Consider the following 131,574-nt stretch of genomic DNA (forward strand, 5'->3'; position numbering starts at 1 on the left):
AAGACGTTAAGGCCTACGTCGCCGCTTGTGAGGTTTGTGCTAGGTCCAAGACTCCCAGGTCCCGACCAGCGGACTTACTACTTTCTTTGCCCATTCCCCAGAGACCTTGGACCCATATCTCCATGGATTTTATCACCAATTTGCCTCCATCTCAAGGCAAGTCGGTGGTGTGGGTTGTAGTAGACCGCTTCAGTAAGATGTGCCACTTTGTGCCCCTCAAGAAACTACCCAATGCCAAGACGTTAGCTACCTTGTTTGTCAAACACATCCTGCGGCTCCATGGGGTCCCTGTCAATATTGTTTCTGACAGAGGGGTACAATTTGTTTCATTGTTTTGGAGAGCCTTCTGTAAAAAGTTGGAGATTGATCTGTTCTTCTCCTCTGCCTTCCATCCTGAAACTAATGGCCAAACTGAGAGGACTAATCAATCTCTAGAATTTAAGGTGTTTTATCTCTGACTGTCAATATGATTGGGTCTCATTCATTCCCCTCGCCGAATTTTCCCTTAATAACCGGGTCAGTAACTCGTCAGGGGTCTCCCCCTTTCTCTGTAATTTTGGGTTTAATCCACGGTTCTCCTCCGTTTCACCTGGTAGTTCCAACAATCCCGAGGTAGGTGTCGTTCATCGGGAACTGTGCACAGTCTAGGCCCAGGTTCAGAAGAACCTAGAGGCGTCCGAGAGCGTACAAAAAACTCAGGCTGATAGAAGGCGTTCTGCTAACCCCTTGTTTATGGTCGGGGATCTGGTGTGGTTGTCGTCTAGGAACTTGCGCCTTAAGGTCCCGTCCAAGAAGTTTGCTCCCCGGTTTATTGGGCCGTATAAGGTCATTGAAGTCCTCAATCCTGTCTCCTTCCGACTGGAGTTGCCCTCATCTTTTCGAATACACGACGTGTTTCATGCCTCCCTCCTTAAACGCTGCTCCCCGTCCTTGGCTCCCTCGAGGAAACCTCCTGTTCCCGTTCTCACCCCTGAGGGGGTGGAATTTGAGGTGGCCAAGATTGTGGACAGCAAGATGGTCCAAGGCTCCCTCCAGTACCTGGTCCATTGGAGAGGATACGGGCCCGAGGAGCAGACTTGTGTACCCGCCCGGGATGTTCACGCTGGCGTATTGGTCAGGAAGTTCCACCTTAGTTTCCCCAATAAACCAGGTCCACTTAGAAAGGGTCCGGTGGCCCCTCATAAAAGGGGGGGGGGTACTGTAAAGGATCTGCCAGGCACAACTTCTGTGTATACGCCCATTTGTAATCAGTCTGCACCTGAGTCTATGTCTCTGAGACTGACTCCATCTTCCACCACTCAGGATGGCAGGCTTAGGAGTGGGAGAGCCTATCGCAGCCTGGCCAGACGGAGCTAGCTCCCGCCCTCTGTCTTTTTATACCTGCCTTTCCTGTTCCTCCTTTGCTTGTGATTCTTCTCGTGTGGCTTCCTGGCCCAGCTACAGCTTTTGACTATTTGATCCTGCTCCATACTGACCCTGGCTTACTGACTACTCTCCTGCTCTGCGTTTGGTATCTCGTACACTCCTGGTTTGACTCGGCTCATTCACCACTCTTGTTGCTCACGGTGTTGCCGTGGGCAACTTCCCCATTCCCCTTAGCTTTGTGTATTCTTGTCTGTTTGTCTCGTGCACTTACTGAGCGTAGGGATCGCCGCCAAGTTGTACCCCGTCGCCTAGGGCCAGTCGTTGCAAGTAGGCAGTGACAGAGTGGCGGGTAGATTAGGGCTCACTTGTCCGTTTCCCTACCCCCAGCATTACATTGGTACTATTTTATTCAAGCTGTTTATAGTGGTATTATATTTTGGGGCACAGTGTGGGGCACCATGAGAATTTTATCTTCGTTTATAAGTGTGGAATTGTTGGACAAGTGAGCAGCCGAAGACCTCTGAGTGGCTAATTCTGCAGAAATGGGTCATGGTCGGGAGAAGTTGTCATGAAGTCTGGACTAGATGGAGAAGAAAAGAGGGAAAAAAACGACTAGAATCTGAGAAGAAGTCATCTGTGAGTCAACGGATTTATAGAGGTTCTGTCAACTGTTTATGAAAGGAAACTCTTGTATCTCACAAAAAAGTTTTGTGCAGTCCAGGACTGATAGACAAATGAGTATTACCATTCCCCTTGTCAGGAGGATATGTCCCTGCATAGTGGGATACTGTCAGCGATGGTTGGAGATTGTCACTATGTAGGGACACAGCCCTTTGACAAGGGGATAGTAACACACATTTGTTAATGCTTGCACAAAAAGGTAGTGTTAACAATAGTTACGGTGGGGCAGGGAGGCGGTGGAGAAGGGGGGCCCAGGTTTGGGTAATAGCCCATGGCCTATAGTCTACTTAATCCACCACTGGTACAGTAGTTAGGTCCCCAGAAAGTAGATAGGTTCTTACATAAAAGTTAGTCCCCCATATAGTGTTAAGGACCCAATATAGTAGTTAGGTCCACCCAATACAGTAGTTAGGTCCTTTGCGGCAATGAAAAAAAAGAAAGAAACTCACCTAACTTCGTTCTCGCGACAAGATGGTAGGTTCTCTGCCTTCTGCTTGGCACAGGAGGCGCGATGCAGTGACGTCATTGCGCCGTCCGCAGCGGGACATCAGGCTGATGTCTTCCTGACCTCCTGTAGGCCGCGGGGCTAAAACAGCCTGTGGCTTACTAGAGTAAGTGGCTGGGCAGGGAGCCAGTGACTGTCTGCTTCACCACAGTAAGCGCTGATCGCCTTGAGTTTCTGGCGGACCCTCCTGTGTGTCTGGAGACTGTAGCATCGATCAGCTGTTCCCTCCCATTAACGGAGTTGCCCTGGTTACTGTTAGTGGAAGAGCTAAGCTGATCACTGCAGCAGCCGTCTGCTCTGTGTGCCAGGCCGTTACAGGGGCTGCAGGAATTAGAGGCCAACCAAGGAGGTGGGCCAGTCCAAGGCTACTGTTGTGTGCAATATTAAACCAGAAGACCGACACCAAGACACCACTGAAAGTAATTTGTTCAATCAATTAGTTAATCAAATCTGGTATAAGGAAAGGATAATAATTACCAAAATTTGAGAAAGGATGGTATGATAAATAAACAAGTAAAGACTATAAAAATCTTATAATGAAGAAAAACAGCAGGAACAGCAGAGCCAGGAAACAAGAGAATCACAGGCAAAGGACAAACAGCAAATGAAGGTATAAGTAGACCAAGGGCGGGAGCTAGATCCGTCTGGCCAGGCTGCGATAGGCTCTCCCACTCAGCCTAAGAGCCTGAGTGGTAGCAGACCGAGTCACTCTAGCAGACCTAGGAACAGATGCAGGCTGATTAACCACGGGCGTCGACACAGAAGCTGTGTCAGGCAAATCCTTCACATTACCCCCCTTTTATGAGGGGCCACTGGACCCTTCCTAGGTGGACCTGGCTTGTTGGGGAACCAAAGATGGAACTTCCTGAGCAATAACCCGGCGTGAACATCCCGGGCGGGTACCCAAGTCCACACAATCTTGGCCACCTCGAATTCTACCCCTTCAGGGGTAAGAACAGGGACCGGAGGTTTCCTCGAAGCAGCCAAGGTCGGGGAGCAGCGTTTCAGGAGGGAGGCATGAAACACGTTGTGTATTTGAAAAGACGGGGGTAACTCCAGCCGGAAGGAGACAGGGTTAAGGACCTCAATGACTCTCTACGGCCCTATATACCGGGGAGCAAATTTTTTGGACGGAACTTTAAGGCGCAAATTTTTTGAAGACAGCCACACCAGATCCCCGACCACAAACAAGGGGTTAGCAGAACGTCTTTTATCTGCCTGAGTCTATTGTATGTTCTGGGACGCCTCAAGGTTCTTCTGAACCTGGGCCCAGACTGTTCACAGTTCCCGATGAACGACATCTACCTCGGGATTGTTGGAACCACCAGGTGAAACAGAGGAGAACCGTGGATTAAATCCAAAATTACAGAAAAACGGGGAGGCCCCTGACGAGTTACTGACCCGGTTATTGAGGGAAAATTCTGCGAGGGGAATGAAGGAGACCCAATCATCTTGGCAGTCAGAGATAAAACACCTTAAATATTGTTCTAGTGACTGATTAGTCCTCTCAGTTTGGCCATTAGTTTCAGGATAGAAGGCCGAGGAGAAGGACAGATCAATCTCCAACTTCTTAAAGAAAGCCCTCCAAAACAATGAAACAAACTGTACCCCTCTGTCAGAAACAATATTGACAGGAACCCCATGAAGACGCAGGATGTTTTTGACAAACAAGGTAGCTAACGTCTTGGCATTGGGTAGGTTTTGAGGGGCACAAAGTGCCACATCTTACTGAAGCGGTCTACTACAACCCAAACTACCGTCTTGCCTTGGGATGGAGGCTGATCGGTGATAAAATCCATGGAGATATGGGTCCAAGGTCTCTGGGGAATGGGCAAAGAACATAGTAAGCCCGCTGGTCGGGACCTGGGAGTCTTGGACCTAGCACAAATTTCACAAGCGGCGACGTAGGCCTTAACGTCTTTAAGCAACTCAGGCCACCAATAGGTTCTAGAAATGAGGTGCTTGGTACTCAGGATGCCTGGATGGCCAGATAGTGCAGAGTCATGATTATCCCTTAGTACCCTTAGCCGGAATTGCAGGGGAACAAACAGCTTGTTCTCAGGAAGGTTCTCGGGAGCAGAACCTTGATCAGCCGCAATTGCGGAGACTAAGTCAGAATCAATAGAGGATATGATTATATCTGGGGGCAAAACACAAGCAGGATCCTCCTCCGGAGGAGGGCTGGCCATGAAGCTACGAGACAGCGCATGAGCTTTAATATTTTTAGACCCAGCCCTATAGGTGACCACAAAGTTTAATCTAGTAAAAAAACAACGCCCATCGAGCTTGTCTCGGGTTTAACCTACGGGCAGATTCTAGAAAAAACAGATTCTTGTGGTCGGTAGGGACCGTTACCTGGTGCCTAGCCCCCTCCAGGGAGTGGTGCCACTCTTCAAATGCCCATTTAATGGCTAAGAGTTCGCGGTTGCCAATGTCATAGTTACTCTCAGTGGGGGAGAACTTCCTGGAGAAGTAGGCACAGGGACGGAGATGGGTGAGAGACCTAGTACCCTGGGACAAGACAGCACCCACTCCCACCACGGAGGCGTCAACCTCCAGAAGAATGACTCCATCTGGTTAGGCTGAATCAGCACTGGGGCAGAGATAAAGCACCTCTTAAGGACCTCAAAAGCCTGGACCGCCTCCGGAGGCCAGTGGAGGCGATCGGCATCTTTGCGAGTAAGGTCCGTAAGAGGCTTAGAGATGACCGAGAAGTTAGCAATAAATCTCCTATAATAATTAGCAAACCCCAGGAAGCACTGTAAAACCTTCAGGGAGGCAGGTCGGACCCATTCAGTCACAGCCTGAACTTTGGCAGGGTCCATGCGGAATTCGTTAGGAGTGAGGATTTGACCCAAAAATGGTATCTCCTGCACCCCAAACACACATTTTTCGGATTTAGCAAAGAGTTTGTTTTCCCAAAGGGCCTGGAGCACCTTCCTGACATGCTCAATGTGGGAGGACCAGTCCTTGGAAAACACAAGTATATCATCAAGGTACACTACAAGAAATATCCCCAGGTAGTCTCTTAAAATCTCATTTATGAAATTCTGGAAGGCCGCGGGAGCATTACACAACCCAAAGGGCATGACGAGGTATTCTAAATGACCTTCGGGCGTGTTAAACGCAGTCTTCCACTCATCCCCTTCTCTGATTCGGATGAGGTTGTAAGCCCCCCGAAGATCAAACTTAGAGAACCATTGGGCCCCTGAACCTGATTGAAGAGATCAGGAATCAGAGGAAGGGGATATTGGTTCCTTACAGTGACCTTATTCAAGTTTCGGTAATCGATGCACGGCCTAAGACCACCACCCTTCTCCCCTATGAAGAAGAAGCCAGCACCTACCGGAGAAGTAGAGGGACGAATGTAACCCTTGGCCAGGCTTTCCTGGATATATTCTCTCATAGCTTCACGTTCTGGACAAGAGAGATTAAATATCCTACCTTTAGGGAGCTTAGCTCCTGGTACCAAATCGATATCGCAATCGTACTCTCTATGAGGAGGTAACTCTTCGGTAGCTTTTTTAGAAAAAACATCAGCGAAGTCCTGAATAAAATAGAATGTTCACCTCTTCAGCGAGAGAAAGCAAATTAATAGAAAAACAGGACATCATGCATTCATTCCCCCATTTAGTAAGATCCCCGGTATTCCAGTTAAACGTGGGATTATACATCTGCAACCAAGGAAGGCCTAAAACCAAATCGGATGATAATCCCTGCATCACCAACACAGAACACTGTTCCGAATGAATGGAGCCCAGAATGAGTTTAAAAACAGGGGTATGCTGCGTAAAATAGCCATTAGCAAGTGGGGTGGAGTCGATACCCACTACCGGGACAGGTTTAGGCAAATCAATCAATGGCATGGCTAGAGACATAGCAAATTCCACAGACATAATATTAGCAGAAGACCCTGAATCCACGAAGGCACTGCCGGTGGCAGACCTACCGTAAAAAGAGACCTGAAAGGGAAGCAAGATCTTATTAGGTTTCATGTATACGGGAAATACCTGTGCGCCCAAGCGACCTCCCCGATGGTCACTTAGGTGCGGAAGTTTTCCAGCTGCTTATGCTTACGTCTAGGACAGTCGTTCACTTGATGCTTGCCATCCCCACAGTCGAAGCAGAGACCATTCTTCCTGCGGAATTCTCTACATTGTTGGGGATACACGGAGGCCCCGAGTTGCATTGGTTCATCCGAGTTTTCCGTGGAAGAACGAAGCAACGGAACCTCGGGGGCCATCATAAGGGAGCCAGAGGAGAATATACAAAAACGTTCAAGTCGTCGTTCCCTGAGACGTCGGTCAAGACGTACCGCTAAAGCCATAACCTGATCTAGAGAGTCAGAAGAAGGATAACTAACTAACTAACTAACAAGTCTTTCAGAGCGTTCGACAGACCCAATCTAAACTGGCACCCCTAGGCAAGGTCATTCCACTGAGAAGCTACACACCACTTCCTAAAGTCAGAACAGTACTCCTCAACGGGTCACTTACCCTGACGTAAGGTCACCAGCTGACTCTCGGCAAAGGCAGTCTTGTCAGTCTCGTCATAGATGAGTCCGAGAGCCGAAAATAAAGGTCAACAGAAGAGAGTTCAGGGGCGTCAGGGGCCAAGAAGAAGGCCCATTCCTGGGGGCCGTCCTGGAGCCGGGACATAATTATACCCACTCGCTGGCTCTCAGAATCTGAGAAGTGGGGCCTTAAACGGAAATATAGCCTACAACTTTCCCGAAAGGAGAAAAAAGTCTTCCGGTCCCCTGAGAACCGGTCAGGCAACTTGAGGTGGGGTTCAAGAGGTGGGGTGGAGGGCACTACCTGTGTAGCATCATGCTGGTTGCACCTCTGAACCAGGTCTTGGACCTGTAGGGAGAGACCCTTCATTTGCTGAGCCATGGCCTCAAGGGGGTCCATGGTGTGTCAGGGACCGGGATAGAAAAGGTATATGGGCCTGTGATTATGTGATGACAGGATAGGGAGACAGACAGGTGAGCCCTAATCTACCCGCCACTCAATCCCTGCCTACTTGCACAGCCCGTCCTAGGCGACGGTGTACAACTGGGCGACGATCCCTACGCTCAATATGTGCACGACAGACAAACAAGACAAGGGTACACAAAAGCAAAGGGAAGTGGGGAGATGCCCACGGCAACACCGTGAGCAACAGAGTAGTGGACGAGCCGAGTCAAACCAGGAGTGTGCAAGGTAACAAATGCAGAGCAGGAGAATACTCAGTCAAGCCAGGGTCAATATGAAGCAGAGGTCAATGGTAACAGCAGGAACTTAAGAGCCAGGAAACAAGAGAATCACAGTCAAAGGACAAGAAGCAAATGAAAGTATAAGTAGACCAAGGGCGGGAGCTAGAACCGTCTGGCCAGGCTGCGATAGGCTCTCGCACTCCTCAGCCTACCAGCCTGAGTGGTAGCAGACCGAGTCACTCTATCAGACCTAGGAACAGATGCAGGCTGATTAACCACGGGCGTCGACACAGAAGCTGTGTCAGGCTATTCCTTCACAACGCCTTTCTCATGTGGAGGACATAATTGGCCCTTTGACCACTGCCCTTGCTAATACCACACGGAAAGTAGACGCTTGTCAATCCAAGACCGATGACATGGAAATTGGCTACGCCCTAATAATTTGCGCATCATTGGCCTGCCAGAGAAAGCTGAGGGCCAGACTCCTGAAACATTAATCGAACTCTGGCTCAAAACCAACTTGGGAGAGAGAGAGTCGTTTCCACTTGTTTAAGGGTATGTTCACACGGCCAAATTTCAGACGTATACTAGGCGTATTATGCCTCGTTTTACGTCTGAAAATACGGCTCCAATACGTCGGCAAACATCTGCCCATTCATTTGAAAGGGGTTTGCCGACGTACTGTGCAGACGACCTGTTATTTACGCGTCGTCGTTTGACAGCTGTCAAACGACGACGCGTAAAAATACAGCCTCGTCAAAAGAAGTGCAGGACACTTCTTTGGACGTTTTTGGAGCTGTTTTCTCATAGACTCCAATGAAAACAGCTCCAAAAACGGACGTAAAAAACGCCGCGAAAACGGCGCGAAAAACGCCGCGAAAAATGCGAGTTGGTAAAAAAACGTCTGAAAAGCAGGGTCTGTTTTCCCTTGAAAACAGCTCTGGATTTTCAGACGTTTTTGTTGACTACGTGTGAACATACCCTTATGGTTGAAAGGGCGCACCGTGTTCCAGCTAAACCACCGACACCGGGAGCTGCCCCGCAGCCATTCCTGGTCAGATTGCTGAATTATAGAGACCGGGACATGGCTCTGCGTCAGGCACGGCTGAAATCTCTGTTGAAGTTCGATAACTCCACTGCCTCTATATTTCCCAACTTTTCTGCAGACCTTCAGAAGCAGTGCGCCACCTTTACTGACATCAAAAGAAAGTTTAAAGACCGCAGCATTCTTTATTCGATGGCATACCTTGCTCGCCTTCGTATTGTACACGACGGTAAAGTGATCTTCTTGCATAGTCCGGCTGAAGCACACAAATGGCTACATCTTCATCCTCCGACGGCCTGATAGGCCTTGAGACATTCATCCATTGACGCTTCAGTTGTACTTTCTACATTTCCTCGCTGGCAATACCTGAGACCCTGGATTTGACGGATGATGATTGGTGATATTCTGATTTTTTTTTTTGTTTATTCTATACACCACACTGTTAATGTCTTTCACATTATGTTTTTAACACCATGGGATGGTCTTGTTATGTGGAATATACTCTGATTCCTCATGTCTATTGTACATCTGCATAGGTCGATGGGGAGAGGAGGCCCCCAGATATATTTTTGATGCCTGTTTAATACTGCCAGGTTGTATACCTGACCATACCATAGTCGGGTATGCCTCATTCTCAATTTTAACTCCTGAATATCAACCCTGCCTTTACCTCTTGGTAATTTTCAGTTTTTTTCCTTATGTTCTTTTGTTAAGTTCTATGGTTACTAATACATACGTCTATGCCGCCAGCTCTTACAGATATGTTTGTGCACCCATTTATAAATTTATTTTTGCATGTTATTTTATTGATCACTGCCGATATTTCATCCTATGTAGTATATTTTTATTGCTATTTTTATGGCGGTGTCTCTGAACTGTATATCGTGGAATGTATGCAGTTTGGGAACTGTACCTAAACGAACCTCGGTGTTCTCGCATATTAGACGATCCAACCCCCACCTCATAGCCCTACATGAAACTAACCTTATGGCTGATAGATCGAACTGCCTTAACCTCTTCAGGACCCAGCCTGTTTTGGCCTTCAGGACACAGCCGATTTTTTTAAATCTGACATGTGTTATTTTATGTGGTAATAACTTCGGGAATGCTGTTACTTATCCAAGCGATTCTGAGATTGTTTTCTCATGACATGTTGTACTTTATGTTAGTGAAAAAATTTGGTCTATAAATTTGTTATTTATTTCTGAAAAAAATTTGCATTTTTCTAAATTTAAACGTATCTGCTTGTAGAACATATAGTAATACCACACAAAATAGTTACTAATTAACATTTCCCATATGTCTACTTTATGTTTGCATCATTTTTTGAACGTCCTTTTATTTTTCTAGGACGTTACAAGGCTTAGAACTTTAGCAGCAATTTCTCATATTTTAAGGAAAATTTCAAAAGGCCATGTTTTCAGGGACCAGTTCAGTTCTGAAGTGGCTTTGAGGGCCTTCTATATTAGAAAGTCCCCATAAATCAGCCGATTTTGAAAACTGCACCCCTATTCGAATCAGCATTCACAAAGTGTTTTAGCCCTTTAGGCGTTTCACAGGAATTAAAGCAAAGTAGAGGTGAAATTTTTAAATGTAAATTTTTTTGCCGAAATACATTTTTAATACATTTTTTTTGGAACACAGAAGGTTTTACCAGAGAAATGCAACTCAATATTTTATTGCCCAGATTCTGCAGTTTTTATAAATATCCCACATGTGTCCCTATTGTGCTAATGGACTAAAACACAGGCCTCAGAAGCAAAGGAGGACCTAGAAGATTTTGGGCCTTTTTTTTTAGAATATATTTTAGGCACCATGTCAGGTTTGAAGAGGTCTTGCGGTGCCAAAACAGTGGAAACACCCCAAAAGTTACACCATTTTGGAAACCACACCTCTCAAGGAATTTATCTAGATGTATAGTTAGCACTTTGACCACACAGGTTTTTCACTAAATATATTAGAATTAGTCTGTAAAAATGAAAATCTACGTTTTTTCTGAAAAAACCTAGAAATTTACAAGGAATAACGAAGAAAATGTACCACAACATTTGTAAGGCAATGTCTTCCGATGAAGGCAATACCCCACATGTGGTAATAAACTGCTGATTGGCCCCACAGCAGAGCTCAGAAGGGAAGGAGCGCCATTTGGATTTTGGAGCACAGATTTTGCTGGAATGGTTTTCGGTGCCATGCCGCGTTTACAATGTCCCGGAGGGACCAAAACAGAGGAAACATCCCAAAAGTTACCCCATTTTGGAAACTACACCTCTCAAGGAATTAATCTTGGGGTTCAGTTAGCATTTAGACCACACTTTTTTATGTAGAATTTAGTGAAATTAGGCCGTGAAAATGAAAATCTACTTTTTTTCTGAAAAAACATAGAAATTTTTAATTTTTACAAGGAATAAAGGAAAAAAAGAACCATAACATTTGTAAAGCATTTTCTCCTGATTATGGCAATACCCCATATGTGGTAATAAACTGCTGATTGGACCCATTTCAGTGCTCAGAAGGGAAGGAGCGCAATTTGGATTTTGGAGCACAGATTTTGCTGGATTGGTTTGCGGTGCCATGTCGTGTTTGCAACGCACTGGAGGGACCAAAACAGTGGAAACCCCCAAAAGTGACCCCATTTTGGAGACACACCTCAAGGAATTTTTCTAGGGGTATAGTTAGCATTTAGGTATTTTGCAGAATTTATTAGAATTAGGCCGCGAAAATGAATATCACAATTTTTTCCACTAAAATGTTGCATTTTCTCATTTTCACAAGGGATAAAAGGAGAAAGAAAACAACCAATTTTTGTAAAGCAATTTCTCCCGAGTACGGAAATACCCCACATGTGATCATACGTTTTTTTTTTTCGTTAGAAATTAATTAACCCTTTCAGGACTGATCCATTTTTTGCTTTCTTATTTTCGTTTTTCACTCTCCGCCTTCCAAGAGCCATAAGTTTGTTTTTTTTCCGTCACTAGAGTGGTGTGAGGGCTTATTTCTTGCGGGAGGAGTTGTAGTATCTATTGACAGTATTTAAAGTGCCATAAAATGTACTGGGAATCTGAAAAAAATTTCTTTGCGGGCTGAAATTGGAAAAAAATTTGATTCCATTTTTTGGGGGTTTCGTTTTTACAGCTTTGGCCATGCGGTAAAAACGAAAACTTTACTTTATTCTGTGGCTCAATATAATTACGATGATACCAAATTTATATAGTTTTTTTTATATTATACTACTTTTACAAAGGAAAATCTAATTGTTAAAATAAAAATTGCTTTGTTTCACCACATTCTGAGAGCCGTAACTTTTTTAGTTTTCGGTTGATTGAGCGGTGAGAGATCTTATTTTTTGCGGGACGAGCTGTAGTTCTTATTGGTACAATTTTTTGGTACATAAAAAGTGATAAAAAAGTTGTATTACATTTTTTTATGAGAGCTAAGGTGACAAAAAAAAAAAACAAAAAAAAAAAAACAGCGATTTTGGCGGTTTAAATTATTTACGTTTTTTACGGTGTTCAGCGTGCGAGTTAAATAATGGTATATTGTAATAGTTTGGCCTTTTACGGACGTAGCGATACCAATTTTGTTTCTTTTTTTACATTACTTTAGAAGAAAAATGGGAAAAGGTTTTTTTTTTAGCTTTAAATATTTTTTTTCTCACTATTAATAACTTTCATTCTTCTACAAATTTTATTAGTCCCCTTAGGGGACTTGATCCAGCAATCATTGAATATACTAATATACTAATGTTTTGCAGTATGTTGTTATTTTTACAGGCTTCTGTAACAGTACGATTGATGTTCCTGTCCGTTAGTCCCGGGTGTCAGCTGTAATACACAGCTGACACCTGCATCGTATGGAGCGGGCTCAGCACGTGAGCACGCTCCATACATCAACCCCCGCACCTTGATGTGCAATTAAGTCGTAGTGCGCAAAGGGTTTAATGCACAGCGGATGGTTCAAAGTGAATATTGCAATTTTCCACTGATATGCCATTTTAGTGCATAATATGTTGTGCCCAGTTGGTGCCACTGAAAACAAAATCTCATAAAACGTTAAGCGGGTTCTCCCGGGTATGGCGATGCCATATATGTTGGCGGAAACTGCTGTTTGGGCACGCTGCAGGGCTCAGAAGGGAGGGAGCGCCATTTTGCTTTTGGAACGCAGATTTTGCTAGGTAGTAGTTGTTTGGAGTTTTACTGGTATTTCAGTTTATAATGTGGGGGGCATATGTAATCTGTGCGGAGAACATCAGGGTATAATAAGAGGGTATAATAATGTGGTAAATAAATAATATTTCATAGATATGCGGTCGGTGTCGCACTGATAAATGGCACCTGATCTTATCCGCTTTTTGAACACACTGCACATTTTGAATTGTCATATTATGAGAGCCAGAACTTTTTTATTTTTTCTCCACTGGAACTGTGTGAGGGCTTATTTGTTACGGGACAATCTGTCGTTTTCATTGTTACCATTTTGGGGTACATGCTATTTTTTTTATCACTTTTTGTTCAGCGTGCGAGTTAAATAATGGTATATTGTAATAGTTTGGCCTTTTACGGACGTAGCGATACCAATTTTGTTTATTTTTTTACATTACTTTAGAAGAAAAATGGGAAAAGGTTTTTTTTTTAGCTTTAAATATTTTTTTTCTCACTATTAATAACTTTCATTCTTCTACAAATTTTATTAGTCCCCTTAGGGGACTTGATCCAGCGATCATTGAATATACTAATATACTAATGTTTTGCAGTATGTTGTTATTTTTACAGGCTTCTGTAACAGTACGATTGATGTTCCTGTCCGTTAGTCCCGGGTGTCAGCTGTAATACACAGCTGACACCTGCATCGTATGGAGCGGGCTCAGCACGTGAGCCCGCTCCATACATCAACCCCCGCACCTTGATGTGCAATTAAGTCGTAGTGCGCAAAGGGTTTAATGCACAGCGGATGGTTCAAAGTGAATATTGCAATTTTCCACTGATATGCCATTTTAGTGCATAATATGTTGTGCCCAGTTTGTGCCACTGAAAGCAAAATCTCATAAAACGTTAAGCGGGTTCTCCCGGGTATGGCGATGCCATATATGTTGGCGGAAACTGCTGTTTGGGCGCGCTGCAGGGCTCAGAAGGGAGGGAGCGCCATTTTGCTTTTGGAACGCAGATTTTGCTAGGTAGTAGTTGTTTGGGGTTTTACTGGTATTTCAGTTTATAATGTGGGGGGCATATGTAATCTGTGCGGAGAACATCAGGGTATAATAAGAGGGTATAATAATGTGGTAAATAAATAATATTTCGTAGATATGCGGTCGGTGTCGCACTGATAAATGGCACCTGATCTTATCCGCTTTTTGAACACACTGCACATTTTGAATTGTCATATTATGAGAGCCAGAACTTTTTTATTTTTTCTCCACTGGAACTGTGTGAGGGCTTATTTGTTACGGGACAATCTGTCGTTTTCATTGTTACCATTTTGGGGTACATGCTATTTTTTTTATCACTTTTTGTTCAGCGTGCGAGTTAAATAATGGTATATTGTAATAGTTTGGCCTTTTACGGACGTAGCGATACCAATTTTGTTAATTTTTTTACATTACTTTAGAAGAAAAATGGGAAAAGGTTTTTTTTTTAGCTTTAAATATTTTTTTTCTCACTATTAATAACTTTCATTCTTCTACAAATTTTATTAGTCCCCTTAGGGGACTTGATCCAGCGATCATTGAATATACTAATATACTAATGTTTTGCAGTATGTTGTTATTTTTACAGGCTTCTGTAACAGTACGATTGATGTTCCTGTCCGTTAGTCCCGGGTGTCAGCTGTAATACACAGCTGACACCTGCAGCGTATGGAGCGGGCTCAGCACGTGAGCCCGCTCCATACATCAACCCCCGCACCTTGATGTGCAATTAAGTCGTAGTGCGCAAAGGGTTTAATGCACAGCGGATGGTTCAAAGTGAATATTGCAATTTTCCACTGATATGCCATTTTAGTGCATAATATGTTGTGCCCAGTTTGTGCCACTGAAAACAAAATCTCATAAAACGTTAAGCGGGTTCTCCCGGGTATGGCGATGCCATATATGTTGGCGGAAACTGCTGTTTGGGCACGCTGCAGGGCTCAGAAGGGAGGGAGCGCCATTTTGCTTTTGGAACGCAGATTTTGCTAGGTAGTAGTTGTTTGGGGTTTTACTGGTATTTCAGTTTATAATGTGGGGGCATATGTAATCTGTGCGGAGAACATCAGGGTATAATAAGAGGGTATAATGTGGTAAATAAATAATATTTCATAGATATGCGGTCGGTGTCGCACTGATAAATGGCACCTGATCTTATCCGCTTTTTGAACACACTGCACATTTTGCATTGTCATATTCTGAGAGCCAGAACTTTTTTATTTTTTCTCCACTGGAACTGTGTGAGGGCTTATTTGTTACGGGACAATCTGTCGTTTTCATTGTTACCATTTTGGGGTACATGCTATTTTTTTATCACTTTTTATTCCATTTTTTTGCAAGCCGGGTGACCAAAACCAAGCAATTCTGACAATGTTTTTTAGTTTATTTTTTTTGCAGCGTTCACCGTGCACTATAAATGACAATTTATATGTATATACGTTTCTTTATGTTTTGCAGCGTTTGCGCAATAAAATCACTTTTTTATAAAATAATTTATTTTCTGTGTCCCCATATTCTGAGAGGCATAACTTTTTTAATTTTTAGTCAAAAAAGCTGTGTAAGGGCTTGTTTTTTGCGGGATGGGTTGTAGTTTTTATCGTTACTATTTTTGGGTACATGCGACTTTTTGATCACTTTTTATTCTCTATTTTGGGAGGGGTGGCGACCAAAAAATAGCGATTCTGGTGTAGTTTTCTATTGATTTTTTTGGGGTGTTCATCGTGCGGGAAAAATAATATTATAGTTTTATAGTTGGGGTCGTTAAGAACGCAGTGATACTAAATATGTGTACTTTTTTTAAGGTGTTCATTTTTTTCCTATAATGAAAGTCTTATTATAGGAAAAAAAGCAGTTCTTGTTTATGTAACTTTTTTTTACTTGTCCCACTAGGGGACATTTAGACTTGCAGCTTTGATCGCTGCTAGAGTACATTACACTACCTACGTAGTGTAATGTGTTTTAACTGTCATTGTGACGTGACAGTCACACTGACAGGAAGCCTAGGAGGACCAGCCCGGAGGTCTGTCCTCCGATTGCCACGACAAGCATCGGCAGCCCCCACAATCACTTCAAACCCCTTAAATGCGAAGATCGCAATCGGTCACTGCATTTATGGGTTTAATTGCTAAAATCAGCAGCGATAGTTCGCTGACCAGCAAGACTGGAGTGTCAGCTGTCGGGGACAGCTGACCTCCCAGTTCCCGGTGCACACTGTCTTAGGCCTCATGCACACGACCGTAAAAACTCCCGTTATTACGGGTCGTAATTACGACCCCTAATAACGGGCTCATAGACTTCTATTGGCGACGGGTGCCTTCCCGTTTTCTCACGGGAAGGTGCCCGTGCCGTTGAAAAAGATAGAACATGTCCTATTTCAGGCCGTAATAACGGCACGGACAGTCCATAGAAGTCTATGGAGCTCTCGTAATGACGGGTGGCTACATGTGTGCACCCGTCATTACGGCAGCGTTGCTAAGCGACGTCAGTAAATAGTCACTGTCCAGGGAGCTGAAAGAGTTAACTGATCGGCAGTAACTCTTTCAGCACCCTGGACAGTGACTACCGATCAGTATAAACCTGTAAAAAATAAAAATAAAAGACGTTCATACTTACCGACAACTTCCTGCTTCCTCCAGTCCGGTCTCCCGCCCGTTGCCTTGGTGACGCGTCTCTCTCGACATCCGGCCCGACGTCCTGGATGACGTTTCAGGCCATGTGACCGCTGCAGCCAATCACAGGTCAATCACAGGCTGCAGCGGTCACATGGACTGCCGCGTCATCCAGGGATGTCGGGCTGGATGTGAAGAGAGGGACGCGTCACCAAGACAACGGCCGGGTAAGTATGAATTTCTTTAACTTTTATTACAGAAAAGGCTGTCCCTTCTCTCTATCCTGCACTGATAGAGAGAAGGGGCTACCGATTAGTGCAGTGCTATTTTGCCGCCAAAAACGTGCTCGTAAATACGGGTGGAATACGTGTGACACGGGACCCATATTTACGAGCACGGGTTCGTAAATACTGGTGCAAAATGGGTGGAATACGTGTGACACCGGACCCGTATTTACGCCAGTATTTACGGGTGGGAAAAAATACGGTCGTGTGCATGAGGCCTTAACTGTCTTAAGCAAGCCCTCTCCAGGATGTACAGTTGCGGCGCAGCGCGGGAAGAGGTTAGGAAACCCTGGATACATTGGGCATGTCACTCTTTCCATACCTCTTATTCAAGAGGAGGCACTCTTCTAATACATTGCTCTATACGTTGGAACCCCATACAGGTACATAGAGACCCCGTGGGCAGATTTATATTTGTTTATGCTGAAATCGATACGAAGCCATATGTTATTATATGTATCTATAATCCACCACAAGCTAACACTTCTGTTCTTCAGGCAGCGATTGCATTTGTCCATCAATTCCCTACCTCTTATGTTTTATGTATGGGAGACTTCAATCTTGTGATGTCCCGCCTATGGACCGCCACCCCCGAGTTCCTACCTCTACTTTGGCAAATCCGACTCCTTTGTGTCAACTGATAGAGAGTGTGGGTTGGATCGATCTATGGAGATACAGTCATCCGCAAGTTCTGGAATATACCTGTCACTCTTCTGGGCGGAATGCTCTTTCCAGAATTCATTATGCTTTTGGTTCCCCTAATTTATCACTATATGCTTCTTCGGTTTCCTATGACCGCAGAGGCATTTCAGACCACAGTGAGATACTCATTAGGCTGGAATTTCCAGGACGGCGTTTGATGCCCAATTGGAAGTTGCATCCTTTCTGGTTGACACTGATAGGCCCTCCCAGATCAAATAGTGCAGTTCATACAGGTTCATCATCTCCCTATCCTCCATACCCTAAAATTGGATACCTTTAAGGCTTACCTACGTGGTTGCTTACGGTCCACGATTTCTTATATAAAGAAATCCACAGCCCACTCGGAACGAGAGGCAGAAGACTGTGTGGCTGCGGCAGAATCGTTATACATTTCTGATTCTACAGAAACTCATAAAGCTGAATGGCTAAATTTTGATTGTATAAACACCAACTTCACCATAAAACAAAACGTAAACTTTTTTTTTACATGCCAGTATTAATTTGAAATGGGCAATCAATCCAGCCAACTACTAGTTCATTTAATTAAACCGGAAAATACCTCAAATTCCGTTTTAAAAATCTGAGATAGTAATGGCCACATTTTGGCGGAAGGGGATGCCATTGCCACTAGATTTAAAGAATATTATGCCGCCCTGTATAGCTCCTCCACTAACCATACTGTAGATGATGTTCTGGACTATTTGTGTGATTTATCCTTTCCTATTTTATCACCGAAACAGGTTATTTTGCTAGATGCTCCTTTCTCTATGGAGGAACTCCAGGAGGCCATTCGGGATATGGCGCTGTAATGGCCGGAAGGAGGTGAAGGGAAAGTGAGCCCTAATCTACCCACCGCCCTGTCCCTGCCTACTTGCAACGACTCGCCCTAGGCGACGAGGTACAACTGGGCGGCGGTCCCTACGCTGTCTAAGTGCACAGGAAAACAAACAGGGAACATGCAAGGGAAGGGGCAGTAGCCACGGAACGCCACGAGGAAACGGAGCGGCGAACGGACAGTCAGGACCAGGACGAAGTGAGTACACCCAAGCGGGCAAGGAGACAGAAGCAAGCCAGGGGCAAAGCAAAGCAGGTCAAGCAGAACTGCAGCAAGGCAGAAGCACGGCAGAAGCAGGCTGGAGCAAGCAGCAGTGGGGCCAGGAATCCAAAAGAATTACAAGCACTGAGGGAGAGAACAGGGCAGGTAATAAAGGACAGGGGGCGGAGCTAACTCCGACAGACCAGGCCGCGATAGGCTCTCCCACTCCTGAGCCTGCCACCCTGGTTGGTGGGAGATGGTGTCAGTCGAACAGGTCTGGCCTCAGGTGTGGATTGATTAATCCCAGGAGTATACCTAGATGAAGTACCTGGCAGATCCCTAACATTACTCCCCCTTTTATGAGGGGCCACCGGACCCTTACTAAGGGGACCCGGTTTAGTGGGGAAGAGAAGGTGGAACCTCCTGATCAATACCCCAGCGTGAACATCACGGGCAGGTACCCAAGTCCTCTCCTCCGGCCCGTATCCTCTCCAATGGACCAGGTACTGGAGGGAGCCCTGGACCATCCTACTGTCCATAATCTTGGCCACCTCGAATTCCACCCCCTCAGGGGTGAGAACGGGAACAGGAGGTATCCTCGAGGGGGACCAGGACGGGGAGCAGCGTTTAAGGAGGGAGGCATGGAAGACGTCATGTATGCGAAATGATGGGGGGAGCTCCAGACGGAAGGATACAGGGTTGAGGACTTCAATGATCTTATAAGGTCCAATAAATCGGGGAGCAAACTTCCTGGACGGGACCTTAAGGCGCAAGTTCCTGGACAACAACCAGACCAAATCCCCGACGACAAACCGGGGGTTAGCAGAACGTCTACTATCCGCCTGAATCTTTTGTGCGCTCTGGGACGCCTCTAGGTTCTTCTGAACCTGGGCCCAGACGGTGCACAGTTCCCGATGAACATCCTCTACCTCAGGATTATTGGAACAACCAGGGGAGACGGAGGAGAATCTTGGGTTAAACCCGAAATTACAGAAAAACGGGGAGACCCCTGATGAGTTACTGACCCGGTTATTCAAGGAAAATTCAGCAAGGGGAAGGAATGAGACCCAATCGAATTGACAGTCAGAGATGAAACACCTTAAATATTGTTCCAGGGATTGGTTGGTCCTTTCCGTTTGGCCATTAGTTTCGGGATGGAAGGCGGAGGAGAAGGACAGATCAATCTCCAACTTTTTACAAAAAGCTCTCCAAAATAAGGAAACAAATTGTACCCCTCTGTCAGAAACGATATTGACTGGGGCCCCATGGAGACGCAGGATGTGTTTCACAAACAAAGAAGCTAACGTCTTGGCGTTAGGTAGCTTCTTAAGGGGCACAAAGTGGCACATCTTGCTGAAGCGGTCGACTACCACCCACACCACCGACTTGCCCTGAGATGGAGGCAAATCGGTGATAAAATCCATGGAGATATGGGTCCAAGGTCTCTGGGGAATGGGCAAGGAACGTAGTAGGCCCGCAGGTCGGGACCTAGGGGTTTTGGACCTAGCGCAAACCTCACAAGCGGCGACGTAAGCCCTAACGTCTTTAGGCAACCCAGGCCACCAATAGTTTCTGGTAATGAGGTGTTTGGTGCCCAAGATGCCAGGATGACCAGATAGAGCGGAGTCATGGTTTTCCCTGAGTACCCTCAGCCGGTATTGCAGGGGAACAAACAGTTTGTCCCCAGGGACGTTCCCGGGAGCTGCACCCTGATCAGCCGCGATATCAGAAGCTAAATCAGAATCCGTGGCAGAGACGATTATACCAGGGGGTAAAATACAAGCAGGATCCTTCTCAGGAGGATTGGCCATGAAACTACGTGACAGAGCATCAGCCTTAATATTCTTGGACCCAGCCCTATAGGTAACCAAGAAATTAAATCTGGTAAAGAATAGTGCCCACCGAGCTTGTCTAGGATTAAGCCTCCGGGCCGATTCTAGGAAAACCAGATTCTTGTGATCCGTAAGGACCGTTACCTGGTGTCTGGCCCCCTCCAGGAAGTGCCGCCACTCCTCAAAAGCCCATTTAATGGCTAGAAGTTCGCGGTTGCCAATATCATAGTTACTCTCCGTGGGCGAAAACTTCCTAGAGAAGTAAGCACAGGGGCGGAGATGGGTGAGGGAGCTGGTACCCTGGGACAAGACGGCCCCCACTCCCACCTCGGAAGCGTCAACCTCCACAATAAATGGCTCCTCTTGGTTGGGCTGAATCAGCACGGGGGCCGAGATAAAGCACTTCTTGAGGGTCTCAAAGGCCTGGACGGCCTCAGGGGGCCAATGGAGGACATCAGCACCCTTGCGGGTAAGGTCCGTAAGAGGCTTAGCGACGACCGAGAAGTTGGCAATAAATCTCCTGTAATAGTTGGCGAACCCTAAAAAACACTGTAACGCCTTAAGGGAGGCAGGTTGGACCCATTCCGCCACAGCCTGAACCTTGGCAGGGTCCATGCGGAATTCATGAGGAGTGAGGATTTGCCCTAAAAATGGTATCTCCTGTACCCCAAAGACACATTTTTCAGTCTTAGCAAACAGATTATTCTCCCGAAGGACCTGGAGCACCTTCCTGACATGCTCCACGTGGGAGGACCAGTCCTTGGAAAACACCAGTATGTCATCAAGGTACACAACAAGAAAATTACCCAGGTACTCTCTCAGGATTTCATTAATAAAATTCTGGAAGACAGCAGGGGCATTACACAACCCAAAGGGCATGACCAGGTATTCGAAATGACCCTCGGGTGTGTTGAACGCAGTTTTCCACTCATCCCCCTCTTTGATGCGGATAAGGTTATATGCCCCCCGTAGATCGAACTTAGAAAACCATTGGGCTCCCTGAACCTGATTAAAAAGATCCGGAATCAAAGGAAGTGGGTACTGGTTCCTTACGGTGACCTTATTCAGGTTACGATAATCAATGCACGGCCTAAGACCACCATCCTTCTTCCCCACGAAGAAGAAGCCAGCACCTACAGGAGAAGTCGAGGGGCGAATGAAACCCTTGGCCAGGCATTCTTGGATATATTCCCTCATAGCTTTACGTTCAGGACATGAAAGATTAAATATCCTCCCCTTAGGAAGCTTGGCACCAGGCACCAAATCGATAGCGCAATCGTAATCTCTATGGGGGGGGCAACACCTCGGAGGCCTCCTTAGAAAACACATCGGCGAAGTCCTGAACAAACTCAGGAAGCATGTTTACCTCCTCCCGGGGAGAAATAGAGTTAACAGAAAGACATGACATTAGACATTCACTACCCCATTTGGTGAGATCCCCAGTATTCCAATCAAACGTGGGATTATGCAACTGCAACCAGGGAAGGCCTAAAACCAGATCAGACGATAATCCCTGCATCACCAGTACAGAGCACTGCTCCAAATGCATGGAGCCAACCAGGAGTTCAAAAACAGGAGTATGCTGAGTAAAATAACCATTAGCAAGGGGAGTTGAGTCGATTCCTACTACAGGGATAGGATAAGGTAAATCAATACAAGGCATCTTTAGAGACATAGCAAATTCCGCAGACATGATATTAGCAGATGACCCTGAATCCACGAAAGCACTGCCCGTGGCAGCCCGGCCAGCAAACGAGACCTGAAAGGGAAGCAAAATTTTATTGCGTTTCACATTAACGGGAAATACCTGTGCGCCCAAGTGACCTCCCCGATGATCACTTAGGCGCGGAAGTTTTCCGGCTTCTTATTCTTGCGCCTGGGACAGGTGTTCAGTAGATGCTTGTCGTCCCCACAGTAGAAGCAGAGACCATTCATTCTGCGAAACTCCCTACGTTGTCGAGGGGACATGGAGGCCCCGAGTTGCATAGGTACCTCCGAGTCCTCCGTGGAGGGGCGAGGAGACGGGACCTCGGGGGGGATCGCAGAAAAGTCAGAGGGGAGCACACTGAAGCGTTCTAGCTGACGTTCCCTGAGACGTCGGTCAAGTCGTACTGCTAGGGCCATAACCTGGTCAAGGGAGTCAGACGAGGGGTAGCTAACCAGCAGATCCTTCAGGGCGTCAGATAATCCTAACCTAAACTGGCACCTTAGGGCCGGATCGTTCCACTGAGAAGCTACGCACCACTTCCTAAAATCAGAACAGTATTCCTCAACCGGTCTCCTACCCTGACGTAAGGTCACCAGCTGACTCTCGGCTAAGGCAGTCCTGTCAGTCTCGTCGTAAATGAGTCCGAGGGCAGAGAAAAAACGATCAACAGAGGAAAGTTCAGGGGCGTCAGGAGCCAAGGAGAAGGCCCACTCTTGGGGCCCTTCCTGGAGTCGGGATATGATGATACCCACCTGCTGGTTCTCGGAACCTGAGGAGTGGGGCTTTAGGCGGAAATACAGTCTGCAACTCTCCCGGAAGGAGAGAAACGTCTTACGGTCCCCTGAGAACCGGTCAGGTAACTTGAGGTCGGGTTCTAGAGGTGAGGTGAGGGGTACTACTAAAGCAGCGTCACCCTGATTGACCCTTTGGGCCAGGGCCTGGACCTGTAGGGAGAGGCCCTGCATCTGCTGGGCCAGGGTCTCAAGGGGGTCCATGATAGCGTCAGCGTAGGAGAAATGGTAGACTAGGTAAGGGCTTGTAATTATGTAATGGCCGGAAGGAGGTGAAGGGAAAGTGAGCCCTAATCTACCCACCGCCCTGTCCCTGCCTACTTGCAACGACTCGCCCTAGGCGACGAGGTACAACTGGGCGGCGGTCCCTACGCTGTCTAAGTGCACAGGAAAACAAACAGGGAACATGCAAGGGAAGGGGCAGTAGCCACGGAACGCCACGAGGAAACGGAGCGGCGAACGGACAGTCAGGACCAGGACGAAGTGAGTACACCCAAGCGGGCAAGGAGACAGAAGCAAGCCAGGGGCAAAGCAAAGCAGGTAAAGCAGAACTGCAGCAAGGCAGAAGCACGGCAGAAGCAGGCTGGAGCAAGCAGCAGTGGGGCCAGGAATCCAAAAGAATTACAAGCACTGAGGGAGAGAACAGGGCAGGTAATAAAGGACAGGGGGCGGAGCTAACTCCGACAGACCAGGCCGCGATAGGCTCTCCCACTCCTGAGCCTGCCACCCTGGTTGGTGGGAGATGGTGTCAGTCGAACAGGTCTGGCCTCAGGTGTGGATTGATTAATCCCAGGAGTATACCTAGATGAAGTACCTGGCAGATCCCTAACAGGCGCTTCACAAGAAACCTGGCCCAGACAGACTTCCCATTGAGGTCCAAAAGAGATATCCGGAGCATATAGGCCCGATGTTACTTAACACCCCCAATCAGACCTTGCTCGCCAGTTTACTTCCCTCCACCTTTTATGATGCCTCTATCATAGTATTATTGAAACCTGGTGAAAAAAACCCTGAAGAATGCAATTCATACCGACTGATTTCCTTAGTTAATGTAGACTATAAAATTCTAACCAAAATATTTACTAACAGATTAAATCAATTTATTTTTACAATTTTTTCACCAGGACCAAACTGGGTTTATTCCCGGGAAGTCTACTACCATTAATATTAAAAGGGTGCAAACAATCATACAGGTGGGTAGATCACATAATATGCCATGGGCTTTCGCTTCATTGGACACTATGAAAGCGTTTGATTTTGTAGAATGGCCATTTCTTATGGCTTGCCTTCAGCGCTTTGGCTTTGGTACTAATTTCATGGCCTGGATTCAATTGCTTTATAAACCCTCTACATGTGGTGGTTAATGGCATCCCCTCTGATTCTTTTCCTCTAGCCCGGGGAACTAGGCAAGGTTGCCCCCACTTCCCAGCTTTATTTGCAATTGCCATAAAGGCCATAGCTATTCATTTGATAACGGGAGTGCAGTGGGGAGGGTGGACTAGTGTGGTAGGCCTATATGTGGACGACATGGTCCTCTTTTTAGACAATCCCACTGTGTCTTTTGGTTATGCTATCCGTTTGCTTTATTCATTTTCACAGCTTTCCGGACTACGGGTTAATTGGCAGAAATCTGCCATAATGTATATGGCCAATAACCCGCTTCCTGATCCTTTAGTATGCGGATTAACTGTAGTAGATAAACTCACGTTTCTGGGAATCACTATGGTTTTTAATCATACTGCTGTGAAAGTTGAAACTCTAGACTCAATTAACTCATATAGTAATAAAGGTGAAACTCTGATCCAAAACTGACTTTATTTGTAGCGGGGCGTATTAACCTGGTGAAAATGGTTATTCAGCCCAAATGCCTTTACACACCGCAACATATGCCGATTTCAGTTCCACAATCATACTTCCGTTCAATAAATTCCCAGCTCATTACATTCATCTGGGGTTCCTTCCGTTCAAAACTTAAATTGGCCACTTTGCAATGCCCCAAGGTTGAGGGGGGAATGGCCTTATCGGATTTATATCTTTATTACCTAGCGGGCAAATTACGTGGATTGAGGGATTAGTTTGTAGATCCACCGCTGTTGGACTCTACTCCTTTCCTAACCTCTTTAGTAGCTGGAAACAGTTTAATCAGTTATTTAGAATACCCTCAGTTTACAAGACCGACCGAACTGCTCCCCCTACATAAAGTGGCACTGGTGGTATGGCGCCCATCTAGGACTCTGCTGCATTTTAGAGACACTCTCCCAGATTTACCTCTGTGACATAACTTCACCTTGCCATCCCTACAGACCGTGCAAAACCCTCAATTCTGACAAAGCTTGTTTGTGGTGAGGGTTGGATATGTGTTCAGAGACGGATCCTTTCTCACACTGATTCAAATACAGGAAGTTTTATTGATAAGTGGTTATTGCAGATCTCGGTACTCACCTATGATGATAAGAATGATATATTAAGCTCCCACGTGACAGTTTCTCCAGCAGTTAATAACAAACTCATTCAACTGTATATTATACACCAGGCTTATTTAACGCCAACGAAATTACATAAAATGGGCAGAATGCCCACATCAACATGACATAGATGCTATCGTCTGGAGGCGAATTTCTGGCACCTTATTTGGGATTTCCCTTACATCTCCACCTTTTGGACACAAATATTTGATTTCCTTACATCCCTTCTACCTATCCTGGTACCCGTTTCCACTAAAGTTGCTTTATTTGGTATTCTAGAGATGAACAATGGCCACACTATACCCGCATATTCTTGAGGAAATCTTTATTTTTAGCCAGGAAAGTCATAGCGATGCACTGGATGGCGCACAGACTGCCAACACTCTCACAGTGGAAAACACTTGTAAATACTGTTGTATCCTATGAACGATTGGTGTTTCAACATCGGGGTTGTCCTGATAAATAAACTGCTTAATCCCTTGCAATAGAAAACTCATGAGTTCATTTTCTAAGTTTGCGGTGCTGGCCCTCGTTGATCCAATCTATTGCTTCCTTTATTCTCTACTTACTCCTGTGTTTGCAAGGCGGCATAGACAATAAGTTGTATTTTTCAGTTTTTGTTGGTTTTACAAATGAAAGCCCTTCTTATAATGTTGTTAAGACACTGTATTCTATATTTCTCTGTACTTGACTGCAGTTGTTTTTACTATACATCTGAAATGTTGTATCAATGTATGATTTATACTGTTTGCAACATTTTAAATAAAACAAATAATAATAAAAAAGGATGAGTATAACAGTGTCAATGAGTATGACAGTACCTGATTACCATGTTATCAGTGTTGATTTAAAGGAAACTAAATACTCAATTTAAGATTAAGGTGGTCTGTATGTCTCAGTGTATTATAGGACATACATATAGTATTGGTGATTATATAATTGGTTTACATATTAAAGGGATATTCTCATCTTATAATATTGACGCATATCCCTAGGATATTCCATAACATTATGGGGTCCGACCTCTGAAACCCTAGATGCAGGGGCGTAGCTAAAAGCTCATGGGCCCCGATGCAAAGGTTTTTCTTGGCCCCCCACAAAATTCTCATGGCCGATGGCCCGCAGCTTTCAGTTGCATCGCTGGGTCTCCTAAGTGATCCAGCAATGCAGCACTAGCAGCCAGGGGCGTCACTGATGACTTAAAACATCAGGGGGGAATAGCTCCAATACATATGTGCCCCCCCCAAAAAAAATGCCTGTATTTATGTATATGTGTGCGTGTATGTATATATATATGTGACAGCATATCTTTAGCAATACGACCCTATAGCTATAGATAGTATTAGATACAGCGGCTCAGTAGACCGTATCACACATTATAGGATTAGATACAGTGGCTCAGCAGACAGTATCACACATAAAAGGATTATATATAGGGCCCAGCAGACAGTATCACACATGATAGGATTAGATACAGTGGCTCAGCAGACAGTATCACACATGATTGGATAGGATACAGTGCCTCAGCAGACATTATCGCACATGATAGGCTTAGATATAGGCCCATCAGACCGTATCACACATGATAGGATTAGATACAGTGGCTCAGCAGACAGTATCACACATGATAGGATTAGATACAGTGGCCCAGCAAACAGTATCACACATAATAGGATTAGATACCGTGGCTCAGCAGACAGTATCACACATGATAGGATTATATACAGTGGCTCAGCAGACAATATCACACATGATAGACTTAGATACAGTGGCTCAGCAGACAGTATCACACATGATCGGATTAGATATAGAGCCCAGCTCGCTGACATTGCGGCTCCAGCGCTGGACCCAGGAAAGGTAAGAATTATAATTGTTTTGCTTTTTTATGTGTTACTAATTATTTTTGTGTGTTTGTGTTTTTTTACAAGTTCGGTTGTTGGACTACTTCAGATTCGAGGACTACTTCGATAACTGCGTTTTTTCATTCTCAATAAAATGGATAACGAGGGTTGTGTGTGGGATTTTTATTTCAATAAAATATTTCATCTATGTCTTTGTATTTGTTTAAACTTTATTACTGCCACCTTAGTAATGGCCACTGTCTGATTGAAAACGCCCATTACTAAGGCGGGGCTTAATGTTAGATATGAAGAGGCTAACACTAACCCCCATTATTACCCTGGTACCCACCACCACCTGGGGTACCAGGAAGAGCCGGGTACGATCCAGTACCCAAACATCTGTAGTGTCGGTCAAGCACTGGGGCGGCTGCAGGCTGGTAATACTAGGCTGGGAAAGCCCAAAAACAGTGGCCTTTCCCACCCTGGTAATGTTAGCCTGCTGCTGCTGTGTTGTATCTGGCTGGTTATAAAAATGGGGGAACCCCACATCGTGCTTTCCAATTATTTATTTATTTTTGTAAAAAATGATGTGGGGTTCCCCCCCATTTTTCATAACCAGCCAGATACAACGCAGCAGTAGGCTAGCATTACCAGGGTAGGAAGGGCAACTGTTTTTGGCCTTTCCCAGCCTATTAATACCAGCCTCTGGCCGCCCCATTACAAAAGCATTACTACAGATGGTCAGGTGCTGGATCGCTCTTCCTGGCACCCCTGGTGGTGGTGGGTACCGGGGTAATAATGGGGGTTAGTGTTAGCCTCTACACCGGCTAATACTAAGCCCCGCCTTAGTAATGGATGCTGTCAATCAGTCAGTGGCTATTAGCGATAAAGTTTAAAAAAATACAAAGACATAGAAAAAATAGATTTATTGAAATAAAAAAAAAACACAAAACCCTCATTAACCATTTTTTTGAGAATAAATACTGTAACAGGATTCAGTTGTTTTGCATTGTTGATTGCGCTATTGATTCTGCCAAAACAGCGGTGACAAACGGGAACCATTAGCAAAGTTTCCATAACCATTGAGATCAATGGTGATGCACACGGAAGCGAAGGTTTCCGTTTGCCTTTCTGTTGAGGGGTTAACCTGACGGAAACCTCCGACAGAATCCCTCAACGGAAAGGCAGCGACCGCTGCGCCCCCTATAGTTATGCCATTGCCTTGATGATAATTAAAGTAAAGGGCCCTTTTGGCTTTTTCTCTACACAGCGGTCCAAGGAACTGCAACACATCTCCAATTATGTGCAGTTCCCTGCACAGCGGGTGGCTGGGATCGGTACTGTGAATAGTAAAAATGTGAAGATATTAATGTGGCCTCTTCATTATGAGGATTGGTAGGAGTCCCAGAGGTCGAACCCCCGCCAAACAGGAAGTGATAGCATATCCTAGTAATTTTCCATCACTTCTATTGGTGGGAAGGCTCCTTTAATTAGAATGTGTACAAAATTATATTAAATATGCATAATACTTTTTGGTCCCATGTATAACCAGCATGACATTTCCATAACATTATACACAGTCGAGTCACATTATTATGACCACCAGTTAATATCCAGAGTAACCGCCATGTGCAGCACAGATAGCAGTTAGACGGGCTGGGAGTCACTCAATATGGTGCTGGTAGGTATCTCAGGTATCTGGAGCCATGCTGACGGCATTGCATCCCACATTTGCTGGAGGGTGCGTGGGGGAGGATCCATAGAGCGAAAAAGATGATCGAGGTGGTCCCACAGATGCCCAATTGGGTTCAAGTATGACTAATTAGGGGCCAGATTAAGTACTTGGAAGTCTTGGTCGTGCTCTTCCAACCACTGTCGGACATTTCTAGCCGTGTGATACGTCGCTTTGTCTCGCTGGAAGATTCCATCTGCCACAGGGAAAACAAACAGCATTTATGGGTGGACGTGATCTGCAACAATGGATTCATACCCAAATTGGTTCAGAGCGTCTTCTACATGGGTGAGTGGGCCCAGAGAATGGCATGAAAAAATTCCCCAGACCATAACGCTGCCACATCCAGCTTCTGTTCTTCCAGCAATGGTTGCAGGGTGTTTGTTCTCTGATGTTTCTCGCCTGACACACCAACATCCATCTGTTCGATGAAGCAGAGATCATAACTCATCGTACAAGGTAACCCTTTGCCAATCATCGGTGGTCCAATTCTGATACTGCAGTGCAAATTGAAGCCTTTTTTTCGAAGCACCTTTGTTATCATAGAAGCAATGTCCGTCCGTCTGCTTCGAAGCCCCATACGTAGTAGGGTTCGCTGAACTGTTGTTTGAGACAAACATCTGGTAGACCCCTGGTTGGTTTTCTTGGTGAGCTGCTTTACTGTAGCATGTCGTTAGGCCCTCGCGCACCTTCGTAACCGACGTTCACCTCTCACATCAATGGCATGTGGTGCTCCGCAGTTTCCCCTGTCGGTTATTCCTAATAGTGCCATTTGTCCATTCACAATACACTTTCACCACAGCAGCACGCAAATAGTTCACAAACTGCGCTGTTTGAGAAATACTGCCACCCTTGGCCCAAAAGCCAATAATCATCCCTTTTTGTAACTCTGATAAATCGTCCCTTTTACCCATGGTAACAAAGAGTGATATGTGTTCAGACAGCCTATCGCACACCTTATATACCCACCAAGCCAGCCCATGACACAGCACTTCCTTCATGGGCTACACACTGCTGACGTCGAAAGTAGGAGGTGGTGATACACCGTGTTCCAAATTATTATGCACATTGGATTTAAGTGTCATAAACATTTAATTATTAGTTTTTCAATGAAACTCATGGATGGTATTTTGTCTTAGGGCTCTTTGGATCATTGTAATCAATCTCAGACACCTGTGATAATTAGTTTTCCAGGTGTGCCCAATCAAAGGAAAACTACTTAAGAAGGACATTCCACATTATTAAGCAGGCCACAGGTTTCAAGCAATATGGGAAAGAAAAAGGATCTCTCTGCTGCCGAAAAGCGTGAAATAGTGCAATACCTTGGACAAGGTATGAAAACATTGGATATTTCAAGAAAACTTAAGCGTGATCATCGTACTGTAAAAAGATTTGTGGCTGATTCAGAGCACAGATGGGTTCGTTCAGATAAAGGCATAATGAGGAAGGTTTCTGCCAGACAAATTAATAGGATTAGGAGAGCAGCTGCTAAAATGCCATTGCAAAGCTGCAAACAGATATTTGAAGCCGCTGGTGCCTCTGGAGTCCCGCGAACCTCAAGGTGTAGGATCCTCCTGAGGTTTGCAAGTGTGCATAAAGCTATTATTCGGCCACCCCTAAACAATGCTCACAAGCAGAAACAGTTGCAGTGGGCTCAGAAATACATGAAGACTAATTTTCAAACCGTGTTGTTTACTGATGAGTGCCGTGCAACCCTGGATGGTCCAGATGGATGGAGTAGTGGATGGTTGGTGAATGGCCACCATGTCACAACAAGGCTGCGACGTCAGCAAGGAGGTGGAGGAGTCATGTTTTGGGCTGGAATCATGGGGAGAGAGCTGGTAGGCCCCTTTAGGGTCCCTGGCGGTTTGAAAATGACCTCTGCAAAGTACGTAGAGTTTATGACTGACCACTTTCTTCCGTGGTACAAAAAGAAGAACCGTGCCTTTCGTAGCAAAATTATCTTCATGCATGACAATGCACTATCTCATGCTGCAAAGAATACCTCTGTGTCATTGGCTGCTATGGGCATAAAAAGAGAAACTCATAGTGTGGCCCCCATGTTCCCCTGACCTCAACCCTATTGAGAACCTTTGGAGCATCCTCAAGCAAAATATCTATGAGGGTGGGAGGCAGTTTACATCAAAACAGAAGCTCTGGTAGGCTATTCTGACATCCTGCAAAGATATTTAAGCAGAAACTGTCCAAATACTCACAAATTCAAGGGATGCAAGAATTGTGAAGGTGATATCAAAGAAGGGGTCCTATGTTATCATGTAACTTTACCTGTTAAGTTTTTTTTGATTGAAAGAGCTTTTGATTTCTGTAAATATGACCTCCTGATGCTGCAAATTCAACAAATTACCATTTTAGTTCTCTTTACAATCTTTAGAATGTTTTGATCTCTGTTGTGCATAATAATTTGAAACAGTGCATTTTGAGTTTTTTACTTAAAAAAAAAAATCTGTTATCATTAGGAGACTTGTTCAATAAAATTTGCATTATACTCTAATGGTTGATGGCTTGAAGATTATACTGACAGTCATTTGCATCGGCTATTTAGGAAAATCAGCGGAAAATAACATTTTCATAATAATTTGGAATGCGGTGTAATGATGTGACTCGACTGTGTATTACATTTGGTATGCTTGAACTTGTAATATTGGGCAGTTGTAACTCCACCGATGGTGCTCAGTTTTATTATGAATGCAATTCTTTAACATATTCGTGACCATGATAATCAGATTTTTATTTAATCAGGACCCAGTATTTGCTGATGGGATGCAAATGAATGGTCATGGGCTGCAATGTCAATTCACAGTGTGGGTCATTTATTTTCTATTATTAATCACTTTTTCTGTCTAAGTTCAGAGCAGAATTAAGAATCGAGCTGCAGGTGGCAGCTGATCTGTTTGTGAACTGGCAAGGTGCACATTTTGGGTAATCTCAGAAGCAGCCAAGTGCTGAAGGGGCCTAAGCAAACAAAAGAGGTTAGGACAGCCTTTCCCAAATACTTTTTTTGCATGACATCGGATTCAGATAGAGATTTCCCCATTGAATAGAAATATGGGAGGTATTTTCTCGGATGGCGTTTTCCAACACTAAAACGACACCCATTTTGTAGCATGTGAGCATACCCTTAATGATCGATTTAATGTTCATTAGTACATATGAAATGCAAAGGTTTAGGTTTTATTGCACTGATCAAGAGAGATCTTTCAACAGACTATATTTATGTCTATTGACTCCAACTCTGCTCAAGCGCATCAGTTTGAAGCAGTCTTCATCAGTTTCATCTTTTTTTTTTCATCATTGAGTTCAACAGGTGACAGATTGAAATCAAAATGATTTTTTTGTCATCTATTTTTTAATCAGTTTAGATCAATTGCCGAGCAGAATAAACATAAAGCAAAAAGTCACATTGTTAGGAGCGGCAGGTCTGATCCTTGCTATTAAGCAATAGCTTGGTCAGTTGCTAAAGCAGGTCAGATGACCACACTGTGAGTTAGACCCTATTCACACGACAGGGATTCCTGACCGTGTGACGGACGTTTTTTGAACGGCCGTCACACGGCTGCAGTAGAAACAATAGACCCCAAATGGGGCTATTCACACGGCTGATTTTTTTGACAGCCCAGTAAACCGGGCTGTCAAAAAAATGGAACATGCCCTATTTTGGGCCAATCTCCCGGCCGCACAACTCCCATAGAAGTCTATGGGGTCGAGTAAAGCACAGCTGCCACTTGGATGTGATCCGAGTGATGGCTGTGCTTTCTGTCGCTCGCTGTCTTCTCACAGTGAGGAGGAGATTTTTTTGCTCCCCATAGGAGCAGTGACAGTGACATCAGGGACTTGAAGCGGAATCCCCGGCCACAGCAGCCGACACTGTGGCCGGTGATTCCGCTCCAGGAGAAGTCCCTGACTTCACTGTACATATATAGACAGTGATGTCAGAGACTTCTCCTGTAGCGGAATCCCCGGTCACAGCTGTCCCTGACACAGCTGTGGCCGGTGATTCCACTCCAGGAGAAGTCACAGTCCATATATGAAGAGTGAAGTCAGGGACTTCTCCTGGAGCGGAATCACCGGCAGATGGGCCGCTGTGGCCGGGGATTCCGCTTAAGGAAAAGGGGACCGCTCCAGGAGGTTTATGACGTCACTGTCCATACGTATATGGAGCGGTCACCTACAGCGGCGCTATCTACAGGAAGGGGTGGGGGGTGCCATCTACAGGAGGGTGTGCCATCAACGGGGGTGCTATGTACAAGGGGGCTGTGTGGTACTACCTCCAGGGGGGCTGTGGCAGTATCTACAGGGGGCTGCGTGGCATAATCTACAGAGGGCAGTGTGTGGCATTATCTACAGGGGGGCTGTGGAAAAATCTACAGGGGGGCTGTGTGGCAATATCTACAGAGGGCAGTGTGTGGCTTTATCTATAGGGGGGCTGTGGCAGTATCTACAGGAGGCTGTGTGCAGTGGCGTAACTACCATTGTAGCAGCCGCTGCTGTATATATATGTACTGAGTTTTGTTCTGGTGCTGTATATATGTACTGAGCTTTGTTCTGGTGCTGTATATATGTATGAGTTTTGTTCTGGGGCTGTATATATGTAAGAGCTTGGTTCTACTGCTGTATTTATGTACTGATCTACTGCTGTATTTATGTAGTGACCTTTGTTCTGGTGCTGTATATATGTACTGATCTTGGTTCTGGTGCTGTATTTATGTACTGAGCATTGTTATGGTGCTGTATTTATGTACTGAGCTTGGTTACATACATAGTTACATAGTTAGTACGGTTGAAAAAAGACACATGTCCATCAAGTTCAACCAAGGGAAGGGAAAAGGGAAGGAAAAATTTCTACACATAGGAGCTAATATTTTTTTGTTCTAGGAAATTATCTAACCCTTTTTTAAAGCCATCTACTGTCCCTGCTGTGACCAGCTCCTGCGGTAGACTATTCCATAGATTCACAGTTCTCACTGTAAAGAAGCCTTGTCGCCTCTGCAGCTTGAACCTTTTTTTCTCCAGACGGAGGGAGTGCCCCCTTGTTTTTTGAGGGGGTTTTACAAGGAACAGGATTTCACCATATTTTTTGTATGTGCCATTAATATATTTATATAAGTTAATCATGTCCCCCCTTAGTCGTCTTTTTTCAAGGCTAAATAGGTTTAATTCTTTCAATCTTTCCTCATAACTTAAATTCTCCATGCCCCTAATTAGCTTCGTTGCTCTTCTTTGTATTTTTTCCAACTCCAGGGCATCCTTTCTATGAACTGGAGCCCAGAACTGAACTGCATATTCTAGATGAGGCCTCACTAATGCTTTGTAAAGTGGTAATATTACATCCCTGTCCCGCGAGTCCATGCCTCTTTTAATACACCACAATATCCTGCTGGCCTTTGAAGCAGCTGATTGACACTGCATGCTGTTATTGAGTTTATGATTTACAATTACACCCAGATCCTTCTCAACAAGTGAATCCGCCAGTGTAGCTCCCCCTAGGACATATGATGCATGCAGGTTGTTGGTACCCAGATGCATAACTTTACATTTATCTACATTAAACTTCATCTGCCAAGTGGACGCCCAAACATTTAGTTTGTTTAAATCTGCCTGTAATTCATGAACATCTTCCATAGACTGAACTATATTACATAGCTTGGTGTCATCTGCAAAAATAGAAATAGTGCTATTAATCCCTTCCTCTATATCATTAATAAATAAGTTGAATAATAGTGGTCCCAGCACTGAACCCTGGGGTACACCACTTATTACCGGGGACCATTCAGAGTAGGAATCATTGACCACAACTCTCTGGATACGGTCCTTGAGCCAATTCTCAATCCAATTACAAACTATATTTTCTAAACCTATAGTCCTTAATTTACCCATTAGGCGTCTATGGGGGACAGTGTCAAATGCCTTTGCAAAGTCCAAAAACACTAAATCCACAGCGGCCCCTCTGTCTAGACTTCTGCTCACCTCTTCATAAAAACAGATTAGGTTAGTTTGACAACTTCTGCCCTTAGTAAAACCGTGCTGGCTGTCACTTATAATGCTATTTATTGTCACATAATCCTGTATATAGTCCCTCAATAGCCCCTCAAACATTTTCCCCAAGATGGATGTTAAGCTTACTGGTCTATAATTACCCGGGGAAGACCTAGAGCCCTTTTTGAAAATAGGCACCACATTTGCCCTGCGCCAGTCCCTTGGCACTATACCAGTCACTAGAGATTCTCTGAATATTATGAAAAGGGGGACAGAAATAACTGAACTAAGCTCTTTAAGAAATCTAGGGTGTAACCCATCTGGTCCCGGGGCCTTGTGTACATTTATTTTATTTTATTTAGCTTGGACCATCTCTACATTCATCCAATTCAGTATATCAACTGATATATTAACAGCACTGGCACCGGCTACATCAGCTGCTCCTTCTTCAGTTGTATATACAGAGCTAAAGAACCCATTTAGTAACTCTGCCTTCTCTTGATCCCCTGTGATCAACTCCCCATTACCACTATCTAGGGGTCCTACATGTTCAGACCTGGGCTTTTTTGCATTTATATGCTTGAAGAATTTTTTAGGATTTGTTTTACTATCCTTGGCCACCTGCCTTTCATTTTGTATTTTTGCTAATTTTATTACATTTTTACAGATTTTTATTAAGCTCTTTATATTTTACAAAGGCTACAGCTGTACCCTCAGATTTGTATTTTTTAAATGCCCTTTTTTTGTCATGTATTGCCCCTTTCACAGAATGTGTAAGCCATGTGGGGTTTAATTTGAGTCGTTTATACTTGTTACCTATAGGAATACATTTTGCACTATAATAACTCAAAGTAGATTTGAAAATCTCCAATTTATCATTTGTTCCATTATTTGACATTAGTTCTTCCCAGTCCATATCCTGAATTGCAGCCCTCATCCTGGGGAAATTGGCTTTCTTAAAATTAAATGTTTTTGCCCTCCCAGCCTGCGTTTGTTTTTTACAGTATAGGTAAAATGTAACTATATTGTGATCACTGTTACCGAGGTTTTCACGAACATTGACATTCCCAACAAGATCTGCATTATTAGAAATGACCAGATCCAACAGAGCTTCACCTCTAGTCGGGTCTTCCACAAACTGGCCCATAAAATTTTCCGGCAACAGGTTGAGGAAATGTCTCCCCTTTGCAGTTGAAGCCGAACCATGACACCAATTAATATCCCGGAAATTAAAATCTCCCATTATCACTACAGTACCCGCCTGTGCAGCCTGCTCCATCTGTTTATATATCTGACCTTCCATCTCCTCAGTTATATTGGGGGGTCTATAGATTACACCAAAAGTAATTTTTTCAGTGTTTACCTCCCTTTCTAGTTCCACCCACAAGGTTTCAATCTCCTCACAGTATTCACCCACTATTGTCTCTTTCACACTCGCCTTCATATCACTTCTCACATACAGACATACACCACCACCTTTCCTATTTGTCCTGTCTTTCCGAAAAAGTGTAAAACCCTGTAGATTTACAGCCCAGTCATGTGAAGAGGTTCTGGTACTGTATATATGTATGAGCTTGGTTCTGGAGCTGGAATTATATAGGATATATTTATAATAACAAAATATCAGGGCAGATGGATTTATTTTCAATTCATTGTATATTTAATGGAACCTGTTAGGTAGTTTTAACCCCTTGAACCTTCACCATGCGGTAATACATGACCTGACAATATTTACAAATGTATGATTTTTTCAGATGCAGCAAAATCTATAAAATCAACTTTTAAAACGGCGCACACTATATTCTAATTACTCATTAAAGGGTCATGGGGCAGTGCAGCTATCCTGAAAGAGTCACACAGTCCTGCCTCCAAACCCACCTTTCAATGTTTGATTGACATCCCACTGGCTGATACAACTTTCTCGGATGCGCCATTGCCTTGTACTACTTGGAGTGCTGTGTGGCACTATATACAAGGGATGGCTGTGTGACACTATACACAAGGGGGAGCTGTGTGGCACTATACACATGGGGAGCTGTGTGGCACTATATACAAGGGGCTGTGTGGCACTACTAAGGGGGCGATGTGTGGCACTATCTACTGGGGGGGGGCTGTATGGCACTATTTACAAGAGGGAGGGCTGTGGCACTATCTACAGGGGTCTGTGTGTGGCACTATCTACTAAGGGGGGGCTTTGTGGCACTATCTACTAAGGGGGGCTGTGTGGCACTATATACAGGGGGAGGTGTATGTCGCTATATACAGGAGGGCTTTATGGCGATATCTACAGGGGGCTGTATGGCACTATCTACAGGGGGGCTCTTTAGCACAATCTACAGGATGGCACTATCTATAAAGTGGGCTGCGTGTGGTACATGGGGGGGGGGCCCAGTCAAGAGTTTGCTATGGGGCCCAGTCTTTCCTAGTTACACCGCTGACTGTGTGGCATTATCTACAGAGGGCATTCTGTGACATTAACTTCAGGGGGGCTGTGGCAGTATCTACAGGGGGCTGTGTGGCATTATCTACAGAGGGCACTCTGTGGCATTATCTACAGGGGGCGGTGGCAGTATCTACAGGGGGCTGTGTGGCATTATCTACAGAGGGCAGTGTGTGGCAAAAAAATGACAAATGAAATTCATCCGTTTTTAAAACGGACAGGCAAAAAAACTGATGCAAAACGGGTCAAAATCGGCCGTTAAAAATAGAAACACAATCCAGAACGGAAACTAAACTAATTCAAAATGCCCTAGGCACTTTTAGCGCTGACGTGCCCCGATAACGCAGATTTTCAGCCGTAAAAATTGCAACATGTGCTAATTGTTGCAGGTTCGACCTCCCCATTGAATTCAATAGAGAAAACCTGCAACAGAAAGCCAGCGATTCCAAAACATAAATTGATTGACATGAGTTATTTACGCAGCATGTGGATGAGATTTGTTCAAATATTATCCACTCTACTGCTACTGTATTATGCTGTGTATTTTTCGCAATGAAATCCGTTGCGTAAAATCCGCAGTGTTTACGCTATATGTGGACATACCCTAAAAGAAATGCTCAGTGCTACCCAATTAACATTCCCTCCCCTTCCCCCCACATGAACACTGGGGCCCATTTCCCATATTATTGATCAGGTCACAGTTTATTATATTTTAGAAAGAATAAAAACACTACTCCAGCGGCCCCCCCTTCCCGACTGGAGCAAAAAACGCCCTGCCGGTTACCTAAGTACATCATCCAACTTTTAAAAGTAGTCCAATGAACGGAGGTAACCTGGGACCATCTGATGTACACTAACAGCTTAGAGTTGTCACTGCTTAGTTTACTAAGCCTTGTAAGTGACACAGGATCCCAGATCCAGGAAGGTAATTATAATAATCGCTTTGCTTTTTTAGTTATTAGCGTTACTAATTTGGTTTTTTTGTGTGTTTTTTTACAGGTTCGGTTGTTGGACTATGTCGGATTCGAGGACTACTTTGATGACGGCGTTTTTATTTTCAATAAAATGGTTAACGAGGGTTGTTTGGGGGCTTTTATTTCTATAAAATATTTTTTAGTCAGGCACTGACCTCTTTATTTATTTTTTTAATTTTTTGTTATGTTAACTCCCTTATATAACTATATTGCTTGTAAAATGTACAAATGGTTTTATGCTTGAGATACATAAAAAAAAGTGTGAAAAGAATTACATCTGATTGATTTGTAGAGAAAGCATACATCGCGAGGGGGAAGGGAATGTCGGGAATGAGGTTCGGGGGGGGGGGGCAAACTGAATCCTTGCCCTAGGTGCTGGAGAACATAGCTACGCCTCTGGCAATAGTAATTACATGGTCGGGAGTTACGGAAACAGCATAGCATGCGAGCACCGCTGTTTCCGTAACTACTATTCAGTTCTATAGGACTTACGGAAACAGCGTTTTTCAGCGAGTTACGCTGTTTCCGTAACTCCCGACCATGTAATCAGTAATTCGCGGGAGGCAGCGTGAGCACAAAAAGCTGGAACGGGGTTTAGGGGGTATGTCATAAATGTCTCTGATGGGAAAACCCTTTAAGGGGTGACAGATTTACTGGTGACAGATTCTAATAGGATACACTGGCAATAATTAATTTGCGAATGCATGGGAGAATCAAGCAAATTGGTGAAATGTGAATTAGACAAAAAAAAACCTCTATATATTACCAAAGATAACAATGTATTTTTTCCTGTGAGGTTTTGTAAAAAGAAGTGTTAATACTGAGTTAACAAACAGAGGACTTCACCAGGCCACATGTAAACTATTTATTAGATGTTGGAAATCTTGAAGAACAGTTCCTCCTCCTGGAGTGTGTCCTGCCTGCTGGAACAAGATAGGGGGCGTGGTGAGCAGCACTTCACTCCATGTAAACCATGTGCTGAGTGTATCTTACCCAGTGCTGAGCCGTGAGTCTGACACTGCTGGAGGGGGCTGCTTGTATGTGCTACTGCACAGCATTCTGACCACAGGGAGGGGAGCAAGAGTGCAGAAAGTGCCCAGCACCATGGAATCTGACAGTTGTGTGTAATCTTCTGGATTAATAAGTAGTCATTTCTCCAAACTGTACTGTTTTCTTGGATCCAGTCATGATGCTTCACTTTGTGGTCACTGCTCTGGTTGTGTGGAGCGGGGCTCTAGGCTGTCAGCTGTCCTCTGAATGGAGACACCTGAGTGAGGGGTGCAGAGCAGAGCTGGCTCAAATCATCGTCTATGCCAAGGTGTTGGCAGTCCATGAGGAGACCCACAGCAGCATATTCAGCACTATATACAACTACTTGCCCTGGCAGTATGAGGCAGGGGACAGCACCTTCTTCTATTCAGCTGAGATAGAGCTGCTTTGTGACCAGGCTTGGGGCAGCATGCTTGAGGTACCTGCAGGATCCAGACTGAACATCACTGGCCTGGGATACTTTGACTGTCACTCATATACTGTAGTGGATGGTCACTCCTACTTTTTCTTCCTCAGGTGAGTGCTGTAACATATGGAGTGATCATATATGGACTATGTGCTTGTCTAGGAGGGTTGTAGTGGATTACAGAACTCAATAATGGAAAGACTGTGTCAGGTTCATGGGATGGGACATCCTAGCAGTTCTTTATTGGGATGATGTCTGAGTTTCCATTCACACAATGGACAGCTTTGATAGAAAAAGTTATTCACATCATAGCAACATTTACTGCAGCTCATAGGTTGTGCTTATCATGGTGAATGGATCAGAATTATTTTGCAGATCAGATCATATTCCGATCGGATGGATCTTATTATTTTGCCCAGTTACACATATGCCATTTACAGATGGGATGTAGCAGAAATAGTTTTTTTTTGTGAAACAAGGCATCAAAAAGCCGTTCAGCTGCAGTGGAATGGCATCAAAGTGTCAATCTGTTGACGACAGGTATAGTTACCAATTTGCTCCTATTTAGATAATCAGTACAGTACACAACTTGGTTGCTATTGGTTACGGCATATTTACACTGGTTTCAGAAAGTTGAATGTCTAGTCTGCTAGTAAGTATCTGATACACGTGCAGTTCTCAGATTGGAATCAGTGGCTAAAAGTAGTGAAACTTGTGAATATGGAGAACATCATAAGCTTGTTGTCATTTTCTAATGTTTTCTAAATGACAGTTGTACAGTAAATAGTAAGTTGATGTTGCTATAACCACTGCGCTTATTGATTTTGTTTTTATTGTGCATTACTACATTACCAGAGTATTTTATTCTGATTTCCAGTGACATCTGTACTTCATGTCCCACTGGTTATCATTGTAAAACATTCATGTTCTGCATTATGTATCGCTCCATTTCATTCATTCAAAACCATTAGGGTATGTTCACACGCAGTGACCAAAAACGTCTGAAAATACGAGCTGTTTTCAGGCGAAAACAGCTCCTGATTTTCAGAAGTTTTTTTAACAACTCGTGTTTTTCACGGCGTAATTTACGGCCGTTATTGGAGCTGTTTTTCAATGAAGGCAATGAAAAACGCCTCCAAAAAAGATCCCAAGAAGTGACATGCACTTCTTTTTCGTGGGCGTCTTTTTACGTGCCGTATTTTGAGAGCAACGCGTAAAATTACACCTCGTGGGAACAGAACACCATAAAACCCATTGCAAGCAATGGGCAGATGTTTGTAGGCGTAATGGAGAAGTTTTTTCAGGCGTAATTCGAGGCATAAAACTCCCGAATTACGTCTGAAAACACTGCGTGTGAACATACCCTTATTGGGACTGGGAGTTCACACTGAGTTTTTTTCCTAGTTTTTTTTTACGTGGAAACCGCTCCACAAAACGAGCCAAAAAACGGCCGAAAATTTCAATGGGAGGTGGAGTTGTTTTTTTCCCCGTGAGCGGAAAAAACGGGTCGCAGGAAAAAGGGACATGCTCTATCTTTGGACGTTTACGCCTCTGACCTCCCATTGACATCAATAGGAAGCAGAGAAAGCGTATTTCGTGGCGTTTTATGCCCGCGGGGCTCAATGGCCGCGGGTAAAAAACGCAGCGAAAATCGGCATGCAGGCAGAGGAAAATCTGCCTCAAAATTCCAAACGGATTTTGGGGCAGATTTTCCTCCTGCAAAAAACTCCATGCGAACCCAGCCTAAGGGTAAGTTCACACACAGAAGATTTTGTTGCAGAAATTTCTGCGACTGAAAATAAGTTCCATTCATCTGAAAGGGATTGTTTTTGTAGCAGGTGTATGGATTCCTGCAAACCTATTCAGATAAATGGAACTGATTTTCAGTCGCAGAAATTTCTGCAAGAATTCTGCTACGTGTGAACTTTTTACTCTTTAGGATATGTTTACACGTAGCATAAACACTGAGGAATTTCCGATTCCGATTTTTGTGCAAAAATTCTGCAGCATATTACAGTAGCAGCAAAGTGGATGAGATTTCAACAAATCTTATCCACATGCTGCGTAAAAAATTGAAGAAGTACGGAAACTGACCTGCATGGTCCGGTGGGAAATTCTTTAGTGTTTGCGCTGTGTGTGAACATACCCTTAGAGTAATATCGCCATTATTATTGGTTTCCAGTTAGAAATAGACATATTATAGGTATGGAATTTTGTTCTTTATAAAATGAATTAGATATTTATTCTTATTTATCTTATGATGTATAGTTTTTTGTGCTTACCATTGCCTTGTTTTATATATCAGGAGTGCCATGACACTTTTAGTTCACATCCGCGTCGGGACTCCGTTCATCGGTTCCGTCTGAACTTTCAGCAAAGGGTTTCTGTTTGTCATCGTTGTGTAAGGGTTCCGTCGGTTCCGTAGTTTTGACAGAATCAATACCGTAGTCGACTGCGCTATTCATTCTGTCAAAATGGCAGAACCCTTAGACAAAAGTGACAAACGGAAACCATTTGCATCGGATCCGTCACCAATGGTGATGCAAATGTAAACCTATGGATTCCGTTTGTTTCAGTTTGGATTCCGTTCATGGGTTCCCCTGACGGAAAGGTCCGACGGACCCCATGAACGGAGTCTTGGCACAGATGTGAACGCAGCCTTACCCACTCCATAACAAGTCAGATAATAAAATATTTGACATATACATAAAATATATAGCCCTGTTTACATCACATTTTGGTCCTACATTTAGCGTGTACATTAGGATAGCTCTCTGCAATCTATCCCACAGTATCCTGACACAAGGCCATAATGTGATGTTAACACAAGCATAATTGATATTTAATAGTTCTAGTTTGGTAAAGTACATATATCACAATTTCCCATGAGGGACAATTACGACATATCCACAGGATATGTCATAAACATCAGATAGATGCGTGTCCCACCTCTGGGATAGGCACCTACCTCTAGAGCGGGGCCCCCTAAACCCCGTTCTAGCTTTTTGTGCTCACGCTGACTCCCGGCCACACTTCCTAATTACATGATCGAGAGTTACGGAAACAGTGTAACTCGCTGAGCTACGCTGCTTCTGTAACTCCTATAGTAGGGAATGGCAGTTACGGAAGCAATGCAGCATGCGAGCTATGCTGTTTCCGTAACGCCCGACCATGTAATCAGTAAGTGGCCAGGAGTCAGCGTGAGCACAAAAAGCTAGAATGGGTTTTAGGGGGCCCCGTTCTAGCGATAGGTGCCTATCCCAGAGGTGGGACCCTTATCTATCTGACATTTATGACATATCCTGTGGATATGAAGCAAAGTGAAAGATTTTGAAGCAGCACAAATCCCGAGTCTGGTGCGGTGCACGCTGTCAAGCCAGGCAAACCCACTCCAGCATGTTGTAGAATTCCAAGAAAGATAGTCGAACAACAGCATACGTCTCCAGATAATCAAAGTGGTTTTATTGTCAGAACATCCACGACAAACAGGCAACGTTTCGACCCATAGTGAGTGTGGGGTCTTTGTCAAGCCTCTGTGGATATGTCATAAATGTCTCTGAAGGGAAAACCCCTTTAATGTTAGTCACAGTTCTTTAATAGGTTGTACCAGTGGTCATGTTTAAATCCTTTCAGACCTCTGAACTGCTTTAAACACCACAATCATCCAAGTATAACCTTAAAGAGGCTCTGTCACCAGATTTTGCAACCCCTATCTGCTATTGCAGCAGATAGGCGCTGCAACTTAGATTACAGTAACGTTTTTATTTTTAAAAAACGAGCATTTTTGGCCAAGTTATGACCATTTTTGTAATTATGCAAATGAGGCTTGCAAAAGTCCAAGTGGGTGTGTTTAAAAGTACAAGTCCAAGTGGGTGTGTATTATGTGCATACATCGGGGCGTTTTTAATACTTTCACTAGCTGGGCGCTCTGATGAGAAGTAACATCCTCTTCTCTTCAGAACGCCCAGCTTGTGACAGTGCAGATCTGTGACGTCACTCACAGGTCCTGTATCGTGACGGCCACATCGGCAGCAGAGGCTACAGTTGATTCTGCAGCAGCATCAGCGTTTGCAGGTAAGATCGACAGCATCCGTGTGCTGTCCGTGTTTCACGCAACAGTTGCACCGTGTTTCAAATAAAGGTGCACCAAATGTGACATTAAAAACTGATGCCACAACTAACGCACAGTGATGGCACACGGAACCGAAATGCATTAAATACGGTCCATTTTTTGCGGACGCAAAACAGACACGCTCGTCTGAATCAGACCTTAATTGGATTCGCGTTTACGGAGATATTTTCCCGTAGAAGCAATGCTACTAGCGGAGAATACCTCCATACACATGGAGTTTGATAGATCATGGCACAATCCTTTTACTGTTGGGTTCATCCGAAATCCTACAGAAAAATCCTCCATATGAAATCTGAGACATGCGGATGTACAGTAGAGTTCCCATTCACGTCTAAGGAAGCCCTGTTATGGCTCCATACAAGCCGGCACAATTATTTCTGTTCCAAAAAAATCTCAGGGAAAAGGATCATCAGATCTCAAAAATTGAAAATCCTGGATCCCGATGCAAAATTTGTAACTAGCCCCCCCCCCCCAACTATTGGACATATTTAATATTACTGGTCTTCTCATATCGATCAGAGGGACCTATAGGTACGGCCCAGGTCACACTGCAACATTTGCACCCCCATTTGTTATGCCCCTGTCAAGATCTACATTTTTGATGGTTTTGGATCATTTGTCATTGCACACTTAGCTACGTATTAGAATTTATTAGGCATTGCTGACGCAAGCTTGTAATATGATCAATAGTATAACATGTAAGCATAACATTTTGTTATCCATAAATAATTGGCCTTATGTCAATCAATTGCTATGAATTCTTATAACACATTGCATTTCTGACCTATTTCCTGCCAGTTACCGCTGGCCATTACAGTCAATGTTGTGGGAGTTTCATAAAAAAATAACCTTGGAACATTAGATTCATAAAATATTATTCTTTCCTATTCTCGGCTACCTTAATATGTGAAAGTGCAGCCATCACTTGCACACATTTTTTGGGGAGGAGCCAGTATTTCGCTAGTCCATTAACTAGAGACCTGACAGTTCCTAGGGACTGCACCAGGGCCGGCTCCAGGTTTATGTGGGCCATTGGGCGACACAGACTTAGTGGGCCCTTTGCGGGGGTAACTCATGGTGGCAGTAAAATGGCGGAAAAACATCACTTTGTGCCCCTATAAAGAAGTTAGGCCCCCAGTTTGTACCCCTATAAATTTAGTGCCCACTGTAGATAGTGCCAGACAGCCCCCCTCCCAAGTAGTGCCACACAGCCCCCTCCCATGTAGTGCCACACAGTCCCCTCCCTAGTAGTGCCACACAGCCCCCTCCCTGTAGCTAGCACCTTCGGGGCTCCCTCTAGGAGTGAAATCCCCAACCAGAGCATTGCCGATGCTCTGGCCGGGGGTTCCACTTCAGGTGGAGCCCCTGACGTCACTGTCTACATATGCACAGTAATATCAGGGGCAACCCCAGAGCAATAGTCCTGGGCAGAGCGCTACTAGCACTCTGCCTGGGACTCCTGCTCTGCTCCTGACATCACTGTCCATATATGGATCATGATGTCCGGTGCAGAGCTGAAGTCCCGGGCAGAGCGCTAGCAAAGGCTCTGCTCCGGCTCTGGGGAAGCCCCTGACATCAATGTCCATATATGGATAGTGATGTCATGGGCAATACCAGAGCCAAAGTCCCGGGCAGAGCACAACTAGCACTCTGCCTGGGACACTGCTTTGCTCCTGACTTTACTGTCCATATATGGACAGTGATGTCAGGGACTTCCCCAGAGACGCAGTCCCGGAACAGAGTCGCTTCTAGCACTCTGGCTGGGACTCCTTCTCACCTCAAGGCATCACTGTCCATATATGGACAGTGATGTCAGGGGCAACCCCAAAGCCGGAGTCCTAGGCAGAGCGCTATTAGCACTCTGCCTGGGAGTCTGTAGCCTAGTAAATGGCAAAGTAGGGAGCTACCTCCCTGCTCTGCCATAGTATTGAATAGTATCAGCGTCCTAAGGATGCAAACACTATTGAATGTGGCGCCACTACCACTGTAGCAGCCATAGCGGCTGCTAGTGGGGCCAATGGGCTTTGGGGGGCCCGTGATGGCAAGTGGCATGGGCCCCCTTATGCCGTGGGCCCCGTAGCAGCTGCTATGGCTGCTACAGGGGTAGTTATGCTGCCTCCTAGCCAGGGGCTCCCTCTAGAAGCGGAATCCCATCGGAAACACTCTAGCCGGGGATTCCACTTCTGGAGGAGCCATGACGGCAGTGTCAGCACCCGGCGCCCGAGTGACGCTGGCCCTGGTCTTCACTGTCATAGTTGCCAACTTTTTTTTTTTTTTCCAGGGGCACTTAGGGGGTGGCATCTTTGATGGGTGTGGCTTATCTGGTGGGTGTGGCTAGTGGTGCATGGCTTTCTTTGCGGAATTTTTGCATACAAATAAATGAACAAAAATTTCTGCACTAGTTTGTCTGACAACTACTATGTGTCACGATATGTGGGAATGTAGACCCACTAGGTCGCACCGCCGTAGCGTGGAGGCAGCTGGCCAAACAACAAAGTACCCAGTCAATACAAAGTCCAGCACAAGGGTACCTGAATAGTCCAGATAGTTGCAGTGGCTAGGTACAGATGGAACTTCAGATGGCAGATGATGCAAAGCGTGGCAGATGACACCAGACGTGGTGTAACACAGCAGACGTGGTAAACGGCACAACACGACTCCAACACTATAGAGGGTACAGGAACAAATACAGCACGGGACACGGAATACAGGTAGCAGGGCTCAGGAACACTGGTAAAAGGAAACGACTAAGGGACCAATGCTCAGGCAAGAAGTGAAAGGGGGGTCCTTTTTATAGTCCAGGGATCTGGGACTAATTAGTTAATTCTTAACATGTGCGCGCGCTGGCCCTTTAAGGCCGGGAGTGAGCTTGTGCACGCACCATAGTTGTCACTGCAGGACAGGATGGTCGCATGTGCTGGCATCTCTGGAGAGGAAGACGTCGGCAGGATGAAAGGGGTCTGCGGTCTGTGACTGTGGCCGTTACACTATGGTGGCCAGTAGCTCTCTGGTTATCTGTAAATTCGGGACAGTCCCAGCAAATTCAGGACTGTTGGCAGCTATGCACTGTATGGGATAAGTAAATCCCTCTTCTCTATCCTGTGGGGGGAATTTAAGAATGGCTGTACACAAGTATTATGACATTAAAAGTCGCAAATTATTTTGTATTAATTTATTTTTAAAGTGAACTTAGTGTAAATTCACAATAATTTACGTCAGAAACTGTAAATATAGTGGAAATCTACGCCAGCTAGGATTTCCCTTTCTGTTACATGGACATCAGAAGATGTGATAAATTTATTAATGAGCGTGTATTTTATTAAGATCTCGTAATTAATACAAAGTCATGAATGAAAGCATCTATTTTATTGTCTTGTAGAATGGATGAGAATTACAATTTGCTTCCACATGGAGTGAATTTTCAGGATGCAATATTTGCAGATACTCAAGACAACTGGAGACTCTTCTCTAGTCTCTTCCAGTTCTCCAACTGTTCTCAAGGACAGCAAGTGTTATATGAATTGGAAAGCCAAGAAGAAAGTAGGGTAAGGTTTATTTGGAATTATACTTTTCACCTGTATTGTGTTGGATTCTTATTCCCAGTAATTATTAATAACTATATGTCCATGGATCTTTGTTTAGATGATAATGAGGTTCTCAGGCCATTTAAAGGGGCTACTAAAGCGCCCCTATTTCCCCCCAAAAATTGACTGTTTATTTAAAAAAAAACAGTTTATAATTAAAACTTCATTTAAACAATATGTTATTGTCTGATGATATAGTATTAGTTTGGTTGTTTGTCTTAAAGATACCTCCTTAACCCCTTCCCTCTTTGGCCACTTTTGACCTTCCTGACAGAGCCTCATTTTTCAAATCTGACATGTTTCACTTTATGTGATAATAACTCCGGAATGCTTTTACCTATCCAAGCGATTCGGAGATTGTTTTCTCGTGACACATTGGACTTTATGTTACTGGCAAAATTTGCCCGATACATTCAGTATTTAATTGTGAAAAGCACCAAAATTTAGCAAAAAATTATAAAAATTAGCATTTTTCTCAATTTAAATGTATCTGCTTGTAAGACAGGCAGTTATACCACACAAAAATGTTGCTAACTAACATCCCCCATATGTCTACTTTAGATTGGCATTGTTTTTTGAACATCATTTTATTTTTCTAGGACGTTACAAGGCTTAGAACTTTAGCAGCAATTTCTCACATTTTCAAGAAAATTTCAAAATGCTATTTTTACAGGGGCCAGTTCAGTTGTGAAGCGGCTTTGAGGTCCTTATATATTAGAAACCCCCAATAAGTCAGCCCATTTTAAAAACTGCACCCCTAAAAGTATTCAAAACAGCATTTAGAAAGTTTCTTAACCCTTTAGACATTGCGCAGGAATTAAGGCAAAGTAGAGGTGAAATTTACAAAGTTAATTATTTTTTTCCAGAAATTCATTTTGAATCCTTTTTTTTTTGTACCACAGAAGGTTTTACCCAAGAAATGCAACTCAATATTTATTGCCCAGGTTCTGCAGTTTTAGGAAATATCCCACATGTGGCTCTAGTGCGCTACTGGACTGAAGCACAGGCCTCAGAAGCAAAGGAGCACCTAGTGGATTTTGGGCCTCCTTTTTATAAGAATATATTTTAGGCACCATGTCAGCTTTGAACAGGTCTTGTGGAACTAAAACAGTAGAAACCCCCCCAAAAGTGACCCCATTTGGGAAACTACACCCCTCGAGGAATTTATTTAGGGGTGTAGCAAGCATTTTGACCCGCCAGTTTTTTTACAAAAATTTTTGGAACTAGGCCATGAAAATGAAAATCTACATTTTTTTCAAATAAAATGTAGGTTTACCTAATTTTTTTTTCATTTCCAAAAAAACTAAAGTAGAAAAAGCACCACAACATTTGTAGAGCAATTTCTCCCGAGTAAAACAATACCCCACATGTGGTAATAAACGGTTGTTTGGACACACGGCAGGGTTTAGAAGGGAAAGAGCGCCATTTGGCTCTTGGAGCTCAAATTTAGCAGGAATGGTTTGCGGAGGCCATGTCACATTTGCAAAGCCCCTGAGGTGACAAAACAGTGGAAACCCCCAACAAGTGACCCCATTTTGGAAACGATACCCCTTGAGGAAATTATCTATGGGTATAGTGAGCATTTTGACCCCACAGGTTTTTTGCAGACATTTTTGGAAGTAGGCTGTGAAAATGAAAATCTACATTTTTTCAAATAAAATGTAGGTTTAGCTAATTTTTTTTCATTTCCACAAGGACTAAAAGAGAAAAAGCACCATAAAATTTGTAAAGAAATTTCTCCCGAGTAAAACAGTACCCCACATGTGGTAATAAACGGCTGTTTGGACACACGGCGAGGCTGAGAAGGGAAAGAGCGCCATTTGGCTTTTGGAACTCAAATTTAGCAGGAATGGTTTGCGGAGGCCATGTCGCATTTGCAAAGCCCCTGAGGGGACAAAACAGTGGAAACCCCCAACAAGTGACCCCATTTTGGAAACTACACCCCATGAGGAAATTATCTAGGGGTACAGTGAGCAGTTTGACCCCACAGGTGTTTTACAGAACTTATTGGAAGTAGGTCGTAAAAATGAAAATCTAAATTTTTTCAAAGAAAATGTAGGTTTAGGTATTTTTGTTTCATTTCCACAAGGACTGAAGAAGAAAAAGCACTAACATTTGTAAAGCAACTTCTCCCGAGTAAAACAATACCCCACATGTGGTCACAAACATCTGTGTGGACACACGGTAGGGCTCAGAATGGAACTAGCACCATTTGGATTTTGGAATGATTTCTGGGCGCCATGTCACATTTGCTGAGCCCCTGAAGTACTAGTACAGTGGAAACACCCCAAAAGTGACTCCATTTGGGAAACTGCACCCCCTGAGGAATCATCTAGGGGTATAGTGAAAATTTTGATCCCAAAGGTTTTTTGCTGAATTAACAGTTTTCATTTTTACAAGGAATAGAGAAGAAAAAGCACCCCAACATTTGGAAAGTAATTTCTCCCGAGTACGGTAACACCCCATATGTGGTTATAATCAGCTGTTTACGTATATGGGAGCATTCAGAAGAAAAGGAGCGGTATTTATCTTTTGGAGCGTAGATTTGTCTGGAATGGTTTGAGGACAGCATGTAGCATTTGCAAAACCACTGATGTACCAAACAAAAGTGACCCTGTTTTAGAAACTACACCCCTAAAGGCATTTATCAAGGGGTGTAGTGAGAATTTAGACTCCACAGGTGTTTTTCAGAAATGAATACGCAGTGGATGGTGCAAAGTGAAAATTGCAATTTCTCCACTGCCCATTCACCGCACAATATGTTGTGACCCTAGGAATGTTCTAAATATACACTACCATTCAAAAGTTTAGGGTCACTTAGAAATTTCCTTATTTTTGCAAGAAAAGCACAGTTTTCTTCAATGAAGATAACATTAAATTAATCAGAAATACACTCTATACATTGTTAATGTGCTAAATGACTATTCTAGCTGCAAACGTCTGGTTTTTAATGCAATATCTACATAGGTGTATAGAGGCCCATTTCCAGCAACCATCACTCCAGTGTTCTAATGGTACATTGTGTTTGCTAACTGTGTTAGAAGGCTAATGGATGATTAGAAAACACTTGAAAACCCTTGTGCAATTATGTTAGCACCGCTGTAAACAGTTTTGCTGTTTAGAGGAGCTATAAAACTGACCTTCCTTTGAGCTAGTTGAGAATCTGGAGCATTACATTTGTGGGTTCGATTAAACTCTCAAAATGGCTAGAAAAAGAGAGCTTTCATGTGAAACTCGACAGTCTATTCTTGTTCTTAGAAATGAAGGCTATTCCATGCGAGAAATTGCCAAGTAACTGAAGATTTCCTACAGCGGTGTGTACTACTCCCTTCAGAGGACAGCACACACAGGCTCTAACCAGAGTAGAAAGAGTGGAGGCCCTGCTGCACAACTGAGCAACAAGACAAGTACATTAGAGTCTCTAGTTTGAGAAATAAGGCACAAAAATGGACAAGGAGGCAGCACTTCCAAAATGTAGAAAAACCTTTATTCACCCATTCAACGTTTCAATCCCTCAGGATCTTTCTCAAGCATAATAAAACACATCAAAACACAGAGTATTTAAGGACTCACCGAGTCATTAAGCAATAAAGCGGTGATCAAGTAAAAAATGTTACTCAAATAAATAAATATTTGTAAATAAAGCAATCATAAAATACAGACATGAATAGGGGTGATAATTACATGTGTGCATACAGTTTAATAGGGGACTGGTACAGACAAAGAACAGTCCAAGTGTAAACAGTCAATAAGTGATTAATACATCACCCAGGTGTACATGTTAAAAAGCAAATTACATACTGTCATTATGCAGATAGCGGAGGAACCTGCTCCTAATGTGATTATGGCATCCCTGTACAGCAGCTGGGTATATCCCACGTGTAAATACGGAAGTGAATCTAATCTAACAGTAAGAGCCGAAATCCCGCGAGACTCTGCAATCCAAATCTCGCACATGTGCAGTAGCTCAAAAACTTGTGCGGCGGCCATCTTGGAAGATGGAAAATTACTAGATTTGATGCCAGCAACCTCATAAACCGAGATAGACTATAGAACTACATCAGGGCAGGGAACTACAACAACAATACATGCCATACAAAGACAGGATGATGGCATATCTATGGGGACAGAGAGGGGAAACAATGGTATACCCCAAAGGTCCTATATACTGTATCAAAACCGGTATAGAGATATCAGGTATTGGCACGAATTCAGTATATGCAAAATAGATACCATCAAAATATGTACAAATGTATATATCCACAAGTAAAAACGGGGATAGAATAATCGTTGACATTGAAGCAGTATATGCCAATATATGTTAATCCCTAGAAAAATAGCCATACAAAATGAGCAGAATAAATATGTTCGGCACGAGTACATTATGTTTGGGTTTCCAAAACCAAAGGAGATGGTCCAATCCGCAAGATATATCTGCAAATGATATTGAAAAAAATAAAAAATAGAATTAATAAATATTGCGAATCAATATAATTTCGCAACACAACATATATTCAAAATGTGTTCAGCTGATACACACAAAGAAAAATGACATTTCAAGATCAAGCAAGGTAACATGAGATTAACGAATAGTAGTCAAAAAGGTGTTATCAACACCTCATGGCCGCGCCAACTTTAAAATCGATATTCAAACCCTGTGGAGCTAGGGAGTTTAGCTTGAAAATCCATTCAAGCTCCCTATGTTTAAGTCTCAAGACTCGATCTCCACCCCTCCGATGTATAGGTATGTGGTCAACAATCCAAAAGTTTAGATCACTCACCACATGCCCCGCTGAAACAAAATGTGACGACACTGGTAAATCCAATCTTTTAGTTCTAATGGTAGATTTATGTTTGTTTAAACGAACTCGGCACACCTGAGTAGTCTCTCCAACATAAATTAATTTGCAGGGACACTGAAGTACATATATGACGTGGGACGAAGCACAGGTCAAAAAATGTTTAAGGTGAAAAACCTTACCACTTATAGGGTGACAAAAGGTACTACCCTTGACCATATTATTACAATTTGGGCAATTCAGACAAGGGAAACATCCCAATTTTTTAGGAGCCAGGGTTAACTGGCGATTAGTACAAAGGGGTCCCACGTCAGCATGTACTAGTTGGTCCCGCAAATTTTTTTGACGTCTAAAGGCCATAAGTGGAGGCCTACCAAATTCAGGAACTGTGTCAGTTAGATTTGCAAGAATACCCCATTCATGGCGGAGACTCTGTTACTGATGTCCGAGTATGTTGAAACAAAAGCCAGTCTACCAGAAGATTCTCGTTTATGAGGAATCAATAATTGTTCCCTAGTGACCATCTCCACCCTGTCTCGCTGTTTCTGTAAAAGGGACCGAGGGTATCTACGCTCAACAAACTTGTCATGCATCTCATCAAGGCGTGGACCAAGACTTTGGGGCTCTGCCACTATTCGTTTGACCCTCAGCATTTGGCTAAAGGGTAGTGATTCTACCATCTGTCGAGGATGCTGACTGTCATATCGCAATAGACTATTGCGGTCAGTATCCTTTTGGTATAGGTCAGTAACAAGCCTGTCACCCTTTCTATACACCAGGGTGTCCAAAAAATGTAAACTCCTACTAGAGGATTCCATCGTGAACTTGATGTCCTCATCTATCAAATTAAGAAATTCAAAGAAATCGGAAAGTTGTGCCATAGTGCCTTTTTAACATGTACACCTGGGTGATGTATTAATCACTTATTGACTGTTTACACTTGGACTGTTCTTTGTCTGTACCAGTCCCCTATTAACCCCTTAATGACCAGCCTATTTTAAACCTTAATGACCAAGCCATTTTTTAAGTTTTTCCATCGTCGCATTCCAAGAGCTATAACCTTTTTATTTTTGCATCGACATAGCTGTATAAGGTCTTGTTTTTTGCGGGACAAGTTGTATTTTTTAATAGCACCATTTTGGGGGACATATTATTTATTGATTAACTTTTATTAACTTTTATTTGGGGGGAAATAGAAAAAAACCTGAAATTTTGCCACCCTTTTTCGCATCTTAAATCTACGCCGTTTACCGTGTGAGATAAATAACACAATAACTTTATTCAGCGGGTTGTTATGATTGCAACGATACCAAATTTGTATAGATTTTGTATGTTTTACTACTTTTACACAGTAAAAACGCTTTTTTTTCAAAATTATTTGTTTTTGCGTCTCCATATTTGAAGAGCCGTAACGTTTTTATTTTTTCGCCGATGCGGTTGTATGAGGGCTTTTTTTTTGCGGGAAGACTTGTCGTTTTTATTGGTACCATTTTGGAGTAGATGCGACTTTTTGATCACTTTTTATCACATTTTTTTAAAGTCAGGATTCACAGAAAACAGCAATTTTTCCATAGTTTTTTTATTAAATTTTTTACGGCGTTCACCGTGCGGGTTAAATAATCTAATAGATTTATAGTCGGGGTCGTTACGGACGCGGCGATACCAAATATGTGTAACTTTTTAACTTTATTTTGTTTTTTTAATAGTAAAGCATTTTGTAAGGGGAAAAGCTGGGTTTTTCATTTTTTTTCAAATTTTTTTTTAAATTATCTTTATTAAACTTTTTTTAAACTTTTTTACTAGTCCTACTAGGGGACTTTAATATGCGATTCTCCGATCGCTATTATAATACACTGCAATACTTTTGTATTGCAGTGTATTACTGCCTGTCCGTTTAAAACGGACAGGCATCTGCTAGGTCATGCCTGCGGCATGATCTAGCAGGCATTCACTCCAGGCAGACCTGGGGGCCTTTATTAGGCCCCCGGCTGCCATTGGAGACACAGACACTTGGTGATCTTATCTCCGGGTGTCAGTGGGATGAGAGGGAGCTCCCTCTCTCCAAAACCACTCAGATGCGGTGCACGCTTTTGTGCACCGCATCTGAGGGGTTAAACGTGTGAGATTGATACTAATATCGATCTCACCCGGCAGATCAGGGACGCTCCCAGCCCTCAGCTGCATCTGGCAGCTGAGAGCAGGGAGATTTGACAGCTCCCTACTCTGTTTACTTATTCCGATGCCGCGACGTAAAAAGTCTATGGCATCGGAATAAGGCCCGTTAGTGACCGACGTAAAAAGACTATGGGCCGGTCACTAACGGGTTAAACGGTATGCACACCTGTAATTATCACCCCTATTCATGTCTGTATTTTATGATTGCTTTATTTACAAATATTTATTTATTTGAGTAACATTTTTTACTTGATCACCGCTTTATTGCTTAATGACTCTGTAAGTCCTTAAATACTCTGTGTTTTGATGTGTTTTATTATGCTTGAGAAAGATCCTGAGGGATTGAAACGTTGCATGGGTGAATAAAGGTTTTTCTACATTTTGGAAGTGCTGCCTCCTTGTCCATTTTTCTGCCTGATATTGAGGAGCTTGGACCAGGTTCTGAAGAGGCGTGCATCCTCCTGGCGGTTCGGTGCTGTGGTAACTCTCTACTTTTAGTTTGAGAAATAGACGCCTCACAGGTCCTCAACTGGCAGCTTCATTAAATAGTACCCGCAAAAAGCCAGTGTCAACGTCTACAGTGAAGAGGTGACTCCGGGATGCTGGCCTTCAGGGCAGAGTGGCAAAGAAAAAGCCATATCCGAGACTGGCTAATAAAAGGAAAAGATTAATATGGGCAAAAGCACACAGACATTGGACAGTGGAAGATTGGAGAAAAGTGTTATGGACAGACGAATCGAAGTTTGAGGTGTTTGGATCACACAGAAGAACATTTGTGAGACGCAGAACAACTGAAAAGATGCTGGAAGAGTGCCTGACGCCATCTGTCAAGCATGGTGGAGGTAATGTGATGGTCTGGGGTTGCTTTGGTGCTGGTAAAGTGGGAGATTTGTACAAGGTAAAAGGGATTTTGAATAAGGCTATCACTCCATTTTGCAATGCCATGCCATACCCTGTGGACAGCGCTTGATTGGAGCCAATTTCATCCTACAACAGGACAATGACCCAAAGCACACCTCCAAATTATGCAAGAACTATTTAGTGAAGAAGCAGGCAGCTGGTATTCTATCTGTAATGGAGTGGCCAGCGCAGTCACCAGATCTCAACCCCATAGAGCTGTTGTGGGAGCAGCTTGACTGTATGGTACGCAAGAAGTGCCCATCAAGCCAATCCAACTTGTGGGAGGGGCTTCTGGAAGCATGGGGTGAAATTTCTCCCGATTACCTCAGCAAATTAACAGCTAGAATGCCAAAGGTCTGCAATGCTGTAATTGCTGCAAATGGAGCATTCTTTGACGAAAGCAAAGTTTGAAGGAAAAAATTATTATTTCAAATAAAAATCATTATTTCTAACCTTGTCAATGTCTTGACTATATTTTCTAGTCATTTTGCAACTCATTTGATAAATATAAGTATGAGTTTTCATGGAAAACACAAAATTGTCTGGGTGACCCCAAACTTTTGAACGGTAGTGTGTATATGTATATATATATAGCCTCTTATTACCTTTTGATTTCTGCAATTCCCCTAGATTCCAATGTAGTTTAGCCATAAAGTATAACACAAATAACAGTGTAATAAAACTATGACACCACATCATCTAATTGTGTTCCACACGCTGGAAGTTCTTCACCATTTTTCACCTGGGATAATTCAGAATATATTTCTCATAGTATGTGTCAGGAAAATTGAGAATAACTCAAGTTATGCTGCCTCCTAGCCAGGGGCTCCCTCTAGAAGCGGAATCCCATCGGCAACACTCTGGCCGGGGATTCCACTTCTGGAGGAGCCATGACGGCAGTGTCAGCACCCGGCGGCCGAGTGACGCCGGCCCTTGTCTTCACTGTCATAGTTGCCAACGTACATTTTTTTTCCAGGGGCACTTAGGGGGTGGCATCTTTGATGGGTGTGGCTTATGGGGTGTGGCTTATCTGATGGGTGTGGCTAGTGGTGCATGGCTTTCTTTGCGGAATTTTTGCATACAAATAAATGAACAAAAATTTCTGCACTAGTTTGGCTGACAACTACTATGTGTCACTGTGGGTATGTGGACCCACTAGGTCGCACCACCGTAGTGTGGAGGCAGCTGGCCAAACAACAGAGTACCCAGTCAATATAAAGGCCAGAACAAGGGTACCTGAATAGTCCAGACAGTTGCAGTGGCTAGGTACAGATGGAACTGTACACACCAGGGGCGTAGCTAGGGGGGGGGCAAGCGGGGCATGTACCCCGGGCGCAGTTCAGAGGGGGGCGCCAGCGCCCCCTCCTCCTGCACTATAATTGTACCTGTGTCGCAAGGATACAGGCACAATTAGAAGCAATGAATGACGGGCCCGGCCATTCAGCGCCTTTCCACGAATGAAGCGACTGGTACCTTTTGTACCAGTGACGCTTCCGTCGATGAAAGGCGCTGACTGACTGACAGGGAAAGTCATCCTGCCCAGCCAATCAGCGCCTTTCATAGACGCTGTGTTCAACCCCCTGGAGACCTGTGCAGAAGAGAGCAGGTCTCCATGGCTGCCGGACGGCGTGGGAACGGGAATAAGGTGAGTTAGAATTTTTTTTAAAATTGTAATAGAAGTGTGGCTGTATCTGCGGGGGGGGGGGGACTTTGTCTACACGGGGGACTTTATCTACGAGGGGTGTCTATCTACAGGGGGACTATATCTACAGAGGGTGGGCTATATACAGGGGGACTATATCTACAGAGGGTGGGCTATATACAGGGGGACTATATCTACAGGGGGTGGGCTATATACAGGGGGACTATATCTACAGGGCTGGGCTATATACAGGGGGACTATATCTACAGGGCTGGGCTATATACAGGGGGACTATCTACAGGGCTGGGCTATATACAGGGGGACTAGATCTACGGGGCTGGGCTATATACAGGGGGACTATATCTACAGGGCTGGGCTATATACAGGGGGACTATATCTACAGGGGTGCTATATACAGGGGGACTATATCTACAGGGCTGGGCTATATACAGGGGGACTATATCTGCTGGGCTATATACAGGGGGACTATATCTACAGGGGGCTATATACAGGGGGACTATATCTACATGGGGCTATATACAGGGGGACTATATCTACAGGGGGGCTATATACAGGGGGACTATATCTGCTGGGCTATATACAGGGGGACTATATCTACAGGGGGGCTATATACAGGGGGACTATATCTACAGGGGGGCTATATACTGGAGTGGGCTGTCTATAGAGCACCATATACAGGGGTGGGCTATATAGTATATAGCCCCCTGTAGATATAGCCCACCCCTGTATATGGTGCTCCATAGATAGCCCACCCCAGTATATAGCCCCCCTGTAGATATAGTCGCCCTGTATATAGCCCAGCCCTGTAGATATAGCCCCCTGTAGATATATTCCCCCTGTATATAGCCCACCCCTGTATATAGCCCCCCTATGTATAGCCCACCCCTGTAGATATAGCCCACCCCTGTGTATAGCCCCCCTCTGTAGATATAGCCCCCCTGTGTATAGCCCACCCCTGTAGATATAGCCCCCCTGTGTATATCCCAGCCCTGTGTATAGGCCAGCCCTGTAGATATGGTCCCCCTGTAGATATGGTCCCCCTGTAGATATGGTCCTCCTGTAGATATAGCCCACCCCTGTATATAGTCCCCCTGTAGATATAGCCCACCCCTGTATATAGTATCCCACAAATAGCTCCCCCTATAGTGCTCCACAGAAAGCCCACCCCTGTATATAGCCCCCTTGTACATATAGCCCACCCCTGTATATAGTGCTCCACAGATAGCCCACCCTTGTATAGTATATACAGGTGTGGGCTATCTGTGGAGCACTATATACAGGGGTGGACTATCTAGTGGAGCACTATATACAGGGGTGGACTATATGTACAAGGGGGGGCTATATACAGGGGTGGGCTATCTGTGAAACACTATATACAGGGGTGGACTATATGTGGAGCACTATGTACAGGGGTGGGCTATATCTACAGGGGGGCTACATAAATGGTTGGGCTATCTGTAGAGCTCTATGTACAGGGGTGGGCTATATCTACGGGGGGCTATATACAGGGGTGGGCTATCTGTAGAGCACTATAGGGGGAGTTATTTGTGGGACACTATATACAGGGGTGGTCTATATGGGGGCACTATCTACAGGGGCTCTATGGCAGGCACTATCTAAAGGGGGCTCTATGGCAGGCACTATCTACAGGGGGCACAGTGTGTGTGTGTGTGTGTGTGGGACACGGTGTATGGTGCTATTATAATTAGAGGTGCAGTGTATGGCGCTATTATATTTAGGGGCGTAGTGTGTGGTATAATGATAACTTTATATTTATTTATAGGTGCAGAAATGTTGGAAAAGTGAGAAGCTAAAGACATGTGAGCGGCAAACTGCAGAAATGGACCGGGAGAAGTCATCATAGAGGTCTGGACCGGATGGAGAAAAAGAACTAGAATCTGAGACATCACCGGTGAGTCACTCAATGTAAATGTTCATTCTGCCTCTAATCAGCACTGTAGTCACTGTATGATCTGCAGCGAGATGATGGGTGGTGTGATTATAATATGATTTATTTTTTGTGAAACGGCATCTCCCAGCATATCCTCACCATTGTTCGGGCCATGCTGGGAGCTGAGGTTTTACGCCGTACACACCTATACGGCAGGGGTTGCACTAAATTGAGCTGTATTTGTGCTGGTGTTATATATATGTACCGAGCTTGGTTCTGGTGTTGTGTATAAAACCATATTGCTTGTGAAATGTACAAATAATTTTATGCTTGCGTTACATAAAAAGAAATGACACGTCGATTTGGTAGAGAAAACAAACACGGCGAGGGGGAAGGAGATGTCGGGAAAGAGGTTGGGGGGGGGGGCGCCAAACTGAATCTTTGCCCCGGGTGCTGGAGAACCTAGCTACGCCTCTGGTACACACACATATATATTTTTTATATTAGTTTTTGTGGATATTTCTGTAAATCTAGCCTTTTATTACCTTTGATTTCTGCAATTCCCCTAGATTCCAATATAGTTTAGCCATAAAGTATAACACAAATAATAGTGTAATAAAACTATGACACCACATCATCTAATTGTGTTTAAAATAGAATGTTCTTTGGCTCCAGTCGTGAGTATATTGGTGAAGGAAATGGTTGATTTCCCTCACCCGCTGGAAGTGCTTCACCCTTTTTCATCTGGGATAATTCAGAATGCATTTCTCATAGTATGTGTCAGGAAAATTGAGAATAACATCACTATTTAATCAGAGTGAGGGAAAAGTAAAATTCAGTTTTATGGGCAGAAAAGAAAGGCATTCTAAAACGTCTGTGTAATAATAACAACATATACACCAGTAATGAACTTACTGGTATGTAATACAAAGGAATGTAACTTCCCTGAGGAGAAAATTCATGGTCTGTAACATAAATATAGTCTGTTTACTCAAGGCATAGACAAGCAGTATCACTTAATATGATGGTGAACTAGAAGACTACTTTCACACGTGCGGGTTTAGCTGCGAACTTTGCAAATTTGATGAGATTTAAAGAGAACCTTTCACCTCCCCATACATGTGCATTTGAGTGCAGCATGTAATGGGGAGGGCTGCACAAACCCTGAGGCATATTTTTTTTCTGTCTTCCTCCGTTATTTAGATATCGGTGCCGTTATATTTGGCGCCCGATATTTAAATAACCCCCTGAACTGTCAATGGGGAGTGTACTGGCAAGGGGGCGTGTTACTATCGCTGTGACACTGTCCAATCAGATATGGACAGTGTTACAGCAAGAGCGAGGATAGAGGAGAGAGTGTGCGCACATGCGCGCACGCTCTCACTCTCCAGCTTTCAAGATCAGTCTTCTACCGAACTGGCAAGGTGGCGTGTCACTGCTACAGACAGTGCAAGCGCTCCCCAGCTCTTACACTGTCCGTAGCAGTGACACGTCCCCTTGCCAATTAGGCAGACAAAGTACAAGACTGATCTCTAGCAAGAGCTGAAGAGATGGGCGCCCGCAAGCGCGCTCTCCTCTCCTCAGCTCTTACACTGTCCGTAGCAGTGACACGCCCCCTTGCCAGTTCGGCAGAAGACTGATCTTGAAAGCTGAAGAGTGACGTCCTTTATAATCAGCAGCTGGAATATTCAAGGCCTCAACGCCTCAGCCTTTGGATGCAAAATTAACGATCCAGACTTCAACCAAAGACTGAAAAATATTGATATACAAATCCTCCTGGAAACATGGACTAGGACAGAGAATGAATACCTGGTGCCCACTGGATACAAGTAAATCTCTGTCCCTGCCCTGAAAAATAAAATCATCAAGCAGGGCCGGTGTTCAGGAGGAATATTAGTCTGGTACAAAGAGAAGCTCCATGAGCAGATCAAAGCAGTTAAGGAGACAGCCACATCTGGATAAGAATAGGCAGCTCCATCCTCACCTCTCAGTCTGAGATGTACGTCTGCGCAACGTACATCGCACCGCCAGAGTCCCCGTACTCCAACCCAGACAGCTTTTAGATTATACAAAGGGAAACTGCCCATTTCCAGACCCTGGGCAGCGTTCTCATCTACGGAGACCTCAATGCAAGAACAGGGAGAGAAAAAGACTAACTGACCAATGATGGAAACATCTTCATCTTTGGAGCAGAGGCCGACTGTCATAACTCCATACAGAAAGAGAGAAACAGCTATGACAGCACCGTCAACAAAAAGTGGGAAAAAACTATTGAATCTATGTCGAAGCTTAGGACTCCACATATTGAATGGCCGCACCAAGGGAGACTCTTTAGGAAGGTATACGCTAAACTCCCATGTAGGCAGCAGTGTAGTAGACTATGCCATCACGGACATGGACCCTGCAAACATTGGTGCACTCATAGTCACTCCACAAACGCACCTGTCAGATCACAACCAATTACTTCTATATAGTAAATCCACACACAAACCATCTGCACAAAAACCACATCAAACCGGCCATCAACAGACCAGAAGTCCAGGAGATGCTTTACAACCTCTACAACAAGGTATATGAGACAAACCCAGGAGGTGTAAATCAGGCCGTAAATGACCTAAATAATATATTTTATACCATGGCAGAGAGGTCTGACCTGAAAGGATGTATTTTTTGTGGCCTCTTGTAGTTACATCTTAACGGTTGGTTTGACCGTGAGTGCAAAGAAGTACGGAAGACCCTAAGAACTGCCTCAAATAAGAAGCACCGAGATCCAAACAACACCAGTCTGAAGGAGGCCTATAGCAACAGAGGCAATACAAGACCATCCAAGAAAAAACAAGTTACATCTCCACTAAACTTAACCAACTCCAAGATGCCCTCCATGAAAACTCGTTCTGGGAATTATGGAAAACCATGGGCAAAAATTGCAAGAAAAACAACCTTCATATCCAAAATGGCAACATCTGGCTCCAATATTTCAGGGACCTCTACAAAGATATCCCAAAAGAAGAACAAAGCCAAGAACAAAAACAAATAATATCAAAATTGAAGGCGATGGAGGAAACACTTAAAGATTTTCAAACCCCCCTGGATACACCAATAACACTGCAAGAAGTAACAGAGAGAACCACAGACATAAAGTGTAAAAAATCCAGTGGCCTAGACAAAATCTCACCAGAAATGATAAAACACAGCCTGCCAGAAATACAGGCCGCAATAGCAAAACTATTCAATATGGTGCTGAATGCCGGCTACTTCCCTCAAATTTGGAACCAAGCCCTTATAACACTTATACACAAGAGTGGGGACAGGTACGACCCAGCCAACTAGCAAGGGATATGTATCAGCAGCAAGCTGGGGAAACTGTTATATAGCATCCTGAATAAGAGAATCCTCAGCTTCCTCACCCAGCACAATGTCCTCAACCAAAGCCAAGGTGGGTACATGCCAAACCACCGCACCACTGACCACATCTACACCCTGCGCAGCCTCATCAAGAGCCACGTTCACAATACAAAGCATGGGAAGATATACGCCTGTTTTGTGGACTTTAAGAAGGCCTTTGACTCAGTGTGGCACCCGGGTCTATTCCTGAAACTGCTGGAGAGCGGTATAGGAGGTAAAACCTATGATGTCATCAGAAGTTCCTATATTAATGCAAAGAAAACCAACATCATGGTGTTCCAGAGGAGAAACTCAAAACCCCCTAGGCACCCTTCCTTCACACTAAATAATGACACACTTACAGCGACCGACCGGTACACCTACCTGGGCCTAGGAAGCTATTAAGATGCTGAAAGACAAGGCGTGCAAAACCTTCTATGCCATCAGAAGAAAACTGTACCACCTCAAACCACCACTGACGGTCTGGCTTAAAATCTTTGACTCCGTCATCTCCCCAATACTCCTGTATGCAAGTGAAGTCTGGGGTCCGGACACATACCCAGACTGGTCAAGGTGGGATTCCAGCCCAACAGAAATTTTCCACCTGGAATTCTGCAAACACCTTCTCCAAGTCCATCGGAGCACCACAAATAGTGCCTGTCGAGCCAAACTGGGCAGATTCCCACTACACCTCACAATCCAGAAGAGGGCGCTATCATTCTAGGCCCATCTACATAGCAGCAGGCAAAGTTCATATCACTATAAAGCCTTGCTACACCAAGGGGTCCCAGGTAAACCAGGCACCCCGGAACATTTCACCCTGACCCGGCCTGAAGAAAATGTCACTCAGCGCGGCCTCACAAAAGCCAAAATGAAGAAGACCATAAACGAGGGCCAAGAGGAGTATATCAGTGACTGGAGGAATGACATAAAGACATCCCAGAAACTGACAATATACCAGAGTCTACAGAGAAAATACAAACTGCCGCCATATCTGGAGAAACTGCCAAACCCCAGAGACAGACAGATCCTGAGCCGCTACAGACTGAGCGCCCACAACCTGGTCATCGAATCCGGGCGCCACAGACAAACCTACAAGCCCAGGGAAAGTCGACTGTGCCAACAGTGCGACCAGGAGGCAGTGGAGGATGAGGCCCACTTATTGCTACACTGCTCCAAATATTCAGCAGTGAGGGACACTCACTTCAGGAGACTCGCTCATCTCTTAGTGGACTTCAGCTCCATGGAAGAGGAAGAGAAACTATACATCCTGCTGGGTGAAGAGGAAAACACAGTGGGCATAGCGGCACAATATGTCACTGCATGCCATAGACTGAGAGACATGATATGCCATGGATTTGTATACCCTGACCCTAGATGTGTCCCTTATCCCTCAGTCCCTATCCCTCATTCCCTTATTCTTACTTGCTTTGGCAATGCTAATGTGTATTTGGTCCAACCAATAAAGCTACATTGAATTGAGTGAGAGCGCGCGCGCACACTTTCTCCTCTATCCTCACTCTTGCTGTAACACTGTCCATATCTGATTGGACAGTGTCAAGCCATAGTAACACGCCCCCTTGCTAGTATACGCCCCATTGACAGTTCAGGGGGTTATTTAAATATCGGGCGCCAAATATAATGGCACTGATATCGAAATAACGGAGGAGGGTAGAAAAAAATGTAAAGTGCCCCAGGGTTTGTGCAGCCCTGCCTATTACATGCTGCACTCAGCTGCACATGTATCGGGAGGTGAAAGGTTCTCTTGAAACAAATTTCATCGTATTTGCTGCAAAAATTTTCAGCAGCAAATCCGCTGTGTATCAACTTTTCTCAGGAAAGCTCCAATTGACCAGAACATGATACACAACTTTCGGTACTATCTATACTTGAAATTGTAGTTTATAGGTGTGGCTTGTAAAAGAAAAAATATTTCTAGCTTGCTTCAGTTTTATTGTTTTTCTTTAAGGAATTCTATAAGAGAAAGCCAAGTTCTGAACCTTGCTAACCCCTAATTGCCAGGCAACTTCCTAGACCATCTGTTGTTTTTTTTATTTTTATTTTTTACGTTGCCCTCTAGTTGGAACTGTCATCCACCTTGAAATATTACAGAGTAAAATGCCTTCGGTAGGGGTTGGCATGTGGGAGTGCTGGTGACTGTGTATTTATATTAATTATTTAGCTTATTTCTCATGTCCTTGTCAACAGTCTCCATCCTTGGAGCAGTCATTTGTTACTTATTTGTCTCTTTTATTTGAATTTTAATATATACTGTATGCACGCTGCCAGACATTTCAATACTGGAAAGCTCCTGATGCATTTATAGATTTGGAATAATGAACCTCATTTATCGAAACTTTCTGCCTCATTTATCAAAGACTAGCCCCCATAGCAACTAATCACAGTGCTGCTTTCATTTTTACAGAGCAGTTTAAGAAATGAAAGCTGCAACATGATTGGTTGCCATGAACATGAATACGTTTTCTTAAAGAGACCCCCCGGAAATCAGACGTTATTGCTGGGGTAGCTGCAGCTGTCCATGCACTTCCCTAATATTGGCCGCTGCAGGGGAACTGTAGTATCATATGATGCCCATTTAAATTAATGGCACTGAATCTGTCAGAGTAAAAGCCAGTCTGTAGCTTTTCTTCACTCCACTGGCCCAAGGTGGGGGCTCTCTAAAATGTTGATATGGCATATAGGGCTTATGGACAGGAGTTTTACAGATCAGATTATGCCTTTAAGTGTAACTATTACTTTAATTTTTTTTCTTTACAAAGATCCTAAGCAGTGGCATAACTACCGTCAGGCCTGTGGACTCAAGGGAGCCTGACACTCAAGGTCCTGATGCTGTCCAGTGTCAGGACGTTGTGTCCGGTGCCGGAAACAATGTCATAATTCTAAGTAGCATCAGAAGGTTGTGTGTGGCGTCCAGGGGCGTAACTAGGAAAGACTGGGCCCCATAGCAAACTTTTGACTGGGGCCCCCCCTCTGCTGGGTATCACACAACCCCCCCCCCATGTAGATGGTGCCTCCCTATAGATTCCACCACACAGCGCCCCCCTATAGATAGCACCATACACAGCCCCCTGTAGATAACGCCATACAGCCCCCTCTGTAGATAACGCCATACAGCCCCCCCTGTAGATAACACCATACAGCCCCCTCTGTAGATAACGCCATACAGACCCCCTCTGTAGATAACGCCATACAGACCCCCTCTGTAGATAAAGCCATACAGCCCCCCCTGTAGATAACACCATACAGCTTCACAGGATAGGGGATACATGTGTGATCGCTGGCAGCGATAATGAGAACGGGGGACCGAAAGTCCCCCGATGTTCTCCATGACTAACCTCGGACTTCCGGCGTCTGCGCAGTTCAATAAAAATAATAGGAGCGCTGGTCACGCATGCGCACAAGCGCGACCGGCGCTCCATTCATTTCTACGGAGCTGCCGACACAGACCCCGGAAGTCCGAGGTTTGTCATGGAGAACTTAGGGGGGACTTTCGGTCCCCCGTTCTCCTCATCGCTGGGCGTCCCAGCGATCCCACATGTATCCCCTATCCTGTGGATAGGAAATGCATGTCTTTTGTAGGAACAACCCCTTCAGTGGCGTCGCGCTGTAGCAGCCATAGCGGCTGCTAGCGGAGCCTGCGGCCATGGGAGGGGGCCGTGCCGGCGGGTGCCACGGGCCCCCTCATGCTGCAGGCCCCATAGAAGTCGCTACGGCTGCTATAGCGGTAGTTACGCCACTGCGTATAGGTTTGTACGGCGTAAAACTACAGCTCCCAGCATGGCCGGAACAATGGTAAGGATATGCTGGGAGATGCGGTTTCACAAAAAAAAAATTATACCACCATCATCTCGCTGCAGATCATACAGTGACTACAATATTGATTTGAGGCAGAATAAACATTTACATTAAGTGACTCACCGGTGACGTCTCAGATTCTAGTTCTTTTTTTCTCCCTCCGGTTCAGACATCTATGATGGATTTCTCCCGGCCATGACCCATTTCTGCAGTTTTCTGCTCAGATGTCTTCAGCTTCTCACTTTTAAAACATTTCTGCACCTATAAACAAAGTTAAAATTCTCACACATCTAAATATAACTGTCACACACACACACACACACACACACACACACACACACACACACACACACACACACACACACACACACACACACCGTGCCCCCTGTAGATAGTGACCTACATAGAAGCCCCTGTAGATAGTGCCCACATATGGACTCCAGAGCTGCAAGGCAATAGTGCTAACCACTGAGCCACCGTGCTGCCCTACATATAGCTTCCCCTATAGTTAGTGTTCCACGTATAGCCCACCTCTGTAGATAGTGTCCCACATATAGCCGACCCCTGTAGACTGTGCACTACATATAGCCACCCTGTTGCTAGTGCCCCACAGGTAACCCACCCCTGTATATAGTGTCCCACACATAGCCCACCCCTATAGAAAGTACCCTAAAAAATAGCTCCCCTATAGATAGTGGTCTACATATAGCCCACCCCTGTATAGTGTCTCACATATACTGCCCCACATATAGACCCCCTTGTAGATAGTGGCCCACATATAGACCCCCCCTGTATATAGTGCCCCACATATAGAGCCCCCCCTGTATATAGTGCCCCACATATAGACCCCCCCATGTATATAGTGGCCCACATATAGACCCCCCCTGTATATAGTGGCCCACATATAGACCCCCCTGTATATAATGGCCCACATATAGAGCCCCCTGTATATAGTGGCCCACACCCCCACATATAGACCCCCCTGTATATAATGGCCCACATATAGAGCCCCCTGTATATAATGGCCCACATATAGAGCCCCCTGTATATAGTGGCCCACACCCCCACATATAGACCCCCTATATATAAAATAGCCCACATAAAGACGACCCCCCCTTGTAGATAGACCCCCCATTATAGATAATGCCATTCACATTTTTATGAGGAAAAAAAATAAATAAACTTGACATACTCACATGATCCCGTTCCCACGCTGTTCACTGGCGATGCAGACATCCTCTCTTCTGAGCATGTCTGCAGGAGCAGAACGAGCGTCCTCCAATGACGCTGATTGGCGGGGCAGAATGGCTTGCCCCGCCAATCAGCACCTTCCAAGCATGGAAGCGGCGCGATGATGTCATCGCGCCGCTAGCCAATCAGTGTCATTGTAAGGCACTGGATGGTCAGGCACGGAACATGCCCGGCCATTCAGTGCTAATACATGTATTTGGCTGCCGCTAGCACTGGGGCCCCCTCCGGTGCTAGCGACACCTACAGGCATGAGAGGGCCTGTGTAAGGCTCGGCGGCGCGGGCCCCACAGTAGCGGCGCTACCGCTGTAGCAGCCATAACGGCTGCTAGCGGCGCCACCGGGCATTTGGGTGGGCGTGTCGGCTGGCGGCACGGGCCCCCTCAAGCCCCGGGCCCCGTAGCAGCCGCTACTGCTGCTACCGCGGTAGTTACGCCACTGGTGGCGTCGCATGCAAGTTCCTGACGCTGAGATGGTCCTGGCTGGCGTCAGGAGCTTGTCTGCCGCAGCACTTGGAAGTGAAGACAAGCCAGGAGCTAGGAGTGGTACGTAGATAAATGGAGTCAGAATTAATTTAGGTAGCTGGTTACTGGTCTGAATTCATTTTGGAGTCCAGTCTGGGGTCTGAATTAATATAGGAGTTTGGCCTATATTTTTGCATGTACTCGCATTTTTCGTGGCGTCCATTACGGACGTAATTGGAGCTGTTTTTCAATGGAGTCAATGAAAAACGGCTCCAAAACCTCCCAAGAAGTGTCCTGCACTTCATTGACGCAGGCGTATTTTTACGCGCCGTCTTTTTACATCTCGTCTGAACAGAACATCGTAAAACCCATTGCAAGCAATGGGCAGATATTTGCAGGCGTAATGGAGCCGTCTTTTCAGGCGTAATTCGAGGCGTAAATGCATGAATTACGTCTGAAAATAGGTCATGTGCACATACCCTTACTGAAAACTGCTGCTTGCGCCTGCTTGTAAAAGGGAGTGATTCTATATTGTGGAATAGCTCAAAATACAATTCCACAATATAAGTGAAACCCAAAATGTTAGGTTTATTTTAACTCGTTTTATGAGAAGATAGATGTCATACAAGAAACGAAAACACACAATAAAAGTTAAGTACACATACATACATACATCGCAATATAAATGTTAGTTAAACATGTACTGACAGATCATCGGAGCAATCCTAAGGCCGGATTCACACGAGCGTGTGTCTTTTGCGCATGCAAAAAACACGGCGTTTTGCGTGCGCAAAAGGCACTTAACAGCTCCGTGTGTCATGATCATATGGTGCGCGGCTGCGTGCTTTTCGCGCAGCCGCCATCATTATGACACTCCATTTGTATGTTTGTAAACAGAAAAGCACGTGGTGCTTTTCTGTTTTCATTCATACTTTTCACTGCTGTTGCGCGAATCACGTGCGTCCCATGGAAGTGCTTCCGTGTGGTACGCGTGATTTTCACGCACCTATTGACATCAATGGGTGCGTGATGCACGAAATACGCACAAAGAACGGACATGTAGTGAGTTTTACGCAGCGGACTCACGCTGCGCAAAAATCACGGACTGTCTGCACGGCCCCATAGACTAATATAGTTCCGTGCGAGACGCGTGAAAATCACGCGCGTTGCACGAACGTATATAACGTTCGTCTGAATAAGCCCTAAATGTCAATGCTAGTAAAGTATACAAATTAATTTACCTCTAAATTGAATATACATAGTAAATATGGAGTAAAGAGTCTCCATCAGCAAGGGATAAATAATATAATATGCTTTGAACAAAGTTTCGTTCATGTTACTTAGAAGAAGAACGCCTAGAAATTTCATGGAGTTGTTTAGATAGTTCCGTATATAGTAGTTGGCGGTGTAGTAAGGGGAGAACTGCACCAGATTGCCCAAATCTGAGCAAATTTGTTTGGGCATTTTTGATGTTTGCATATTACTGCTTTATATGATATAATTTGGTTAACTTGCAAATTCCACATACTCAACGTTGGGGTATTTGGATCCTACCATCTTACTGCTATACACTTTCGTGCTAAGAATAATTAGGCCTCATGCACACGACCGTGGTGTTTTTCTGGTCCGCAAATTCCAGGACCGTGTTCCGTGGAATGTCATCCGCAGTTCATCCGTATGTAATCCGCAGTTCATCCGTATGTAATCCGCAAAAATGCGGATGAAAAAAAAAAAAAAAAAAAAAAGGACTTTTAAACAGGATGCCAAAAGCTTGGTCAAACCCCCTTTAGAAGGTCACATGATCCGCAAATCCGCAAACTGCGGATGACACACGGCGGTGTATCCGCAATTTCCACGGGCCCATTGACTTCTATTGGCATGTCCGCACCGCATTTGCGGCCCATAATAAGACATGTCCGGAGTTTCTGCGGCACGGATGTGCGGACATGCGGAGAGCCGTGAAAACACGGATAGTGGGTATGGCCACATAGAAATGAATGGGTCCGCAATTAACCCGTGGATTTGCGATTGAATTGCGGACGCAAAAACACGGTCGTGTGCATGAGGCCTTATTCTCTAACAAATCTACACCATGTTCCAAATTATTATGCACATTGGATTTAAGTGTCATAAACATTTAATTATTAGTTTTTCAATTAAACTCATGGATGGTATTGTGTCTTAGGGCTCTTTGGATCATTGTAATCAATCTCAGACACCTGTGATAATTAGTTTTCCAGGTGTGCCCAATCAAAGGAAAACTACTTAAGAAGGACGTTCCACATTATTAAGCAGGCCACAGGTTTCAAGCAATATGGGAAAGAAAAAGGATCTGTCGGCTGCCAAAAAGCGTGAAATAGTGCAATACCTTGGACAAGGTATGAAAACATTGGATATTTCAAGAAAACTTAAGCGTGATCATCGTACTGTGAAAAGATTTGTGGCTGATTCAGAGCACAGATGGGTTCGTTCAGAAAAAGGCATAATGAGGAAGGTTTCTGCCAGACAAATTAATAGGATTAGGAGAGCAGCTGCTAAAATGCCATTGCAAAACAGCAAACAGGTATTTGAAGCCGCTGGTGCCTCTGGAGTCCCGTGAACCTCAAGGTGTAGGATCCTCCAGAGGTTTGCAAGTGTGCGTAAAGCTATTATTCGGCCACCCCTAAACAATACTCACAAGCAGAAACGGTTGCAGTGGGCTCAGAAATACATGAAGACTAATTTTCAAACCGTGTTGTTTAGGGTATGTGCACACGATGAGAGGCTTTTACGGCTGAAATGACAGACTGTTTTCAGGAGAAAACAGCTGCCTCGTTTCAACCGTAATTCCTCCTCCTCGCATTTTGCGAGGCTTCTCTGACAGCCATAAATTTTGAGCTGTGCTTCATTGAGTTCAATGAAGTACGGCTCAAATTACGTCTGAAAGAAGTGCCCTGCACTTCTTTTGACGAGGCTGTATTTTTACGCGTCGTCGTTTGACAGCTGTCAAACGACGACGCGTAAATGACAGCTTGTCTGCACAGTACGTCGGCAAACCCATTCAAATGAATGGGCAGATGTTTGCCGACGTATTGTAGCCCTATTTTCAGACGTAAAACGAGGCATAATACGCCTCGTTTACGTCTGAAAATAGGTCGTGTGAACCCAGCCTAACTGATGAGTTCCGTGCAACCCTGGATGGTCCAGATGGATGGAATAGTGGATGGTTTTTGAATGACCACCATGTCCCAACAAGGCTGCGACGTCAGCAAGGAGGTGGCGGAGTCATGTTTTGGGCTGGAATCATGGGGAGAGAGCTGGTAGGCCCCTTTAGGGTCCCTGACGGTGTGAAAATGACCTCTGCAAAGTACGTAGAGTTTATGACTGACCACTTTCTTCCGTGGTACAAAAAGAAGAACCGTGCCTTCCATAGCAAAATTATCTTCATGCATGACAATGCACCATCTCATGCTGCAAAGAATACCTCTGTGTCATTGGCTGCTATGGGCATAAAAGGAGAGAAACTAATGGTGTGGCCCCCATGTTCCTCTGACCTCAACCCTATTGAGAACCTTTGGCGCTTCCTCAAGCAAAATATCTATGAGGGTGGGAGGCAGTTCACATCAAAACAGAAGCTCTGGTAGGCTATTCTGACATCCTGCAAAGATATTCAAGCAGAAACTGTCCAAATACTCACAAATTCAATGGATGCAAGAATTGTGAAGGTGATATCAAAGAAGGGGTCCTATGTTAAGATGTAACTTTACCTGTTAAGTTTTTTTGGATTGAAAGAGCTTTTGATTTCTGTAAATATGACCTCCTGATGCTGCAAATTCAACAAATTACCATTTTAGTTCTCTTTACAATCTTTAAAATGTTTTGATCTCTGTTGTGCATAATAATTTGAAACAGTGCATTTTGAGTTTTTTACTTCTAAAAAAAATCTGTTGTTATTAGGATATTTGTTCAATAAAATTTTCATTATACTCCAACGGTTGATGGCTTGAAGATTATACTGACTGTCATTTGCATCGACTATTTAGGAAAATCAGTGAAAAATAACACTTGCATAATAATTTGGAACGTGGTGTATGTAGTGTGAACTCCTCTTCCGGCAGGAGTCCAAGAAGAAATATTTCAGGACTGCTTGATACCGGGATTGATAGAAGGATATATATGACAGCTATTATATCCACCCAAAACCCAAACGTTATGTTTTAACCCCTTATTGACCAGCCTATTTTGGACCTTAATGACCAAGCTATTTTTTACGTTTTTCAATCGTCGCATTCCAAGAGCTATAACCTTCTTATTTTTGCGTCGACATAGCTGTATAAGGTCTTGTTTTTTGCGGGACAAGTTGTATTTTTTAATAGCACCATTTTTAGGTACATATTATTTATTGATTAACTTTTATTAACTTTTTTTTGGGGGGGAATAGAAAAAAAACTGAAATTTCGCCACTCTTTTTTGCGTCCTAAATCTACGCCGTTTACCAAGTGGTATAAATAACACAATAACTTTATTCAGCGGGTTGTTACGATTGCAACGATACCAAATTTGTATAGTTTTTGTATGTTTTACTACTTTTACACAGTAAAAACGCTTTTTTTTCAAAATTATTTGTTTTTGTGTCTCCATATTTGAAGAGCCGTAACGTTTTTATTTTTTCGCCGATGCGGTTGTATGAGGGCTTTTTTTTGCGGGACGACTTGTAGTTTTTATTGGTACCATTTTGGAGTAGATGCGACTTTTTGATCACTTTTTATTAAATTTTTTAAAAGTCAGTATTCACAGAAAACAGCAATTTTTCCATAGTTTTGTATTGTTTTGTTTACGGCGTTCACCGTGCGGGTTAAATAATGTAATAGATTTATAGTCGGGGTCGTTACGGACGCGGCGATACCAAATATGTGTGACTTTTAACTTTATTTTGTTTTTTTAATAGTAAAGCAGTTTGTAAGGGGAAAAGCTGGGTTTTTCATTTTTTTTCACATTTTTTTAAAATTAACTTTATGAAACTTTTTTTTCACTTTTTACTAGTCCCATTAGGGGACTATAATATGCGATTCTGCGATCGCATTTATAATACACTGCAATACTTTTGTATTGCAGTGTATTACTGCCTGTCCGTTTAACACGGACAGGCATCTGCTAGGTCATGCCTGCGGCATGATCTAGCAGGCATTCATTCCAGGCAGCCTGGGGGCCTTTATTAGACCCCCGGCTGCCATTAGAGACACAGACACTCGGCGATCGTGCTCTGTTTACTTATTCCGATGCCGCGACGTAAAAAGTCTATGGCATCGGAATAAGGCCCGTTAGTGACCGACGTAGAAACACGATGGGTCGGTCACTAACGGGTTAATCACTGTGATTATGTACCAGCTATTTCTTTATGACTCTCCTATGGAGGCCTCCCATATGTAGTAAATGTCATTGTGGTATGGATCTTCAGGCAACTAGTCTACCTAGCAAAATTGTCAGCTGGCTTCCTGCAGGCTTTATTCTGCAGATCTAATGTGTCTGTTGTGTTTGTTTTTTCTTGCGTTTCCAGATGTTGCATTGACTGTAATAGATTCCTTGTTCTGTGAATATTTTGACTTAATTTACAAATTCAGGATTGGCCAAGCTTTTTCAGTACGAGCCCGAGTTAAGCAGTCTACTAGGGACAGGCATAGGATGCTCATGCTAATATTTTGACTGTCTGTTTTCAGTTGCCCCAGTGCCCCCATAAGCTGTAATCAGGGCCGGCCCTAGGATAGATGGCGCCCTGTGCGAATTGATCTTTCGGCGCCCCTTTAGTGCCCCCATACAGTATAATAATAATAATAATAATATTTAATAATATAATACAACCCCTTCAAGGACACAGTATTTTGTCCTCTAATTGTGCCCACAGTATTATGCCATCTGTAGTACCCCTACACAGTATAATGTCCGCTTAGTGGCCCCCACAAAGTATAGTGCCCCCCTGTAGATTTTGCCATACAGCCTCCCTGTAGACAGTGCCATAATTCCCCACCTCCTTTTTGTAGATCGTGCCATACAGCCCCCCACCTCCCCCTTGTAGACATTGCCATACAGTCCCCCACCTCCCCCTGGTAGACAGTGCCATACAGTCCCCCACCTCCCCCTTGTAGATCGTGCCATACAGTCCCCCACCTCCCCCTTGTAGATCGTGCCATACAGTCCCCGCACCTCCCCCTTGTAGACAGTGCCCCCAAACAAAAACAAAAATTGTACTCCCCTAAACTCATGGATGGTATTGTGTCTTAGGGCTCTTTGGATGATTGTAATCAATCTCAGACACCTGTGATAACTCCCATGACGAACTGAGCTGCTCCATAACGGGACCCTGTAGCCTAGTACAGAGTTTCCCAACCTTTTCGGACTCGAGGCAGCACTGGAAAAACAACATTACCTCAGGGCCCCCCTACCAAAAATTGTTTTGAGAGATAGAAAACGGCTCAGAACAAGCACTACACTCGTAGGGTCTGTTCACACACGTTCTTTGTAAGGCAAAAAAAATCTGCCTCAAAATTCCTTCAGCAACTGACAGCGTTGTGTGACCTTTTTTTATGTTTTTTTCTTAAGCTGTTGAAGCGAATGCAAAAGACGCAGGAAAAAAAAAAGCTCCAAACTGGCGCTGCAGGTATTTTCTGCCTCCTATTAATTTCAATTGGAGGTCAGAGGTGGAAACCACTTGAAGACCATCAGCCCCCCACTCACAGTAAAATGACCATCAACCCCCCCACTCACAGTAAAATGACCATCAACCCCCCCCCCACTCACAGTAAAATGACCATCAACCCACCACTCACAGTAAAATGACCATCAGCCCCCCACTCACAGATTCCCCCTGTAGGTAGCGCCACACAGCCCCTTGTAGGTAGCGCCACACAGCCCCCTGTAGGGAGTGCCACACAACCCCCTGTAGGGAGTGCCACACAGCCCCCTGTAGGGAGTGCCGCACAGCCCCCTGTAGGGAGTGCCGCACAGCCCCCTCTAGGGAGTGCCGCACAGCCCCCTGGTAGGAAGTGTCGCAAATACCCCTGGTAGGGAGAGCCCCACAGCCCCCTGGTAGGGAATGCCACACAGCCCCCTGGTAGGGAATGCCACACAGCCCCCTGGTTGGTAGTGCCCCACAGCCCCCTGGTTGATAGTGCCCCACAGCCCCCTGGTTGGTAGTGCCACACAGCCCACTGGTTGGTAGTGCCACACAGCTCACTGGTTGGTAGTGCCCCAAAGCCCCCTGGTTGGTAGTGCCACACAGCCCACAGCCCCCTGGTTGGTAGTGCCACACAGCCCACTGCCCCCTGGTTGGTAGTGCCACACAGCCCCCTGGTTGTTAGAGCCACACAGCCCACAGCCCCCTGGTTGGTAGTGCCACACAGCCCCCTGGTTGGTAGTGCCACACAGCCCCCTGGTTGGTAGTGTCACCCAGCCCACAGCCCCCTGGTTGGTAGTGCTACACAGCCCACAGCCCCCTGGTTGGTAGTGCCACACAGCCCACAGACCCCTGGTAGGTAGTGCCACACTGCCCACAGCTCCCTCGTAAGTAGTGCAAGGACTACGAAATGACCCTGATAGCTGACGGGCAATAGACATTCAAAAAAGGACAACTGTGCAGGAGCACACAAAATACCCAGCTTTCCCAGCTATCAAATAAATGTGTGGAAATAAACTAAGATATAACTTTTATTTAGTCTGAGTAAAGGATTAATCCTTTTAGCTAGATTAAATAAAAGTTATATTTTAGTTTATTTCCACACTTTTTTTTGATACCCGGGAAAGCTGGGTATTTTGTGTGCTCCTGCAGAGTTGTCCTTTGTTTGTAGTGCCACACAGCCCACAGCCCTGTAGATAGCAACCACCCCCCCTTCCAGTAAAGATAGCGCCACTGTAGTTCCCTGAAGGAGCGGAATCCCCGTGTGGCCGGGGATTCCACTCCTGGAGCGCAGCTCGATGCCTCTGTCCATATATGGACAGTGACATCAGAGGAAACTCCTGAAGCGGAATCCCCGGTCACAGCGTTACATGCTATGACCGTCGATTCCACTCCAGGAGAAGCTCCTGTCGTCTGTGTCCATGACGTCATTGGCTTCTCCTGGAGTGAAATCCCCGGTCATAGAGTCTGCAAGGTTGTGACTGGGGATTCCGCTTCAGGAGTTTCCCCTGATGTCACTGTCCATATATGGACTGAGACATCAAGCAGCGGCCACACGGGGATTCCGCTCCTTCAGGGAGCTACAGTGGTGGTAGTAGACAGCAGAGCAGGGAGATACCTCCCTGCTCTGCTATAGTGCCGTCCCTACTGCTATAGCAGCCACAGCAGCTGCTAGCGGCGCCATCGCCCTCATGCCCGGTGTCACCGCTAGCAGCCGCTATTGCTGCAACAGCGGTAGCGACGGCCACTAAGTGACGAAGCGCCCGGGTGGAAAGGCGACTGCAGTTAGTGTGTGTATCCCCGCTGGTAGTTGCAACGGCGTGGGGATACACACACCCGCTGGCGCCCCTCTTGTAGTGTGGGCGGCTGGCGCCCTGTTCGACCGCACTGGTCGAACATAGCTAAGGCCGGCCATGGCTGTAATCATATCAACGGTAGTTACTTATTGCACTTGCTCCACAGCTATGCTTTCCTCATACGTGACCATGCTACTCCTACTCTCTGCCCTTTTCTCTGTCTAGAGGGTATATTAGCTGTCATGAAGTGTATGTGAGACCCACACCTGCTGATAACATTGGTCAAGACTCACAAGTCTCGACAGTGAATATTTTAATACAAAAGGGTGGTGACAGGCACAATGAAACATGAACCTATGAGTATGCAGTTTTTTTCACTTCTGCAAGACAACAGCCTGGTGGCCCAACATTATGATCTACTTGTCCCCGCTGTAAGGTCTCTTGGTAGATCTGGGTGATTTTATTGTTTAGATGTTAGTGTGAATGTGCCCTAAGTGAGGCATGAAATATCCATCATCTGTTCTTTATGGTCTGTAAATTACAAGAACAAATAATATTAGTGTTTTCTTCCAAATACCATAAATCTTCTGACTAATTCTTTTATTGCAAATGCACACCATGTAGAGATTTTGTCACGTTTGTCACAATTTGCATGAGTGTCTAAAAATATGTACAAACATCTGTATATAATTTAGACCTTAATAAATATGATTATTTTTCGCTGCAGGGGTTGAGGGACATGTTTATAGGAGGCAATTCTATTTTTACAGTAACCTTTTTACAGAATAAATTACAGAATAAATATTACCATATGAAAAATGTAGTGAAGTCGGCTTAATAAAGATTAGATTCAATAAATAGTGAATATATTCATGCATTTGTCCCTATTTTAAGTGTTTAATATTCTGCCGTGATCTAGCGCACTATGTGGAGATTGTGGAGGTTATTAAAGACATAAATCAACACAATGGTAAGGATACAGCATATGTTATCAACTGTTCATTTCCAGAATATTTTTTCACTTTATGTAATGTTTTAAGGGAAGATTACCTCTGTAAAATAGCATCTAATGGAGTACAATTTTTTTTCTTTCAGATCCTGTATGAATCAGTTAGAAAAAACTTTTGTATGAAACCACATTGCGGCTCTATACAACTTGAAGCATGTATGGAGCCACAATACAGTCATGTGCATAAGTCATAAGAAACATTGTTTTCTAAAAAGTTACAATGTTAACCATAGGTTATAGGCATAATACTTTCAAAATACTTTAGACTTGTGCTACTATGAACAATAAGTGGAAACATATCTTCGCATTTTGTGGCCATATTAGGTAAAACGCCATATTAGGTTTGTATTATGTTTCTAAGAAAAAATTAGCAATTCATAAAATGTGTAATTTTAGTTATACTGCCTTTTACTTTTCAAAGCATTATATGTACCATCTTATTTTAAATGAACACTTTTGCCACCTGCTCTGTTTCAAGAGGATTCTTAAAATAACTTCTATCGCTGAGTTGATATGAACTGTTTTAAAATGTATTGTGCAAGTAAAGTTTATTGTTCTATGTATTTCCTGTTATTTCTCCAAAATATCTTAGGCCTCGTTCACATCTGCGTTGGGGGCCCTCCGTCGCAGATCTGGCCGAAATTACCGTGCATGCTGCACTATTGTCTCTGGTACAATCACGGACACCCGGACGGAAAGCCAACGGAACCTATTAAAGTCAATGGGTTCCCTCAGCCGCCGATGGTGTCCGTTGTGAAATCGAACCATTACTTCCGTTGTTCCCTTCTCCTCTGATGGAGCAGAACAACAGAACACACCGAGGCAGGTGTGAACTAAGCCTTATCTTTTTGTATAGATATTTTCTCTCAGGAAGTGATGTGAAATGAATAGTTACCCTAAGAAGAGGAGGGTAGCTCTTCAGGTGCATGTGAATTATTATTCCCAATGGAGTCCTAATTTAAATAGGTACAGAAGGGACAACATTGAGACTATGGGAGTTGTATACTCAAGATTGACAGAGCGAGGATAAGAGGAAGAGAGAGGAGAGAACAGGAACTTGTTTGTGTACGTTCTCCATAGCCACTTAAAGGGCAACTTCTTAACCCAGTTTTGTTTGTCAGCAATGGAACATAAACTACTGCTGTTACTGCATACAATTGCTTGCCATACGCAAAACATAGCTGTTGTTCTAACTCTCATTCTGTCTAGAGTATGAAATATAATTAGGCCATTGTTCACATGCTGAGGATTCTGTCAGGATTCCTGCCATGGATTATATTAAAAAAACAAAACAATGCCATGTACACATGGCCTTAGTGAGTTTGTCTTTCAGCCACATCATTGCAAACCGATATGAAAAAAACCAAAACCAGCTCACCACCCCAGACAATTATATTGCGATACTTTCCTTCCTTCAAAACAATCCAACTATTGTGGTACCACAGGATCCTGCAGAGATTCCAAAGTAGTGAGAATGATCCAGCGCCGTGATGGTGAGAAAATCATATTTATTTTGGAAAACAGGGGTTTAAAATCCAGTAGACTATCAGCTTGTGTGTTTCAGGCAACTTATGCCCTTACACCTGAAACGCGTATGGTGCATAAAATCAAGCACACAGGCATGTAATCTCCATAGGCAAACAGTTGTAGCTGCTCAACTTAATATTAACGCCCATGGTTTTGAAATGGAATGTCCAACAAGCTCATATAGGCGGGATGATCAGGTGTCCATATAATTTTGCCCATATATTGTATCTCCCTTATCTCCTTTGTACACATTCTCGGAATGAATATGTATGTTTATTTCAATGCGGAGAGGGGTATACGCTGCTGCGATATACCTCTGGCAGTGCCTATATCCCAGGGTAGCAGATTCCTTATACAGTCAGTGTCTGTTCCCATACAGTTTAGCGGTGGATCCAACCAAAATCTACAGTGGCAGGTTTACTTTAAGTAGTTCCAGTCTACTTGACGCCTTATGTTTCTAGGAGTCATTAACCTTCCTTATTTGTGTGTAAAGTGAGTAAATGAATAAACTATGGAAGTTATCTAGCTCGATAGAAGTGTTTGAATAGCTTGACCTTCCAGTTGACATCTGTGGGAACTATTTCAGATGACCCTTGATTTCCAGACAAAATAGTTTTCCCTCTTAATCTTGGGAAGTTCACATCCGTTGAGGACATCAGTAGAAATATGATCCATCTATGATAAGGAATACTATATTATTTTATCCGAAAAGTTATCTTTCTTTAGGGTAACAAGCAGAATGAAGAAGCCATGTGCAATTACAGGAACTCTAAACAGCTTCTGTGTTCTGTGGATCTGTCACCCTGTGCCCAATATAAAAATGTGCCCTCTTTTTGCGTAATTTGACTTCTAAATAAAGCATATTTGTCTATTTACTTCCATACAACAGAGAAACTACACCGAATCTATTGTTTACACAATAACGTTTATTCCAAGAATCCAAGTGCTCCTTATCTCCAGTTTACAAGATGCTCCACTTCCTAGCTGCCTGTGGAGAAACTGTAATTCTGTGTAGTTGTGTAGCTTGTGGGTAATGGCAAAATTAATTTAGGGAACACTAAAAGATGCAGGTTACACAAGCTATGGAGTTAGGAGCGAGACCCATCCCACTTTATTGTCATTCTGTAAAACACTGAATATGTTTGTTAGCTCTTTATAGCCAAGATTAAGACTCTAACTTGTACAGTGATGTTCACATCACCTTCTGGGCCTACATTTAGTATGAACGTTTGGGAGGCTCCTGACGTACGTGCGAAATGTCCATCAGCCCAGCGGAAGCCAAACAAAAATGTCCTTTTGGCCTCTGTTGGGCTGGTATACATCGGTATACCTTTTTTGAAAATGGAATTGTGTAGTACATTACGCTTTTCCATTCTGAGGGGGTCAAGAAAATAAAAATATCCAGTTCAGTATACGTTTTTTTTTAACACTGGAGCCTATGGGTAATGTATGGCACTGTATGGCATACGTCACAGGTATACGTTTAACGTACATGTCATGGGCTTATCAATAGCCTTTCATGACGTATACGTTTACTGGTTACTATTATAGTCTATGGGCGAGATATGAGTGAAACAGATGCCTAATTGTGGCATCCGTCGCCTATAGACTATAATGGTATCCGTTTAACGTATACATTATGAACAGGGTCATGAGAGTTCTTGACCTTTCCATTGATTGGTTCCTGCGACGGAAAGGTCTGACGGAACCCATCAACGGAAACCGAACGCTGATGTGAACACACCCTAAGTTCACACTAACGTTAAGCTCTGTTTAGCTCTCTTCCGTTAGAGGAAGAGATGAGCAAGAGTCCAAACGGAAAGCATCGCTTCCATTAGAATTACCATTGATTTCAATGGTAATTTTTTTGTTTCAGAGGCATTCCTTTTGCCTCCGTTCGCTAGGTTGCGGTTTTTTTGACGGAAGCAAAAGTGCAGTCTGCAGGACTTTTACTTCCGTGAAAAAAAACCTCAAACCTAGCAAACGGAGGCAAACAGGATGCATCTGAAACAAAAGAATTACCATTGAAATCAATGGTAATTCTATAGGAACCGTTGCTTTCCGTTTGGACTCTCGTTCATCTCTTCCTCTGACAGAAGAGAGCTAAACGGAGCTTAACGGTAGTGTGAAAGGAGCCTAAGACAATAACAGTTTGCTTCTTCAGCTTTTTCTATAGTCTGTTAGCTTCTCTGCTGGATGTCTGTGTCATAAATCAATAAAGCACCTAGTAGGATATATTGTGGCTTCTTACTAAGCACCATTTACACAACAGTACTGCTGGAAGTGTAGCAGCTTCATGACTTCTGTTTAACTATTGTGTGACTTCTTCCTTGTATTCTTTAATCCTGCAATGAACGCATTGTGATTCCCTGTTTGAAGGTAATACTAGCTATTCACAGCTGGGCTTTTACTGCCTCTCGGTTCCTGTACAGTTGCTATAACTAATGCCATGGTAATTATATGTCTACTGATAGTTGGGGAGGGGGACTAAACACACAAAGATCTGACAACTGGGTATTTCCCACACTATGCATTTACATCACTTAAAAGGGGAACTATTTAGATATCTTAAATGAAGAATGTTGGATTATAGAGCAAAAGCGATAACACTACTGTTGGGGATTATATCCATGCCTTCTAACATTGCATTTGCAGATTAGTAGTCTATTAGATCTGAACACAGCGATCTAACTAATCACCTGTTATAGAAAAAAAATAGGGGCAATTGACACATGGGTGGTTTAGCTGTCCTGTGTGTGCACCAGCATACTCACTGTGACAGATGCCAGTGCTTAATAGCAAAAAAATCTAATTTCCCTATTGTAATTATTTATTAGGAAATCTTTTAGATCAGATGATGTCAGTCACGAAGAAGTGAAGGGCTGATGGCATATGCGCTATGAACACTTCTTGTTCATCCACCAGGGAGACAAAAATGGTGGCTTGGACCTGTCACTGGATCATGAATTTTCAAGTCAGAATGTATTTTTTTTAATTGAGCAGATATTGGGGGCAGATGGGATGAATAGAGAATTTTTTTGTCTCTTTTTGGTGTTTTTCTTTCAATCAACATAGTAATCACATCTTTTTTGAAGAGGTCTAGCAACTATTTTTGAGGGTCTCTCTACAATAGCTTTTTTGAGGTCTCAAAATAGATTGTATACTTTTGATTTCTCTTGTCTGGTTCTATTGTTTCACCAGTAATAGGCGCTGAGAGGTTCCTAGAAGCCTTTTATGTTCCCTGCTCCATGGAATTAACTTAGATATTTGGACCTCCAAACAAGCTGCTCATGGGGTAATCAGACATAGAAAATGTTGGCCAAAAGATATATTGGCTATCAATTATTTTATTGTTCTTAGAGCATATCCACTCTTAAGTTAATGGGAGCTGTTGTTAATTAATATTCAGTAGCTCTCCCTAATTTCAGTTTCCGGTAGACTGTATAAGAGGTCAGCAATGACTGAGGAGTGAATGGGGGAGGGGGGTAATTTACCCTTTAATCCCTCTCCCTTGTGTCTACATTGGACTGTGTATTCTGTTGCTATTGAATATTTTCTATAGTCCAGGCTGTTTCCTATTTTCTGTTCATGATATTAGGATAATCTGACCTTCCCTACAGTGGGCTTGAGTTTGCACACTGCCTGTGGCATGCATGCTGCTGCACAGAGAACAGTCTGCAAGCCCCTCCTGGTGCCATATATTTTCATCTGTGGCACTTCAGCACTCTGATCACGATTTAGAATTCTCTATATACTATAGCTTCTGATCGATGTGATCTGGTCACTCCTACCATTGTAATGCTTGTACATGGTACCATGAGACACTGGCTGTACTCATGTAGTTATCAGAGATACTGTCTGCAAACATTGAGTTCTACAAGCAAGATCTCAGACAGAGGATGGATTCTTATAAAAAGCTTGAGTTAGAGGATTCTTGGGGGGAAATAGAAGTACACTGTTATAATGGGAGTTGATTAAGGGGGTGGTGTGTATAATTGCATGTGTCTTTAGGAACCTCTCTTTAACTATTTCTATATTTTTATATTATATTAGAGATACTTTATGTTCATGTGATATTTATTGATATACTTGAAATAGTGACAGTAATGTTCTTCCATGGAATTACTGACTGGAACATCAGAAAACCCTCGTTCCCCATTACAACTTATTAGTCTCCTATTTTGTTCACTTCGAGTATCATACTGTATATGCAAATGATACTATTTTCTACTTATTGCATGGTCCATTTAAATAATATCAAGTGTACACTAGAAACTTTTAGTGTGTAATTTTTTCATACGCTATAAATAATAATACAAACTGTGTACGACTCACATGTGATTTTAAATGTGTTTTCCCACCCCAGAAAGTGATGGCATGTTGCTACAGTAGAGTGGCCCGGTATCTCTACAAGGAAAAACTTTGAAGGGGCCCCTTCATTCTCAGGAGGTCAGGCAGTAACGGATTAAGCAGACTATAGGCCCTGGGCTGTTACCCTCCATTCTCCACCGCCGCCCTGCCGTGCCGCAACTATTGTTAAAACTACCTTTTTGTGCAAGCATTAACAAATGGGTGTTACGATTTCCCTTGTCAAAGAGCTGTGTCCCTACATACTGACGGTCTTCAACCATTGCTGACAGCATCACACTGTGCAGTGACACATTTTCCTGACAATTGGAATGGTAACACGCATTTGTCTATTAGTCCTGGACTGCACAAAGACTTTTTGTGAAATTCAAGGATTTCCTATAACAAACATGTCAGGAGAGGTGACAGATTCTCTATATATATCGAGTGACACACAGGTGACTACTACTTAGATTCTAGTATTTTTTTTCCCTTATTTCTTCTCCATCCGGTCCAGACTTCTTGACGACTTTTCCCGACCCTGACCCATTTCTGCAGAATTTTGCCACAGGTGTCTTTCGCTTCCTCACTTTTCCAACATTTCCACACCAATAAATGAAGATAAAATTCTCATGGTGCCACACACTGGGCCCCTAAATATAATAGCACCATACACTACACCACTGAATAAAAGTGCCACACACAGCGCCGTGTTAATAGTGCCACACACACCTCCTGTAGATAGCGCCACACAACCTCTGTAGATAGCATCACACAACCCCGCCTGTAGAAAGCGCCACAGAGCCCCCTGTAGATAATGCCACACCCCCAGTGGATATCATCACACAAATCCCCCTGTAGATAGGGTCACACCCCCCCTGTAAATAGCACTACACACAACCAGTGTTCCCTATAAGGTGCGCGGTCGCGCACCTTCCACGGTCCGCCCGCTCACTCAAGTTTAAAGCCTGCACACTGTCACGGGCGGCGGGCAGATGCAGTGGCGTCGCTAGCACCAGAGGGGGGAACGGGGCAAAGTAATTACAATCTTTTTTTTTTTTTTTAAGGAGCTGTGGGGGAGGGGGCTGTGTAGCGCTATATACACTGGGGGAATTGCTGTGTAACACTATATACACAAGGGGAGGCGGGGGGCTGTGTAGCGCTATATACAAGGGGAGGATGGGGGCTGTGTAGCACTATATACACAAGGGGAGGAGGGCTGTTTAGCGCTATATACAGGTGGGAATCGCTGTGTAACACTATATACACAAGGGGAGGAGTGGGGTTGTGTAGCACAATATACAGGGGGGGGGGATTGCTGTGTAACACTATACATAAGGGGAGGAGGGGGCTGTGTAGCGCTATATACAAGGGGAGGAGGGGGGCTGTGTAGCGCTATATACAAGAGGTGGAGGGGGCTGTGTAGCACTATACACAGGGGGGGGGGAATTGCTGTGTAGCGCTATATACACAAGGGGAGGAGGGGGGCTGTGTAACACTATATACAAGGGGAGGAGGCGGGCTGTGTAGCACTACCTAAACCATGCGAGTGGCATGTGTTTTTCACACACTCGCAAAGCACATCTTTTTTATTTTTCAATTGAATTGATGCGCAAATCACGCACGGATACGAGTGCTGTGCGTGATTTTCACGCACCCATTGAATTCAGTGGGCGCATAGGAGCGTGAAAAACGCACCAATATAGGATTTGCGTGAGTTTTACGCAACGGACACACACTGCTTGAAAACTCCTGCATGTGTGAATGGCCCCATTGAAATCAATAGGTCAGTGGACGGCACAGCATGCGAACGAGTTTTACGCTCGTCTGAATGAGCCCTTAAAATGGGCTGAGGTGCAATGCCAAGAGTAGCGCTGTTTCTGGAAAAAAAAGAACAGATCTCTTTCTTACAATCTGGGATAACCCCTATAAGGGTTAATGCAATGCAACTCTGCAGCAAATACGTCCCAGATTCCGCAGAGTATTCTGGATGAAGGTCCGCACCAAATCGTATTTGATTTGGTGTGGATTTTCATCTGAATTTGCTGCTGAAAAGAGGAGGGGATAAAAAAAAAGACCATACTATTCTTCCCTGGTGCTACCATATCATCTGAACCCTGCTCCCATGTGATTGACTGCAGTGGTCACATGGGACAAAACGGCATCCCAGGAGGCCGGCTCAACAGAGATCAGCCGGGGAAAAAGGGACATGTCGCTACTACAGCGCCAGTAGGTAAGTGTGGCCTTTTTTATTTTAAAGTAGAAAAGGGGCCTTTGTTTTTTTTTTTTTAGTTGCGATTTTTGATACGGAAATGCAGCTATTTTGCCGCAAAAAAACGCAACATTTGCCATTTGTTGCGTATTTTCCTGTCCTCATTGAACTGCAAACGCCGATGCTGCTGCAGAATCAACTGTAGCCTCTGGTGCCGATGTGGCCGACACGATGCAGGACCTGTGAGTGACGACACAGCGTGATCTCTCGAGAACACGCTGTGTCTGCACTGCCAGAAGCTGGGCGTTCTGAAGAGAAGTGGATGATACTTCTCTTCAGAACGCCCAGCTAGTAAAAGTAGTAAAAACGCCCCGATGTACGCACATAATACTCGCCCACTTGGACTTTTACTTTAAACACACCCACTTGGACTTTTGCGAGCCTCATTTGCATAAATACAAAAATGGTCATAACTTGGTCAAAAATGCTCGTTTTTAAAAAATAAAAACGTTACTGTAATCTACATTGCAGCGCCGATCTGCTGCAATAGCAGATAGGGGTTGCAAAATCTGGTGACAGAGCCTCTTTAAGTTCAAAGCTCTATTCAGTGTTACCAAATGATGGCACAATCGGCATATGACTTAATATTATCTAGTTGTTAGGAGTGAAGGCAGATTATTGTTGGCTCCACTTATTTGGCTGCAGCCCACACTAATGATATCTGTAACCACTCAAGTCTGGTTTTGAGACGTTGTTTAATGATGACAGACCAAGGATTTCCTCAGCACAGTAAAGTAAAATTGTCTGTGCTCATACTTTGGCTTCAATTACTTATCGGAGGTAACCGTTCTTTTGGCTGACTTTTATACTGACTTACACTGGCTAAGGTATACAGATAACATTAATAATATTTTCTAAGATTGGTATGTAAGTATAATGCTATATATATTTTCAATGTCATTTGAGGGATCAAAGCATAATTTAACCAATGGGAATTATTAAGAGAACACTCTAAACAGAACTGTATATAGCCCAAAATACTTAATAAGGGCATGTATGATTAACTGGGGTTAAATGATTTGTAGTAAAATGAGATTAAAGTCTATAAAATATGAAAAAAATATTACTTACTTTATAGGCTTTAGGGTATGTGCACAAGTAGTGACCAAAAATGTCTGAAAATACGGATCTGTTTTCAAGGGAAAACAGCCCCTGATTTTCAGAAGTTTTTTGAGCAACTCGCGTTTTTCGCTGCATTTTTTACGTCCGTTTTTGGAGCTGTTTTCATTGGAGTCTATGAGAAAACGGCTCCAAAAACGTCCAAAGAAGTGTCCTGCACTTCTTTGACGAGGCAGTCATTTTACGCGTCGTCGTTTGACAGCTGTCAAACGACGACGCGTAAATGACAGGTCGTCGGCACAGTACGTCAGCAAACCCATTCAAATGAATGAGCAGATGTTTGCCGACGTATTGGAGCCGTATTTTCAGGCGTAAATCGAGGCATAATACGCCTCATTTACGCCTGAAAATAGGTGGTGTGAACCCAGACTTATAAGTCATCCGACATGTTAATGCCAACCAGAAAGTGCCACTTCACATGTAAAGAAAGGAGACCTGTAGCCTCCTCATCCATGTGACATATCAGTGCAGTGGTCATATATACGTAAATATCTCGAACCGTAGTTGCATCTGCGCTAAACGATTACTCAGCACGTCTGGCAATCATATACCTGTATATTCACAAGTAGCAGATGTGCTATTTCAGCACCTGTACAGGTTCAGGCATAGTTGGAGGCATTCACATATGCCAAAAGACATAGAGCCCCAGTTATTATGGCAAATGCATAAATACACTTGGACTCATAAGTCGACATAACTTAAAAATCGAAATACTCAGAAACTACCCCAAACATTACTAAATAGGTGATAGCACACTGAAATCAGCGTGCTCCACCTTTATTTATACTGCACTCAGACAGGGCAGAGTAAAGAAGTGACAGTTCTGCTTTAATATTATAGTAGTTCTGGTACAGCTATTACATTTTTTAATAAGAGAAAACCTATTCTACAGGTCAACCAATTTCTTGATAATATGCAATAATTATTTCCATATGATAATTTTATTTGAAGTTGCTTAAAAAATATACCGAGTGCTTCATCTTGTTTTTTTTAAGCCTTCGTTCAGTTCTTCCATTGGACCTCGTGAGCCCCAATCTGACTAGTCCAATCCTACAGCATCTGCTGTGTGGACCGGAAGTTATTTCTCTCTCCATTAATATGAATAGAGAAACTGACTTCCAGTTTACATAGCAGATTCTGTTGGATTTTCGCTAGTCAGATCTGGGGTCACATGGCAAACCGGAAGGACTGAACGGAGGCTGACTCATGTATGCCATCACATTTACTAATGGGGTAGCAAAATAAAAACAACATTTTGCGGCAATGCTTCTTTAACTCTCATTCATTCAATGAAGAGAAACCACACATGCGTAGCCTGCTTTCAAATGTGTCCGTTAGGGGGATCGTTGGGGGTTCTAGAGATTGGATAGCCAATCAATGGGGAAGGTTTACTAATCCTAAATTTTAGACAGCATAAACTTAGCCAAGGCAAGTCAGAAAATGCGCCAAAGTGTTGCATGGTGTATGATAAATTTGGCGCATCTTGCTAGACATGTTAGACACTTTTCTCTTCCTTGTACCTGCTATTACTTCGCTTAGTTTACACTATCTTTTTGTGGCCAAATTTTGGAACATTTTTTTGTGCAGTGTCACATTTTAAGCCACACACCTTTGTTCTAGATCATGCCCCGTTTCCTGCCAAGCCACACCCCCTGGTCGTGGCGCACATCATGTACGACAGAATTCTGGCTCAATTTGAGACAGAACTCAATAGTTTGGAATAATAAATCTACCCCTATATTTTATTACATATTCCATTAACATGCTACGGTATAAAACATCAACTTGTTAACCTGTCATTTATACCACTCGGTGAACCCAAAAAACAATTGTGGAATTGCTATTATTTTTTCGTGCATACTTAATGCCAAAACTGCATCCTCATGAGGTTAAAGATGTCACACTACTTTTATTTTGGAACTTAAAAGGGTTTTCTCTTAATTAACATTTATGATCTTAATCAATAGTATGAGGGTCCCGAGTCGCCCATTCATTCTCGCCAGCACGAGTGTGGTAAGGAGAAGTTTGTATGGAGCAGTGGTTGAGCATGCACAAATCAATCTTTATTTGTTCAGCTATTGACCTTATACTATTGATACTGCTCAAAGTTGTAAGATAACCATAGACAGGCAAGAAGTTATTACCAACCCAGTTGTTTTTTTTCTAAGCATCATTATAACAGGACATTATTAGCAAGTTACTCTTTGTACATCACATTACAACAATATTGATCATATGAAGAGAAAAGCATATCCAAACACATTGTCGTATTGGAATCATTATCTATGGTTAAACTATAGCTTCATTTACTATTCTCTCAACTGATCCATCAACAATTTCTATTAACTCATACTGTATAACATACAGATGAAGCAAAGTTTATCTTGACTCTGATAACTGGCTACAGCGTGATATCACACAACAAAAGCCATTGAAAAGCAATTGAAAAAGTCAAGTTAAAGTTTCTTGTCACTGTGTATTTAAAGAGGATCTGTCTCTATTTTATAAATTTCCTATCTCCTAACTAATCTAATAGGTGCTACGATGCTGATAACTACAGTGTGATTTGTTTTATAAAACGTTTATTATTTGCAAAGTTCTGAGCATTTTTCTAAATATACTAATATGGCTCTAAGGCCTCGTGCACACTTACATCACCGTTTTCACGGCCTCTTTTGACGGGTCCGTGAACCCGTTTAAGCGGCCGTGTGATTTCCGTGTGCACTCCCGTGTGCACTCCGTGTTTCCGTGCGCCGAGCATGGTACTGTCCAGGGTGCTGAAAGAGTTAATGGGCTGCACTGATCGGCGGTAACTCTTTCAGCACCCTGGACAGTACCATGTTCGGCGCGCGGAAAATACAATTAAATAATAAGTTCATACTTACTGTTAAGGATCTGCCAGGCACAGCTTCTGTATCCATGCCCATAGGTAATCAGTCTGCGCCTGCTTCTATGTCTGTGAGACTGACTCCATCTTCCACCACTCAGGATGGCAGGCTTAGGAGTGGGAGAGCCTATTACAGCCTGGCCAGACGGAGCTAGCTCCACCCTCTGTCTATTTATACCTGCCTTTCCTGTTCCTCCTTGCTTGTGATTCTTCTCTGTTGGTTTCCTGGCCCTGCTGCAGCTTCTTGAACTACTTGTCCCTGCTTCGTATTGACCCTGGCTTACTGACTACTCTTCTGCTCTGCGTTTGGTACCTCGTACACTCCTGGTTTGACTCGGCTTGTTCACTACTCTCCTGCTCTACGTTTGGCACCTCGTACTGTTCTGGTTTTACTCGGCTCGTTTACTACTCTTGTTGCTCACGGTGTTGCCGTGGGCAACTGCCCCGTTTCCCTTTGTTCTGTGTTTCCTTGTCTGTTGTCTGTCGTGCACTTATTGAGTGTAGGGACCGTCGCCCAGTTGTACCCCGTCGTCTAGGGCGGGTCGTTGCAAGTAGGCAGGGACTGAGTGGCGGGTAGATTAGGGCTCACTTGTCTGTTTCCCTATCCCTGTCATTACACTTACATTCCTCCTTTCCGTCCTCCAGCGATGACGTTCAATCCATGTCACCGCTGCAGCCAATCACAGGCTGTAGTGGCGGTCACGCATGTCAGGATGACATCAGAAGGCCGGCCTCCAGGGATGACGCTTCATCCCACGTGACCGCCTCTGCAGCCAATCACAGGCTGCAGCGGCCTCTGCAGCCAATCACAGGCAGCAGCGGCCTCTGCAGCCAATCACAGGCTGCCGCGTCACAAAAGAAGGTCGGATTGGAGGAAGAAGAGGGACTCGTCACCAAGACAACGACCGGGTACGTATGAAATGCTTTTTATTTTATTTTTAATCAGCAGCCTCTTTTCTCTATCAGTTATTGATAGAGACAAGTGGCTGCCGATTAGGCATTTTCTGCCCGCCCGGCGGTTGCTAGGCAACGGCTCCGTCACACACGGACGGCACACGGATGGCACACGGAGGCCTTCTGTGTGCCTTCAGTTTTTTTGACGGCCCCATTGACTTGCATGGGCCTCACGGTCACGGAATCCCGGACCAAAGTAAGACATGCTCTACTTTGGATCGGAACGGAGCAACGGACCGTAAAAAAAACTGTAGTGTGCATGGCCCCATTGAAATGAATGGGTTCAGGGTGCTATCAGTGACAAAAACGGATAGCACCCTGAAGGAAAAAAACTGAAGTGTTCATGAGGCCTAATAGCCAAATAGGAGGCGACTCTTTGCTTTCACTCTGGGCAGTGTAATGTTTTCTGTATGACGCTGTCCAATCAGCATAGAACTTCTCCCCCTTCCCTGCCCAGCAACACAGCCTGATCATTTAGTATACAGCTTCCATTCCCAACTGTTTCCAACTGGCGATATCTCTGGTTGTTTCACAGCTAGAACTGTTAGAATATGCTGGTGTCATATGAAAGATTAGAATCTCCTCACTGTTCTAGGTGGTCCACAGCCTGAGATATGGCTGTTTGAATTGATCCCCCTTCTCTCCAGTCTCAGTCTCTCACGCTGTGTGAAGCAGCTTCATCCTGATAGGACATCAGAGGCTGTGAGGTAGCTCCACCTCAGGAGAATCGCTGCTGTTACCGCCCAGTTGTCTAATAAAGGCTCATTTAGGCTCCATTCACATCTGCGTTGGGACTCCGTTCATGGGTTTCCTTCGGAGCTTTCCATCAGGGAACCCATGAATGGAATCCAAACTGAAACAAACTGATACTAAAGGTTTCCATTTGCATCGACATTGATTTCAATGGTGACGGATCCAGTGCAAATGGTTTCTGTTTATCACCGTTGTGTAAGGGTTCCGTTGTTTTGACAGAATGAATAGCGCAGTTGACTATGGTATTGATTCCGTCAAAACGCATCGGATCCATCACAATTGAAATCAATGGTGATGCAAAGGGAAAGCTATGATTTCCGTTTGTTTCAGTTTGGATTCCATTCATGGGCTCCCCTGATGGAAAGGTCCGACGGAACCCATGAACGGAGTCCTGACGCAGATGTGAAAGAAGCCTAACATATTTAGAAAAAAGCTTATAACTTTTAAAATAATAAACGATTTGGGACACAATTTTCACTATCATTATCAGTGTGACAGCGCCTATTAGATCAACTAGTAGATAGGGCATTACTAAACTAGTGACAGATCCTCTTTAATGCGTTAAAAGTCAAAGATGATAAAGATGGCTACATCTGTAGATGATGTTTGCACATCTAAGTACATTATAATATTCAATGATAACAGTGACATTTTACATAAGGTATGCAGTGGTAAAACAGAATATCAGCTACAGTAAATCTAGAGTATATGTTGATTATCCTATGCACCTGTTAATCCAGTGGTTTGTTAATCTGCCAATTCTAAGGGTGTGTTTACACATGGCAAGTTCGCCGCATTTTGTTTTGGCGTAAAGATTTCAGAAATGCTCCGTAGGACGAGTGAGTCGGCTGTGTGTTACAGCCGACACTTCTGGGTATCAAGCGGGATGCCGCTCGAGCGTGATCCTGCTAGTTTAACCCGTTAAATGCCGCGGTCAATAGAGACCGCAGCATTTAAATCACTAAATACAGGGGGGTGACTTCCTGTAATGTTCCAGCGGCAAGATCGGGGGTGCCGTTGGTTGGCATGGCAGCCTGGGAGACTGATGAAGGCTTTTGGAAGGTGGGGAGGAAAAAACTAAATTGGAAATTCGAAAAATGGCTGCGGCGGGAAGGGGTTAAACATGTCTATTTCTCACATATTTGTACATTTTTTTTTCTCCTAAAATGTATATATTAAACCTATTTTTGTATTACAGTTATTCTCCTTGTGAAAATGTTGATGGTAAAAATGTAACAGATCTGAAATATAATGCACTATTTACCATGAGTGCATTTTAACATTTGGAAAATGTGTGGTTCGCACCCAAGATTAGACACCCTATCAAAGGAGATTTGTGGAATAATAAATACAATATACGGTATGCATTGCTAATTAATTGTGCTGATTAGTAGCATCTGCCTTCTCCTTTGAACGTGTATAGGAGGAAATGGTTTGCTGACAGCACAATTTTACTAAAGCTTTAATGTTCATAGCTTTCTGTCACACTCTGGAATGCTTCCCAAGAGATTAAAAAGGGCTAAAAAAAGACGATCTGCAGATGGCAAGTCTCCTTATCTAGAATGTTTCAGTAATTCCACACATTTTATACCGATACATCCTAGATCCACACAAGGAAGGATCATTTCTTGAAAGTCTGTGGCTCAAGCATTGATCTATAGTTAGGGCATGACCAGACGTGGCGTATTTTTTCCGCCACTGTCCGCATCAATGCCGCACATAATCTGCGTTGCAGATTCTGTTGCGGCTCTGCCTAAAATGGGCATTAAATTGATGCGGACTAGCCGTTGCGTATTGAGGTGAAGGTACTTCCCTTCTCTCTATCAGTGCAGGATAGAGAGAAGGGACAGCCCTTTCCCTAGTAAAAGTAAAAGAAATTCATACTTACCCGGCCGTTGTCTTGGTGACGCGTCCCTCTCTTGACATCCAGCCCGACCTCCCTGGATGAAGCAGCAGTCCATGTGACCGCTGCAGCCTGTGATTGGCCTGTGATTGGCCTGTGATTGGCTGCAGCCGTCACTTGGACTGAAACGTCATCCCGGGAGGCCGGCCTGGAGGAAGAAGCAGGGAGTTCTGCGTAAGTAGGAACTTCTATTTTTTTTTACAGGTTGATCTATATTGTGATCGGAAGTCACTGTCCAGGGTGCAGAAACAGTTACTGCCGATCGTTTAACTCTTTCAGTACCCTGGACAGTGACTATTTACTGACGTCGCCTAGCAACGCTCCATTAATTACAGGTGCACACACGTAGTCACCCGTAATTACGGGAGCCCCATTGACTTCTATGGGCCTGCCCGTGCTGTAATAACGGCCCGTGATTATGGCCATTTTTACGTTAGTGTGCATGGGGCTTCAGTCTGGCTGTAGACCTAGAAATACATAGGTCCAGCCAGAATGAAGAAATATGATGTTCGTAAAACAAATACGCTACGCAGCACACATAACATCTACGGACTTCATTGCGGAATTTTGACTCTCCATTGAAGTCAACGGAGAAATTCTGCAATGAGTCCGCAACAAGTCCGCTACACGTCCGCAACAACCAGTGTATGCTGCGGACACCAAATTCCGCACCGCAACCTATGGTCTGCAGCGGAGTTTTCCGCAACGTGTAAACGAACCTCACTAAAAAGCTGAGGAAAGCAATGGAGAAACGTGTAGGCTGCGGATTTCCGCAGCGGACTGTCCGCAGCGGAAATTCAGAGTAATTCCGCCACGTCTGGTCATGCCCTTATAGTTGGCTTAAACCACTTTGGAAGGGCTTAGGCTGCATTCACACGTGCAGGTATTATGTAGTTTTTGAGGCAAATAAATAACTCACATATTGGGATCACCAAGTTGGTCATGGAGAAAGCTGTGTGCAAAAGGCTATAACTTTTTTTTCATTATCTCAAAAACTTACAGACATGTCTCCCATCCTTCTTCATTGGTAACACAAGATCCATCACAAAATGAATCAGCACAGAAAAAAAAGAATGGGGAACATTCTGTTTAAACATAAGTGGCACATACTGTACCACCGTGGCATTTTTATACTGTATGTACCTGCAATCCAGTCACTAAACCCAATCTATTTTAAGTGGTTTACTTCCATACCAGGTATTTTACCTCACTCTTAAAGACTATGTACACCTTTGAAATAATGTTTTTTAAAATAAAAATGTCTATCAGTAGGTTTTGTGCAACTTTCTAAATACTTTTTAAAAATTATTTTTACTTTTTGAGATACAGCTGCTCTGTATCCTGTGTACAGCTCTATATTGCGCTGAAACCTGTATTCATCAGGTCAGCGTGTCTGACGGGTTCAGGGATTCCGTGTCAGCAGGTCCTGCGTGTCTCTGACGTGCAAGTTCCACCTGTTATTGATCACATCTAAGTTATGAACTTAGATGTGATTGGTAACAGCTCGATCCTGTGTGTCAGAGACACGCAGGACCTGCTGGCACTGAACCCGTCAGACCCGCTGACCTGACGAATACAGGTATCAGCACTGGATACAGCTGCTTTGTTTACAGGATACAGAGCAGGCGTATATAAAAAGTTAAAATAATTTTTAATAAAAAGCATTTAGAAAGTTGCACCAAACACACTGATAGACCTTTTTATAGCGGACGACGACACGATTTCAAAGCTGTACCTTTTAGACAGGCAAATGCTCGTTCTTCAGCTGATTGCATCGTATTACCAATCGTTCATCCTCATACATTCTGACCATTGCTCCATGTGACCGGAGCTAAATGAGCACTAATCGACATGCTGTATAATTGATCAGTGCTCGTTACTGGCCGTGAAATCAGCTGTGTAAAACCAACCTTACAGTCTGAAGCAAAAGATAGATATTCTCTAGATAGCCACTGTCCCTTTGCCTCATTGAGTCTAGTACATTCACCAAACCGTTGTGTCTAGTTTGTCACACACCTGACTATCCCAAAGTAAGTAGTTTTTATATGTATATTACTAGAGAGTATAAATATTCTTCAATGCTCTGTATTGTTGCATTTGTTTTATGTTTTTAGTTTGTATGTTTAGTAGTATCTTACCTATTTTTATTCAGTTAAAGCAAATCTGTCATTGTACTACAGTATGCTGCCATGTTTGACCATTTGGTCATGAGTGAGTTTTGGAATAATGTATTTTCAAGGTGAATATCTTTTATTTCATAGGCTACCAACAATTTTTGATTTTTTTCTTTGCAAGTCTCTTGTATAGTATTAAAATCGAAGTGCTATTTTTTCAGTTTGTGGCCTTATATATGAAAAAATGGACACAAATTGGAGAAAATGCTATGTTCTTTGGTTATTCCATTTTGTACACTAACGTTATTGATAAAATAAAGTAGTATATAAAATAATCCTCTAAGGGCCCATTCACACAACGTGAATAACGCCCGTGTGCTGCCCATGGAAATCTCGCAAAGTACATGGACCTATTGATTTCAATAGAGTCCGCTGCGTGAAACTCACTATATGTCCTATATTGGTGCTTTTTCACGCACCTTTGCGCCCATTGAAGTCAATGGGTACGTGAAAAACACAGTGTGCGGTGCGTGATTTGCACATCAATTCGTTTGGAAATAATAATAGAAAAATATGTGCTTTGCGAGTGCATGAATAACACATGCCACTCGCAATGCACACTGATGCATAACGCAACACACGCGGACCAGATTCACACGCGTTTTTCACCCACGTGAATCTGATACGCTCGTGTGAATGTAGCCTAATTTTTATAAGTATAATGATACCAAATATGTACACATTACGTTTCCCTCAACAAAGGTCCTTAATACGTTTTTAAGCTGGTCTCCCTCATTTGGCAAACATGTGGCATCTGCACATGGGTGTAAAGAATCTGGGTACAGCATTTATTTGGTAAGGTGTAAGAGCAGATAGGGACAGTGCAGCAATTGAAAAATGGTGAATAAGGATAATTTTTTGTGGTCTTGGAAAGCCTCCATTCTGCATGATGTGAGCATATTGTTGCATGAAACAACGAGATTCTGGATAGGATATCCATTTTCATTAAGAAATCATGATAAATGTGTGCCTGCACTGGAAGCTGTGTAGTTTTATTTTTTTATTGTATTATTTAACTTTTTATAGGACGGAGAAAAGTTGTTTTTTTCCCCTGAATTCAGAAACCTTGTCTTTACATTCGATGCCATTTTAGTGACAAGGACATGATTATTTTAGTTCTATGTTACATTAGTAGGATCAAGTTATCGACATGATAAATGGATCCAAGTGATAACAGTGTGAAATTAAAAGCCATCTGCCAGCAAACTGCCAAAATGAAGATGCAGATTGTAGACTAGAAGGGGTTAAAGGCAGCATACATCAGGGACAGGACAATGCACTATTAGGCCAGACAGCACAAAAAAATATTGAGCAATTTGCCTAATAAAGAATACACTGGACTCATAATTATGTGCAAAACAGCACAATATTTTTTTTGGTTTCATCTCGATGCAGCGGACCTATCCCTATACTGTGCACCCCTTAAAATAATTAAATGATGAGTCGGCTGTATTCTTTGGTAGCTGCTTTTAGTCAAATGGAACAGTATTATTTTGGTGCCGTTCCCGCTAAGGGCATGCCCAGACGTGGCGGATTTCTTCCGCAACTGTCCGCATCAATGCCGCACAGAATCTGCGTTGCAGATTCTGTTGCGGATCTGCCCAAAATGTGCAATAAATTGATGCGGACTAGCCGCTGTGTATTGAGGTGAAAGTACTTCCCTTCTCTCTATCAGTGCAGGATAGAGAGAAGGGACAGCACTTTCCCTAGTGAAAGTAAACGAATTTCATACTTACCGGCCGTTGTCTTGGTGACGCGTCCCTCTTTCGGCATCCAGCCCAACATCCCTGGATGACGCGGCAGTCCATGTGACCGCTGCAGCCTGTGATTGGCTGCAGCCGTCACTTAGACTGAAACGTCATCTTGGGAAACCGGACTGGAAGAAGAAGCAGGGAGTTCTCGGTAAGTATGAACTTCTATTTTTTTACAGGTTGCTGTATATTGTGATCGGAAGTTACTGTCCAGGGTGCTGAAACAGTTACTCCCGATCGCTTAACTTTTTCAGCACCCTGGACAGTGACTATTTACTGACGTCACCTAGCAACGCTCCCGTAATTACGCTCCCGTAATTACGGGTGCACACACGTAGTCACCCGTAATTATGGGTGCACACACGTAGTCACCCGTAATTACAGGAGCCCCATTGACTTCCTCAGTCTGGCTGTAGACCTAGAAATACATAGGTCCAGCCAGAATGAAGAAATGTCATGTTAAAAAACCAATACGCTCCGCAGCACATATAACATCTGCATTACATCTGCGGACTTCATTGCAGAACTTAAAATCTCCATTGAAGTCAATGGAGAAATTCCGCAATGAGTCCGCAAACAGTCCACCACACATCCGCAACAACTATTGTATGCTGCGGACACCAAATTCTGCACCGCAGCCTATGCTCCGCAGCGGAATTGTCCGCAACGTGCAAACGAACCCTACTAAAAAGCTGTGGAAGGCAATGGAGAAACGGGTCCGCTGCGGATTTCCGCTGCGGAGTGTCCGCAGCGGAATTCCAGAGCAATTCCGCCACGTCTGGCCATGCCCTAATAGTGCATCTCACCTGTCGCTCTTAAACAAGGCCTCATAGTACGATCACCGATCCACTTTAATGATGTCATCTAAATATATCTTCCAACTCAGGTGATGCTCTGGATCTCTGCACTACCTCTGGATGTTTGTAGACAATTCTGTACTGTGCTCAGCTTCTGGGGGGGTGAGAAGTTGCTGAAAACTTTTTCACATTTTGATTGGAGATGTTGTTGAATTAGAAAAAAAGTGGTTTTTTTTCTTTTTTACCAGAAACGTCGCCCATGTTCATGGCTTTGTTTGGTATTGCAGCTCCGCCCCATTCACATGAATGGTTGTACAAAACTGACATATTAGGGGAATTGCTTAGCATTCTAGTCATCTATTTGTTCTGTCATTCTGCACTGTTATGAAGGGTATATAGTAACTTACAGACCTCATTTCAGTCTTGTGCATTGAAATCACTCAGTTGAACACATGTAGTGGAATCCTATCCTCTGTATTCTGAGTAAAATAGACCACGCAGAGACCATAGATGGTAACTAGAAAGATCTACGACATATTTAACATATCTGTTTAATGATTTTATGAGGAAAACAGTAACAATATTTGCATTTTATTACAACCAGCTGGCAGCTATTTTTACTCTCAACAGAAAAAAATGCACAGTGTAAAGCCCTATATATGAGTCCACAAGGAAAAAGTACTTATTCAAAGAATTTCATTTATTACGCAATGGAAATCCTTATATTCCTCGAAGTATCTACCTTTGTTTTACAACTACTAAAGATATCCCTAAATGCTGGGAGTCAGAACAGATAGCTAACGCTCATGGACAAGAGTAATCTAGGGCAAGATTATTTTAGGGCAGTCACTGGATGGGATGGCTATTCCTGGAGCGGATTCACTGTAGTAGACAAATCTATGGTGCAATAGGTCCTCTTTAGGGTAATTTAGGGACAGCGAAAACCACTCTCCCGGACCCTAATCAAACATTACTACTACTAGGAATCACTCAAACATAACTACACCTCGGAACTGGTAAGATCTATTCATTAATATTACTTTAAGGGATGCCATTGTGAAAGCAGGGTGTAGAGCGTGTTTGTTATGTGACACCACTGTTCAGCCGTGTCTTAATATTTTCAAATTACGAGTAATAACTACTCCATTTTGCTTCTTTAACAGCCATTTGTTTCATGTTAATGTGTTGCAAATACAAGTTTTCGGGTTACCCAGGCTGTTTTTGTGCAGTTTTAAGAATATGACATGGTATTATGTCGTTTAGCATCATTTCACATTTTACATTTGTGCATAACTATAAGTATCTTTGCAACTACAGTAAGTTTCAAATAGTCTGGTACGTGGCAGTCCAGTGTGTCCAGATTCACAACCATTTGTCTATACATTTTTAGACAGTCTGTCATGATCGTAAAATATTACAAAAAGACCTAGATAAGCTGGCAGCATGAGCAAAAACATGGCAGATGAAATGTAATGTCGATAATGTAAAGTAAGGCACCTAGGACGCAATAATAGTATTTTTACATATACGTTAACTGTAATAAAACTGGGGATAACGGAACAAGAGAAGTACCTGGGTATTCTGGTTACAAGTAAGTCATGTAATGTAATATTGCCCCTTTATAAATCCCTTGTAAGACCACATCTAGAAAATGGAATTCAGTTTCAGCTCCACACTGTAAAAAGGGATATAGAAGCGGGATCAAAGGTGGACGACTAGATTAATAAAGGGGACGGAAGGTCTCTATTACAACGAGAGTCTAGAACAATTGGGCTTGGTTAGCTTAGGGAAAAAACGCTGTATAGGTAATCTTATTAAAGGGGTTTTATGGAGAGAGAAAATTGATGGCCTATCCTCAGGAAAGACCATCAATGCCTGACCGGTGAGGGTCCGACTCTCGGCACCCCTGCTATTCAACTGTTTTTGAAGGGGCCATGATGCTCATGCAAGCGCTGCTTCCTCTTCATTCCCTTTACTGATCAATACTGTCAAACCCCGACACGTTTGTAGTGGTGGGTTCACAGTATTACAGCCTTTTCCCATTCCCAGAAGTGTACACAGAATTTAAAAGGGTTTTCCCACAAAACACATGTATCCCCTATCCACAGGATAGGGGATACATGTGTGATCACTGGAGTTCCAACCTCTGTGACCCCCGGCAATGAGATGCTTGGCCAGTGTGCTATTCAGTTCTATGGGACTTCCGGGATTGCTGTCTCCAGCAGCTCAATAGAAATGAATGGTCAAGCATTCTCATGGAGCACTTCTAGAGACTTTTGGTCCCCCATTCTCCTAATCGGTGGGGGTCCCTATATTGTGGATACATGCGTTTGTGGGAAAACCCCTTTAAGGGGTTAAAAATTGGTAGGAACTGTTAAATTGTACCGTTCTCCTGAACTGTATCTCTACATGTTTTTACCTGCCAATAGTAGTTTGTGCACACATTTATTTCCTGTCATATTAGCTCAGGGGTATTTTTCCTATTATTTGTGAATGTGTTCTGCAGAAAGCAGTGTGGAATTTTAATAGTTTTAAACTGCATTCCATAATTTGAAAGATTTATATATACATAAATAAACACACACACCTTTCTAGGACTGACTGTGACCCAGTGTTGTGTACTGCTACTGTAAGCCACCTCCAGGTTGTATCCTCTTCTGCTTACCAATGTTTTAACACAGGGTTATTTAATCTGGTCTGGCCATTTTCCACTGACCTCTATCAATAAATAATTTTCACCTATAGAACCTGTGCTCACTAGATGTGTTTTTGTTTACTGCAGTGTTCTCTGTAAATTCTAAAGACTTTTGTATGAGTGGCCCACGAGATCAACATATTAGATTCCCAAACCACCTTGCCTGAAACCAATACCTTATCACAATTATGGGGTTTTCCACAAACAACACTGTTCACCTATCTACAGGATAGGTGAAAAGTGTGTGATCGGCGGGGGCCCCAACGATCACGAGTCTGGGGGATCCAATCTGTATACAGTAGTATTCCAGTCAAAAGGAGGCGCATATCGCAATATAGTGACCACAATCAGGCTCTGCAGCAGTGGATAAGGACTACCAAGATTTTTACAGGTATGCCCTTAAGTTGGTATTACAAACTGAAGAAAGGAGCACAAACCCCAGTTTATATATTTTTTTACATTTTGTAAGTATTTTGAATCAGTATTTGTAAGCCAAGACCAGAAGTGAAAATTTTCTTTTGGGCCAACCCCTGGTTTTGGCTTACAAATACTGATATTTTTGGGCTTACTGAATGAGGTCTAATGGGCAATATCACTTGCTGGACATATCACATGAAAAACTGCCAAAGTATATCAGCAAGGGCAGAGCTGCGTGTTTTGCGCGTGCAAAACGCACACGCTCGTGTGAACCCGGCCTTAAAACTGAAGAACTGCAGAAACGTTTGACAGGGAAGATTCAATTATTTTTCTTAGGCTTCATTCACACCTGCGTTGTGACATTCTGCTGTTCTGTTCCATTAGAGGAGCAGAGCGAGGGAATAACGGAAGCAACGGTTCCGTTGCACAGCGGATATTGCCGGCGGCCGACGGAACCCATTGACTTTAATAGGTTCCGCCGGTTTTCCATCGGGGTGGCCGTGATTTTACCAGACACAATAGCACAGCATACTGCGCTAACGTCTCCAGTAAATTCCGGTAATCCCTGCCGGCTCTGCAACGGAAGCCCCGAAACGGAGCCTCGAACGCAGACGTGAACGAAGCCTTAATGTAGCTCAATCTTCAACCTATGTTCTAGGATAAAACTTGGATAAAGTGTCCTTAGATGTAACAAATTAGATACATTGTATTCCAGTTTGTTATTATACTATCTGTCTTCAGGCAAACATTGTATTTCAGTTTCAATAATACCAGTGAAATTGATGGATGGATGACAGCAATGAGCAGCTTGACTAGAAGAGACATGCAGCTGGGCTGTAAAAATGCCTGCCTGTCAATGAGGCGCACTCTCCCCAGCTGTCTGTCTGCATAGTTCTCTGTTCTGGACACTGGTGTTTTCTAGGTCTGGGCACATAATAGTTATTTACTGTATGTAGAAATACATTCATTCACCTGCACTTATGAATTATTTATTAATACTATAATAATACTTTTATTAACATTATAGCCTGAAGAGTAATATCTCAGCAGAATGTACTAAAGATATGTATAATGCCAAGTTCATATCACATTTTGTATATCCTCATGCAGTCTTTGGTATACATCCGTATATGTATACCATAGGGCAAAAATATGTTAAGTGATTGACCGTTATAAGCTTGCTACTGTGGTCTATAATGTAGTTCATGGCCATTAATAACTATGGCAAGTTAAAATAATTTAGATCTGCCAATGAATATTTTAAATTCCATGTAATAGTGACTGGTTACAATTTGATCAGGTAAATCCGTTGTAATAGATTCATATTACTGTACCCCAATCCCATAGCTGTCTTTTGTTCTATGCAAACTATGGTTAGAGTTCATTGCCGTTGCAGTTTGTGGGCAGACAGGAAACTGGGACTGGCATTACACACATTCTCAAGGAATCTTACTTGTGCGTTAGCTTGTACAATGTTTCAGAATTTCTGCACGGATTACTTTGAGAAATGCTACATGAGGTACATGTCTCAATCCCCAGTCACTGCGAGATGACTGGATGCTGCAAACATTTGATGAATTCTCGTAAACATTAAAGTAGCTAAGAGAAGCCATGGCATTTGGAAACTGGGTGTTAGGGATCTGCCAGGTACTTTATCTAGGTATACTCCTGGGATTAATCAATCCACACCTGAGGCCAGACCTGTTCGACTGACACCATCTCCCACCAACCAGGGTGGCAGGCTCAGGAGTGGGAGAGCCTATCGCGGCCTGGTCTGTCGGAGTTAGCTCCGCCCCCTGTCCTTTATTACCTGCCCTGTTCTCTCCCTCAGTGCTTGTAACTCTTTTGGATTCCTGGCCCCACTGCTGCTTGCTCCAGCCTGCTTCTGCCGTGCTTCTGCCTTGCTGCAGTTCTGCTTGACCTGCTTTGCTTTGCCCCTGGCTTGCTTCTGTCTCCTTGCCCGCTTGGTTGTACTCACTTCGTCCTGGTCCTGACTGTTCGTTCGCCGCTCCGTTTCCTCGTGGCGTTCCGTGGCTACTGCCCCTTCCCTTGCATGTTCCCTGTTTGTTTTCCTGTGCACTTAGACAGCGTAGGGACCGCCGCCCAGTTGTACCTCGTCGCCTAGGGCGAGTCGTTGCAAGTAGGCAGGGACAGGGCGGTGGGTAGATTAGGGCTCACTTTCCCTTCACCTCCTTCCGGCCATTACATAATTACAAGCCCTTACCTAGTCTACCATTTCTCCTACGCTGACGCTATCATGGACCCCCTTGAGACCCTGGCCCAGCAGATGCAGGGCCTCTCCCTACAGGTCCAGGCCCTGGCCCAAAGGGTCAATCAGGGTGACGCTGCTTTAGTAGTACCCCTCACCTCACCTCTAGAACCCGACCTCAAGTTACCTGACCGGTTCTCAGGGGACCGTAAGACGTTTCTCTCCTTCCGGGAGAGTTGCAGACTGTATTTCCGCCTAAAGCCCCACTCCTCAGGTTCCGAGAACCAGCGGGTGGGTATCATCATATCCCGGCTCCAGGAAGGGCCCCAAGAGTGGGCCTTCTCCTTGGCTCCTGACGCCCCTGAACTTTCCTCTGTTGATCGTTTTTTCTCTGCCCTCGGACTCATTTACGACGAGACTGACAGGACTGCCTTAGCCGAGAGTCAGCTGGTGACCTTACGTCAGGGTAGGAGACCGGTTGAGGAATACTGTTCTGATTTTAGGAAGTGGTGCGTAGCTTCTCAGTGGAACGATCCGGCCCTAAGGTGCCAGTTTAGGTTAGGATTATCTGACGCCCTGAAGGATCTGCTGGTTAGCTACCCCTCATCTGACTCCCTTGACCAGGTTATGGCCCTAGCAGTACGACTTGACCGACGTCTCAGGGAACGTCAGCTAGAACGCTTCAGTGTGCTCCCCTCTGACTTTTCTGCGATCCCCCCCGAGGTCCCGTCTCCTCGCCCCTCCACGGAGGACTCGGAGGTACCTATGCAACTCGGGGCCTCCATGTCCCCTCGACAACGTAGGGAGTTTCGCAGAATGAATGGTCTCTGCTTCTACTGTGGGGACGACAAGCATCTACTGAACACCTGTCCCAGGCGCAAGAATAAGAAGCCGGAAAACTTCCGCGCCTAAGTGATCATCGGGGAGGTCACTTGGGCGCACAGGTATTTCCCGTTAATGTGAAACGCAATAAAATTTTGCTTCCCTTTCAGGTCTCGTTTGCTGGCCGGGCTGCCACGGGCAGTGCTTTCGTGGATTCAGGGTCATCTGCTAATATCATGTCTGCGGAATTTGCTATGTCTCTAAAGATGCCTTGTATTGATTTACCTTATCCTATCCCTGTAGTAGGAATCGACTCAACTCCCCTTGCTAATGGTTATTTTACTCAGCATACTCCTGTTTTTGAACTCCTTGTTGGCTCCATGCATTTGGAGCAGTGCTCTGTACTGGTGATGCAGGGCTTATCGTCTGATCTGGTTTTAGGCCTTCCCTGGTTGCAGTTGCATAATCCCACGTTTGATTGGAATACTGGGGATCTCACCAAATGGGGTAATGAATGTCTTACGTCATGTCTTTCTGTTAACTCTATTTCTCCCCGGGAGGAGGTAAACACGCTTCCTGAGTTTGTTCAGGACTTCGCCGATGTGTTTTCTAAGGAGGCCTCCGAGGTGTTGCCCCCCCATAGAGATTACGATTGCGCTATCGATTTGGTGCCTGGTGCCAAGCTTCCTAAGGGGAGGATATTTAATCTTTCATGTCCTGAACGTAAAGCTATGAGGGAATATATCCAAGAATGCCTGGCCAAGGGTTTCATTCGCCCCTCGACTTCTCCTGTAGGTGCTGGCTTCTTCTTCGTGGGGAAGAAGGATGGTGGTCTTAGGCCGTGCATTGATTATCGTAACCTGAATAAGGTCACCGTAAGGAACCAGTACCCACTTCCTTTGATTCCGGATCTTTTTAATCAGGTTCAGGGAGCCCAATGGTTTTCTAAGTTCGATCTACGGGGGGCATATAACCTTATCCGCATCAAAGAGGGGGATGAGTGGAAAACTGCGTTCAACACACCCGAGGGTCATTTCGAATACCTGGTCATGCCCTTTGGGTTGTGTAATGCCCCTGCTGTCTTCCAGAATTTTATTAATGAAATCCTGAGAGAGTACCTGGGTAATTTTCTTGTTGTGTACCTTGATGACATACTGGTGTTTTCCAAGGACTGGTCCTCCCACGTGGAGCATGTCAGGAAGGTGCTCCAGGTCCTTCGGGAGAATAATCTGTTTGCTAAGACTGAAAAATGTGTCTTTGGGGTACAGGAGATACCATTTTTAGGGCAAATCCTCACTCCTCATGAATTCCGCATGGACCCTGCCAAGGTTCAGGCTGTGGCGGAATGGGTCCAACCTGCCTCCCTTAAGGCGTTACAGTGTTTTTTAGGGTTCGCCAACTATTACAGGAGATTTATTGCCAACTTCTCGGTCGTCGCTAAGCCTCTTACGGACCTTACCCGCAAGGGTGCTGATGTCCTCCATTGGCCCCCTGAGGCCGTCCAGGCCTTTGAGACCCTCAAGAAGTGCTTTATCTCGGCCCCCGTGCTGATTCAGCCCAACCAAGAGGAGCCATTTATTGTGGAGGTTGACGCTTCCGAGGTGGGAGTGGGGGCCGTCTTGTCCCAGGGTACCAGCTCCCTCACCCATCTCTGCCCCTGTGCTTACTTCTCTAGGAAGTTTTCGCCCACGGAGAGTAACTATGATATTGGCAACCGCGAACTTCTAGCCATTAAATGGGCTTTTGAGGAGTGGCGGCACTTCCTGGAGGGGGCCAGACACCAGGTAACGGTCCTTACGGATCACAAGAATCTGGTTTTCCTAGAATCGGCCCGGAGGCTTAATCCTAGACAAGCTCGGTGGGCACTATTCTTTACCAGATTTAATTTCTTGGTTACCTATAGGGCTGGGTCCAAGAATATTAAGGCTGATGCTCTGTCACGTAGTTTCATGGCCAATCCTCCTTCTGAGAAGGATCCTGCTTGTATTTTACCCCCTGGTATAATCGTCTCTGCCACGGATTCTGATTTAGCTTCTGATATCGCGGCTGATCAGGGTGCAGCTCCCGGGAACGTTCCTGGGGACAAACTGTTTGTTCCCCTGCAATACCGGCTGAGGGTACTCAGGGAAAACCATGACTCCGCTCTATCTGGTCATCCTGGCATCTTGGGCACCAAACACCTCATTACCAGAAACTATTGGTGGCCTGGGTTGTCTAAAGACGTTAGGGCTTACGTCGCCGCTTGTGAGGTTTGCGCTAGGTCCAAAACCCCTAGGTCCCGACCTGCGGGCCTACTACGTTCCTTGCCCATTCCCCAGAGACCTTGGACCCATATCTCCATGGATTTTATCACCGATTTGCCTCCATCTCAGGGCAAGTCGGTGGTGTGGGTGGTAGTCGACCGCTTCAGCAAGATGTGCCACTTTGTGCCCCTTAAGAAGCTACCTAACGCCAAGACGTTAGCTTCTTTGTTTGTGAAACACATCCTGCGTCTCCATGGGGCCCCAGTCAATATCGTTTCTGACAGAGGGGTACAATTTGTTTCCTTATTTTGGAGAGCTTTTTGTAAAAAGTTGGAGATTGATCTGTCCTTCTCCTCCGCCTTCCATCCCAAAACTAATGGCCAAACGGAAAGGACCAACCAATCCCTGGAACAATATTTAAGGTGTTTCATCTCTGACTGTCAATTCGATTGGGTCTCATTCCTTCCCCTTGCTGAATTTTCCTTGAATAACCGGGTCAGTAACTCGTCAGGGGTCTCCCCGTTTTTCTGTAATTTCGGGTTTAACCCAAGATTCTCCTCCGTCTCCCCTGGTTGTTCCAATAATCCTGAGGTAGAGGATGTTCATCGGGAACTGTGCACCGTCTGGGCCCAGGTTCAGAAGAACCTAGAGGCGTCCCAGAGCGCACAAAAGATTCAGGCGGATAGTAGACGTTCTGCTAACCCCCGGTTTGTCGTCGGGGATTTGGTCTGGTTGTCGTCCAGGAACTTGCGCCTTAAGGTCCCGTCCAGGAAGTTTGCTCCCCGATTTATTGGACCTTATAAGATCATTGAAGTCCTCAACCCTGTATCCTTCCGTCTGGAGCTCCCCCCATCATTTCGCATACATGACGTCTTCCATGCCTCCCTCCTTAAACGCTGCTCCCCGTCCTGGTCCCCCTCGAGGATACCTCCTGTTCCCGTTCTCACCCCTGAGGGGGTGGAATTCGAGGTGGCCAAGATTATGGACAGTAGGATGGTCCAGGGCTCCCTCCAGTACCTGGTCCATTGGAGAGGATACGGGCCGGAGGAGAGGACTTGGGTACCTGCCCGTGATGTTCACGCTGGGGTATTGATCAGGAGGTTCCACCTTCTCTTCCCCTCTAAACCGGGTCCCCTTAGTAAGGGTCCGGTGGCCCCTCATAAAAGGGGGAGTACTGTTAGGGATCTGCCAGGTACTTCATCTAGGTATACTCCTGGGATTAATCAATCCACACCTGAGGCCAGACCTGTTCGACTGACACCATCTCCCACCAACCAGGGTGGCAGGCTCAGGAGTGGGAGAGACTATCGCGGCCTGGTCTGTCGGAGTTAGCTCCGCCCCTGTCCTTTATTACCTGCCCTGTTCTCTCCCTCAGTGCTTGTAACTCTTTTGGATTCCTGGCCCCACTGCTGCTTGCTCCAGCCTGCTTCTGCCGTGCTTCTGCCTTGCTGCAGTTCTGCTTGACCTGCTTTGCTTTGCCCCTGGCTTGCTTCTGTCTCCTTGCCCGCTTGGTTGTACTCACTTCGTCCTGGTCCTGACTGTTCGTTCGCCGCTCCGTTTCCTCGTGGCGTTCCGTGGCTACTGCCCCTTCCCTTGCATGTTCCCTGTTTGTTTTCCTGTGCACTTAGACAGCGTAGGGACCGCCGCCCAGTTGTACCTCGTCGCCTAGGGCGAGTCGTTGCAAGTAGGCAGGGACAGGGCGGTGGGTAGATTAGGGCTCACTTTCCCTTCACCTCCTTCCGGCCATTACACTGGGTTTAGATTTCAGCACATGTAGACTACGCTATTTTAATCTTTGCTTAAACGTAAACATGGCAATGGGCTCCTGCTTATTTATCAGCTGTAAATGTATATTGGATGTACGATGCTCAGATATTCCATCAATCAGTAAATCCCACAGAGCACGTAATGGGCTGAATGTATACACCAGTACTGTGTCAGATTTTTAACAGCGCAGAACAAAGGTGGCAAGAAGAGAATCCCTGGGACCTGCTGGAGATAAAACAATAGCGCCAAGAGTACAATTTCTAGTAAAACAGAAAACATTGCACAAATATTAAGTATATGCATGTACAATAAATACAATTCATTACATGCATCACTAATTTATTTATGAAATTCATTTTGTGTAGTAAGGATTAGTTTCATTATTAGGATGGATGAAATGACTATTTTAGTTTTTCTAACTGCCCATATTTCTACTCAATCATATATTTTTATAAAAGCAAAAACTGCACAGTCAAGTGTCCAATAAGGTTCTTTGTTAACAGTTTGATTAAACTGTATAAGCCCACTTGTCACTTCACGGCGACCTCCTTTAAGTGGGTCCCTACTCTATTGGTTGCAGCACCGCATGGTGGCGCCTGCCACCACAATACCACACCTGAAGAGGGAGCAACCCAGAGGCCAAGAAGCACCCCTGCTGCCAAGCTACCTTGGCTCTGGGCCACGTCTCCCCCACAAGTGCAGCACCACTGCAACAGACACCACCACACGGCACCACAACAAGTCAAAAGATGGAATGAACTCACCAGCATAGACATCCTGTGACAGAGTATTGTAAAGTCAGTTGTTTGTTTTTTTTCAAAGCTGGTCATTCTGCGCCACAAATCACAGTACATGTTGAGATAAGAGGAAAGGTAGGGAAGGACACATCTGCAGCTCTGACCCATCAACGCATTGACTCTACAAGACAGTGGCGTAACTACCGCAGTAGCAGCCGTAGCGTCCGCTACGGGGCCCACAGCATGAGGGGGCCCGCCGGCACGGGCCCCCCCTCCCATGGCCGGAGGCTCCGCTAGCAGCCGCTATGGCTGCTACAGTGCGACACCACTGAAGGGGTTGTTCCTACAAAAGACATGCATCCCCTATCCACAGAATAGGGGATACATGTGTGATCGCTGGGACGCCCAGCGATAAGGAGAACAGGGGACCGAAAGTCCCCCGAAGTTCTCCATGACAAACCTCGGACTTCCGGGGTCTGTCTGCAGCTCCATAGAAATGACTTGCGCACCGGTCGCGCTTGTGCGCATGCGTGACCAGCGCGGCTTTCATTTTTATTGAACTGCGCAGACGCTGGAAGTCCAAGGTTTGTCAGGGAGAACTTCGGGGGACTTTCGGTCCCCCGTTCTCCTTATCACTGCTAGCGATCACACATATATCCCCTATCCTGTGGATAGGGGATGCATGTCCTTTGTAGGACAAACTATAGGCCGTTTTTTGTTGGGGGCTGCATGGCGTTACCTACAGGGGGGGTTTAGGGCTGTATGGCGTTATCTACGGGGGGGCTGTCTGGCGTTATCTACAGGGGGGGCTGTCTGGCGTTATCTAGAGGGGGCTGTCTGGCGTTATCTACAGGGGGGCTGTCTGGCGTTCTCTACAGGGGGTGTATGGCGTTATCTACAGGGGGGGCTGTCTGGCATCTACAGGGGGGGCTGTATGGCGTTATCTACAGGGGGGGCTGTATGGCATTATCTACAGGGGGGCTGTATGGTGTTATCTACAGGGGGCTCTATGGCGTTATCTACAGGGGGGCTGTATTGCGTTATCTACAGGGGGCTGTATGGCGTTATCTACAGGGGGGCTGTATGGCGTTATCTACAGGGGGATTTGGGGCTGTAAGGTGTTATCTACAGGGGGCTATGTATGGCGTTATCTACAGGGGGCTATGTATGGCGTTATCTACAGGGGGTTCTGTATGGCGTTATCTACAGGCAGTTGTATGGCGTTATCTACAGGGGCTGTATGGTGTTATCTACAGGGGGATTTGGGACTGTAAGAGGTTATCTACAGGGGGGGTGTCTGGCGTTATCTACATGGGGGCTGTCAGGCGTTATCTACAGGGGGGACTGTCTGGCGTTATCTACAGGGGGAGGGCTGTATGATATCTACAGGGGGAGGGCTGTATGATATTACCTACAGGGTGCTGTATGATGCTATCTATGGGGGGCACTGTGTGGCGGAATCTATAGGGAGGCACAATCTACAAGGGGGGGTTGAGTGATACCCAGGGGAGGGGGGGCCCAGTCAAAAGTTTGCTATGGGGCCCAGTCTTTCCTAGCTATGCCCCTGCTACAAGACCTCCTGTACTATCTGACACCAAGATGTTTGCAACAGAACCTTTGAGTCCTGTAAGTTGCGTGTTGGGGTCTCCATGGATCGGACTTGTTGTTCCAGAACATCCTTCAGATGCTCAATTGGATTGAGATCTGGTGAATCTGTCCTAATTCTCAGATCATTTTGGAACAATTTTTTCAGTGTGGCAGATAGCATTATCGTGCTGAAAGAGGTCACTTCCATTAGGGAATACTGTTGCCATGAAGGGGTGTACTTGGTCAGCAACAATGTTTAGGTAGGTAGTATGTGTCAAAGTAACTGCCACATGAATTTCAGGACCCCAGGTTTCCCAGCAGAACATTGCTCAAAGCACCACACGGCCTCCTCCAGCTAGCCTTTTTCCCCCTGGTGCATTCTGGTGCCATCTCTTCCTCAGGTAAGTGACATTCATGCACTCGCAAGTCAACATGATGTAAAAGAAAACGTGATTCATTAGACTAGCATACCTTCCATTGTTCCATGGTCCAGTTCTGATGCTCACGTGACCATTGTCGGTGTGCATTCACCAGTGGACAGGGGTCAGCATGGGCACTCTGACCAGTCTGCAGCTACACAGCCTCAAGCGCAGCAACCTGTGATGCAAGGTGTGTCATAGCCGGCATTCATTATATAATCAATTTATGCTGTAGGATTACACTGGACCGGTTCGCCTTCGCTCTACACGTGCATCAATGTATCTTGGGCACCCATGAACCTGTCGCTAGTTCACAGTTGTCCTTCCTTGAACCATTTTGATAGGTACTAACCACTGCATACCGGCAAGACCCCACAAGACCTGTTGTTATGGAGATGCTCTGACCCAGTCGTCTAGCTATCACAAGTAGGTTCTTGTCAAAGTCACTCCGATCCTTTCGCTTGCCCATTTTTCCTGCTGCCAACACAACCACCACAAGAACGGACTTCACTTCCTGCCTAACATATCCCACCCCTTGACAGCTGTAATTTAAAAGGCCAGTTTTAGCACTGTGATGGACTAATTCATCAGTTTCATATTAGTAGACTGGTAAAACACACCACTTCATTGGATCAGAAACAAACAGCATCTTTAATATTATGGAAATTATTTATGTTATTGATTTTATAACTGCATAATATCCAGTATATCCCAAAAACCAACATGCACCATAAGCATTTTAAGGGGTATATGATCTATCTTAAGTATATATTAAAACTGGAGAAGAGACCGTTTGTGGTAAGAAAGAAAGGCATTTTGTCATTTTTGTTTCTTTATACATAGGACTTAAACTGTGAAATAGAAAAACCATATGCTTTTATGAATTTTCTACAATTCCTATGAAATATTTGATCTCTCGAAAATGTTTTGCTAGTACATTGTGTATCCAGACAGTTTAACCAAACCACACCCAGGAAAGTGGAAAAAAATACAACGCCAAAACATAAAATTATATTAAGGACTAACTGTGTGTCTGCAAAATACCATCTAAGTGCCAATGGTCCACTTTTCTGACTAACTCAGGAAGTTAGGTACATCCTATAGTGTACTATATCTGGCTCCCTTGTAGTTTTCCTTAAGTGAGATAAATCTCTACAGCTTACTAGTAGCAATAAATAACATAAACGGTAACATTTGCTTATAATAGTCACACGTGGTTTACACAGTAGCATCTCAGTACTTCACGCCTCTTTCTACAGTTAATATGTTTACCATGCCATTTTCTATTTGGACCTCTATAAACTTTATAAAGCTATGCAATCAACTTTTTTCATTTGTTTTTTTCAGGTGACTATTCAGAATAAGCTTTCATATGTGTGTACATGAGGAATAACACAATTTCTGGCCATTATATGACTTGTATCCTGCATTTTTTTTTTAAACAATTTTCACCCTGCAGGCTCTATCTCTATTTCTTAGTTTTCCCTGAGCTAGTGGGTGAAGCCTAACTGCTATCATGTCTGCTATACAAAGCACACATAGAGAGGAGATCTTCTCTCTCTATAGCACAGCATCAAAAACAGCACCAACATGAAGGACATTACACTACAGTACTAAGCAATGTAGCTTTAAATCCAGCAGTGGGGTGAGATCTAACACTTACTGGAAGCTGCTACATTGACTGTGTTTCTCTGTCTCTCTCTCACTCTGCTCCTGCTTCCCTCCCATCTTTATAGACTTCTATGGGCAACTTGTAACCTAATTCTTCAGTGAGTTGGTAGTTTATCTCATCTCTCAAGATGGAAAAAACTGTGAAAAGTTAGTAGGGAGGAGGGGGAGGAGGAGTCTGATAGTCGGAGAAAAGGACATTTTCTCTAATTAGATATCTTACAAAGTTTCTTATAATTACTTATACTATTGATTTTTGCAAAGCTTGCTGAAAGTGCAGTGCCTATTTACGTGTTGGAATAAGGAACTTACATAAGAAAATAAATAAGTAGAATAAATCGGATGTGTTTTTAGACAGTATTTCACTATGAGCTTTTGATATGCTTAGTAGTTTGTGCGCTTTCAAGTATTGGATCCCTCTTTTATTTTTTTAAATTATTTTTAACAGTGCACATAGGACTCTCTTAACAGTATGACTTCCAGGCAAACCATAACTAACCCTTGATAGAATAACTTATTTTATAACCTCACCAGAATCCTCTTCTTGACCTCTCACTGCATGCAGCGGCTGGAAAGAGGTACCAAACCATTTCAATACTTCAGCAGCAAAATCTTTTAATTTAATTTAAAGTCATGTTAGCGAACAGACATTAGCTACCTATTAACTGTATAAAACGTTTGGGAAAATACTTTTGGAGATCGGTCAGGGCAAATAGCCCAGTTATTTTTTTATAATTGCATTGAAAAAAAAACAGGACCTCACTGTGTGACTAAAGTTTGCCACCGCTTTTGAAAGAGAATAGTAGTGGTAAACAATGCCTGCTACATACTAAGTGGGTATGCGCATATGGCTGTAACTTGTCTTTAGGCTGACAAAAAAACACTGAATAAAATAGTCTAAGTACCCCAACATTCTCATATAGGCTTGTCCTCACCAATTATGTATAAATTACTATTCTTTTTCTTTTCAGCATTTGCCTGAGGCTTTTTAGAATTCTCTCCATGCTGTTAGCTGCTGCTGCTTTTCTCAGCCTGTTTAAGGCCTCATTTACACGAGCGTGTGCGTTTTGCGCACGCAAAAAAGTGCCGCGTTTTGCGTGCGCAAAAGGCACTTGACAGCTCCGTGTGTCATCAGTGTATGATGCGCGGCTGCGTGATTTTCGCGCAGCCGGCATCATAGAGATGAGGCTAGTCGACGTCAGTCACTGTCCAGGGTGCTGAAAGAGTTAACTGATCGGCAGTAACTCTTTCAGCACCCTCAACAGTGAATTCCGATCACCATATCGAGTAACCTGTTAAAAAAAAAAGAGGTTCGTACTTACCGAGAACTTCCCGGCCGTTGCCTTGGTGACGCGTCCTTGGTGACGCGCCTCTCTTGACATCTGGCCCCACCTCCCGGGATGACGCGGCAGTCCATGTGACCGCTGCAGCCTGTGCTTGGCTTGTGATTGGCTGCAGCTGTCACTTGGACTGAATTGTCATCCCGGGAGGTCAGACTGGAGGAAGAAGCCGGGAGTTATCGGTAAGTCAGAACTTTTTTTTTTTTTTACACGTTCACGTATATTGGGATCGGAAGTCACTGTCCAGGGTGCTGCACCAGTTTAACTCTTTCAGCACCCTGGACAGTGACTGTCTCCTGACGTCGCGTACCGGAACATTTTTTGCCGGGTTCGGTCAAAACGAGTTCGGCCGAAGCCGGTGAAGTTCGGTTCGGTTCGGACGGTTCGCTCATCTCTAAGACACTCCGTTTGGATGTTAGTAAACAGAAAAGCACGTGGTGCTTTTCTGTTTACATTCAGAGTTTGACAGCTCTTGCGCGAATCACGCAGTTCGCACGGAAGTGCTTCCGTGCGACCTGCGTGGTTTTCACACACCCATTGACTTCAATGGGTGCGTGATGCGCGAAAAACGCAGAATTTTAGAACATGTCGTGAGTTTTTTTCAGCGCACTCACGCTGAGCAAAACTCACGGACTGTCTGCATGCCCCCATAGACTTGTATAGGTCCGTGCGACCCGCGTGAAAAGCACGCGAGTCGCACGGACGTATATCACGTTCGTGTAAATAAGGCCTAAGGGTCAGCTTTCTTGTCTGCCTGTTTCTAACCTTATAAAAACTGTAATGTAACATGATCTCTTCACTGAGAGACTGTCGCTGAGCTCCATCTTTGACTACAAGGTTTGAAAAGAAAGAAGAATTATTATTTCTGCATGGGTAAATGTAGCTCTGCCTGGGAGAAAGCAGGGTAAAGTACCTATACGTCCCTCAATCTGCATTACCATTGACTAATACAACATGATTAACAATGGAGCGGGGAAGTGTCTGTGCTGGAAAGTGGGAAGTAATAATGCTATTTACAGAGATTGAGACACAAGGGGTTGAGCATGACCACGCATACCAGATGATAAGCTGTGGGAATAATAGATATGACACACAGATCTATAGCCCACTATTACTAGCATGGCCTACAAATGTAAATCAAAAATTGTGCAACTGAGAAAAATAAGGAGATCAGGTCAGGTAGGTTTGAGAGGTGCACTTCCAGTTGCCCGGAAAACCCCCTGCAGCCGGAAACAGTTCCTTTTAAGCTGGCTGGTGAATTAGAAACATGCCTTCTCCTCTGCTGCAACAGCACATACCAGGGGCGCACGGATGAAGGGGTTGAAGTCCCGTGACATGCGCCTTTCCTCAACTATACAGCGCCGCCTCCTCTTTTCCTATCTCTTTGCATTTGGCGCCAGAAAAAGGAAGGAGGCAACATTAGTGACGAGACACCCACAGTCAGCCCAGGCCCAGCCCAGGAAGAGCAGGCTGAGCTGCAGTGCCACCTTCCGCTGACCAGCAGGGAGTCACATACCCTGGAGCAGGCAGCCTCCCGGCCAACCGCATCACACCTGTACCACCGCTGAACAGTAGGGAGGGAGTTCTCAGAACAGAGCTTGCATAGCTGTACGGACCGCCTGCTACTTATTGAGTACGGCTGTTCAGAGCTGCTTCTGACACCTGAATCTTCTTTATGCATGCTGAACTACATGGCTGGTACTATGCAGATGCTGGTACTATGCAGTTCTTGGCAGTCACATTGTGTTAAAGTTCTCTGCAACAGTATCTTATATACAAGTATACTATACATAGCTTAAAGAGAAGCTACATACAGTCAAAACTTGTGACGTACTACATAAGTGAAATCCAGAAAAGAGAGGCAAGGCAGCACAACTAAAAATAAATGGAATTTATTCACCCAAAGATGCGACGTTTCAGTCCAGCTGGACCTTTCTCAATAAATATTTATCTAGTGCTGTGATACCCTTGTGTTTTGGTACTACATAAGTGGACATTCACTTTACTAAAAGTACAGGTGTTCAGGGTTTGGCACAATAGTGTCGTGCTATAGTATATGACGAAGCTGTGGGAGGGCTTGTTTTTTACAGGACAAGCTGTAGTTTTTATTGGTACCATTTTGGGTACTGTGATTTCTTAATCATGTTTGATTCCATTTTTTGGGAGACGAGGAGATAAAAAAAACAGCAATTTTGGCATTGTTTTCTATGTATGTTTACCGTGTGGCATAAACGACATGTTAGCTTTATTTTGTGTGGTTGATATGATTACAAATTTATATTGTTTTTTTATGTTTTACTACTTTTACACAATAAAAACACTTTTTTAAATTAATTTTAAAAAATCTTGTTTTGGTGTCACCATATTCTGAGAGTCATAACTTTTTTATTTGCTTGTGTTTTGCAGAACGAGCTATAGTGCAACTTTTAGATCACTTTTTATTCCATTTTTTTGGAGGCAAGGTGACCAAAAATAAGCAATTGTGCCATTGGTTTTGCCAAGTGTGATACATAACATTATATTTTTATAGCTCAGGTCATTATGAACGTGACTATATTCATTTACAATTTTTTGTTTATTTTTTTTTCAATTCAAAAAGGACCTGATTTGGGTAAAAGACTATTTTTGGTTTTATTAAAAAATTTAAAAAGAGATTTAAAGCTATCATCTTCTGATTACATATAAAATACATTGCATTATTTATGTAGTGCAATGTATCACAACTGTCATTTTTCCACTGACATGCAGCATATTAAGCCTTGCCTCTGGCATGGCCTAATAGGCTTCGGTGCATAGCAGACCAAGAGGCCATCGTTAGGCTTCCTGGTTGCCATATCAACCTTCGGCACCCCGCGATCACTCGCAGTGGGCCAATGGGGTACAGTCGGAGCCCCCTCCCTCTGTCAACTATTTAGATGCAGCAGGCGCTATTGACTTCGGCATCTAAGGGGTTAAATGCCCAAGATCTAAGCCTTCTCAGATCTCGGCCCTTGCAGCAAGATGTTGTCTGTATATTACAGCTGTCACTCTTGCGGGAGGCGCGGGCACAGAAGTTAATAATTCCGCTAAAATGGACGTACAGTTACATTTATTTGTGGGAAGGGGTTCAAATATTTAGAAATAAATAATTTGGGAAGAAACATACTCAAACAGCATTTTGTTAACAGCTGATCTTAAAATTACTAGGTAATCCCTCGATTTACCAATTGAATAAAGGACAGATATCAAAATGCACACGTTCGTGTGAATAAGGCCTAACAGTGTAGATTCTGGACTGAATACCTGCAGCACTTTACAGTACTATACATTTGGATGGGGTTTCGAAATTTCCATTGACATGTTGTTTTTAAAAATCAACGCAGAATTAGGGCATGACCACACGTGGCGGATTTCCTCCGCAACTGTCCGCATCAATGCCGCACAGAATCTGCGTTGCAGATTCTGCTGCGGATCTGCACAAAATGTGCAGTAAATTGATGCGGACTAGCTGCTGCGGACTGCGGTAAAAGTACTTCCCTTCTCCCTATTCAGTGCAGGATAGAGAGAAGGGACAGCACTTTCCCTTGTGAAAGTCAAAGAAATTCATACTTACCGCCCGTTGTCTTGGTGACGCGTCCCTCCTTCGGCATCCAGCCCGATCTCCCTGGATGACGCGGCAGTCCATGTGACCGCTGCAGCCTGTTATTAGCCTGTGATTGGCTGCAGCCGTCACTTAGACTGAAACGTCATCCTGGGAGGCTGGACTGGAGACAGAAGCAGGGAGTTCTCGGTAAGTATGAACTTCATTTTTTTTTACAGATACATGTATATTGGGATCGGTAGTCACTGTCCCGGGTGCAGAAACAGTTACTGCCGATCGCTTAACTCTTTCAGCACCCTGGACAGTGACTATTTACTGACGTCTCCTAGCAACGCTCCCGTCATTACGGGAGCCCCATTGACTTCCTCAGTCTGGCTGTAGACCTAGAAATACATAGGTCCAGCCAGAATGAAGAAATGTCAAGTTAAAAAAGCAAGACGGATCCGCAGCACACATAACATGTGCATGACAGCTGCGGACTTCATTGCGGAAATTAGAATCTCCATTGAAGTCAATGGAGAAATTCCGCCATGAGTCCGCCACTGCTCCGCAACAGACAGAGCATGCTGCGGACACCAAATTCCGCTCCGCAGCCTATGCTCCGCAGCGGAATTTTACGCCTCGTCTAAACGAACACTGCTAAATTAAAGTGTAAGTCAATGGACAAACGGCTCCGCTGCGGATTAACGCTGCGGAGTGTCCGCAGCGGAATTTAAGTGAAATTCCGCCACGTGTGAACCCAGCCTTAAGGGCACGCTGCAGATTTTCTAATCTACAGCATATCAATTCTGTCTCGGATTTGGCTACATCTTTTCACAGCGGATTTCACCCCTTGCGATGCAAGGGCTTGTCCACACGTAACGGAATTGCTGCAGAAAATTTCTGCAGCAATTCCGCTGAAAATAGCAGAAATTCTGCTGCGGAGAAACCGCACCATTTCCTGCAGTTTTAACTTCAGAAAATGGTGCGGAATTTGCTGTGTTTTTCTCAATGCTGGGAGATGGTGACATCGCCTCTGAAAAACGCAGCAATTGGTGCGGAATTTGCTGCTACTGTACTCTGCTGCGTATATTCCGGACGGAAAATACGCAGCAATTCTGCTACGTGTGCACAAGCCCTAACACATAAGTATTTATTGCAGATTTGCTGTGAAAACCGCGGCAGAAATAGTCTATTCTATAGACTCTAGACTCTATAGTGTGTGGACTCAACGTTATAGAGTTAGTTGTTTTTTAATATGTTTGATCTTTTTGCCTTCTAAAAATGTCCAGAAACAGTCAATTACTTTAATTATTGGTTTTGACTGCTGTTCTGTGCTGACAGTAAGGATGAACTGAGACCCATATTTGGTCAAAAATCATTGGGTAAGACATACATTTTCCTCAATATCATTCCTCAGATGGAAAGTTCAGTGAACCTTTAATAAAGAGGCTTAATTTAGTCTTCCGTAAGAAATGTGCGCTCAACTTAAAAACAATCACAGCTGAGCTGTCTTGGATCTTGAATATGCCTCCTCCTATATTACCATTAGCATTTGAGTGTTGTATGTTGCATTTAGTTTAACTGTGGAATATTTTTCTTTCTTATATAAAACACAATTATGTTTTAATTTAATTTTTTTTAGTTCTCTTTTTCAATAATTGCACAGATCTGGTAATTATTTTGCTTTGGTGCTGATTTAGGATTCATGCACCTGAACATATTATGGCTCTGTACAAGCTCTGAGTTGTATGGAGCCATAATATGGCACCCATAGAAGTCTAGGGGGAGTCTACTATACATATCTTTCCAATTGCTATGGAGGCATATACATATTTTTTTCTGTTGCGTATATACAAAATTTTATTAAATGCTGTATATTGGCGGTATTGATGGACCATGGAAGAGCATGCGCATAATGCCTACAATATGTTTACTTGTCATACATTAATCGTCCATCTTTTTTTCCCACAGCTTATGTGCTCATCTATTCAGAGTGCATTGTTTGAAGAAGAGGACAGAGTGAAGACACTTCAGCAGAAAGTAGCATCACTTGAGACTCGCAACAAACAGTTAAGAGATCGTGTGAAAAAAGTCAAGAAATCTTTACGACAAGCAAAAAAGAATGGCAAGAATATGGAAATAATGAACCGTAAACTGAATGAGAAACTGTCTTCTGTGACAGGACAGAATACACATGTAAATTCTTTTAAGCAAAGAAGTTCCCATTCATCATACCTTAAAGTATGAACCACATACAGTGTATAGAGACTAGAAAATATTTGTAAAACTTGTGTTGTAGGCCAGATTTACCATGTAAAAAAGAATTTGTGCCTGGAACAATTTGTAACCTTTCTAGCATAATTTACATATGATGTATATTTCTAGGCACTTCGGCTGCATTCCGATAATTCTGGTTCCTGGTTACAAAGGAGTTAATGTATAGTTTTATAGTGAATAGTTTTCTAAAGGACTAGTGAACAGCAATAGTACAAGCATTGCACCTATGGAAAATTAGATTGATAGTCCATATTAAAGTTCAGAGGTGTCGGTGCTTAAAGGAGTTTCCCGGCTAACAAATGTTAAGCTGCTGGGGACCCCACTGATCACAGGTATGGGGACCTGAGTCCCCTGTTCCATTATCATCAACACGTCCTCCGCAAGGAGGAGTTGCATGGACCAACGATTTAGCGTGCACACTGTAGATTCATGCAATATAAGAGCCATGGAAACTGCTATGTGAGAGGTCTTGGTTGTTTCCGTTTTTATAATAGAGTTATATTGAGTGGCAACGGGCATACATAAATGCCACAGATGTGCCCGAACGGGAATATTTATCACCTATAGTATTTACCCAGCAGTTTTGATTTACATTACATAAATGTGAATTAATCGTTTCTAGAGAATTCTCTGTGGGGGAGTTGCTGGGCAGCTCCAATTTATTATGCTTAAACAGTTACTTACTATTTTAACCTACAGAACATGTCTCATAGTCATGTAAAATCATTACACGTTCAATAATAACATTTAATCTGTGTATTTTGTACAAATAAACTTATTCTAGAACACTGTAGAAAATATTTAATTCACTGAGTCCCAAATACAGTTAGTGCCTTGAACGTATCAGAAAGGTTCATGGATCTAGTGGCATGGTTACAGCAGCTGGAGTCACACTACTGTAGAAGAATTTGTAGATGGGCAGGTATGGACTATTGTATTTCTGTTCAAAATATATTCTGATACCATATTGAAGTATCATGTATGTCACTGATTTCAGAATTGAACACTGCACAATTTATCCATGTTAGCATCTGTTCACACTTACGTAGTGACTTCTGTTCATAGGAAGTCACACTGCTCTGCTGGATCTACTGACGCAATGGGTCCATTGGTTTCCAGTGTGGTTTCTGTCATTTTGATGGAAAAATAGCACTGCATGCTTTTCCCAGCAAATTTGACAGAATCTGCGACAGAGACTTTGAATGGAACCCCCGACACCAATCTGAACAGAGCCTAAGATCTCTGTTGCAGATTCAGTCATGTTTGTCAGGAAAAATAGCACAGCCTGCAGCGCTATTTTTTCCGTTAAAACAACGGACACCACAATAAACGCCGACGGACGCTTTTGCAAGTCATTTGGGTCTGTTGGGCCCAGTTGTAACAATCATACGACGGATCCGGCACTGCACCCTGTTTTCCATTATAATTGCAAACCAGAATGTAGATTTGAGCAGAGCCTAACACTGACCAACAATGTTTCTAAATTTTAATGGAAACTGAAAAATAATAATGTTACTGTGTGAAAGTGTAGTAATTTTGACTGAGTTTTCGATGAAAAAGTTGAAATGACAAGTATACTCAATAGTATTACTTTGGATGGATGGCCACAATGTTTTTTTTTGGCTAGTATATAATATAGAGTGTTTAGACACACATTGGGATCAAACAACTTAGGCCTTTTGTTATCGAAGCAATGTAATTTCATCTAAAAAATACTACAAAGCAATGTAATTTGCTGTAATAATTTGTCATTTCTTGTAATAATACTAAATACAACAGTTTCAAATTAGTCATAGTTAGGTACAGCAACATGGGAATATTGGGATACTGAAGAAAAAATCTCTTGCACAAACCTCAACCATGAACATCACATTCGTTTTTAATCCATGACAGAAGAGCTGCAATACATCTGCAATAGGACAGTGGATGCCAACTCAGCAGACTCAAGTATAATCTTCCTTCCTGAATAACCTCAAACTTGAACATGATTATAAATACTAGTGATAATGATTTATATGTGTAGGAATCCTCAAATATAGTCTACCCATAGGATTCGGAGAGGGCAGGCTTTCAGAAAATTGTATGATATTGAGGGAATTCCTAAATGGCCATCAGATCAGCTCTGAATCCTCACTAAGTATCGATTAGAGAGGTAATTCTGTCATTGGTAATCCGAAAACTTCCAGTACTGGTGTAGAAAATTTCATACATACTGCAATCGTCCATCTTATGGGCATCCCACAACCATTTCATGACAAAAAAGGCCACAATTGTATATAGTGACATTTTTCCTTTACTATTAATTGTCTTCTGAAGACAACCCGTTTCCATATGCCTTATTACGGCATATGTATGTCACATATGCATGGCCAGTGACAGCTTACACAAGCAATAACAGCTGATCACCAGAGGTTTTGTAAACCCATGTTGACTAGCTGACCACCAGGCTGGCATCAATTTAAAAATGGGTTGTCTTTGTAAGGCCAGGATCACACACAGTTTTGATGCAATTTTCGGTGCAGTTTTTGGTTTTGTTTTTTGAGTTGAAACCAGAAGGATGAAAAGGTATAAAGACAAGACTGATGTACATTACCGTTCAAAAGTTTAGGGTCACTTAGAAATTTCCTTATTTTTGAAAGAAAAGCACAGTTTTTTTCAATGAAGATAACATTAAATTAATCAGAAATACACTCTATACATTGTTAATGTGCTAAATGACTATTCTAGCTGCAAACATCTGGTTTTTAATGCAATATTTACATAGGTGTATAGAGGCCCATTTCCAGCAACCATCACTCCAGTGTTCTAATGGTACATTGTGTTTGCTAAGGGTATGTTCACACACACTAATTACGGACGTAATTCGGGCGTTTTTGCCCCGAATTACGTCCGAAAAATGCGCCTCAATAGCGTTGACAAACACCTGCCCATTGAAAGCAATGGGCTGACGTTTGTCTGTTCACACAAGGCGTATATTTACGCGCCGCTGTCAAATGACGGCGCGTAAATAGACGCCCGCGTCAAAGAAGTGACCTGTCACTTCTTGGGGCGTAATTGGAGCCGTTATTCATTGACTCCAATGAAAAGCAGCGCCAATTACGTCCGTAATGGACGCGGTGTTCAAGCGCCTGCACATGCCGTTACGGCTGAAATTACGGGGACGTTTTCTCCTGAAAACATCCCCGTAATTTCAGCCGTTACGGACGCTGCCGTGTGAACATACCCTCACTGTGTTAGAAGGCTAATGGATGATTAGAAAACACTTGAAAACCCTTGTGCAATTATGTTAGCACCGCTGTAAACAGTTTTGCTGTTTAGAGGAGCTATAAAACTGACCTTCCTTTGAGCTAGTTGAGAATCTGGAGCATTACATTTGTGAGTTCAATTAAACTCTCGAAATGGCTAGAAAAAGAGAGCTTTCATGTGAAACTTGACAGTCTATTCTTGTTCTTAGAAATGAAGGCTATTCCATGCGAGAAATTGGCAAGTAACTGAAGATTTCCTACAACGGTGTGTACTACTCCCTTCAGAGGACAGCACAAACAGGCTCTAACCAGAGTAGAAAGAGAAGTGGGAGGCCCCGCTGCACAACTGAGCAACAAGACAAGTACATTAGAGTCTCTAGTTTGAGAAATAGACGCCTCACAGGTCCTCAACTGGCAGCTTCATTAAATAGTACCCGCAAAATGCCAGTGTCAACGTCTACAGTGAAGAGGCGACTCCGGGATGCTGGCCTTCAGGGCAGAGTGGCAAAGAAAAAGCCATATCTGAGACTGGCTAATAAAAGGAAAAGATTAATATGGGCAAAAGCACACAGACATTGGACAGAGGAAGATTGGAAAAAAGTGTTATGGACAGACGAATCGAAGTTTGAGGTGTTTGGATCACACAGAAGAACATTTGTGAGACGCAGAACAACTGAAAAGATGCTGGAAGAGTGCCTGAACGCCATGCCATACCCTGTGGACAGCGCTTGATTGGAGCCAATTTCATCCTACAACAGGACAATGACCCAAAGCACAACTCCAAATTATGCAAGAACTATTTAGGGAAGAAGCAGGCAGCTGGTATTCTATCTGTAATGGAGTGGCCAGCGCAGTCACCAGATCTCAACCCCATAGAGCTGTTGTGGGAGCAGCTTGACCGTATGGTACGCAAGAAGTGCCCATCAAGCCAATCCAACTTTTGGGAGGGGCTTCTGGAAGCATGGGGTGAAATTTCTCCCGATTACCTCAGCAAATTAACAGCTGGAATGCCAAAGGTCTGCAATGCTGTAATTGCTGCAAATGTAGCATTCCAAGACGAAAGCAAAGTTTGAAGTAGAAAATTATTATTTGAAATAAAAATCATTATTTCTAACCTTGTCAATGTCTTGACTATATTTTCTAGTCATTTTGCAACTCATTTGATAAATATAAGTGTGAGTTTTCATGGAAAACACAAAATTGTCTGCGTGACCCCAAACTTTTGAATGGTAGTGTATCTACTTTGTGTCCACTTCTATATCAGGCTGGATTCAAACACAGCGTTTTGCTTTGTTTTGGCATTTCAAATGTAACCGTTTATGGCCAATGTCTTAAATCAGTCGTATATTATTAAAATGATAAATATTATTTGTTGGTTTTCTGCCAGAAATGTGATTTGTTATTTAACTAATCTGACAGGGAGCCTGAAAAGTCTATAGTAATCATGCTACTACTTACTAAACGGAATATTTCTCTTTTAACATTAGGCTGAATTGCCACTACTGTGAATTCTTTGGTTAGTGTCAATATCTTTAACTTTTAGGAAACAAAAAAGCATACCGCTTGTTTCTGGAGAATAGGTATTAACAGTATATAGTTGTTCTCTCTTTTAGGGGGAGTTCACAATGAGTTTTTTGAAGCGGAAACCGCGTCGGAAAACGCGCCAAAAAGCGGCCGAAAATGTCTCCCATTGATTTCAATGGGAGGTGGAGGCATTTTTTTCCCGCGAGCGGATAAAAAGAAGGGACATGCCCTATCTTGTTTACTCCTCTGACCTCCCATTGACATCAACGGGAGGCAGAGAAAGCGTATTTTGTGGCGTTTTATGCCGGCGGCGCTCAATGGCCGCGGGTGAAAAACGCTGCGTGCAGGCAGAGGAAAATCTGCCTCAAAATTCCAAACAGAATTTTGAGGCAGATTTTCCTCCTGCAAAAAACTCTGTGTATAAACCCAGCCTTATTTTGCACTGTGTTTACCTATTTCATATCAATAAAGAAAACACAATCTTATTTTGAGTTCCTTGAAAGTTTTGTCTAAGGCTATGTTCACACGGGGTATTTTGCCGAGTTTTTTGACGCGGAAACCGCGTCGCAAAACTCGGCAGAAACGGCCCGAGAACGCCTCCCATTGATTTCAATGGGAGGCGTCGGCGTCTTTTTCCCGCGAGCAGTAAAACTGCCTCGCGGGAAAAAGAAGCGACATGCCCTATCTTCGGGCGCTTCCGCCTCCGACCTCCCATTGACTTCAATGGGAGGCAGAGAAAGCGTATTTCTCGCTGTTTTATGCCCGCGGCGCTCAATGGCCGCGGGCGAAAAACGGCGCGATAATTGCCGCGAAAATCGGCGTGCAGGGAGAGGAATATCTGCCTCAAAGTTCCAAACTGAATTTTGAGGCAGATATTCCTCCCCCAAAATACTCCGTGTGAACATAGCCTAAGGCCCCATGCCCACTTTAGTTTTTTCCTTCAGGGTGCTACCCGTTGTTGTCACGGATAGCACCCTGAACCCATTCATTTCAATGCGGCCATGCACACTTCCGTTGTTTTAACGGAACCGTGTGGCCGTTTTGTCAAAAGTAGGGCAGGTCCTACTCCTGCCCGTTTTGATGGAACAGTCTCGGCCTTCTCATTGAATTTGGTCCGTGAAACAACGGGCTGCACATGAAAGCCATCCGTGTGCAGCCCCTGTGTGACGCGACCGTCAATAACGGCCGTTCAACGGCCGACGGAAGTGTGCATGAGGCCTAATGAGCATGGAAGAATGAAATGAAGATTATTACAGTGAAATGTGGGAGATATTCAGTAATAGTCCAACTCAACACAGGATCTTTTTTGCCCAAGATGTGTTATTTTGCTTCATCATACAGAGAACTGTAATTACAACTTGTATTATTGCCAAATAATATCACTATACCGACTGTTTCTATGTAAAAATGATTGAATGTAAAGTCAAAAAAGCCAAGGCGCCGGTAAGACTATTAATATTTACATTGTGGCATCCGTTCATAAAGGAGGCCACAAAGCACTGCAGGATCCATCGTACAACAGATACCACCGGCGCCCCACACACCTCATTGACTAACAATGGGGTTTATCTTTTGATCGGGTCCATCGTTTTGACGGGAAGAATAGTGCTGCATATAGCGATATTTTTCCCATCAAATCACAGGGGCTGCCAACGCGGGTGTTTGAACTTAGCCTAAGTCCCTGACGGCAGTGTGAACATTGCCTAAGATGTTTTATGCACAGAAGTTAGGAGTTTAAGCCAAATAACTTTTTCAGCATACACTTTTTGCCTTTGCCCTGCATTCAAGTAAAGCTTGAGTTGCTGAGATCACTGGAGTTTTTATAATTGCTACTTTTAGTCACTTTGATTCTCATAGAATGTCTTGGCTCACACTGGCATGATGGCTTTAATATAATGGAAGCCATGACGCTGTGACTAATCCGTCGTATGACTGATGGACCCAATTGACTGATAATAGAGTCCACCAGAGTTCTATTGAGGTTTTTGTCATGTTTACGGCAAGCATAGCATTGTATGCTGCTGTATTCCTGCGAATAAAAGAAAGGGAAATACAAATGAAATGCCCTAGCGCAAGCGTGAACATAGTCTTATATAACCAATTCATATATGAGCTCACAATCCTTCAGGTTCCATAGAATAAATCTCCAAGAGTCTCCTGCTTGTTCAATATCTGGGCAGAGCTTGCTCTGTTGATTTGCATTCTGGGAAGTGTAGTCTTTACACCAGGTACACCACTTTACTAACAAGGAAAGAACAAACTCCCCAGAATTCACTACACCACATTCACTACGGATAATGATTTTATGTTTGTACTTTGTTATTTAAGCTAATATAATTATAATATAATGAAGAATAAACAAATGTAATATCTTAGGTCTTACCTAAGCATTGTGGCCGATCAAGCTCATCCCATCATGGCAGCTGTTTACCCTATGGCAGGAGAACACTTTAGTGGCAACTGCAAGAAGCAATCCCCATCGGCCAATATTGCTGCAGAATTATTTCAACACCTAGTGGAATCTATGTTACGACGAATTGCTGCAGTTCTGAAGGCCAAAGGAGGTCCAACGCACTACTGGATGAGTGTCTCTAATAAAGTGGCCATTTAGTGTTTACTCTCATTTATAGTCAATACTACAGCTCCGTATACAAAATGCTTGAAGATGAATTCTGTACATTAAATAGTTACAGGTGACTTTCTCATTTTGATCATTTAGTACCTATCCACAGGATAATTGATAAATGTCTGAACGGTGAGGGTCAAACCGCTGGGACCCCGACTGACCCCGAGAATGGGGGTCCTGGAGTTCCCTATGTGAATAGAGCGGTGGCTCAGCTATCTATTGCAGCCCCATAGAAAGTGAATGGAGTGGTCGCCGAGCATGTGCAGTCCCACTCCTCTCACATGGTATTTTGGGAACCCCATTTTCAGAATCAGTGGGGTCCCAGAGGTCAGACCCCCGCCGATAAGACATTTATCACCTATTCTGTGGATAGGTGATAAATGATCATGATTAGAAAACCTCTTAAAAGAGTGTTAAATAGCAGCACAGAAGAGAAATGGGTCATGTACATGGCCACTAATCTCATTATTAATCCAAGTCAGGAGGATAAAACATCAGATTTTGGACACTTGCTGTTCTTTTTAAGACTAATTAAAGTGAATGTAATTATTGTTTCTTACTTCCCTACTTTTCTTGCATTAACTCAGTCAAGCCAAAGCAGTAAATCTGTACTAGCTGGATGTGCTGGCCCAAAAACAGGGTAATCTAAACCCAATGTATTTGTTTTCTTCCCATAATTTAGCCGGTTTAAATTTTATGTAGACAGTAATAGCCAATCAGGTTTAGGTTGCAATGTCATGTATTTACATGACATCAGTAAGAGACATAAGGAGGCAAAGGAGCTAAATGTTCCCATAGGCAGGATACAATGCAGAATTTCTGTAATGGAATTCTGTGTAAAAAATTCTGCTGTATTTATAGTAGTAGCAAAGTGGATAAGGCTGGGTTCACACAGAGTTTTTTGCAGGAGGATTTTCCTCTGCCTGCATGCCGATTTTCGCTGCGTTTTTCGCCATTGAGCGCCGCGGGTATAAAACTCAGCAAAATACTCTTTCTCTGCCTCCCATTGATGTCAATAGGAGGTCAGAGGCGTAAACACCCGAAGTACGGGCATGTCCCTTCTTTTTCCTGCGAGCCGGTTTTTCCGCTCGCAGGAAAAAAACGCCTCCGCCTCCCATTGAAATCAATGGGAGGCATTTCGGATGTTTTTTAGCGCGTTTCTGTAAAAAGTGTTCTACGGTGTGGCTTTTATATCTGCAGCATCTCAATTTATGCTGCACATTCTGAGCGGAGATGCTGCGTGTTTGGGCCATAAACTTAAATGGAGATCATAAATTCTACACTAAAATATGCAAGTTGAGTTTTGTTGCTGTTTGCACAGCGTTTACTCAGCGGAAACGCTGTGAAAAACCACTGAAATCCACAGGTGCACACAGTTTGCTACGATTAATGCTACACATTAAATCCGCAGAATTGATGTGGTGCATAATATATTTGGCATAACTCTAGGTATGTTAGACACAATTCTCTCTCTCACACCAGCTGATGGCATTCCAGTGTGGCCGCCTGATGACATGAGTTGCTGTACGTGAGTCCACGTTACTCCTGTCATGCTGGGAGGATTCCTCCTAGGAATATGAATACCAGTCCTGCCTGCTCAAGCTGCACCAAAGAATCTGCCGGCCTACAGTTTGCCATGCATTATTCCATTTCCGGGAGAAGAAGTGCAGCAAAGAGGTCGAGGTGGACACTGCATTAAAAGCATTCTGGAGGAACATTTAGATGCTATAGGCGCTATATACAAAGGGGTAACGCTATCTTCAAGGGGGTGTGGCACTCTCTACAGGGGCACTGTAGCAATATATGGGCAATGTTACAGGGGACCCTGGCGCTATCTACATGGGCACTGTGGCACTATCAACATGGACACTGGCACTAGGGGCAGCTAAGGGGGCATTATGCTGTATGGTTGCAGCTAAGGCGACATTATACTATATGAGGGCAGCTATGGGGCAATATGCTGCATGGGGCAGATAAGGTGGCATACTGTATGGTGGCAGCTAAGGAGTCATACTGTATGGTAGCAGCTAAGGGGGCATTATACTGTATGGGGGCAGCTATAGGGGCATTACACTGTATGGGGGCAGCTATGGGGTGCATTATGCTGTATGGGGCAGCTATGAGGCATTATACTGTATGGGAGCAACTATGGGGCATTATACTGTTCGGGGGCGTCAGTATGGTTATTATACTATATTTGTGCATCTGTGTGGGCATTATCCTGTATGGGGCATTATACTGTATGAGGTCAGCAGTGGGGGTATTCTACTGTATGGGGGCAGCTATGGGGGCATTATGCTGTATGGGGCAGCTATTTTGTATTATACTGTGTGGGAGGCACTATGGGGTGTTATATTTTGTTATTGGAGCTATAGGGGCTTTATAATGTGTGTGGGTTCTATGGGGGCATTATAATGTGCGGAGGCACTATGGGAGCATGATACCATGTGGGCTCAATCGGGTGTATATGGGCGGGGATTAAAAATAAAAAATAATTGCCGCGGCGCACTGGTTGTCCCTCTGTGCGATATTTGAAAGTTGGGAGGTATGGCGCCCAGGGCACATGCCCTGTCTGCCCCCCTAGCTACACCCCTGTTTAGCGTTAAAACCTTTGCTAGAGTGGTGTCCACTGGAGTATTACTCCTTACTACACAGTTATGTAACATTTTTGCTTTTTGCATTGTAGCAGCTGAAATTTGAGCTTTATGCTTAACTAGTAGACAACAGGGCACAATAGTGATAAGGTCTATGGTTGGACAGACTGAAGATGACAGGCGGCGGATCATTTTCAGCCACTTCTACATAGGGATGAACTGGTTTTTCAGTTTGATTAGCTGCTTGTCTCACTTGAGTCGGGAGTCTCCTTAGCTATGTAATGGGACAAGGGTCAATCTATCTGTAATGACAAGGTAGGGAGACAGACAGGTGAGCCCTAATCTACCCGCCACTCAGTCCCTGCCTACTTGCGATGACCCGTCCTAAGCGACGGGGTACAACTGGGCGACGGTCCCTACGCTCAGTAAGTGCAAGATAGACAAAACAGACAGGGGTACACAGAAGCTAGGGAAACGGGGCAGCTGCCCACGGAGACACCGTGAGCAACAAGAGTGGTGAACGAGCCGAGTCAAACCAGGAGTGAGCGAGGTACAAAACGCTGAGCAGGAGAGTGGTCAGAAAGCCAAGGTCAATAACAAGCAGAGGATCAGTAGTACAAGCAGCAGCAGCAAGCCAGGAAACAAGCATAGAAGAATCACAGGCAAAGGAGGAACAGGAAAGGCAGGTATAAATAGACAGTGGGCGGGAACTAGCTCCGTCTGGCCAGGCTGTGATAGGCTCTCCCACTCCTAAGCCTGCCATCCTGAGTGGTGGAAGATGGAGTCAGTCTCACAGACACAGGAGCAGGTGCAGACTGATTGCCCACGGGCGTCGACACAGAACCTGTGTCTGGCAAATCCTTTACACTATCAAAATATATAGAGGGAAATTATCGAAACTGGTGCATATAAAAAGTGAAGTAGTTGCCCATAGCAACCAAACTGATCGTTTTTTTCATTTTCAACAGGGCCTTTGAAAAATGAGAGTTGGAATCTGATTGTTTGCTATGGGCAACTGCTTCACTTTTCATTTGCACCAATTAGTCTCTCAAACTTTTACACTCCACCTGCAGCAAAAATAACAAAGGAGATGCCCAATTCCTAACACTGGCCCCAGATGGAGCTTCAGCAAAACTTAAGCCAGGCAGATATTTAGAGAAATCCTGATATTTTTTATACAGGTGGATTATGTTCTAGGGTTTGTGACTATATGCAGTTCCCTGATATTTTTGATTTAGATTAAAGTAAGCTTGTCTTCCCTAATGATAAATGGATTCAGCAGCTGAGGACACCTCATAGTCCATTCACCGATTACTGCTTGGATAGCAATTTCCTATTTCCCCCATGACATTAGAGAGAGGGATTACCTGTATTTTCTCTTCACTAAATGTTTGATGAGAAAAGAAAGACGCACCAAATTGTGGTGCAATATTTTGGGCGGACTCTCCGCTGCAGAAACCAGTGCTTGAAAAAAATATATATATTTCCCCATGGCCATTGCCATGCCGGCATGTCCCTCTGTTCTCCGTACAGTCCGGCCTACTGGGATAACGCTGCAGCCCATGAGACTGCTACAGCCTGTGATTGTCCACAGCAGTCACACGGGATGAATGCATGAGATTTGTTCAAATCTCATTTATTTTGCTGCTACTGTAAATGCTGCAGAATTTCCGTACAGTAACCTGTTGCGGAAATTCGGCAGCGTTTACGCTATGTGGGAACCCAGCCTTAGGGTGGTTCATATGTAGTGTAAATACTGCAGAATTTCCGACCGGGTTTTCTGTGCAGATATTCCACAGAGTTTTCGCATGAGAAATTGATCAGGTCAGTTTCTACACTTCATTTTCTGATTTTTTTTTATGCAGCGTGTGGTTAAGCTTTGCTTAACCCCTTTCCGACCACCCCACGCAAAATAACAGGCTGCAACGCTGGTCCTTGTGCCTGCAGCCCATTAATTTAAGTGTTCTCCTAACGGAGCACACAGGGATTACCCTATGCCCAGCATCTCTCAGTAA

General features: G+C 44.0%; 1 protein-coding gene across 1 annotated transcript; it reads left to right on the forward strand.

Moving 5' to 3' along the window:
• The first annotated feature begins 39,387 nt into the window (after positions 1–39,387).
• Positions 39,388–120,494, forward strand: CCDC3 (coiled-coil domain containing 3). Its single transcript, XM_075855078.1, has 3 exons — positions 39,388–39,943; positions 47,345–47,510; positions 119,265–120,494. Exons 1-3 carry the CDS (start codon positions 39,564–39,566, stop codon positions 119,538–119,540), a joined length of 822 nt encoding a protein of 273 aa, XP_075711193.1. The 5' UTR covers positions 39,388–39,563; the 3' UTR covers positions 119,541–120,494.
• Positions 120,495–131,574: the final 11,080 nt, after the last annotated feature.

This window comes from Rhinoderma darwinii, chromosome 3 (genome assembly GCF_050947455.1).
Source record: "Rhinoderma darwinii isolate aRhiDar2 chromosome 3, aRhiDar2.hap1, whole genome shotgun sequence".
Classification (NCBI taxonomy): Eukaryota; Metazoa; Chordata; class Amphibia; order Anura; family Rhinodermatidae; genus Rhinoderma; species Rhinoderma darwinii.

Excerpts from the sequence above, each read along its gene's own strand:
- CCDC3 (XM_075855078.1), top strand. The coding sequence starts at position 39,564 with ATGATGCTTCACTTTGTGGTCACTGCTCTGGTTGTGTGGAGCGGGGCT. Across the intron at positions 39,944-47,344 it reads TCCTACTTTTTCTTCCTCAG|AATGGATGAGAATTACAATT; the intron begins GTGAGTGCTGTA and ends ATTGTCTTGTAG. Across the intron at positions 47,511-119,264 it reads AAAGCCAAGAAGAAAGTAGG|CTTATGTGCTCATCTATTCA; the intron begins GTAAGGTTTATT and ends TTTTTCCCACAG.